The sequence below is a fragment of the Hypomesus nipponensis genome, chromosome 19 (assembly GCF_054491055.1).
Source record: "Hypomesus nipponensis isolate SF chromosome 19, ASM5449105v1, whole genome shotgun sequence".
NCBI classification, from domain to species: Eukaryota; Metazoa; Chordata; class Actinopteri; order Osmeriformes; family Osmeridae; genus Hypomesus; species Hypomesus nipponensis.
Genome location: NC_140379.1, coordinates 3,970,675 through 4,074,561, shown reverse-complemented (window position 1 = coordinate 4,074,561; position 103,887 = coordinate 3,970,675). Strand labels below are relative to the sequence as shown.

Below are 103,887 nucleotides of genomic sequence, written 5' to 3'. Positions count from 1 at the left end.
TGAACTGAGTTCCATCAAATGAAAAACACTTCCTGCTTTTGTCAGCCCAGAATGTTGACCTCCTGTCCTATCACGAGGTAAGATTCTCGCACACCTCCCAATGGGAATGCTTTGAAGTTGGAAAGTTTGAGGTCAATCCCTGGATTTAGTAAAGCTGGATTTGGTAAACCCAAATAAATATATGACACATACATCAGGCATTTCCACTGGAATATGTCAACAATACAGCATGATATCTTTCTGTCTTTGAGGGATAATTGTCACCTTTCCTCCTGTCTCCTCCGTTCCAGGGTGATAAGTCTTAATTAACACCTCCCTCTGTTCTTCTTGTCACCAAAACCAAGAACTGCCACAGCCCATCACCATCACAGAGACAGGGAAAGGAGGAGTGGAGGAGGAGAGGAGGGAGAGAGAGAGGAGGGTAGAGAGAGGAGGGAGAGAGAGAGAGTGAGAGGAGGGTAGAGAGAGGAGGGAGAGAGAGAGACAGAGGGACTACAAAGAGGAGCGAGAGAGAGGAGGGAGAGAGAGAGGAGGGTAGAGAGAGGAGGGAGAGAAACCAGAGAGAGGCGGGAGAGAGGAGGGAGCTAGAGAGAGGAGGTAGAGAGAGGAGGGAGAGAGAGAGAGAGACTAGAGATAGGAGGGAGAGAGACCAGAGAGAGGTGGGAGAGAGAGGAGGGAGCTAGGGAGAGGAGGGTAGAGAGAGGAGGGAGAGAGATAGACTAGAGATAGGAGGGAGAGAGAGGAGGGAGAGAGAGAGAGAGAGAGGGACTAGAGAGAGGAGGGAGAGAGAGAGAGGGAGAGAGAGGAGGGGGATTGTGATGAGGAAGAGTAGAGTGTGGAGGAGAGTGAGTGAAGAGTCAGAAAACTCTGATCAGCGAGAGGAGGTAAGAAAAGTGTAGTTTGAAATGATAAGATAGATGACAGGAGACATAATGACACAGTCTCGGTCTAGCTGATAGGCTAACATGCATAACACAAATGATTATAAGAGACCATCGGAAACTAAATGGACTGACGTCCTCTCTCCAACTCTGATGGGTCAAAGCATGCTGGTGTTTATGCTCTCATGAACTCTGCTGCCCTTCCTTTTACACAACACACACAAACAAACACACACAATATCGTACAACATTTACTGATACGCCAACAGCCAACAATAGCATATTGTGTGTGTGTTTGTGTGTGTGTATATCTGTGTGTGTACTCAGCTCATTGTTAAGGCTTTGCAGCTATGGAACAATCGAAGGTCATCAATAATAAAATCTGTTGTGATTTTATGGACCGGCCTAATGTCACGCATTCACATCGATGTTCTTTCCGGAAAAAAACATTTTCAACATGTTGAGTTGCTGTCATGTCGGTGACTAAGAACGGTTCAAACTTTCAGATCTAAATGTCTTGCTATTTCTTGAACATTGTAGCTCTTTCATTGGCCTGGTCCTGCCGGAGAGACCTAGGATTGGCCCACTGCCAGGAGAGACTCAGGATTGGCCCACTGCCAGGAAACAGACCAGATCAAAGGCAAACTTGCACTTTGTGGCCTTTTCATGTGGCCTGTTTGTCCTACTCAGCTCATTGATTTCCAGTTTATCATTACAGACGAGGAAGTAGAACTGAGCTGTCTGTCGGTCTGTTAGTCAGTCTGTCTGTCTGTCTGTCTGTCTGTCTGTCTGTCTGTCTGTCTGTCTGTCTGTCCATCCATCTACAAATGTAAGCTCTGTCATCTCTCTGAGATGTATAAACAAACTTTAGTACTGTTTAATCCTCCACAGTCATTATGCTTTATTAGGCTGTGGTTTGGCCTTGCTCTGCTGTCCCTGCTGACAGAGTCTTTGGCAGCACTTTCCCTCTGAGGCTGTGGGATGCTGGGTCTGGCTGTGACAGATCGACAGACAGGCCGACAGACAGACAGACAGACAGACAGGCCGACAGACAGACAGACAGACAGACAGGCCGACAGACAGACCGACAGACAGGCCGACAGACAGACAGACAGACAGACAGACAGGCAGACAGACAGGCAGACAGGCCGACAGACAGACAGGCAGACAGGCCGACAGACAGACAGGCAGACAGACCGACAGACAGCTCAGACAGGCGTATCCATGCCCACTGTACACATAACTGGCCCATTAATCTGGGCTCGTTAATAGTGACATCCTTGCAGTAATTATCTCTTTAATTTGATCCTCGGCTTGTCTGTGATTGAACTTGACAAACGACCTTAAGTAAGACTCAATTGAACAAATGACCTCAGAGCTCTCAGTCTTTTCATCATTGTGAAATGTCAAGTTTTGTTTCCGCCAGTGGGACTGTGACGTGATCAACAGTGATTGGAGACGAGTGTTTTGGAGACCAGCATGTTATTTGTGTACTGTATGATACAGAGACGCAGAGACGTCAGAGGTGCGTTGTAACAGACCATGACGAGAACAGACACCCTCTCCCTGGCATCTCAGAGGTGTGAACTAAACATCTATTGTTGGCAGCCCAGACTTGTAGTGAAGATTGCTGACACAATATAAGTCAAATATGGCTATTATTATGCTACACGCACCCACTCTGCATGACGTGTGGATGGTACTGCCCTGGGCGAGCAAGAAGGGGCCATCTGCTGCCCAATGATCCTGCTGAGCACCAGTCGGCTCAACACCTGCAAAATACTGCCATGGCAACTGTTGTATTGCACCTACCCACACTAATATGCAGGTTTTCTGTATATACTAGCTTGTGTGAGGAAGAGGTCGCTCCACCTGCCCCTAGAAGGACACATATAGATCTAGGAATGCACTTTGTGTAACCTTTGGAGAGCGAGGAAGTAGATAATAGTCTCCAAACTTAGTTATGACCGCATCACCTGTGTACAGTTTCCCTTGTGCATCATTCGTGTAATGTGTGCTGTTTAAGGGCATGTTTTGGTGGTTACTATATCTGTACTGTCCAGCTAATGTATATAATTGCCATCTGAGAGACATGTGCCTCACTCATGCTAGCCACTCTGTTGTGGACTGGTGGCATGATCCGACGTCGTTGCTAATAAATTAAGCCAACCCTTTTCTAATCGTTGTGCGTCAGTCCGGTCTACCTATTAAGAGATCTCATCCTTACACACACCCAATATCAACCACTGTGCTTTGTCAGTCGGTTAAACTGCTCCATTCTAGTTACGCCAGACTTGTTTCGATGTGTTGGTTGCACGGGGTTTCTGATGGGAAGCAGAAAAATGCTAAATATTTCAAAACAGAGCCATGAGTATCCAGGTCATGTGACCAGGCAGTTACGGTAATGCTGATAGGGGGACAGACAGGCAGCAAAAGAGGATGTACTGTCAATTTGACAGTCAGATATGCGGGCAGACAAACAAGTCAGACAGTCAGTTGTGTGGTGATGAGTCAGATAGACCAAATCTCTCCAGAGACAGGCTCTCTGTCAAACAACCAATAAGAGAAATTAGAGTTTTTTTCACTGGTGAGAGAGTTGAGCTTCTGTGGCTGGCTCAAAGCGGTCCCTTTCCTCTCTGAAACACAGGCTGACTGATTCAGACAGTCAGATAGGGACTGAAAGACAGCAAGAGAAAGAGAAAGAGAAAGACTGGCAGATAGAGAGTCAGAGCAAGAGAGAGAAAAAGAAAGAACCAGAAAGGGAGAGAGAATGAGAAAGTTTGTGTGAAACCGCGAGAAGGAAAGCAGAGAGAGAAAAGATAGATTGAGCGTGCAGAGGGAGCGCAACAGCACGGAGAGTAGAAGAGAGTGGGAGGGAACCAGAGGCTGCTGGAGGGGAGGAGGGAGGGACAGAGGGACTGAGGGAGAGAGGGAGGGACGGACTTCAAGTGAGAGAGGGAGGAATCTAAAAAGGGGGAAAGTGGTGGAAAGGAACAGGGAGACAGGAGAGTGGGCACAGGCACAGAGAGGGAGGGAGTCAGGGAAAGAAGAGAGCACGGGAAAGAGACCGAGAGGGCCAAAAAAAAAGGAGGAAAACGAGCTCAGCTCAGCAAATAGCAGGTAGGCTCTCAGTTGCCCAGTAGCATTCCTCCTTAAGTTTCAGTTCTTTCTGCCAGGAAAGAGAAAAGAAGAAAAGAGGTCTCCCCAGAAAAGAGTGTTCTCTGGTTACCTAGACCAGAAGCTTCTCTGGGAGAAGAGAAAGTCCAAAAAACGAAGAATTGCCACAGCCGGAGGAAGATGGATTCTGACTCGGGAGAGCAGAGCGAAGGAGACCTGTCTCCAGGTAAGACAGCTTTCCCTTGACGTGGAAGGTTTACCTTCCTCCATCACACGCTGGGCTGGATTATTTATCGTTCCTTCACAGGTTTTTGTGTGGGAGGCTAAACCAATCTGATCCTTAAATCTGCCTGGTCAAATGGCAGCACCTGATTAGCTATGTACTCTTATACATGTGCATAAACTGACCTCTGATGTCCACAAGCCAACTGGCTGCCTCCCACTGTGTCAGACTTTAAGCCGGCTCTCAGGATGACGGAACAGGCAAGCTCCAGCACGTGCTATGGGGCAAACTCATCAACACATCTAACTTGTACTGGGACGCTGGAGCCCCTGAAGCCCCCTCCAGACCCTCCAGTCTCTCCTTCCCTTGGCACATTGTCATGGGAACGATCGATGTTTAAAAATACACTGTTTACTAGATCTGAGGTTGTGTGTGGGGTTGTGTTTACTGGATATCTCGCCGTGTGTTTGTGTGTGTGTGTCTGTGTGTGTGTGTGTGTGTGTGTGTGTGGGAGGGGGGGGGTGTAAGGTGATTTTATGGTATTACAGCCTCGGATAAAGATTTACTTCATAAAGACATAACATTCCAAAGGTTTCTACATACACACACATACTCACACACAAACACACATCGTTGTGTCTGCAGAGTGTGAACAAAATGTCTTCCAGACTTTTCCAGTAACACTAAAACATATGGTAACATCTACTCATTACGTTAAATTGTCCCATGGTTTTGTTTTTGGATATCCTGCCTTCCTTTTGCTTGGTAGTATTCCTCCACAGTATGCTCACATGTAAAGCTACAGTATGAGATGTAGGCAACCCTGTAGATTCAAGTGCTTGTCATAAATGTTAGTTAATAGGTTAAAAGGCCTTAGTTAGTTGACAAGTGTTATTAACAAGAGTTAATGTTAATAAGAATCTTATAAGTGCATTATTACCTATTAACTAATGTATTCTCATCTTGCAATAACACTAACCCTAGCCATAACCCTAACCATTACTCATATTATTAGGCACCTAGACACTTATGTAGTCTTCTTAACACAAAAACACAATACAATACACATCTTATAAGGGCCTTATTACCTATTAACTGATGCTTATTAAAAGAACCTGGATCTAAAGCTTTACCTGAGGTGTATTACCCTGCTGGGTCTTTGTGATTCCTCCCATCTCAAGGAGGTATGGATGTATTATCACAATGCCTGCATGTGTTTCTGGCATTGCTTTTAACTAACTGACAGCTGTCTTGGGACTGAGATGTAATTGTTCTGGTCGAGGTAACATTATTCAGACACCAACGCAGTCAAGTGTCTCTCACTTGGACTCTACCTCTGTCCCTCAGTTTCTATGTCTGCCCGCCCATCTGTCTGTCCATCTGTCTCCACGAGTGACTGAAGGGGAGGGTTATTCTGATCCATTAGGACCAGACGGCAGAGCAGAGGCCGTCGGTAGTCGCTAAAGGATACATATTCATTGGAGGCTGTGTGTGTGGACACAATGAGATGGATCAAGGTCCTTATCCATCAAACAGCTTTACATGTCTCGCCCGCTCATCTGTGGTGTAAAAGCTTCGGTCTGCCCTCTCACTGTTTGGTGGAGGTGGTTGTTGTGTAAACGAATCCTGTTGTCGAACTGCCTCCCTCCTCCTGCACAGTTAGTTGGCGTGTGACAGTTTGGGCTTTATTATCTATAAGCTCTGTTTATACCCCCATGCTGTCGCTGGGAAGTTGCTTTGACTGGATTTGGCATTTAGACTACTACATCTACATGTCTACATATCTACATATCTACATCTACATCACTACATCTACATCCCGACATCTCTTTTAGCACGCGTTCCCTCTCCCTCTCCCTCTCCCTCTCCCTCTCCCTCTCCCTCTCCCTCTCCCTCTCCCTCTCCCTCTCCCTCTCCCTCTCCCTCTCCCTCTCCCTCTCCCTCTCCCTCTCTCTCTCCTCCCCATCTTCAATGTTTCTCAGTGGAGTTTTAATCCAGTCAAAGCTGGACTAGGAAGATCTCCCTGCTTAGTGTGATACTTTGTAGAGGAAGGGTCAGCCTTGGAAGTGTCAGGACTGAAGAAAAGAAAAACAGACAGTCCGTAGTGTGATACCGATACTTTCTCTTCACTACGAGTGAGGCAGAGATGGTAGGCAGAAAAGGAAAAAATGGTGGTTCTGTTTTTTTTTGCCTACCTCCATACACTCTGTGTGTGTGTGTGTGTACGTGTGTTTTTATCTCAGGATACTCCCACAGAAAGCCCCTCCCCCTCCACATACACAAGTATTATATACAGCGGCCTTCTCCATCATGTGAGAGACCCCCATGAAAGGGGTCACAGTTCATTTGGACAAGAAGAAAGTAGATCCCATTTCACACAGAGAAACTCCTCAAGCCAACAGCGGTGTCAGAGGCCTCTCGTTTTTCCAGCATGAGGAATAGAAAACATCGGTCGAAGCCCCAATCGCAACCATCGCAATTCTCCATATTCCTGTATTCATTTCCCATGTAAAGCATGCGGGCGTGTTGTTTAGCGTAGAAAAGAGGAAGAGGCTATAATGTTGTGGTTGTAACACATTGTCAGCAGTTACTGGGAAAAGTGTGAAGTTTGAAGGGCTTTGTTTTTGTAGTTTGCCAGTCAACAATCGGAAAGGCCCAATGTCGGAGAGGTAGGGATGAGCCAATGTCAGGATCTGGGAGAAGCAGCCAGGGACCTCATGCCATGGCAGGAAAAGTTATTATCTGGAGGGCTTGACCAGCACACCAGACACACTCCATCGACACTCCATCGACATGTGACATGTAAAAGTAAAAGGAAGTGAAAACGGCCCTGTCAGTAGAGAATGGCTATGGGGACATGACTAAAACACATGACTACATACATACACACACAGGCATGCATAGACCTTCATTGATCCTTTTCGTTTTCTCTCTGAACCATAGCTCCTTCCTCCCTCCCCCCCCCACCCCCACCCCCTTTCTCTCTATCTCTCTCTATCTCTCTCTATCTCTCTCTCTATATATCTCTTTCTCGCTCGCTCTAATCTGGCCTGCAGATGTAGACTCAGCTATCAGCATTCATCTTCACCACGTACTGTCTACACACCCACCCACACACAACACAACACACACCACACACACACACAACACAACACACACAACACACACACACTGCAGATGGAAAATCTGTGAGCTCAAGACAAGAAAAGGGGGGGGGGGCTCCTGACTGGAAAAGACGAATCAGGAGAAAGTTATTTTTTGTCCTGTGGCAGTAAAGACAAGTTTGGGTTGTAAATACCGGAGTGCCAGGGGTGTGAGGGTGTGTGTGTGTGTGTGTGTGTGTGTGTGTGTGTGTGTGTGTGTGTGTGTGTGTGCGTGTATGGAATACTGACTTAAAGGTCAGGCATTTAGTGGTGTTTGGAGAACAATTTGGGACTGAAAGTTACCCCACTTACAGTTTTAGACCCTGGTAGACCCTTTACTAAAACATGAAATTAGACCACCAGAACAGACTGGGCCTTACATGTGTCTGGTGGAGTCCAGGGTGTGAGAGCCACGTGTCGGCTAGGAAACGCGTCTGGACAGCACAACACAGCTGCAGCTTGAGTACACGTGTGCCCACATGTCTGTTGTCTGTATGAATGCAACAGTGCACTTCCACGCATGTCTGTTTGTGTACCTCTTTACTTCTATGTAAACAAACATCATCTTTCCAAATGGTAAAAAGTACCACATGTAACTTATCTCTTAATCCTAGTATAGAAATACTGCCTGAGTGAGTGCATATGTCCCAATGTCAGTAACACGGAGACCAGTGTGTTTGTAGATGTGTTTGTGCGTGTGTCTGTGTGTGTTCGCTGATATCACATTGTGTTGTTAACTTGCAGCTGCTCTAACCCTGCGGATAGAATGGCACTTGACTGTGACCTTGACCATGAACCATATCAAGGACATACACACACACACACAGTTTGTCACTATACTAAAACTACATTAGCGTAGACTGCAAATGCTTTTGATGCAGAGCCACAGAAACTGTGACTACTGAGTGGTGTGCTACTCTGTTTTAGATTCATTGAGCTTCCCTTTTACCTAAAAGGGAAGTAAACAAATGAAGAGGCCGAAGTTATGGGGAGAGCTGGCTAGGCAAGGCTGTGTGTATGTGTGTGTGTTTGTGTGTGTATGTGTGCGTGTGTGTTAGGCTTCCTAAGTGATGCCACAGCATGCTGAGTCTTGGCGGAGGCCTGTCCTTTCAGAGCGCTGAGGGAAAGACGGCTCGGACACCAGAAAATGGCTCTTTTCAACCACCCTCCACATTCCTCTCACAGGCAGAACTCGATGGGACGAGAAACGATTCGAGTGTACAACTCCAGTACACAGTCGGACAATGCTGACGGGATTGAGACTAACTGTGGACTGTGTGACTTCCCAATGTGTGAAAGGAGGAAGTTACCAAGTAAAAGGAGAAGAAGCAAGAATAATAAGCAGATCTCAAAACTATCTGCTCTCCTTCAATTCCTTCTTCTAGTCGTATCTTCCATACCATATGTTCCCTTCACCGCCTCACTGCTAGGCTAATTCAATTAGAAACAAGCAGCATTCAAACAGCTATATGTCTGTTTTCACATCTCGAGGAATACTTCCGATGAGCAAGCCAATAGCTTTCAATCTGTCCGTCAGTGAACTCAGCTCTATTCATTTCCATTCTATCGAACTTAATGGTCATTAACTGGCATGATATGAATAGCTAAAGTACTCTTTCCATGCCTCTTCTGTTTCCATCATCACTCTCTCTTTCTAGCTCTCTCTCCCTAACTCTCTCTCTCTAGCTCCTCTCTCTCTCTCTCTCTCTCTCTCTCTCTCTCTCTCTCTCTCTCCCTAACTCTCTCTCTAGCTCCTCTCTCTCTCTCTCTCTCTCTCTCTCTCTCTCTCTCCTAACTCTCTCTCTCTAGCTCCTTCTCTCTCTCTCTCTCTCTCTCTCTCTCTCCCTAACTCTCTCTCTCTAGCTCCTTCTCTCTCTCTCTTTCTCGCTTTGTGACTACAGTGTCTCTTTCCCGGGTTCTCTCTCTCTCTATCTCTTATTCTCTCTGGCTCTCTCTTCCTTCCTCCAGGGCTGTGGAGACATGGCATGAGAAATGAGACCTTAAATATGGAAAAAGGAGAGCTTGTTGTCTGGGTGCCAGGCCAAAGAGAGCAAAGGCTGGGCATTTCTTACTGCTCCGTTTTTTATTAGACTCCTTCACAAAGTCTGTCATTACAGTTTGCACACGTACACACTAACAGACACACACTATCGGACAGACACACAGTCTGTCATTGCAGTTTGCACACACAGACACACACAGACTAACAGACACACACAGTCTGTCATTATAGTTTACAGTTACAGGCAACGCAGTGAGATTATTACAGAAGCCCTGCATTATTAAAGCTGACTTACTGCCAGGGCAAACCCACCTTCACTGAGACATCCAGACAGCACAATTATATAAGCTCCCGATGGTCATATCAAAGCAGCAGGATACAAACCTCAACCATCCCCCACTGACTGATGGATGTTGAGTTTAAACTCGTGAAGTCTATGGAAGCAGTTTTTCAGATCAACTCCCAGATGAGAGGAAAGAGACATTGTACATGTTCTCATGTCCGTCCACCGTGACTTCCAGCCTTCGCTGGGCCAAAAGTGACACGTTATCGACCTTGTCACCTTTGTTGTTCTTTTTCCACCCCGAGCAAAGTCGAAGTTGCTGGACTATAACTTTTTTACATTTGTGGTTGTGTTGCGGCCTGAGGTGGAGAAGAAGCCAGGGAGTAAGCAGGTGTGAGACAGGCTGTCTGAATCTCACCCTGACAGGACATCAGGCTGCTGACACAGCAGTCAATCCCACGTCTGTCCCCCCTCCTCCTCCCCCTATCTCCCCCCTCCTCCTCCCCCTATCTCCCCCCTCCTCCTCCCCCTATCTCCCCCCTCCTCCTGCCCCTATCTCACCCCTCCTCCTGCCCCTATCTCCCCCCTCCTCCTGCCCCTATCTCCCCCCTCCTCCTGCCCCTATCTCCCCCCTCCTCCTGCCCCTATCTCCCCCCTCCTCCTCCCCCTATCTCACCCCTCCTCCTGCCCCTATCTCCCCCCTCCTCCTGCCCCTATCTCAGCTCCACAGGGACCTGACCTGTTATAAAATGGGCTCACCACACACACACACACATGCACACACAGCCATTTGAGCTTCAATCTCGGTCTGATTTCTGTCAGTCCCAGAGGGCTAGGTGGGTGAAAAGATGGGGCGATGTTGAGAAAGAGAGACAGAGACAGAAATAGAGGGAGGGCGGAAGAGAACGGAAGAGAAGGAGGAGAGACAGAGTAAAAGACAGGTACAGGGGCAGGCTGAGAGACAGTGAATGTCACGGACTTTAATCTGGCTTTTAGGCAAATGCTTTTTTCTCCCAGTGGAGAGTGAAAGAGTGGCTCCTAAGTGCATCACCACAGCTCTTAAGACTGCTCAACCCTTGCTCCTGTTAAGCCCCCCCCCCTCCCCAGCCCAGACTCAGCCTAGCTTCAACCCAGCCTTAGCCCAAACTCAGCCTAGCCTCAACCCAGCCTCAGCCCAGACTCAGCCCACCCCAGGGCACATATATTCAGAGACCATATCCCAGGTCAACACTGTATGGTTGAGTATCATGTTCTATTTTTCAAAGAAAATCTGGGAAATTGTTTCTGGGAAACAAAAGAAATGTGCAAATTTTTAACTTGAACTAATAAAAGGGTTAACTTAAGGGGACATAAAAGTAATAAAATAGGTTATATTTTAACTTCTTCAAAGGGCTAAATGTGTCTTCGATGAAAACAACTGGGTTACTGTAATGGATTCCTTCTAACCCAGGTGCATACTGGGAAATAGCAAAAGTAAATTAGGACGAATTGGGAAAGAGGAGAGAGAGAGAGAGAGAGAGAGAGAGAGAGAGAGAGAGAGAGAGAGAGAGAGAAAAAGAGAGAGAGAAAAACGAAAAAGAGAGAGAGAGAGAAAAGTCTGCTGAAAACTGACGTGGCGTGACAAAGTCTTCATTTATACCAGCAACTGGGCAATGTTACTGCAGCTGTGAAGTGTGTGTGTGTGCGCGCGAGTGTGAGCACGCGTGTGTGTGCCTATGTGTGCCTGAGTGTGGATGTATGAAAGTGATACTGCAAAAGTGAAGTAGACCTACTGAATGCAGGTCCAGTTGTGTGCAGTTCCAGAAGTACACAGCTTCTCTCTCTCTCTCTCTCTCTCTCTCTCTCTCTCTCTCTCTCTCTCTCTCTCTCTCTCTCTCTCTCTCTCTCTCTCTCTCTCTCTCTCTCTCTCTCTCTCTCTCTCTCTCTCTCTCTCTCTCTCTCTCTCTCTCTCTCTCTGTGTCTCTCTCTCTCTCTCATATATATATATTTATATATATATATGTCTCTCTCTCCTACCTACCTCCCTCCCTCTCCCTCCCTCACTGTTTCTCTCTCTCTCCCTACCTCCCTCCCTCCTTCTCCCTTCCTCACTGTCTCTCTCTCTCTCTTTCTCTCTCTCACTCTCTCTCTCTCTATCTCTCTCTCTCCAGACCTCCTTAGATGGATATCAGATCACACCAACAACCCACCACATCAGCTGTCCATTTGTAGAGCCCCACTGCCTCACAGGGATGATAAACACCTCATAAAACAAGACAAGGTGGAAACTTCTTTCCTGGCTCTGCATGACTGACACGTTGTTTTTCTTTTCACACAGTCAAGAGACTGTGAAATTACACTGCGGAACTTCAGAACAAGCTGACAGACCATCACTGGCCAAGAAATCACTACATCTATTCTTTTTTTTTGCAAAACCTTTTGGACATGACATTTTCAGAGATACAAATCTGTAAAAGGGCAATGTCGTGACTGGTGTGGGTGATTGATGAAACCACCCACATTGATAATTGGCTTGATAATGCCACCATGAACAACGCAAGGTTCACACAGAACTCTCCTGTAGAGTTTGGTGAAGAAAACCTTTCCGCACAGATCGCTGAACCCAACCCCATCAAACACCATTAGGAGGAATGGTATTACATCTGCAAGTCATGCCTAATCGTCTAACAACGGATAAGTGTTTCGCCTCAATAATGCTCTTGTGGCTGAATGGAAACAAACTCTGCGTCAACGTTCCAGCGTCTGTTGCAAAGCCTCCCCAGAGGAGTGGACGTAGTTCTAGAAGCAATGATGCACAGCAGCAACGAGGACCAACTCAATTCTACAGCAATCTACTGTTACCGTCATGCTCATGATCTGGGAGTTACGTGTGTGTCAACATCTCTTTTCTTTGTGTCCAGAGTGACTACCATTGCTGTTGTGTTGTTTACACTAATCATGTTCAGGTCACAAAGCCCTGACAGGTTGTACCCAGAGCGTAGCATGGTAAATAAAGGTCTTTAGCTAAAGCAGCCACACACACCGACACACAACACTACCCACACGGATACAAACACACACGTGCAAACAAACACACCCCACACATTCACCCAACCACTCAAAACTGACATGAGTTCTGTTGTGCACACTAAGATTCAGCTTCAGGCCTACGCTGATACACACACACACGCAAACACGCAAACACGCACACACTCACACAGTGATGAAGGTGAGGCAGGCTTAGAGCCATCAAACACATGTCACCACGGACACAAAGATGGGCCTTGTGACCTTCACACAGTCACGCCATCATGGCGCTCACACAACACCCTGTCTTTCACTGACGGTGCTCCTTCCACATTGTGTGTTTGTTTGTGTAGGTGTGTGTGTGTTTGCTCGTCTGTGTGTGTGTGTGTGTGTGTGTGCGTCTGTGCATGTGTTGATGGCAGTGTTTACCACGGGTGAGAAGTAGCTGGAATGCTGCACTCGTAAACATAGCAGTGTATTATTACTGGCAACTCAAAACAGGCAGCCATTGTTGTTAGCGTGTGTGTGAGATTAGGGGTGAGGGATACCTGATATGTCAGTTAGCCAGGCTGTGTGCACATAGGCAGGGCCTTGTCTGGATGTAAATGGCAGGGGGACAGTTGTCCAGAGGATGTGTGATGGAAGCCTTGGCTGAGGTACCAGGCAGTATTGTCAAAGCAGAGACGAGCTGATCCAGTCTCCAACAACACTGTCTGATTTGCATTCCACAGCTAGGATGAAACCTCTCTCTCTCACACACACACACACACACACACTGTACTGTATTACAGAGCCCAGTTGTTGAACATTTCTGAATTACGAACAGGATAACATACACATAGACACACGCACACAATACACACCCACACAAACATTGACTACGGTCTCCCTCAGACAGCCTGGACACTCAGGAAAAGCAGTCAGGAAAAGCAGTCAGGAAAAGCAGTCAGGAAAAGCGGCTGATCAGGCAGGTCTGCCGGTGCCTTGGGGGGGTTCAGCCCAGGAAAGGGCAATCCAGTTTGTGTTAGCTGCTGTTTCTGCTAATGGACAAATCCTCTGGTTACTTTGGACCCAGACCAAAACAAGCCTTCCATACCACGGCTGAGCCGCATCCCCGCACCCCCACCTCTGCATTCCGGCTCATGGCCAGCTTCCATGAGCTCCACCTACCCTGGATGTGTGTCCTGATGCAACACAGCCAAAACTGTTGACTCAGCTTTCTAAAAACATTCGGAATAAAGAGAGTCTGTCTAGTCACCAGCCAGTCGACAAACTGTGAGCCCCACTCTCATTTTCTGCTTTGAGTTGATGCTATCACCTTTATGGATTGATACATCGATTTGAGTCGGTTTCAAGCTTTTGGTGACAGTCTCTGACTCTCTAACTCAAGGTATGGCATACTTGAGTCAATTAGTTTGATTTGTGAAAGGTTGTTCTCATGTGCCAGATAATCAGTCATTTGTGTGAATGTGTGTGCGTGTGATAAGATTGTGAGAACACAGGTTGACAACTCGGTCTCCAATGACAGGTCAAATTTGTATCCATTAACTGACACAGTTCAGCCTTGTCAATCATTCCTAACAATAAATAAAGTGTGGGTGTGTGTGTGTGTGTGTGTGGGTGTTTGTGTGTGTGTGTGTGTGTGTTTGTGTTAGTACTTACTAAGGTATGGCTGCAGAGATTATGAAGCCCCAAGAGTATATCTATTTTTAGGAGTCTAAATAAACATAACGTAAACAGGATCTTCTCAGCAAATGTTTTTTCCCCAAAATTATACATTTTTGAATACTATAATTCCCCACAATCTACATGAATTGCTGTCCGGTTATCTTTATAATCATACGCATCACAATTTTAAATAGTTGAGATAAACCCAGGGACATATCTGCCGTCATTTAATCTGACCTTTGAAGCATGACTTGTCACATATGCATCATTGAAACCCAGGAACAGGTGACAGTTGGCCAGACACATGAGTTATTGGGTAGATGAACAAAGGTTATAAAATACAATTTAGCTTTCTGAAAGATTTCCTCTGCCATTCCCTCCTTCATCGCTCTGTCACACACTCTTTAAAGGTCTTCCTCTCTCTCCTTTCGGTTACTTTTATTTGTCCGGGGTGTGAAAATAGGGTTCAAACTGAGGGCAAGACCGGAGTCCCTCTAACTCATCCCACAACACTAAATGGCACTTTTATTTGTATTTGTATGGGCATGTGTGTGTCTAGCAGCTATCAAAAAACAAACATCAAACCCCAATCATGAGTCATGTTTAATACAGCTATCAGATTTAGATTCTACCCTGGTAACTACGATATCCAATGGCCCTCAGAGCATCACTGACCAGCTGGAACAATGAGTAGATTCAGAGAACACAGGAAATTAGAGTGGGCTGGAACAGCTGACAGATACAGCTTTATCAAATGAAGGGCACACAGCTAAATATCCTGGCCAGGCTAGTCAAATAGGAATGCAAATAAACACGAGATTTACATGATTCTATGTATGTTTACATATTTTGTCACCACTTGCAGCTTCCATTCAGTATCATTTCCGAATTTTATCTTGGAGACATATTTCTTTTTTCTATTTTAGTTTTACAGACTGATTCAGGCAAACAAGTTGGTTTTCCTTATTAGACTGGAAATGCCATGGTTTGTCACGAACACAAAATGTCATTGCAGAATTTCATGAATGTGAAATGCCATCGCTTCTCTTCACGCAAAATGAGTTCACATGAAATGACCCTATGAACGGGTATGAATGTGGGCCTGTTATCCTCACATGGACTTAATAAGGTCTTTCCCATGATTACAAGTTTAGGATCCTGTCTTTATTTTACAGAGGAAGTAGTATGGTGGTACAAAATAATTCCGATATGGACTCTGAGAGTGTGACTCTGGTAGTTTGTAGATTTCTGTAAGTTCCAGGGGTACCCTGGGTAAAAAGATGAAGAACAAGTACATACAGAGTCCAAGGAAAAGGACAGAAAAGAAGTGAGAGAGTTGGGGATGGAGGAGGAGGAGAGAGCTCTCTCCTCCTCCTCCATCCCCAACTCTCTCACTTCTTTTCTGTCCTTTTCCTTTTCACTCCATGGCATCCTGTCTCTCTCTCTCTCTGTATATATATATATATATATATATATATATATATATATATATATATATATATATATATATATATATATATATATATATAAATATAAATATATACGTGGGGCAGGCAAAGTTTATGTGGAAAAGATAAATAAGGATCCCCCCACCCCCTCAGCTTTGATCATAATAGAAGTTATCTGGTATGTAATCTGTAGCTGGGTGGCACCTAAATAAGAACCCCTGGGAGGCTTGGATCTTAGCTAGGCCACCAACTCCTCACATGGAAAGACTCACATGCCTTCTTGCTGCTGGCACTTCTCTGCAAGGTCACCCTCCACACTCCCACTGTCCCTCCCCAGCCTGCAACACCACACTCTGAGAAGTTTGTTTAAATATATGACCCAAATGTTTGGGAGAGGAGTAGAACCAGAAGGGTTCTTATCGCGGTGTAAAGACATGGAGACAGCTGTTTGAGGCTTGGTGAAGCTCTCCAGATGTTGCAGGACCACTGCAGAGACAGCCTCGCATGACCAGGGAAAACGGCCTCCACCCTCTCGTGTAGATTGATGGACCTGAGTCATCCTTCTCCTATCACAAGTCTAAACACAGACGGTTAGCTATGCGTGACCCTGTGACTGATTCTCTCTCTCTCTCTCTCTGTCTATCTCTCTCTCTCTCTCTGTCTATCTCTCTCTCTCTCTCTCTCTCCCAGGTCAGGAGAGTTTTAACTCCCGCTCGTTGGCCTTGCAGGCCCAGAAGAAGATCCTGAGCAAGATGGCAACTATGGCTGTGGCCAACATGCTAACGGACGACACCAGCAGTGAGATTCTAGACGAGCTGTACAAGGCGAGTCGGGAGTTCACCAAGAGCAAGAAGGAGGCCCACAAAATCATCAAGGACGTCATCAAGATAGCCCTCAAGATTGGCATCCTCTACCGCAATCATCAGTTCAGCCCGGACGACCTCGACACTGTGGAACGTTTCAAGAAAAAGATGAACCAGGCGGCGATGACCGCTGTCAGTTTCCACGAGGTCGAGTATACCTTCGACCGGAATATTCTCTCTGAGCTGCTTCTAGAGTGCAGGGACCTGCTGCACGCGCTGGTCGAGCAGCACCTGACGGCGCGGTCGCATGCACGCATCGACCACGTCTTTAACCATTTCGCAAACGGGCAGTTCCTGTCAGAGCTGTACGGGGACAGAGACGAGAGCAGACTCTACCTCAGGAAGATCTGCCATGGAATCAACAAACTGCTGGACGAAGGAACACTTTAACCTTCTAAGTTTCGCTTCATTTTCCCCCGTATGCCTCCTCAAATTTTTCTCTTTGTATGTGCCCTATACCCTTTCGAGATCGATGCACCCATTGCTTCTCATGTTTCCAATTTCGGTTAATCTCCCCCTCCTTTATTTCCTATTGCATTTTTTCCAGATACTTATTCTTCCCTGGCTTTTCTAACCAGCTTAATGGCTTTGATAAACACTTCTAAAGACAGACAGTGCCATGGCTCTGTGAGGAGTCTCGCCCAGACAGCTTGAAGTCTGTGTGGACCCAAGGGATGAGGAACTGTACCAATTTTCACACATGCTGTTTAGAGAGCTTCTGCTGCATCTGTCTAGCATGCGTAGAGACTCCACCATTCAAGCCCTGCATAGATGGTTCAGAGCAGAACGAAAGATCGATGGGTGTGATGTTTTACATCTGAGATCGATGTTTTAATGACCGTGCATTGAATTAAATCAAGAGTAGGAAAACCTTTTTTTTTTTTGCAACTTGCAGATCCAAAATTGTGATCTACACTATTGAAATGATGTCATTGATTTTAGCATGTAGTTTACTGGACATACTATGGGCCAAAAAGGAAGACAATGCTTTGTACATACACATAGTAGATATCTCTTTATCTCTATCCCTACCTTTTGTTTGTTGCCCTTTATGTGGGTGTGATGATGTTCTTCAAATGTGATACCCATCAGTATCAAACCCAGGCCCACGCGGTCACTTTCTTTTTGCCAAATATGTAAATGCACGACCTTTCAGCACTTGTCAAATGCCTTCATGTCAACTTTGTTCCCTTGGTGTTGTTGATTACACGCTACTTTTATACCACAGCTATTATAAAGCTGCCTTTCTCAACTCTACATAATCAGGACTTTCATTCAACCAATGTCTTGCAGAGCTATGTTTGGAAAGCCAATTAACTCGAATTTTACAGGATCTCCAAAAGCTCGTTGGAATCTGTCTTTCAATGATCATTTGAAACATCATACATTCTGTAATCTCTGGAGTTTGGTGTTGATAGACATTGTCATTGTGTACGTGTTTGTGTGTCAGTGTGCATGTGCATTTGTGTGTGTGTGTGTGTCTGTGTACAACACAAACTATGACATCTGTACATGTATGTATCCTCTTTACCGGTATTTTATTAAATTCTCTAAAAACCTGTCTAATCTTACTTGAAGTATGACAGAAATACATACTTTATTTTTGTGTTTTAACCACCTCAACTTCTCTGCTCACCCTGTATCTCCATATGCTGCAGATGTCCTAAATGTCACTAATAGCCTGCATGGGTTCCTGTAAAGAACCACAGTACACTAGGAGAGGTGGGGTTGGGCTTCTGCTACTGAGTGTAAATGGAGATTAAGACACAGGTTGAGAACAGAGACAGAGAAAAAGACAGAGAGAGATACAGAGAGAGAGAGAGATACAGAGAGAGATACAGAGAGAGATACAGAGAGAGATACAGAGAGAGAGAGAGATACAGAGAGAGAGAGATATATAGAGAGAGAAACTGAGAGAGAGAGGGGGGGAGAGAGAGAGAGAGAGAGTCTGAAAAGATGTTAACTGAAGACCTCTAGTGGCATATCTGCTGAATGTCTGAAGGTTTTTAGGTGTTGGTCCAAAACTAAGCACCCATGTCAAGTCGCCTAAATACAGTGCAGTAAACTGGAGCTGGTACTATAGAAATAGAATATGTTCTCTATTTCTGACTGCATTCCACAACACCCTGTGTTAATGGAGGATGACCTTCTTCAAGCGTGGTTCTCTTCCACAGGTTATGGATGAGGCTTTAACTGTGACAGAGGGTGCCAGACTCCTGTTCAAATGACAAGCACTTGCTCTCAATGTACACTGGGAGGCACTGTTGTCAAACGCAAACATGCAGCATTACTAGATTACTGTGGAGGTCAGGTTGGTTGGTCACAGAGATTTAGCCACAGATCTCTCACTGATTACGGTTGGCCACCAGGTGACAGTAGATACGCATTTTTCACATGGAACTGGTAAGTAGTGCTGAGGCAGACTGCAGCATTGGAGGAGAAATGATCAACTAACATGACCTCGCCACGAGTACAATAACGGTAATCATCAGTATCATCATTATACTAGCAATGAGGCTAATGTGCGTGTTTACCAGAGGTACGATGCTTTCAGTCAAAAAAAATTACTGTTTGCTATAAGAATGTTATGTACGCTAATTAATCAGTCGGAGTTGTTAAGCAACACACATAGCTCAGTGTCAATGGAACTTCAGTTAATCATTTTGAAGCGGCCTGCTGCTTATCGTTTTCCAGCAATCCTGCTCCAGCCAATCGCCTTTGGCGAGGCAGGTCTTCCTCCTTGGCTTGTTTTGTAAAACCACTGTGTGGAGGAAAGCACGTAAGTTCATAGGCTATTCCAAAAATACAATTGGGGCCTTTTTCCTAGTTTCCATACTGGCCCGGTCCGGAACTGATGTGGCGATGTTAGGTCTTGAGATAACTGACCCAGATTTGACCCATTGTACAAAGGCTGTGAAGCAGCAACTTGACCGGATGCCCTTTAAAAGAGAAGTCTTTCTGGCCCTCGTCCATGCAGCTGTCCTGGTTCAAGTATCGACAGTCATACTACGATCACTGTCTGATATCCTTAGCCAGAGTTTGGACAAAAGATACAAATTGGAAGTGAGGGAACAGCTCTTTGCTCATCCCGCTAAAAAAACTTTATTGAAGGCGGTTTGTGCCCGCTTGCAAGTGTCACAAAGAACCCAATAAAGACACTCTCGTTTATGAGCACTTAAAGATATTTCCGCAACATTCGGATGACAATTGGGGGCGCTGTTTCTCATGTTGTAATTTTTTTTAATTTTATGTTGCCTATTACAGCTTTAAGACTGCTGAGGCAGGCAGGAAGCAGGAACCACAGCTCTCCTGCAAAGGATGGCACACTTCCCAGCCTGCACTGCAACAAAAATCATCCACAGTCTGCCAAAATAATTTGTACTGTAGCCAGGATGATCAAAAAAGTAACAGAATTTGCAGCAGTCTTGTATGAAGAAACTGGCCCACATGCTAAACAGGTAGCTTTGTGCAAGCTGTCCCAACATATAGCTTTTTAATTAAACATTTGGTCTGTGGTGATTTACTCATGATGTGAACTGATAAAACAAAGGGGTTTGTTGTTGGTGTTTTTATCTTTGATCGAAGTGGAATTGAAGTGCCAACCACACCCTCCGTTAGAGCGTGGAATTATCACACATACAGTGTGTACTTAGGAGAGTATTCAGTGCCCTTATTTTTTTTTCCCATGAGTTTGTTTTAAATGTAATTAAAAATTGATTAAATCTTCTTATTTTTTACATTGATATACACACAATGACAAACTAAAAACTAAAATGTAATGTCTTCGTTCCCTTTGTTATTACTCAGCAACTGATAAATGTATTAAATGTAAATGTAACCCACTTATTTTTTCTCACAATGACAAGACAAAAGAAACAGCTTTAACCAATCACTGGTCGCCATTGTCATTTTACACACAAGACTAGGGATTAACTGGGCCTTCAAACCTAAAGATAGTACTCTGATTGAAATTTGAAAATGGCTGACCTGTTGTCTGAAGATGGGGCCAGAAGAAATGGGTTGCGCGCGCGCACGCACGCACGCACACAGGCAGCAAGTTGAGTGGTGTTTACAGTTGGCCATAAAGTGCATAATTAAATGAAAGTCTTCCCAAGAGCACAGCAGGTTTATTAAAACATAGGTTGTGCACTTGCGTTGCCATCAATAGGTAAACTAATTGGTGGGTCTATTCTGGACCTATATTAGTGGAACATGTAGAACAATAAGGTTTACCTATCCATAAAAAAGACTGAATGGGTTGCAAACCCATAAAACAGACTCATATATCCATCACTTGTTTAATATGGGTTGATGTGGTAGTCAGTCCCTTTGCCATCCGCTGAATTGAGGCTGTTGCTGTAGCGATCGAATATATTGTAGGCCTTCAACGATTCTGACGCAGATAGTGTGTCTGACGCACAACATATGGGCGGTTTTACGGTTCTTCCTCCTCCTCCATCGAAGATGGGTAAAAGAGGACACCTATTGTTGAGGGTACCACAGTCTGAAGACAGGTGAAGTTGCAACTCACACGAGGCTTAGGAAGTGCGAGCCGACAAGCTTATCTCCTTTTAATTACAGAGAACGACCTGGTTTCAGAACCACGGGTCGTTACCAGCTTCAGAACAGAGCGGGGATTTGTCCAGCCCCTTCCGCTGGTGCATCTGCCACGGCGGGTAGAAACTGCTCAACGTCGGTGTCAGTTTCAGCACCAGTCGGGAAGACCGGAGCTGTCCAAACATTCAGCAGTTAAATTTTTTTAAATCCCCGAGTACCGTCTAAACCAGCCGCCCAGAAATCCAAAAGCAAGAGATAGCCTCTTAGAAATTGCAAACCCATTCTGGGGGATATTTTTTATTTCAGGATGGCGTCTAAAGGCACGGGGTTTTTCCTCCTTTTCCAGGTTCTTGCTCTGACTGTTTCCCAGTGTTCTGCTTTTCCTACACCTGCCGCGAAGGATGGTGAGTGCTGAAGTGGCCTTCCACTTCTTTGTTTTATTTACTGATTCCTTTGCTGTTGTTTAATATATCTGATAGTGATTTAGATGTGAATATGGTCAATAAAAGCCTTGTGTTTCGTAGTATAATCTATTGTTAGTTAGAATAAAACAGAGACATGGCTGAAGAATGATAAACCAAAGGTTTGTTTTTACTGTAATTCGTTTGCTACGCTCGAAGGCCGATTGTGTTCTATTTTCGAGGCTATTTAATCTTTGTTTGCTAATCCGATAATGCCGCTGGCGTGTTGGGTCGTGAGTTTGGATTGAAACTTCTCATGAATAAACAAATTAAATCGAAGCCAATGACTCTGCAGCCTGAATTTGTTTACCTATTATTTTTTCAGATTCATAAAATGTGTCAATTATTTGGAGCTCCAGATTATCCTGATCCGTAGGCTAAGTAGGCCTGCTGTGTGATGCTAAATCGAAGTTGTTTTCTTTCTGTTGTAGATAAAGCAGTGTATAACCGTCAGTTGACGGAGGAGAGACCGCTCCAAGAGCAGGTGAACTAAAATCTAATATCCTGGCCACACATCTTAAAGAGGAATGAGTTTCTAACCCCATGCATACCGTTCAAAAACTTGCCCAACACATAACAAAAACCATTTAGAATAAATTAATAAATACGTTGTAACTGTATATTATGTATTTTCTTACACGTGTGTGAAACATTTGTACTTTTCCAGATTGCAGAGGCAGACAGCGTGAAGGCAGCTGTTCTGTCTGTTGGTAAGTGGGTGCTCAATGTCCATGTTCCGTTTGGCTGTTGAGAATGTTCAATCCAAAAATGTCTACCATAACTAACTTCAGGCCAACCCTTCAGTTTTCCATCATATCAGTCTTTATCACTCCACCTTTGAACAATACAAAAATGTAAGTTCATGTTGTTTGGCCTCTCAGATACTAACCCCCAAGCTGAAACTAAGGAGACCAAGGCAGAGCCGGAGAACGATGACTTCACCCTGCTCAAGTCCCTGGCTGAAGGTCAAAAGTCAAAGGAAACCAATGAGACGCCAGTCAGCGAGAGCCATGGGAAAGAGCAGCTCATCACAGACGAATTGGATTCCACTAAGAACCGTCGCCTGGCTGACGACTATGACTCAACAAAGGCAAGAATGGACTATGGTAAGTACCAAGATGGACAGACTAAATTGTATTCTAAATTGTTTGCATGGCTACCATGCACAAGGACCCAGTTACTCAGTGTGGTGGACCCTCTGATGAACTGTCTCCTGAATGAGCCTTTTGGGACTGTGTTTGACCTTTAATCGGCAGGGAGTTCAGCTGTCAAGCTCTGCTCTTGCCAGGTCAGCTGGCAGACATTTTGTATGAAGGACGAAAGAGAGAGATAGAGGAAGAGTGAGGGAGCTAGGGAGAGGATTATCTTCCCTCCTGCTGTCGACGAGACAGTGCAGAGGATACAGCTGTAAACAGCCTCTGCTCAAGCTATACATCAGCTTCCACCTCTCCTGGAAAATATAAAATGCAACTTCATCCCCTCTCATCCCAAGTTCCTGAATTTTGCGACTGTTTCTGTGCATCTCTTTATAGACTTTTGTGAGGTTATATTAGACCTGTGTGGGATCTGATTAGGACGGCCATGTTGTGCTGAGCTGACAGGGGGTGTGCAGTAGGGGTATCCTGTGTCATGAGCTTGGGGCTGAGATTTCTCTCTCTCTCTTCACTAGAGATACACCGCTAGAGGTTTTCAGTTTCCAACTTTGATATTCAGACTGTCTCTTCCTCCGTCTCTGTATCTCTCCCTTTCTCTTGGGCTGGGACTCAGACAGCATCCTGGTTTGTAGTGCAGCTCCTATGAGTAGAGATCACTGGTCAAACAGTCTAGCCTTTCTGTTATGATGCTAATGTAGATATTTGGCCCTGGCCGTCAGCACACTGCAGTGTTTCCCCCCTCTTGAGGACTAATCCAGGCTGTCCCTGCTGGTTGTTCACCTCTTTCATCCTAGTAGCTCCGACACTGAAAACACATCATCAGTTTATATACTCACAGTGAATTTTTATTTGATTTCGACTTCCATTTGAAGCCATATATTTTCATGCAACCTGGACCAAGTTTTGAATGGTATGTGGTGCATAATTGGAGCTTTTCCTTACTAATGCTGGGGACACACTACAGGATAAACGGGCCGATTTCGGCCCTTTCCGACAATCTTAGGTAACATATGTCCTGATTATCTTGATGGTTTCTCAGATTTTATCAGATGTTCCCTTGATTTGAAGTGTGTTAAGAGTGACCACACACTGTATGACCAAAACGGCTAAATCTAGGATTTTTGTCTTCATGTTTGTGGTCTCTCACAGTTTGATCTTATAAGATTTTAAAAATGGTATAGTGTGTCCCCAGCATAAGCTGTTGGAATCAGCGGTGATCTGTGTTGTTGATGCTGCAGATAATAGGTCGTTTGGTGCATTGAACATCCTGGTGATTTACCACACGGGCTAGGAGACAGCATTAGGCATGTTGTGTTAGGGTTATGCTGCTATCCAAAACACCGGATGTAGAGAACCCAAGCTGGTTACATGTCCATTAGAGACTAAAAGAGGGAGGAGAGGTGACTCATAAGGAATTACTATTGTGTGCTACACTCAGCGGGCGAAGACAGTTGGACAGCAAGAAACAACCCTATCCCTCTGGACGTCCAGTATGAAAGGACATTTAACCAAGAAGTGATCAAACAAACTAGCGGCAGTTGAGGGGCAGTTCTATGGGCGTATGTGAAGCCCTCTGTGGCATGCTTGTGTGTAAAAAGGGTTAAATTCTGATTTGATTTGAAAGAAAATGCTGACATAGAAGCAAAATATACATATTTTTGAGTTAGTTCAATGTTAATAGTGAAAGGCTAACACAGACCACCTCTACTTCTCAGACGACCCGGAGAGTTTCCGCCAGGTGGACGGCACTCCACTGACTGCTGAGGACATCGTCCAGAAGATCGCTAACAAGATCTACGAGGAGGATGACAGAGGAGTGTTTGACAGGATCGTCTCCAAGCTGTTGAAACTGGGACTGGTAGGTCCTGCTGTCTGCCTCCTCCATAGTAGCTGACACCTGTCCATGACTGGTCTTCACTGGCTTTCATCGATGGAATATATATTTTTCTCCCTCTGTTTTTCTCCCCCCCCCCCCCTCTCTCTCTCTCTCTCTCTCTCTCGCTCTCTCTCTCTCTCTCTCTCTCTCTTTCTCTCTCTTTATCTCGTAGATCACTGAGAGCCAGGCAGATACTCTGGAGTACGAAGTGGCTGAGGCCTTGCAGGAACTCATCACCAAGAATGCCAAGAACAATGAGATTGAAGATTCTGAAATGGACTATCCCAAAACCAGGGAAGACCTGGACGACCAGAGCCAAGACACAAACATGGTATGATCCAATCCATCTCACTTCTATCCCATCTCATTGAACCACATGTTGGATTCAAATCCGCATCAATGGAGAAATTGAGTTTTTTCTCTGAAAGTCTGACAATGAGGACTATGATGATGATGATGATGATGATGATCATGGTGATGATGATGATTCTTTCTCCTTTCTGTCCAGGACATGCCAGAGTCAAACAGCCCCCGGGATGGAAACAACGAGGAAGGTGATGTCGATGAAGAGCAGGATGCCATCGATGACGAGGTGGACCAAGATGCGGAGGGAGAGGGGGATGATGTGGTGGATGAGGGGTGGGACAAAGAAGCGGAGGAAGGGAACGAGAGAGAGAGGGAGGACAGAAACGAAGGCGAGGGGGAGGAGGGGAACGAGAGAGAGAGGGAGGACAGAAACGAAGGCGAGGGGGAGGAGGGGAACGAGCTAAACCCAGAGGACGGTCTCCAGGACCTGCAGTATTTCCCCAACTTCTACCGTTTGCTCAAGAGCCTCGACTCAGGTAACAAAACAAACACATGCACAGACACAAGATTTCACACAGCAATATAAATGATCGTACACCAAAGTACTTATCATGATAATTAGGAAATAGGACAGGCCATCACTGTATATTGACTTGTTGATTGAGTGTTCGGTGTTCCAGAACAAGATGCCCACGAGAGGAAGACTCTAATCACCATCATGAAGACTCTGATTGACTTTGTGAAAATGATGGTGAAATACGGCACAATCACACCTGAGGAGGGGGTCTCCTATCTGGGTAAGATTACAGTCCACGCATAGTGGTTTACATCCTGGATAACTAGATTACAGTGGGAGTCAGGTGGCTAGGAATCAGAAGGTTGCAGGTTCGATTCCCGTCCTTGTATCCTTGGGCAAGGCACTTCACCCTACTTGCCTCGGGGGGAATGTCCCTGTACTTACTGTAAGTCCCTCTGGATAAGAGCGTCTGCTAAATGACTAAATGTAAATGTTACACGCCTGAAGATTAGCAATGCAGTTACATCTGTAGAAGTGTTGTGTTGGAAAGCACCGACATTGTAATTCCGTCTAAAAGGTGAATGTGTGTCTGTGCTTGCACACTGGCGTGTGTTTGTGTGCGTTCCTTATCTACTGAAGCAGCGAAGTGTAAAGCCTCTTTCTATGTCGGTTAGCGTCATGGAAACGCTAGCCTCCCCATCTCAAACCCACTCAGCCTAAACGACTAGTACACCCATAGGCACACGCTGCACCCACCCACACACACACACAACCATCCTGGGAGAGGTCCCAGCAGAGGCATATGACTTCTATAGAGTGCGCCGAAATTGGACATAATCCATTGTGAATTTCAATAACTAAACAAACCTTTTTTTGGGATATATCAAAACTGTCATTCTGATGTTGATTTGGCCTTATAAAAGGTGTGTGTGCGTGTCATGAGATAGTGACAGAGACACACACGCTTGTCTATGTGGGTTTTAAACACAATCAAAACCCTTTGTAATGACTTCCTAACAGCTGTTCAGCATTTCTGGTTAGAAGAACCACCTGATTTATTTCCTCAGCTCACTGATCCAAAAAGGCATCGGCAGTCATAAAAGCAGAACAAAGATTGCACAACACGCAGATAATGGAAACATACCCTCTGTTACGCAGATGAGGGGTTTCCTTGGCAACCCTCCGACATCATGTTTAGGTCCTGTGGATGGAGTTACTCGTTGCGTAGCGACAGGTCATTGTCCCTTTGGCTGCTTGTGGTCCCAGATGAGTCATCTGCATCACACACCTGTCACTCACGTGTCATTCAGAGGCAGTACGCCTGGGGAAGATAAAGGCCTGGAGAGAGGGAGGTGTGGGTTGTGTGAAAGAGACATCATTGCGGGGTGGAATACGATTAAGAAGAATGACTGAGAAGTGGAGGATAAAGGGTAGAGTGGGGGAAAAAAGAAGGTAGAATTGTGTAGTCTACTGGGTCTAAAAAGAGAGAGGGAGGGACAACATAAGACAGTTCAGGAAAAGGTGAATCACTGAAGGAGAGAGAGGGAGAGGGATGCATCTTTTGAAACGTACGTGATTCACTCCCACTCGGAGAGGGGGATTCCACTTGTGCGCAACAACACTGGCCTTGGAAGTTCTCGTAGTCACAATCTCCTGTCGAAGATGAAACCCTCTCTAGAGTCTGTCTAAACGAGGCTGCCTGTCTCCCCCCCCCCCCCCCCGCCCTGTCTCCCCCCCCCCCCCCCCCTCCAGAGAACCTAGATGCCATGATTGCCCTGCAGACCAAGAACAAGCTGGGCAAGTCCCTGGGTACTCCAGACGTCAGTCCACCTGCAGGTAGGTGTCCTGGGCAGGAACTCACAGCCTAGTTTCCTGCTGAGAACGGCCGGAAAGAGCAGCGCCCAATCGTGAAAACGATGAGCTGCACTGTAACGCCAAAGTCCATGAGATTTTTTTCGTCATTAGATATTTGTTATTTGTTAGGTAGATGGTTAGTTGTTTTTAGAGCTCGGACTTGGCCTGGTGGTCTGAGACTGAGTCCGTGTTGCGTCTCTGTTCTCAGGGAAGACCCCAGACGATGACGACAACACCAAGGAGGCGGCCGCCAAGATGCAGAAAGAGTACGAGACCCTGAAGGACTCCACCAAGAAGGAGCAGCCCCCGACCGAAGCCCGTGAGTAACTGTTCATGAACGTTCTCATGCTCTCGCTCTTACCTACATAAAGAATCATCTAGAAGAAACATTAGGCTCATAGCTATATAACTAAGTGCCGAGAGTAGGCCGACTGCAGCACTCCTTTAGGATTTGAATGGTTGCAAAACTAGGATGGAGGATAGTATAAGAAATGTGATTGAATCAGAAATATTTGAAGAATATATTCTTATTTGATTGCTGGTGCCCCTTAAATCCAATAGCAGAGAAAATTCCCTTAAAAGATTTTTAACTTTTCCACACTTCCGACTAGCAACGGTGTGGGAACAACAGTTGGTTAACTCCACCCCCATCGGCGTTGCAACTTCGCTAGTGCTAGCTCTAGCTAGCTTACAATTAAAGAAGTGATGGGAAGTTCGGATCATTTTACTGACTCGGTTCTTTGAAAAAGGTAAAATAGTAGCCTACTACAAAAAAAATACGTGTCTCAGGGCAATTTGAAGATTGCCAACATGCGGACCGTTTTAACAGTAGGCCTATGTGTCACATTTGAATTTCCATTCAGGGATAAACAGTTATATCTTATAAAGACACATTCAAATTCAAGCATGTCAAACCATACATGCGCAGTGCGCACGTCATCCGTTGCCATCAGTGAGTTGCCATTGTTGAATGTAACCTATTTGCCTATAGCGATACCGATGTTCGGACGATATATCGTTGCATCCCTAGCAAATACAATAAACTATGAATCGGTCCCATCTGCTATTTTCCTTAGTCTACCGCTTGAATCATTTATGTAAACAAGACAATGGACCTTTGCATTAAAAGACAGAATGCCTATTTTTCCAAAAACATATTTTCTCTTTAAATAGAACAAAGCAAATGCTCTATTTTGGTCCAGCTTGTACCTGCAGGCATCAAAACAGGAAGACATTGTGGTCACAGAGGGAGAAAGTTCAACAGTAATAAAATCCACTCAGACTGATCAGCATGTATCCTCCTTCCCCTGTCTACCCCCTCTTCCCCTCCCTCACAACTGCTGTGATTCACAGATCACCCTGGCCAGTCTGAGACCTACTTGGAGGCTATCAGGAAGAACATTGAATGGCTGAAAAAACACAACAAAGATGAAGGCAAAAATGGTAAGAGTTTTTTAAATAAAGAAAGACAAGGAAAGAGAAAAAAGAACGACAGATACATAGACAAACTGTGAATGCAAGATAGAGAAAGTAAAGAGAATAAATAAGCTGTCATAAACTAAGCCTGTGTGGTGGTGGTTACAGAATCTGGCCCACAGTGGCTTAGATGGAGTAAACTAGGAGATTCCAAACACACTCGATTTTTTAAGCTAAAGGATGTTGTAAAACTTCACATATCTTTCCAAGATATGCGAAGCTAGCACATGGCTCATCAGCTGATCATTTTAGGGTTGTGGTGCTCTCACACACACACACACACACACACACACATTTTCACTTCCGTTTGCCTGTGCCTACTGTGGTCTGGTCACAGCTAAATCTGTCGTGACACGCTGTAGAATAGTTCAGCAAATCCAAACATTCAGGTCTCTTCTGAATGTTTGGATTTGCAATTAAAATAAATGAGAAGGAGAAGCTGTTGCTTACTCCCAGACTCCATAAATATGAACAATTTCGAATTACTCCGATACACCCTATTTGTTTTAGAAACCAAGGCAAATTCATTTATTTTCACCTGCAAATATGATAAGCCTTGTATCTGTACAGTAATGGTTGTTTTACTTCCTGTTGAAGGAAGTGAGTGTTAGTGATGTTCTTACTTACTGGCTGGCAGTGTTTATGAATGAGGAGTGATGTGTTAGCCCAGAAGCTCTTCTATCACAACTACAGAGAGGTGTCACAGATCAGTTTCATATTCCTTTGATGAAAGGGAAGTGCCTTTTTTTGTTCTCCAATTTTGCACTCAAAATTGGAGACGTATACATTTTTTTACGTCAGGCTTGATCAAGGTTTGTTTCAGCCCTAGCTCACTGCATCACCCCAGCTCACCATAGCAACAGTGTGGGCTCTGTTGTTTTCCAAATTGCTTTTACTACTGTGACTTGGAATCATGGACAGCTGGTGGATGAAAAAAGCATTTTAGACATTACTGTTGTGGCTGTCATGGGAACCAAGTGGACAACAGGTCATTATCAGTCTTTACTCTAGCAAGTTGTTTCCTCTGTCCCTTCATGTGTGGATGTCCATACGTGTATCCATGTGTGTGTGTGTGTGTGTGTGTGTGTGTGTGTGTGTTTGGATGATGACTCAACGAGTAAAGGGTTTGTTGCTGGACTCACCATGGTCAGTAACAGACGGTAATATCACTAGGCAGCACCCTTATGTTTGTGTTTCTAGGTGCGTGTGTGTGTGTGTGTGTGTGTGTGTGCGTGCATGCGTGTGTGCTCATCCATAGGCTGGCAGAAGGAACATATGGGGTTGCTTGCCTGTATTTGGCTCACTAGCAAAGCCAAGCACAGTGGCAATAATGATACCTATGACCAAATTCCACTTTGGTGTCAATAAACCTTCATCTCATTCGTGTTAAGTTTACAAGGAGACATTACATCCACAACATGAACACAGGGGTAGTCATAGCGCAGTGTGTGGAGCATTTTGCTGCAGATCAAGAGGTTACAGTTTCAAATCTCCCCTGTTCTATGCGTCACTTTGGATAACAGTGTCTCCTAATTGAATACATTACGTTATTATAAAATATGATGTGGTTCAAAACATCTACTAATGATGTTCCATTAAAATGCTGCTGCTGGCCACCACCTGTTTTGTCCTCCTCTCCCCCCGTCTCTTCCCCTCCTGTGGAGCGAAGGGCTCTAGAAAGGAATCTCTGGAGAGATAATTAGACTCATTTGTATTTGTAATAGATTATGGATCGTTCCAACGCTTACATAAGGCTATGCTAGCTTCCTGCTGCTGTCTTGCCAAATATGGGTCTCTACCAGCGGCCATTTTATAAAGCCAGCCTTAGTCAGAGCACTGGGGACAAACTAGTGAAAAGTGATGGAATAACTACAATACTGTAGCCTGACGTTGTCATACTCATAATTCTAGTCAGAATATGAGTCTGATAACTCTCCGTTGTGCTGTGACTATGGGGCGTGTTTCAACCAAACTCGTAAAACAAATGCCTCCCCGCTCAATTGGATAGACCTACAACCAATCAGAGCAACGTAATATGTTGTTTGTTGAAAACAAATTCAACCCAAGCGCTCTTTGGTGACGTGGTTGATTACGTTACTGTTGATCATCTGTCCATCATCTTATAAAGCCCGCCCTGACAATTTCATTGGTCCGAACAGCTCCTGTTCGGTTGTAGTTTTTCCGCAACCGAGCTACTCCAGACCCAACTTCCCGACCATTTTTTTGTGTGGGCGTGGCTAAATGGGGCTGGCAGCCAGGCTAACAATACTACACAACTACAATAAATGTTAGTCGGATCTGAGGATGTAGCTCAATTCTAAGAAATCTACCTGAGGCGTAAAGGTCACCTGATTTTCCGTAACAGGAAGGATTGGTAGTAAGACTCGCTATTTAGTCTGGGGGTGGTTGACTGGACGATGTGCCAAGGAGTCAAACACTCTAATTCCGACCCTAATCTCCCTGCTACTGCCATTCCAGATTATTCTGTGTACTCTAGTCAGTGTTGCGTGTGACGTGTGTGGTCCTATGACTATCCCAATCTCTCTATGATCACAATCACTGAATCCGACGACTCTGTACATTACTTGATAAAGAAATGATCCTAACACTGACCATCACCCTGTATTGTGAGAATACAAATTTCTCAATTCTTGTCAAATCCAATGTTGTGTTTGCCTTCCCAGATTATGACCTGTCTAAACTGAGAGACTTCATGGACCAGCAGGTGGACTCGTACATCGACAAGGGCATCATCGAGAAAGACGAAGGGGAGACCATCAAGAGGATCTACGGCAGCCTTTAAGCTGTCACGGACTGACAGCAAACCCTGACAACCTCCAACTGCGGCCACAATCTAAACTTGAGATCTGCATATAAGAAGCTGGTATTTTTATGCTCATCTCCTGTTGACTTCACTGCATGATTTACATGTGGACTGATCTCAAATTTAGATTTGACTCAATGAAGATAAACTGTATGCGCTGTATGTATTCAAAAGAAACTATTTAGGCAAAACTACTATATCTGAACTTTCCCCCCATATATGAAAAACTGGAATGTAATCATGTTTATTAATAATTGTACTTGAAATATTTGATTAAATGTCAAGTGTAAACATACAGCTAAACAATAAGCAATACATGGATTCCACCAGTGACTAGATGAAAATCTTGATGGTGGCAAGTGTAATTCAACAAATAATTTTTGTTACATTTTAGAAGGAAACAGAATTGACTCTTAAGAGTATATTAATCATACAGTTTTCCACAACTGCTATGTTTTTGCAAAAAAATATTTAAAAACGCATTTAAATGTATTCATTCTATTCATTCTATGTAATCTGTCCTAGTTATAAGTATGTTTTTTTTTCCCAGTGTATGTGTAAAATCAATTGTATTAAGGCTTTTGACTTTAAACCAAAAACACTTTAGTTCAGTTTCATGCCAGTGGCATACCTTGTATCCCCTCTTGTGTGTTGGTGCTCTGGAATCATTCATTTAGAAATCTCTAGCAACCGCACATCAATGTATTTTCCCTCTGCATGTGTCCGTATATTATAACATGTCCACTGTTCTAGAGACACAAAAATGAAGTATTTTTGAATGTAAATATGTGATTTTTTCCAAAATGTAAAAGCAAATAAAAAAGGCCTTTCTTTATGTGTGCAGCACATGTGGTTGAGGAGACATTGAAGCCATCAGCACCACCCACCTGAGTGGAGCCAACCACCGATCATAGAGAACACATGAAAACAAGACGTGTTTTAGCATCTATTTATTCTTCCTCAAAAATCAACAGAACAAAAGCACATTAAAAACAGCCTTGGTTTATAGTTTTCCACACACAAAAATAACATTACATTCACACTTCAAAAAGAGGCATCCCTTCTGCTCCCAGATAAAATCTGCTAAACTGTAAACAGAGTAACAGAATATATATATATATATATTGCAGAATAAAAAGGCTCAACTCCATCCACAGCTTGCCACCGGAAGTAAACACAAAAGGAGTAGTGGATATGTTTCTGATTCTATTCTAGGGAAGGATTTACATAATCGGAAAGGTAACAGCTAGTTTATCTTGCTAATCCTCCTTACATTGGTTGGTGCAGTGTGTGTCTGGTTAAACGCATTAATCACAGCAGAGGTGTTCTGTTCAGCCGCCTCAGAAGCATGTTACGGGTGAATGGGTACCTGTTGTCCAAACGACCCTCTTACTGTATGCTAGCAGTACAAAACCATAGTAACAATAGTCCATAACTATAACAGAAAAGGCAAAAGATGACCCACCATCAGTTGGATTGGTTTGGTAAAAGCAGTGTGTTTGTGTGTGTGTGTGTGTGTGTGTGTGTGTATGTCAGGACATTAGATAAACAGATAAGGACTTGTTCGTTTAGATCTCCTGGTATGCTGAGACCGGGGCTGTGTACTCTTCATCACTGTCCCTGGAAAAAAACAAAACACAACAGTTTACACATTCGAAATTCTAGACGGAAACATTGATTAAATCAGCATCCACACACCCCCATTCACACCCCTGCTGGTTAATTGAATATGGAATATGTGCCACCGTAGAGCCTAGATAGCCCCGTGTGAATAATGAATGAGACCCAGGCAGGTAACAGTAGTACACAGTGTTCCGGTCTCTTCTGGTCTCAGCTGACTGACTGATCTGTTCCTGAGACACATTTCAATAACCTGGCCCCCTCTCTTGTCGGTTCTCTCATGTCTCCCTCTTCAAGAAAAATTCTGCTAGCTTGAAATGCCACAGCCATGGAGAGAGGGAGCTGTTTGAGGAGCTGCACAGGTGAATGAGCTCAGCAGCATGATCCATCAACCCCCTAGCCTATTAATAGACCTGACAAAAAGGAAAAGAGAGAAAGAAGAAGGAGAGAGAGAACGGGAAGAAGGAAATGGAGGAAAGGAAGAACGAAGAGACAGATCCCGTCAATCAAAGCTTTGTTGTTGGGAGGGATGTCAGTGCGGGAGGAGGGGAGGGATGAGAAGCTGAGGATCAAGCCCTGTTCCCCTGCCTCAGTGTGCTGGCTGGGCTGCTCCACAGGACTGGAGCCCAGGAATCATCCCCAAAACCTCTCCATCTCAGGGGACACACATCCATCCCCTTTCAAACTTGTTTCATCTCTACCTTTTGAAAAGGCTACGTGTGCCGGCTGTTGATATTTCCACCTTATCTCCCTGAAGTCTATCTGGAGGCTGGAAAGAGAGTTTGTGTTTGTCCTGGCCTCTTACTGGAAACAATGGAGTGTGCCTCTGTTTGAGCAAACACACCTTATTTCAGTGTGGTTTGACTCTGAGCCATGGGTACACATGTATGGCTGTGGTGGAGATGTTTGGTAAACACAGAGGGCAGCTGCTGTCCTGTGATGCCATACCAATTAATCAAAAACGTATCAGGGGAAAAACAGAATGCTTGTCTTGGGGTGACAAGATCAGCTCTGAGGATGAGCACCACAATGTATTGACTATAATTCTGTGACATGGTGATTATGGAGACCATAGCCTTAGCGTGTAATATCAATTTATTTTTAATAAGATCTAATAGATTCTGTGCCTCAGAAGCGAAACAGGTCAACCTGACCCAATCTACATACTGAAGAAACAGTTGGAAATTCTAATCCAGGAAACTTCCACTCTCAAACCACACAGAAATGTCACCAGGCCTGTGGCAATTCAGCAGAGGGTCAGTGTGTCTTGGCTAAAACACACAGGCTGTGTCTTTAACCTCTACTCAGAGCGGGCCGCTGTGAGAACCTTCAGTGAGAACGTCTGAGGGAAGGGGAAAGACAGGGAGTCTGTCAGCGCTGTGACTCAGCACTGACTGACCAGCTTGCTACTGACTGGGCACTGGGAGCTTTTGAGTGTTGGATCAGGAAGTGGACTTCCTAGCATCTTAGACCTATACCTAGAATATTCCATGTTGGAATGTGCCCACTAGGCAGGGAGACGTGCTGAGGCATGGCTCTGATCACATTTGTTTTTGTGTACGCATACATTCATTGGTTTTGCACACAAATACACACACCCGCATTGCATGCAATTCACAACACTCAGAAATGTGGCTGCTAGACTGCATGACTCAGCATAATAGGGTTTTACCCACTTAGATAATGAGAGAGGAACATTGGCAAAAGAAATGTGCATCCTCTGCAACATGTCAAAGAGTGTATGGAAGGAATGATTCACTCTCTCACACACACACCAACGTTATGAACATGATTGGATTCAGTTTTTTTAATGAAAAAAGATTCAGACTTGTCTACCATCTTTTCCCCTCCTTGACTGAATGTGACTGGCTATCCTTGAGCTAAATCCATCCTTTAGCTAGTGTGATTGGCTAACATCAAAAAGATTCAGACTTGTCTACCATCTTTTCCCCTCCTTGACTGAGTGTGACTGGCTATCCTTGAGCTAAATCCATCCTTTAGCTAGTGTGATTGGCTAACATCAAGCTGAATCTCTCACCTCACTTCTTCCTCTTTGAGTCTCCGCGCTGCCTGCTTTGACTGTTTGATTTGCAAGTCCAGTCTGTGTAGGAAATCTTTGGCCGACAGTTCCTCGGGCTGAGACTGAGTTTTTTTTAGGGAGTTCTCTGGGGGTGGAGAGTTGGGTGGGGATGGAACCTCTATGTCTTGCATCATACTGGAGGGGTCGTGGTCCAAAGAGTTGGGCCCCCCTTCTCCGTCGGGGGACTCCAGAGACAGTCCGTTAAAAATGGAGGATTTCTCAGAGACAACTGGGATGTTGAGGCTGTTCCTCAGGAAGATGCAGTCGTTACTGAAGAGCTTGTTGGCCCTCTTGATCTGCTCCATCTGTTGGAGCGGCAGAAGGAAAACATGATACCAGAACCTTCAGTCGGCGACATTGTATTAAAATGACAATACATGTTATGACAGAGGCAGTTGTAGAAGGTAGTGGAGAGAGATGGACACAGCTGAAGCAGTTGTAGAAGGTAGTGGAGAGAGATGGACACAGCTGAAGCAGTTGTAGAAGGTAGTGGAGAGAGATGGACACAGCTGAAGCAGTTAAGGAGAGGGTTTTTTTATGAGCTGTGGTCAAAGCCAAGTACCCCACCCATGTCCTGTCATTATTACCAGAAAATGAGATGCCAACTGAATTAAGGCTTCTATGAAGCTGCATTCTACAGTGACCACAACATCAGTTGTAGTAAAAGTGTGGCTTATACAACGCTATAGTCTTTCAAAGCTATGTTTTAGTAAAGCATCAAAGCAACTGTAAACCACTTCCTGATTCCACATTGGCAGCTTTTATAGCACAAAATGTTTTTAAAATTGAAACTCCGGCCTACTGTAGAGTAGGCTTAAGTCTCAGTAGACGATAAACACTCACCACTTGCCCTGACAGCAGGTCAGACTGCATGAAATCGCAGATATGACAGCGTTGCAAATAGGTGATCCCTTATCTGATGTTATGACGCATGCTTTCATTGCTTAATAGGCCATGGATGGACAGTTATCAAAATGCAAGTATGTTTTTCCACGAACACCAGATTAAATATAGGTAACTTCATTTAGAAAATCTTACCGTTACACCGTATTTAAGGGCAATACCTTGCAAGGTATCACTGTCTGTAACCCGATGCTCTATGAATTTCTCCCCCAGAGAGGCCGTAACGCTGGCAGTGCTTCCATACGACCGGATCTTTGTCCGGGCGAGGCTCTGAGACAGCTCGCTCTCCGACTCGGAACCAGACCTGGACCGTGGGAATATAGGTTGGCCAAACCTTCCTCCTCCATCCCTCATCGGCAAAACAGGCGAGAACTCCGCCATCTTCTCTTCCAAATAGAGTCTGGCGCTCTGTTTAGATGCTCGACTGATCACTTTGATATCGTAATAACCACGCTATCACTCATGCTGCAGGGAGATTCCCATGTCTAATTTGATGATACATGTCAGTTCTAGATATATGTCGCATGTTTCAGCACACAACAAACCCTCAGTTCGCTATTTTGTCACAGACTGACTACCGCGGTTGGCCGACGCAGGAACGTAAAACGCAATGTAGCCTACGTATTTGGAGCAATGCAATTGGATACGCAGACCAGCGTGCTTCGTTGGCCCACCCAGGCTTGTTGTGACAGAAGCCCTGGGAGAAGAGCATGCACTATTATATTGAGTCAATATTAACAGTTGGCTAATACACACGCCTTGGGAACAACCGTAAGAGTACTATATATTAATAGCCATAATGATTAAAAAATAAATAATCAAGTATCTTGTAGCCTAGTAATTTAAGGTCGGCAAGCACGTGTCCATTAAGAACTTGCTTGTAAGAAGTAGTATGTTCCTTTTCATGTTCATTCCACTGTTGTGGTGTGTGTGTGTTTAAGGAATAGGCTGCCATCAGCCTACAGGGGACAGGGAGTATGGAGGGGGTGGAACTCATTCACATTGAGCCTAAACATTCTGCAGGCCACCGTGACTCCATTAGCCCCTGCGTTCTACTTCTGGACTGTTTTTGAAACGTTTAGCTGATTACACAGAAACCTTGATCATTAATATTACTATTATCATTATCACAGTAAACGGAAGTCAGTTTTAAAGAATGTAAGATCAACTGTATACAGGTATGAGTTGGAACATTCTGCGCCATGCTATGACTGTTCTCGTAGATGTGCCCAGCAACTTGAGCAATTCGGCTGCTGTTACATCCTCATGTGATAACATGAACCTAACCCATATAACATAGGCCAATGTCCATTAAGAGGGTCATTAACATATCTGCGGTGTATTTATTTATATCGGCCTAATCAGAGATGAGGATGAGTCTCAGTACATCAAGGAGGTGAACTGGGCTGTAGACTGGTGTAGGAAGAACAAGCTCCATCTTAACGCCTCAAATACTAAGGAAATAGTTTTGGACTTAAGAATGAGGCCTAACACTAAAGCCTTGGTAAATATATTTGACCAGCCCATAACCTTTACAGAGTCCTTTACATTTCTGGGCTCTTACATCAGCCAACAATTGAAATTGGATATCAACACCTCCCACCTTATTAAAAAAGCCCAACAAAGACTGTATTTCCTCAGACAACTGAAAAAGTTTAATGTCAACAAACACCTTTTGGTGCTCTTCTATAAAGCCATCATAGAAAGTGTCATCACGCACCAATATCTGTCTGGTATGGAAGTTCTGACAGTCGCACAAAGATGAAACTGGAGAGAGTGGTCACCAAAGCCTCCTACATTATTGGTTAGGACTTTCCATCAGTCCTCTACATTGTATGCTGAGCGTAGCTTACATGGTGCAAAAAACATAATCAGAGCTTCCTCCCATCCAAGCCATTACTTTTTTGAACTTCTGCCTTCTGGAAGACGCTACAGATCTATGCGAGTTGAAACGACCCACCTCAATAACAGCTTCTTCCCCTCTGCTATCAGACTCCTGAACTCCCAAAGCTGACATGAACATTTTCTATTTTAAATAGGGAAGGGGAGTCAAGATGGCTGAGCGGCTAGGGAATCGGATTAGTAATCTGAAGGTTGCCAGATCGATTCTTGGCCGTGCCAAATGACGATGTGTCCTTGGGCAAGGCAATTCACCCTACTTGCCTTGGGGGGGAATGTCCCTGTACTTACTGTAAGTCGCTCTGGATAAGAGCGTCTGCTACATGTTTTTTCTATCCCCATTCTCCCCCCTCCTTACTGGACTGAGTTACCTATGACAAAAGAATACCACCAACATTGTTGTGTGGCAATAAAGTATATCTATCTATTTGTGTATGGTGAACTGATAACAAAGGGAGTTATTGTTTAAAAGATGTCCTCTGTCCATCTCTAGAAGACAACACAGGGATGTCCTGATGATGAGTCCTGTAGGTTCTAGTTGCATCATCTATCTGGGGGAAGAAAGAAGACTGCAGATGACAAGTTCATCTGTTTGGTTTGAGACAGCTGGAGTGCTCACACAAGGTCAAGTGATGGGATTGGAATCATGTTCATGGAAGTGCAAGGCTGCTGTTTACATTTACATTTAGTAATTTGGCAGATACTCATATCCAGAGCGACTTACAGTAAGTACAGGGACATTCCCCCGAGGCAAGTAGGGTGAAGTGCCTTGCCCAAGGACACAACGTCATTTGGCACGGCCAGCAATCGATCCGGCAACCGTCTGATTACTAGCCCGATTCCCTAACCACTCAGCCACCTGCCTCCCTGCTGTTCATTTGATGGAGTTTAAAGGGTCAGATCTTGGAGCCTCATTAAACAGGATGAAAAAAAAGACCAACAGGTGCTGCTTACAAAGACATACACACACTACACACCGCGCGCACACACACACAAAACCTTTGAATGTATTCTCCATGGCCATGAGCAAATATTGAGTCCTGCAGAAAACAGGTTGTATGGTTGCATAGTTTCATGATGAATTTATGATTTATTAATTTAATTAGGGTACACTCGCTTTGGGTAATGCTGTCCACAAGAACATTTACATATGGGGGAAAAAAAAGATGTGGAGAGTGGAAGCGAAAGAGGGACAGAGAGGGAAAGATTGAGAGAGAAAGAGGGAGATTAGCTTTGGTCCATTAATTATGCATTGTGTAAGAATATGTTTATTATTATTTTATTATCAAGCAGACTGGCTCATGGTTTGCCTTCAGGACCATGTTTTAGTGTTTTGTTCAAATTATTTGTCTGTTGATTATAAGGCCTGAACCCAGCTGTTTACCTTGGTGCCATACTAGAAGGGAGAGAAAGAACATCAAGCCATAGGTGGAACGCTGGAAATGAAACGTGAGACAGACAGTAGACGTGAAAATCGTGTGACTGTAAGGTTGTGTGCGTGTGTGCATGTGTGCATGTGTGTGTGTGGCCATGTAAAAAGATAGGATAGTGGTAGGATTCCATGGATCACCCTGTTTTTCTGTATCCATCCACGGACTGCGGAGAATAAAAAAATACATTCCTAACCATATTACCACTGACCTCTTGTGGATGTTTATGAACATGTGCTTCTGGAATCACAGGAGGGTGCTATTGAGCCACGTTTGAGACAGGATTTTCTCCAGTCCCCCCCCCCCCCCCCCCCCCACACACACACACACACAGTTTTCTAACTTCACATTTGTAAAGATAACCCCTCGTTTAAGATTGTGATATATTTGTGTCAATTTATACTTTTAAAAAGTTGGATTATGCTTGAGGGCATGAGTTTTGCACTGAAAAACACATTCATTAGATCTACTTTTATGTTAAATTACAAGATTGCATAGTTTTATTGCTCCGCTTTGCCATCACACATCTCACAATGCATAACGTGCTCACTTTGTTTTGTTTCTTTAGTTCTGACACTATTCTATCCTATAGGCTCTGGCTAATACTCCGATTTAAACGCATACCTTAGTGACCTCTCGTTCAGCTAACTGTGTTTTGGTTCAAACATATAAACACAGTTATCCCAAAAGAAGTCATGTTCGTGCAGCCACATGTCTGGGTGATTACGTCATCCGTTGATATGGATTCAAGTTCACCTTGAAATGTTATCTGCTCCGGTGGTGCAATCAGTTCAGTAGAATATGTACGCGCAGTACATATTCAAAAACCTTGCCACGGAGTTACACTATAATAGGCTATTGTATTAAATCAAGTGTTGCACGTGAATCACTACAATTGTGAAAAAGCAGTAAGTATTGCCATTATGACAAATGTGTCTCACGTATATTGAAAACAATGATAGTGAACAGGTACTTAATCCATTATTATATTAACTAGGCCTGATCAAGTCTAGCCGTCTCAAATTATCAGATGTCAGTCATAATACATCTCCAAGCGTTTCGGCTGCATTCATTGCGTTTTTGTGTGAAATCTGGTTCAACGAGTAGGTAGACTTTCTAACTAATCTTAAATAATCTAAAATCAGATCGGAGATTGTCTCATTCCTACTGGCAGTCGACCCAACAATGTTAGAAGGTTAATCTAGTCCACAGGAAACCGTTCAACTAAATTATTCTACTCGAATAAAGGTCCCAGAACATGACGATAAAGCCACTGATGACATCGATGGTGCTGTATGAGCTGGTTACCCTCTCACTTCTCAGGGAGTGGCAACGCATGAGTCATTCAGTTCCCCTCTGGCCGCTGTGAAGCGCAGCTCAGAAGCCGTAGGCAGCATTTGTAACAGCAGCGCTCGCCCCTGCAGTTCTGGCACTGTAACAAGGAAGGAACATTACGTCATCTCCTAAACAGAAACTAGATATATTTGGTTAAATAAACACACAACACCTGCAGAATCATTCTAACCATAAGGCCTGGCCTTATCAGTGCCTTTTGTTTAGATACTTGATAACTGGCCAAGTGTGAACACACCCAGTTTTGCAGTAACAATAGACAACCTTGCAAGAGTAATGGTCAGTTGCCTATAGAATGTACAAAGTTGGAGCCTTGTTGACTTAAAAAAAATACAGAATAGCATATTGTATATACTATATATAGTATATATCTTCTTTCACTGGTTTTGTATTGTCAACAACACAACATGAAACCCAATGTGCATCCTCTTTATGTACATCTGTTTTTCAGGAAACTACAAGTATCAATCCAAGAACTACAAACATGGCCAGAATACAGTCCAGAGTAAAGAGGCAGGATCGAGTATGCAAAAACATTTATTATTCAAGGACGTCTTATATTTAACAGTGCCTTTAGCAAGTTTTGTGGTTTAATAACAGTACATCTTATTTCCTCTTCTTTAGTTCAGACCTGGAGCGGAATGGTACAAAAATTCTCAACACTGGCTAATATTTAGCGGTCTTTTTCCGTGTGTGAAACTCTGAGATGGCCCTCTATCATAGTTATAATATTAATACACATCAAAAGACCACAATACCAGAGCAGAGCAAAATTCTGGCGGTTTTACGCACCAGGAAAGCTTCATAACGGAATAACGACACATCACAAGAGGATTTAAGAGAAAAAGCATGATAATATACAGTTAGTCCCACAGCCTTGCTTAGCCAGACTATCGAGTTAGCTTTTATTTATTTTTTAAATCTAAACAGATCAAACAGAATGTAATGGCGTGTAATAATAACTTGACGTGATCTATATTACACCAAGTGTGCCGACATAGTTCTTATTACAGAGTGCTTATACACACAGTGTAACAGTCTTATTGGTCCAACTGTGCTTCTCTGCAGAAAACTAGTGTTCAAGAAAGTAAATCCAGTTGAGCACACTGTATGCCAATATTTTGGACCCTGCTTCAGAGCACTGAGTGTTTGTCTGTCTACATCAGACTAGTCTTTAACTTCTGAATTGGGAACAGATGTGGGTAACTCATTAAATTCATTTCTTGTGATTCATGAAGGGAGTTGTGGCATGTGTACACAAAAGTAAAATGTGCATACTGGTGCCTGCCTTTTCTTTTCCCCAACCATAAACAATTCATCTGAAAATCTTCCTAAACTGCCACACCGAAAGGAAAGACGTACTCGTCACGACACAGAGAGCGATGACACGGTGCACGTGAAATGTGCAAATAACCCATTGGTGTTCTCCTTTAAGTCTGTCAGCAAACGACTTTAATATGTAAAGGAACTGAACTTAAAATGTTCAGTATATATACTCAAATGCTGCATATGTTAGTCTTTGGCATGGTTCAGTACAAGAGAAGCCCAGTGGTTAAGCTGGTCAATACCTCCTCAACGTGAGAGCAGTCGAAGTACAAATCCACTCTCTCTCAACCCCCCCATTTTTTTTAAACGTTATCCCTTTTACCAATAACAAAGAAAATGAACCGTTGGAAAACCAAAGTCTGTCTGAACCAAATCATAACAGCTGCAGTTGACAGAAAAACAAGTATTAAGACTTTAAAATTGTGTGCATTTCTGCTAAGTGTGTCGTTCCTACATTGTGTTAATATCTATACCACAGAGCTAACAGACTGCCAGTGCTGCATCTTCCTTCATGCCACCGCAGTTTTAAAACCAGCACCTGATTTAGCATTGGACAAAGCTGCATGCCATCAAGAAGCTAACAGCCAGTTGGGCCAACTGTCATCTCTATGCCAACAGCTAGCCCTTAGAACTGGGTTGTCCACCTCCAACGATGTTGCTGCCTAGTCAGATTCCAGGCCAGTAGGCTGCATACTCAGAAATGACATACTCGACAGACGGCTCTACATTAGTGGACTACCTTACAGTCTCATAGTGCTCTCCAATGCTAAACAAGACTAGTTTGACCTCTAACCGCAACACTGCAAGTCATGCTAAAGACCAGTGGACAGACATGAGCAGCAGCTCCAATTTATCCAGCCCAGGAAGTTAAACAAAAGACTTGTTCGTTCTACGGAGTTCTATATTTAGCCATATATGAAGCATAAGGCCCTACAATCTTTAAAACATTTTTTTTTTACAGTAGATGTTATAGCAAAAACTACGTGTTTAGTTCACGGTTACATGTGTATCCTTCTGTGAATGGTTACTTGGTTCTGTACACATATGTTTGTCCTGTTCATCATGCTCAAAGTATAGTAAAAAAAAAAAAGATAAGATAAGGGGAAAAAAAAAAGGAAAGAATAGTTGTATAGAAGCTCAAAGAAAAAGAGCAGCTGGAATGAGCTGACAAAAAACAATAACAAAAAGGTTTACAGTTGTAATTGTAACATGACAATATCATAATAATAATAATAAGAATGTATGGGAGAGGGCATTTCCAGTTATTTCCCTTCTTCTCAAATGTTGGTTCTGGTTGAGGGCGCCTTGCTCCGTGGTTTGGCACAAGACAAAGGTTCCACACGTGAGATGAGACCAGGGGATTGGCTGAAAGTATTCCACATGGTGAGATGAGACGACAGGATTGGCTGAGAGAGGATCGGCTCCATCCTTACAAGTCCCCCTCTACTCGCCTCTTGCGCACTGCAGGAGAGAGTGCATGAGTGAGAAAAGGGGGGGAAAGGGAGACTCTAAATCCTTGACACACAAAACCATCTCAATCCTGTTAATCGTGTCCAAAACAGCAATGTGAACCTGCTTCACACCCTTCAGACCCATTCTAATGCAGTTAGTGCAAGTGCAGGAACACATCCAAACTGTTGGGAGTTAACACCACTCAAGTGCATCCAAGGAAACCTAGCACCAAACACACATCCGACCTGTGATACTACGTTCTGAGGAACCTCGGAGCTCAGAGAGAGACACAGAGAGAGACACAGAGAGAGAGACAGAGAGAGACACAGAGAGAGAGACACAGAGAGAGACACAGAGAGAGAGACACAGAGAGAGAGACACAGAGAGAGACACAGAGAGAGACACAGAGAGAGACACAGAGAGAGACACAGAGAGAGACACAGAGAGAGACACAGAGAGAGAGACACAGAGAGAGACATAGAATCTGAGGCCTTGGCTGGGTAGTCACATGGCCAGTGTGGAGAGCTAGCCCGGTTGAACACTCCACCAGCCGGTGTAACAGAAGAAGAAGGCCACAGCTTCAGAATGGAAGCAGACAGAGAGTGGGGTCAAGGGAAGAAAGGAATAGCCAGATATGTAATACAAAAAAAAAAAACACCCAAAGCTGAGTGGATTTGCCACAGAAACGACCTGTAGATTGGAGAACAGGATGAGCAAGGCTTTCATGGAGAGCGTGTCTCACCCAGATCGTTGTTCTTGGTGATGGCTCCAGCGGCCCTAGATCGTGGTCCTTGCTGGGTGAAATGGTAGCCAAACTTCACTATGCTATGGTTCTCCTCTAACATCTTAGCGATCTCCATCTCTACCGTTGTACCCAACTGCTGCCTCTGAGGGGGGGAAAAACGACACCGGTCAAGATCTGCCCAGAGGTCAGTCTGTGCATGGGTGTGTGCCTGCATGCTTGTGAATGTGTGTGAGGGTGTGTGTGTGTGTGTTACCTGGTTGTCTATCTTGATCTCTATGAGTGTGTCGTTATCTCTCAGGGCGTCCACCAAGGCCTGCACGCCGGCTCCAGTGATGAAGTTGGACTCGAGGTTCAGACACCGCAAGGTCTTGTTCCTCCTCAACATCTCACTGAAGGCCTGGAGGGGGAAGAGGTAGTCTGTTAGCTCTTGGTTGAGATAACCTTCCTTCAACACAAAGCATCTGTCTCTCCACGTTCCAGATAACCTCAACGGAACAGAGAACGGAACAGAGAGAACGGAACAGAGAGAACACACCACAGCGATGGGGTCGTTACTCCTGGTGGCCGCCAGACTAAACTTCTTGACGTGAGTGTTGTTTTCCATAGCCTTGGCAAAGTCCTTCAGTGTGGGAATGGGAATGTTCTGGAGAGAAAAACGAACAAACAAAAAAACAGGAAAGAGTCATATCACAGCTGTTGGACCCAAGAGTCACACGGTTCTGAAAAGGTGTGCGTTTGCGTACCTTGATGTTGTTGAGGTTAACATCCGTTAGAGAGCTGTCGTCGCTCTTTATCCTCTGCAGGGTGTCTTCAACGTTAGTGGGGTTGGGGGGCTCGTCGAACACCGGGTTCATCTTCTCTCCTTTGATCACATCTGGAAGGCGTTCAACCACAACCAGCAGTTACAACACTGGAGCTACCTCAGAGATGTTGCATCGAGCGACTCGAGTTGTGCACTCACTGTTGAATCCCTCTTTGCTGCTGGTCCCATCGTATGTCTGAGTGCTGGTCACCAGTGTGTGTACCCCAAGGATTGCTGTAACCAGAGCGCACACACACACAGAAGACGAGTCATGTGTTTGTTTGTGTGTGACATGGACGGATTAGGGATGCACATAAATCTCAACCAGACGCATCTCTCCACGAGTCATTCACTGCTGGGGAACAAAAGCGTCCTCGGGAGACAAAAGCAGGAGACAGGCTATCCTTCTGCAGAGTAAGCTCTCTCACGCTCCACACACACACACACACACACACCTCCAAAGCCATGGGAATGAAACACAGAGAGTGAGAAGAGCTAGTGTTCTCCTGCCCCCGGAGAGAGAGAGAGAGAGGACAGTTGGAGGAGACACACTCACAAAACACCCGGTGTGGGTGTCACTGTGGCTGCTTTAGAAACACAGACAATCTGTTTGAAGACGTAAACTGTTACCTTTCTCTCCATTTATGCCCCCTCCCCACACCCACATCCCTTTCCCGAGGCCCCCCCCCCCCTCACCTGCTAGGTCACACAGCTCAGTGTCTGTGGCGCTGGACAGGGCTTCCTCTAGTTCCGGGTCGAGGGTTGTGACTTCCTCTGAGCGCATCTCCGAGGTCTTCTGCTTGGGAACAAACGCTTTACCTGCAGAGAGAAAGACGTAGTAAGACAGCAGCAGCCGCAGGATGTGTGTTTATAAAGCGGTGCTTCTACTGACACATTGCACAGGTTAGCTAGAGTTAGCCAGCTTGGCTTGTTTTTTCTCAGTACCGTTTTGTCACAGTACAAACTATTTGCTAGTGATTCTTGGGAATAATTGACTGACATATGCTGCCTTGTTTGGACCTCTTTCCAGTCTTCCATCTGATTATTCTCTCCTCCTCTCTCTCTCTCTCTCTCTCTCTCCCTCTCTCTCTCCTCCCCCTCTCTCTCTCCCCCTCTCTCTCTCCCCCTCTCTCTCTCTCCCCCTCTCTCTCTCTCCCCCTCTCTCCCTCCTCCATCTGAGAATGTCACTTTGCCTTCCGATCCCCTGAAGTTTCAAAAGACAACAGCTCCTGATGTGTCCACATCTCTCTCTGTCCCTGTGTTTCAGTCTGACGGCCCCAGGGGGCATGGTTGTGGTAGCCCACACAGCGAGAGGTAAGACCGAAGGAAGTCGTGGAATAAAGAATAGAGTGGAAACCACACCAGCGCTGCTGGGCCGCAGACCAGCAACTTCCTTTACAGCACGCCTTCCTCTCTTCCCAGTCCACACATACCCTTGACCAATCTTAATGGCCCCCAACCCGACCCCCAGTTCAGACTGCATGTTCCCCACCCGCCTCACACAGAAAAAAAAAAAAACTGTTTTCATCAACTTCCGTCCCCTCAGTATGTCCCACTGCTCTCTCTTTTCTCTGTCTCCCTTCCTCTGCTCCTCTCTCTCCCTCGTCTCTCTCCATCACCCTCTTTCTCCCCCTCTGACCCTCTCTCTTCATCGCACTCTTTCTCCTCTGACCCTCTCCCCCCCCCCTTCCCCGTCAGCCAGAACACTCAAACAGTGCTCTTCTCTAAGAGCCTTGGCACTTCCGTAAAGCTTGTGAACAGTAAATACAGCCATTACCCTGCATCCTGTGGAAATCCCTCAAGACTAAACTGCCTAGGAATTACCCAGAATACACAGTCACATTTCATGTCAGGGGAATAAAGAAAGTTGCAAAATAAAGAATAAATAGTGTCAAATGTTTTTTTTTTTAGCTTGCCAGATCATGAGTGGTTCATATCATCCTTAAACAGCAGAAAGTGTAAATCCAAGCTGAGGACAAGCAGAGCACTCGAGGTAAAGGCTACATTTAGAAACTTAAGTGAAAAGAAGCATGACTGAGAAAGAGAGCCGGAGCGAGAGAGAGAAAAAACCCTGGGTTGAGCCATGACAACGCCCATGACAACAGAGGCTTTCAGCAACTCCTAACCCAATGAAAAGTTTCAAAAGGGCACTGTTTATCCAATCATATTTATGTCTCCTTTTTTTACAAGCAATGGTACAGAGGGCTTCACTTATGCCCACAAAACAACACCTAAAACCAAACTAAACTCTCAAAGTCAGGTCTGACAGAGTAGGCAACCAGCCAAGCTTCACCCATGGTATAAACAGCCGAGTAGACCTCAACTAACTTCACCCATTGAGTAACACCAGATGACAAAATAAAATATACACACTCATCTTTAACTGTACCGCAAATTTACCAGAGAATACCATGGGATCTACACTCATCTGACCTTGGTGTGAACTGAAAACGCCTATCTTAACTAAATTGACTTTCTATCACCGCAGAATTTACCATGCTGAAGAGGTTTACACAAGTCTAACCAAGGCTGGATTAGCAGTTGAGGAGTGTGGCTCAAACTATTTATCAGTAGTGGCCAGTAGTAATACAAATAAATAATCTTGTACATTCCACAAAACCACCACTGTGATTTGTGGTTCCCAAGTTCTAAAATATACAGACGCTACCAGATTCCTGCTGAAAAAAATGTGTAATGACCAGAGATCCTCTTCAATGTGTTTGTATCTCTCGGGACTAAGATGTCTTGAGTTCTATAACCGGGTCTCTGTTTCCACCCAGCTGTGTTTCAAAAAGAATCACAGCAGAAATTGTTTTTTAAACCACTTTTGACACGTCAGTGTTTCTCCCAGGATTTAGTCAGACTATGGGGAGGTGAACCTCTGACCTTCGAGGGTCCGGGGGCTTGCTCCCCCAGAAGAAGATTTGACAATTTTTTTGTTAAATGCATCAATCGGGTAAACTTTGAGAGAAAAATTGAGACGCAGGACAAATGACACTATGGCTGGCCGCCACCATTTAGGTAATTAAAGGGAAACACTGCTTCACGTCACAAAGGAAATGTCAACCGATTTATCAGGAGGCCGATTAATCGGGCCGATAAATGCTCTTTCAAAACCCTCGAATAACAGCTGGATGAATGTGAAGAGTCTCCAAATCATTTTCTTTATAACAGGGTCGGCCTGTGCTAGCGTTGTACACGCTGTGCTAGTGCTGTATGTTCTGTGCTAGTGCTGTATGTAATGTGTGTAACTGAGAGCCAAGCTGGATGAATAAGTGAACAACTTGACATCTGTAGCGTCCTCCCCCTCCCTCTATATCTCTCCCTCTCTCCCCCTTCCTTCTTTCAGTCTGAAATCCAATCCTCACCTAGAATACAACACACAACTGATACTTATCATCAATGATACCCAAACTGAGAGCACAAACAGCTACACCCTGTTCCCACCGTACTGCCCAACTGTCGGCTCCCTGGGTGAGCACACACCTACACACACACCTACACACACACACACACACCTTTTCTCTCGCCGGTGAAGGGGAGGATATCCTCTCGGTCCTTGTACTCCAGCGCCTCCTTCTCCAGGTAGTTGAGGAGGCGCTCTCTGTTGAACGTCCCGGTTGTTTGCTTGTTGGTCTGATCCTTCTGGCGCATACTGGCTGGCAGGAGGGCATTCTGGGATGGGAGACGCACCATTCATTACTTAGTACTGCTTCTCGTAAAAAAACAGACGTATGACTTTCACCCAAGCAATACAAATAGGAGGGAGACAGAAGGGGAAGCCTGGACAGGACAGGACTTCCATCTGTCTAAAACACTGCTCACGAATGAACACTTGGTCGTGTGAACGTTTAGCAGGAGAGGGTTGAGTTTGAGGTTGAATGCTGTGTCTTCATTCACTGGCATATGTCCAACTGTCTACCACCATCCCGCTCCTCCTCCCTCCTGCTCCTTCCCTCATCCTGCTAGACCTCCCTCTTTCTCCCCCCCCCATCCCTTCCCCTCCCCTTTCTCTCCTCCACATCCTGCTCCACCTCCTCCAACCCCCACCTCAGGATCCATCTCCTCTAGGGCCGTCTCCAGCTGTTTGAGTTCCTCCTCGGAGAGCTTGTTGAGGATCTCATCCTCGTCGATCTCCTTGTACTTGTCCAGGTCTTTCTTGAAGGACAGCGCCATGGTCCCGTCTGAAGACGCAGCTGCAGGGCTCAGTCTCTCAGGCTCAGGGTGCACGGACAGGGGGGGCCACCTGCCAACACACACACAGGACAGACAGAGACACAAGAGAGACAAGCACGTTACGTTTTGGTCCGTAACGTGATTGCTATGTCATGTATTTCCGACAAGACGATTTCCTTTTTACAGTCTGAGACATGGAGGCTTTAGGTCACAGCTATGGTTGTAAATAGGACAGTACACACACACACACACACACACACACAGTCATCCACAGCTGGGACAAGAGAGGGCCTTTCTCAGAGGTCAGAGCCTGTTTCGTGAGGTGGCAGACAGATTGAGTTTGACAAATATTTGCGCAATTCAATTGACAGCTCTAGACAGATGAATAGGATTACCAACAGGATCGAAGCAATGTTCTGTAAAGCGAGTCGTCAGACGCATGTGTGATTAAGTGTCACCTGTCAGAAGGCAGGACAAAAGGACCTAACCCGGTCCTGCACTGTAATTCAAACAAGCGCCCTCATAGACTCCAGATTCTCCAGCTGAGCACTACACATGATCTCCACTCTGTGGACACACAGACACAGTGTGCGTTTTTTCTTTTTATGTTGTATTCTGTGGCACTGTTTCTTCAAGCATTTTGCTGTAAAATGAGACTCCTTCAGCCGCAGAGAATATTTCCAATGTGAGTGAACTTCAAGTACAACCCCCCCCCCCCCCCAATGAACAAAGTTGATTGGTTGGTGGAGAGCATCATGCGATGGGAATGCTTTAGTACCGCAGGGCAGGACTGGTCTGGATTAAGGGAATGATGAACGGGGAACCAAAGAGAACCTGGGAGAAAAATTGCACGAGTGCACACGACCTCAGACAGGGCCAATGGTTCACCCTTCAGGAAGACAACAACTTTCAAGCACACAGCCAAGACCGAGGCAGGATCAAACCCCTCAGGATCTGGGTCTTTGTTCCACAGCCCGCCCTCTCCGGACTCTGATCCACTGGGTTGTTTCCTATCTGCTCGTCCTCCATTACACCCTCTAAGTCATAAACCCACAGTAATATGCTAACACACTAATCCAATGGTCATAACACAACCTTGATGGGGGGATGACATAAATAAGTATGTAAAGGTCAGTCTTGATGGTAGTAATATGATACTAATGGTGATTACAGACTCGTTATTGCAAACTAAATCAGAGCAGGGAATCTGTCCTGAGTAGTGGAGGCACATTCCGTCTAGACTGATGATACTATGGGGGAAAAACTCTCATAACATTCAAGCAGTAAATGTACAAGGATAATAATGGTGTTATTGAATGTTCCTCCGCTTTTAGACGTATTTAATTAATGACTGACAAATATAATCAGATAAATCCATAGTAATCAAGGTCAATACTTTCCAAATTCAAAGTTACATTTGCAAGTATGAATGTCGCAAGTTGCATCAAACTTCTGACGGTTGTGATTGGCCCGTCACTTTTCATGTCGGGGGGAAATCTGTTTGAATGAAAGGGTGGCCAGACAATTCACCAGAGCAAATAAACATGAGCTGCGATTCGTCTGGGTCCCAGGCTAGTACTGTAATGCGGTGGGGCTAACATCAGCCCCTAAACAAACGTGGAGAAAGGTTTGAATGCCACTGGATATCAGAACATTATTGCCAATCGGGGGCATGGTTTCATGGCAGTATTGCTGCATAATGCATTTGCTAATGGAGTTCTTCAGCAGAGTAATGCTCCATAACCTCAAGGCTAGAACAGTCCAGGGATGGTTCCACAAACATGACAGTGGATTCAGCTCACTGCAGTGGCCTTATCCAGTCACAAGGTCTCAATTGAATTTCTATTTGGAGTGTGGAAAACTTCCAGCACCTTGTCCAGGCCTTGACAAAATTTAAATCCACTGATTTTGGTAATGCTATTGCCTTGACAGGAGTAATAAGAGCATGCAAACACAGTAAGGATGGTGGGGGATGGAGGTTAAGACAAGAGTATCTTAATGTATGGCCGAGTCAATGCCTTTCTCCTTTTCCAAACCGCTAATCCTCCAACACAACAGATGGCCACGGGCCAGTAATAACAGCGGACTGATACTCTTATTCACTTTGTCTGCTATACTGGTCCAGACACACCCATAACAAACGCATACACTCGCTAATCAGCACACACCTTCAGAGGCTGAAGTCATATTAGCTGGCACCATAAAAGGCTTTTTTGCTAACAATAAGCAAAAACGAAGGCATTAAGTCTCAGGATAAAGTGAGGTGACGGTGTTGTGAGGACTCTTACACTTTGCAAAAGTAAGAAAGATTTCATTTGATTCTTCAAAAAAAGACTGCAACTCGTCTCGCACAACTACACGTCCTACGACAGGCACCGCCAGACTCCGTTTACACCATAACAAAATGACACGCTTCCATTTCAAGCATGCGTCCAAAGATGTTAGCTGGTAGGCGTTGGCCTAAATCTTCTCCAGTCCTGTCTGAACAATTGAAAGGGGGAGATATTGAGAATAGTCATTACTTTACTACACAACAGGACCCATGAGTGTAGGCTATACTTAGAATGTCCTAACTCTGCAATCCCACGAGACAGACGCCTACACCCCCCCCTTCTTCCGTCTTCTCTCCTATTCTTTTTCCTTCTATTATGTAATTATCTTCCTCTCTCTATGACATTTGTACATGTGATTCTCTTTCACTCCATCCCCCCTCCGTTTTGTCTCTCCTCTCCTGGCATGCGGGACTCCCAGTGTGGTTGGGGAAGGACAGAGAATGATGGAAAACAGATGGAGGTGGAGGGGGGGAATAAGAAAGAAAAACCTAATGTTGGTAACATACAATTCTTTACCCATACTTTTTAAAGGGATTGCTTAATAAGTTTGACTAAGGAGCGTTTGAGTGCACTGTTGCATAACACTTAAAACAATAAAATTAGTCTAGCTGTTGACAGGCTAGGCTACAACCGGGAGGCTGTCTCCCCCCCCCCCCCCCTCTATCCGACAGAGAGCCTATGTAATGAGGTTGGAATTTGAGGAGTGCCTCTTCCTTATTCTATTTCAACAAGGCTCACACCAGTAAACAACATAAGTGATCCTCACACGCACTCGAAAGGATGATGACATGTCATGTACCTTGCGGATTTCACAGTTCACTGAGGCCTGAGCAGTCTCTGTCCTGATAAAACAGTTAATTATCATAACGCACAGTGAGTTGATGCGACATACAACCGCACTGCCTGAAACGTAAAGTCAGCAAATGTTCACCATCACACAGTGATTAAGCACTCCAGTGGAGATGGACATAAGAGACGTTTGTTTAGCTAACAATAAGCTACCAACCTTTCAAGTCTGTCTTGAAATCTGACACAAAGTTCATATTGAGACATTTCCACTTCACGTCTGAAGGCTGGGCCACACCCTTCATTCAGAAGAACAGTAGAACATTACTTGAAATGCCCTCCTTCCTATAAACAAAAACCGCGGTGTATACCAGTGATATAAGCATTCTGAGACAGGAGTTGTTTAAGTCAATAATATGCAATGTATTTGCCAACAGAAACGATTTTAATCACTCACAAACTATCGATACTTCGTAAAAAAAGATGCCTGGTGCAAGCGTTTTCTAAATATAGCGAATTATATTATATATCATGTACTTAACCTAATTGTGATCATCTCCATCTTCATAGACTAACTGTAGTAGAATTTACTGAACCCGTTGGAACATGACAACCATTGATTCTCTAGTAGTATAAATGTAGCTTACAGTTAAATTTAACAGGTATTTGACTAATATGTCAAGTATAAAAGAAACATTCATTTGGTGTTAAAGTGACACAGCCGGGGTAAGGCCGCGAACAATATAAGAACAGTGATGATATGATATATAAATTAGAATGACTAAATCTAATCAGCCTGATTACATTGGAAACAACGTCAGCTAAGGAACTAGCTGCTAGCAAGCTAATTCTCCCTTCGTCGCTACCCAAACCGTATTAAAACAATTGTAACCAGATATGTAGAATAAAACCCAACAGTTGGCTTAATATGTTCTGATACTTATGTGGCTAGACAAGACAAGTAAGACTAGTCAGGCTATCTATTCGACCCAAAATGACAAAACGAGGGTGTGCTAATGTTGCTAGCTAGCTAACTGGTTGGATATATGGACGCGCTGTAACATCATCAACAGTAAGTGGGCAAAACACATTCCCTCAAACATATTTGGAGTCATCGTACCTGAAGCTATTGCGGCAAGGCAACTTCAACTCACACTATATTCCGGAAGGCGTTGTCAAATTACTCTGTATTCGAGAAAGGATACGATGGCTCTACGGCTGCTTACTTTCTCATCTGAAGGGCGGTACACGGGAAAAGTGGGGGCAAACCAGTGTACGCCCATCAGACAGTCCAGTTCCACAAATGAGAGAATGGCTTTTCCAAAGCAAACCAATGAGCCAACGTCATTACAATAAGTCCCACCTAACCAATGAAATAACCAACCAGAACAGTTACGATATGGGAGGCAATCAGGAGTTCATGGATGGAGGATGGCGGTTCATATTTGTTTTAGTTGGCACAATAGCCAGATGTATAATCTAGCCCTCTAAATATACGCTCATAACGTATCTGTGATAAGGCTAATGATAAAAGTGTTGGAAATGCATGACTGAACTTTCTTGATTTTACTATTCTAGTACAAGCAAACTATAAAGTCACAATCAAAGCTAGAGATGAAAGAGGATTAGAGGTTTCTGTTACATTAAAACATAGTTGCAGATATGAAAAAAGTTAACTACTTTTAATTAAGAAATTGTAGTGGACCACCAAGAGACATAAGTCCTTTTGGACCATGGTTTTAAAAAATGGATATCGAAAGGTGGAAGGGTCGGTGTCTAAGTGTAGTTTCTGCCAAACGATATATTTCAATAGCTTTTATCGTCCTCTAATGCCAACAATATGTAGTGTTTTTAATGAGTATACATATGCACCGAACAACACAATCACACGCAAATGACGCACTTGAGAGTTAATTCGAGAAATTAGAATATTAGTATGTTTATTTATTGCGTCACAATGTCATTGCCTGTTTTATAATAGCATTCCAAATACGTCTAGATAAATATTTGTTTCAATACCGTTTGAGGTTATTTGTTTGTGTTTAGTTGTAGGGGCGATGGGTATGTTTGGCAGTAAGCCTAAATTGATCCACACTCATCACAATTAGCATGAGAATGGGTGAATAAACATCTGTCCATTGATCTTGAATACATCGAGTTTGCATTTTGACCAAACATGGCATTTCAGAAAGTGTCGGTGTATTCATTCTTTTGTGTTTGATATCAAAATATTATCATAATGATAACAACAAAATGTGTTATCTGTGATCAGATGAGTGCTGTACTACAATATACTTATTCAAAGAAGTAATCCACCAAGTTTATGTATTTATTGATCACATTTCATGTTACGATGATTTTGTATTGATAAAAATATTAAAATAGCATATGAAAAAGAGATTCAGGTCAATGTGCAATCAATACATGTCTACGGGTATAATACGTACATCAACATAAACAGACCTCTTTGTAGATTAACATGGCGTAACCATACACCAATTTAACACATTGTCTGTAGACTTGGGCTTGTGAGTCTCTGCAGTTGAAAAATCTTCCTCTCTTTCTCACAAATAAACAACATTCTCTTCTGGCCCAAGCTCCTATCCCCAGTTGTAGAAATAGATCTTCTGCCAGACAGGAAGGTAATCCATTAAAGGGCCTGAGGAACCAGTTTGAGAAAATTAAAAGACAACAGGGACACAGACTGGCGTTCTTTTTCGATATCCCAGAGTTTAAGAATTTGGCAAAAATGAATTATTACTTTGTGTGAGATAACAAGGTGAGATGTGCACAGTCATTATATAATAAGCACTTACGTGCAATAAGTCCAACTCCAGGTACATATTCAGCCAGGAATCTAAGAAGGAAAATAATCTTTGTCCTGTGTGTGAAACAAGCAGGTTGGTTAAAGAAAGAATTCAGAAATGTTTCCACACTATAACTGATCTTTGTTAGAGAAAAATAAATAAATAAATGTCCACCAATACCAATTCTCAGTCCTCTTGTGGTCTGAGTGTTAACTTTACTACTGACACTGTACAAAGGACTGCTGTGGCATGACTTTGAATGTTTGATCAGGTGACAAAGTATCACACTGTTAACAACTGAATGGGGTTGGTTATCTAAAGCCTTTAGTAAAATATTTTTCTCAGTTATCTTTGTTTGAGAGCTAGAGAAAGAGATAAAGAGTAAAATATAAAATATTGCTTGTGAATCGAGGGGGCCACTGTATCAGTCTCGTTTTTCACATGGACGCGAAGTCCAATTTGGTAATCGGTAACGGTCCTGTACCTTTGTGTTTTGCAATATATTCTCATTCATATTACAAATGGACTGCTTTTGGCTAAGGATTCCGCCAATGTGAATTTGCTGCCGTTTGATCCAATTGGCCCTCATATAAATAAGGCCTGCCATATCTCCACAAGTGGCCCTCCTACGCTCGCAAGTTTTGGATCCGGATGGGAGAACAGGTGGTAGTCATGTTTTGCTGCCACCTGTGTCCATCGAGCAAGGGTACCGTGGAGTTGCCCGTGTCTGGTCTGGCATGTCGAACCTTGCCCCACTTTGGCATCGCTGACAAGCAGGAACCGTTTTAATTTTAGGAGCGATCAATTAATAAGTTGATCTACTCTCAAGAAGCATCTCACCCGCTGCCTAGACAGTCTCACTGACCCTAACCCTGCTGACACATCTATCACGCTTCCAGAAGTTGCTCGAGAAACAGGATTAGGACCTGGGGTTTGTCCATCTGGGTCAAGAGAATCCCCCCACCCTCCCTCACACACACACCTCCCCCACACAAAGAAAGCTGACATGTGTGTCCTTAGGGCTCATCTAACCTGCTGTTTTGAACCTTCACTGGGACGAGGGGTTGATTATGTTTGGATAGCAGCCAGGATGATAAAACTTACTCTGAGTATCTGTCGTAGAAAGGTGAACGCAGCAGGTAGTAGAGAAGTAGGATGGCTCTTCTTCTCAACTCTGCTCTTTCTGGTCGCGTCAGAGATTTTGTTTCATAAAGCAATGCCAAACTATGAAAAAGCAGACAAAAAGGCTATTTATTTTTGATTTTTTATGCATTCTTTTTCATTTTATTTCAAAGCTAGCTAGTGCTGGGTGTGAGACATACAATGTATTACTTTTACGAGTTACAATTAGTAATAGACCAAGTTATTTTGTTTAGACATCATATCACGTGGTAACTAATCCATACTCACCATAAATATATACCAACATTTTGACATAATTACAAGATAATTTGCTTGTGACCCAAAAAGTATTTTATCACTTATTCCAAAGAGTTTGAATACTCATGTAAATAAGATATGTTGTTTAATATAATAATAGTTAAAATAATATTTTTATTCAAAAGCAAGTATAAGAACATCTGCTAACTGACTAAATGCAAAAGTATGAAAACATTTATAAATACTTTTCGAAAGCACCTACCTGGTTATTTCAACGACTCCAGAGATAACCCATGGTTTCCAGGAGCGTTTTCCACATAATCCAAGTGAAAGCACTGCATTTTTGCATTACGGAACAAACACTTATAATAGTAGAAACAATATCAAACAACTATAACGTGACCCATCAGTTTCTCCTATCCTTAATCCATATCCAAGTATATAAGTATGAAAAATAACTATAATCATCAGCCGCCCACTTTCTTTGCTCCCTATTCATTTCAACAACAGTATTCATGGTTTTATCATCATTTTCATATAAAACCCCAGTTTTTTGAGGCACATCATCATAGACAAAGATAATAAAAATAAACTATAATCCGTTAAGATATAAAGTCATTCAATCCTCAATTTGTCTAATCCAACCAACTCTGCACAACAGACAAGTTTTTCAAATGGAACCAAACTGTGTTTCACAGTGTTTCCCTGATTGATGTTTTGTGACAGTGATTTTATTCATGAAAAGTTGGTCAGACTCGTTCTAGTCAAGCGCTCTGAGCGCCATCTAGTGGTTATCAGGTGTATCTGTATTCTTGACTTTCTCAGCCTGTTTAAGATCAAGTTCTCAATTAAAACATTGAGCTCACAAAGACAAGCTACCAATGCTTAAAACTTTCGATACAATGCATAGTCTACAATATACAGAATGGGTCTGTAAGAGAAACTATTTTGCGTTTCCAAGGCTTGAACCACGGATGCAGCTACAGACTACGTAGGAAGGATACAGTGCACGAGTGGGCGTCCAATAAAGAGAGACTCTGCCAAGGTCTCCTGGAAACCCAGCTGTGTGGGAGCAGAAGGAGGGTCTTCACAGTCCTGCCTCCTCTCTCTGCCAGGTGCCTCCCACAGCCTGGTGTGCAGAGGGGGCGCTGAGAGAGACGTGAAAACAATTTGTCACATTTTCCCATAAGGTGCTCGATGCAGGTTCTATATACTGTAGTCTGCAGAAGTGAGAAGTAAGTCTTAAATCCACATTGTTAATATTCAAGTGTACATCCCCCAAATCATCTAAATGTAGTAAATGACTGTTTTATGTTGTATTCTGTTTGATTACCACTTTTTGTTAAGTTTCCTTCTCAAGATTTTCAGGAGTCATCGACAAATGACCATTTTAAAAGGGCCCTTTTGTTCATCATTTCACCCCATCAAAGTAGTTGTACATTAAATGATAACAACAAAAACCTAAATATCAGCTGCCCTTTTAGTATGAGTGCTGCCTGTCTTACTGCTGCCAAGTGGCCTGATCACACGGCCTGATCGCTGCCCTACAAAGGATGGGTCTTCAGGGTGGTCATCATGTTCTGTGTCTGTAAAGGACACGCAGAAGGAAGTATTTTTAATATTTCTATTCATCCTCGTCTTTGAGTTTGACTCTTGGGTAACACTCTTTGAAAGGGTTATACATTTGGACAGACAAAGCATGTAAAAGAATATTCATAATATCTACTTTAATGTAGTTCCGATTCATTAATCACTGTACCATTTTTATTTATTACTGATTCCAATAAAGATTTCATTTTGGAATAGTATTTTAATTTGTGATACTGTTAGTAAAGAACTCTGACCTTGGTTTCTGAGACCTGCTTCTCTGTCCAGGGGTATTATAGGAGGTGAAGTCTGAATTCCTGATTTGTACCAAAAGAGCAGCTGGATGCGCAAGATTGCTCTGTAAAATAAGGAAGTGATGGTGTTGAAAGCTAATGTGAAAAATATAACAACTATGGATGACAAAAGTTATGGGAAATGTAAAAATAACATTAAAAAGTGTCAACATTTTTATAATTGATGGAATTACCTTTAACACGAAAACGGATGCACAATATATTTAACTAACCATTCTAAATCACTGCAGTTACTATCAGTATTATTCTAACAGAAGTCATACTTCAGGATGTGGATGATCCCAATGACCAGCCAGCGGCCACGTTCACCCCACAGCTTAGTGGCACCCATTTCCACAAATACCTCCACATACTCCAGTGCAGATAGCCACGTGAGGATCTTTTGCTGAAATAATTCATTAAAAAAAAAACATCCTGTTGTAAGTATATGGTGTGGTGTGGACTGTTAGGGGGAAAGGAGAAGGATTGAAGAGGGTAAGCACCCAGGACTAAAGTGAGGATGCACTCACCCTAGGTATCGTGCGACAAAGTGCTTTGCGCAGTATGCCATCATTCAGCAACACCAACAGATTGGAAGCCGTGTATACTAAAACAGACCCAAAATAATACCAATACTGTGAAAAGATACAAACATATTCCACCGTAACCCAGCTGTAACAGCTGCTGAATACTTTGTTGATAGCCTCGTAGACCTGTTCTCACTACATAACCTCTGAACTATTTTGTGTTGTATGTTAACTGTTATATTGACCGTCTGTTTCATGTCTGTTATCATATTTACAATCTGGTTTACTGGACTATGATATAAAATGACTGCTTTACTTTGTGGGATTGTAGTGTATAAGTGTAAACTGACAAGCTCACTTACCTAGTTCAGAGATTTCATGGCAGTCTGTAAACCTCCCTTAGAATGAGTCAAAAAAGCACATATCATTAGTTTAATTGTTGATATAACTTTATAACACTTTTACAGAGAAAGTCTGGCTATGTAGTTTATTTCAATGTAAAATCCAAAAATTCGAATTGAATTACCCTCTTTAAAATTATTAATTTGAAATATTAATTTATTTCAATTAAATATTAATTTATTTCAACGTACAAAAAAAAGAAATAAATCAGATCCCAAATTTCAAAGTTTTGAAATTCAGATTGCTGAAATCGAACAGTAAAATTCAGATCCCCAAAAGTTGAATACGTGCATACATGCAAATCAGTCGTGCATGCATACATACATGCAGATCAGTCATACAATCACAGCATGGATATTAATTTCACCATTCGAATTTGAGCATCCTGAATTTTGTTCTATTTGAATTTCTGAAGCTTGAATTATTATTTATTTTTGTGAACTGAATTTAAACGTTCGAATTTCAGCATCCTGAATTTCAAAACCTTGACATTTTTTATCTGATTTCTTTTCTGTACATTGAAATAAATTAATATTTAATTGAAAAAAATGTCATTGAAATTAATTAGTATTCAATCTTAAAGAGGTTAATTCAAAACCAACAAATTCGTTGGTGTTTAAATTTAAAGTATTCAATGCATTTTAAAATTCAAAACATTATGTCAATGATTTGCTTGCATGGTTAGCCCTCTGTACTGACTGACTACATTGAATGTTGCTACAATGACTCACATGTTGTTGATTAAGGAAGTCGTGTAGGAGCAATATTCACAGCTTTTACAAACGCATGATCACGTACATATATGTTAAGCAGTTAAACGATTAAAATGAAAAGAATGCAGAAGGCCGGGTAACTAAAACCGGTATGTTTGTCTAATTATTACTTCATAGATAAAGACACCATTTTAGTTGGGGCGAAAACTGACTATGACCGACTGACCGTTTTGAGTTACAAAGAGAACCTGGACATAACAGCATAGATACCACCTGTAGCTAGAAAACACACTGCCGCTATTGTCACAAGCTTTGCAATCGAACTAGCTCTAGCTAGCTACATAGACCAAGCTGAACGAAAAGAACGGCGTGATCATTCGAGTTATTTTACATGCCCTAATGCACTCTCATTATAACTTAAGTAGTTGGATCTATCTAGACAGCGGAACTCACCTGCAATCAGATAGGACAAGGTTCGGACCGCACTCTCCAACTGTGCAGTTGCTGCTGGATTTTTCGTGACATATTCCCGGTAGCGCTCGTAACATTGAGTCAGTTTTTCAGTGCATATTGTGAAAGGCATTTTCTCAAAGACATCCGTAAAATAATAAAAGACGCAAGCTGTTTGTTTTCTTTTTCTTCCGGCAGACTACACGCTAGGCTTCTTCCTTTTTTTTTCGTTTTAGGCAAACTAGACGCTGAACAGCGTTTGCTGCCCTCCGCAGGTAAGGTGGTCTCATACAAAATTTAACTCCATCAGACTTCACATGGAATATCCTATAAATCATAACCGAGGTCAAGTTGATTTCATAGTTACCGTTCGACATCAAATGTGACAATCTGTCCCGTTAGAGACCGAGGTTAAATCCAATACAATTTTATTCAAAATACAAAAAAAAAAGTATCTTCTTACAATGTTGATTCGAGTGTTTTTCCAAATGTTCCCCCAAAAATATATTCCCAATGAATAATTTTACAACTTTTTATATTTGGTCAGGCATCATGTTATGGTTGGGTCAGGGTTAGTAGGGTAGGGTTTTGTCATATTAAAAATAGAATAAGAATATAAATTGTTGTTTTATAATTTACAGTTAACTGAGATTATTTAAAATGACAAGATACTGTGAGATCATTTTTTAGATGCTGTGATGTCAGTGCATGATGTCATTGTGCCGAACAGATGGTTCTGACCTTCAAATACTACAGTATGATATCATAAAGACCACCTGGTGTCATCAAAGCGGAGACTCATACCAGCACATGCAACAAGATGGATGATGATGATGGGAGGTATGTTGAGTTTCCCTCGACTGAAGCAGCACATTGAATTGCCTTCAAAATGCTGACATCTTGTATTCCTCATTATTATTTTAGATTTTTTTGCCTGCACTTTCTGCTGGCAGTTTGAATATACATTTTATTTACACAATCATGATTCACTAAGTATTAAATAAAAACACACACAAAAAAACACAATGGAGAACCCTAGATAGTCCCTTTGTGATCACTAAAGGTGTCAGTGTTGACAGGTTGCAACGACACAGTTGTTTTAGCTGCATTCACACACTGAGAAGAAGCACATGGGTGATTTTATCTTTACAGCAGGTGCTCAGTTGGGTCAGAAAGTGTATTTTAACTTGAGAACTGCTCAGAGGTTGAATAGAAACAAACAGTGGGTGTGTAGCACAGATCTCTTTCCTCTTCTCTGACACGTGTTGGTCCTTAGCCAGTTTCTAATGCCTTCCTCAGCCGTGCTCACCTGCCGTGGCGGCCTGGTTTATGAGCTCCTCTCCTGGGCTTTGAGTTAATGGAGCCCCAGGCTTCTGTCGGGCCTTACTGAAACCAGGCACAGGGAAGATGTCTTGCCCCTTTTCTCCAGCTAAACCTCCTCTCATACTCTTTCAAAACCGTCTTGTGTCTTGATTGGCTCTGCAGTTTGGGCCAGAGCAGTCGTGATCTGGTGATGTGCATGGAGGAGGAAGGGGCCAGCTCTCTGTGGGGGGTGCCAGGGAGCAGGAAACCTGGAGTGTGTGGACTGATCAATTCAGGAAATTCCTGCTACATGAATGCTGTTCTACAGTGTCTCTGCTCCACTGTTCCCCTGGTGGAATACCTTCTCAGCCGCCACACACAAACCGAGCTGGCCAAGTAAGACGGATCCAAGTGTGTGGGTTTGTGTCGTGTCACTACCTTTCTGTGACATAGCAACCACAAAGTACCGTTTTATCACCCCTAACTGAAGAATATTAGCTAAAACACGGTGGTCTCTGCACCTCTCTCTCCTTCCTTTCATCCAGGCGCGAGAGCATGGTTGTGAGGGTATTTGTGACCCTGCTGGAGGAGGTGTGGCTGGGCCGAAGCCCCAGCTACGTCCCAGGGGATGTGAGGTCCATGGTGAGTTCTCTCCATCCTCAGTTCAACAATCACTCCCAGCAGGATGCTCAGGAGCTGCTGCTGTTCCTGCTAAACGCCCTCCACGACGACCTCAAAAAGGTAGACACTGCCTCACTTGGGCCGGCAGCGACTCATCACGTGTGTGGCGGTGTAAGTTTTTGTGTCTCTGTCCTGCAGAAGGGAGCGACACGCTTCTCCAGCCGTCGTGGCAGTAAGTCCCCTGGAGGGGAGTCCACCATCATCACACGTCTGTTTGAGGGACAGCTGAGTTATGTGACACTGTGCATGCGCTGTGACCAGCAGGGGCAGAGCAACCAAGTCTTCACCATACTGTCCCTGCCCATGCCTGCAGATGTGTACAAGTGCTCTCTTCAGGTGTGGGTTAAGCTGTCTTCAGATAAGAAATTTACTCTTTTTTCACTGTGTGAAATAGGGCGCAGAGCATAGTACTTGCATTTCAATTGTTCATAAACAGCTAGGCTAACTTTGTTGTCACATACAGCTGTAATCTCAATATTGGCTAACCCTAACCCGCCTCTGGCAGAGTGAAAGACAGTGATAATACCAGCTGCTCGTTTGACACAATTTAAACTATTTCTGACTATAATCTGGAATTGAAAATTGGAGTTTATCAGAGAAAGCAAATTATCATTTTGTAACCTTGACCCTGATCATTTTGTACTTCCCCTGACCAGAACTATCCTTTAATAACCCTGACTATGTTTACATAACCCTGCCCCTAACTCTCCTTGTGTCTTGTGTCCATTCTGCAGGACTGCTTGTCTCTGTTCTTCCAACAGAGCACTCTGACAGGTGGAGACCAGAAGCTGTGTACAGAGTGTGGGATCAAGAGAGATACAGCAGTACTCACCACTCTCTCCAAACCTCCAGAGATCCTCATGCTTCACCTCAAGCGGTGGGTGTATAGCTAAACAACAACATTCGCTAAACAAGTGTGATAAACAACAACGTTGTACCCGTACACAACAGCCACAGAATAGTCTAGTGTCTTAAACTCTTGGTTGCATTAAGTTCCCCTTTAATGTCTGTCTCTCATCATAACTTGTACTTACAGTTTTGGTTGCCATGGGACAGAAAAGAAAAAGTTAAGGACTAACGTCCTCTTCTCAATGGACAATCTGGACCTTTCTCCATTCTTGACTTCCCCATCAGCACTCTACACCAGCTATTCTCTGTATGCTGTGGTGGTGAGTGCTCACACACTAACAGTCACAGACAAGTTTACATTTTGGGTGAAGTGTGTCTGTTTTGTATATTTGCTCCTCAGAACCACACGGGGGATCTGGACATGGGTCACTACACAGCTCTGTGCCACAGCACCTTGTCCCATGCCTGGCACCGGTTTGATGACACAACTGTCACAGAGATCCAGGACTTCCTGGTCCAGTCCCCCAACGCCTACATCCTGCTGTACAGCCGCAGGCCCTTCATCAGGCCTGATGTCCCCGGACTGTAGCCTTACCCAAACATCAACATCTCTGGGCTCTGATTTACCTGCTGGGATCCAAACCAAAACAAACCAACAATCCCGATACCCTCTTAGTGGGGACGTCCCAGTGTCTGACAGCGAGACTAAACCATGGGCGCTTAGGGTTGTAGGTAGTATATTCATTTGTTACTGTCATACCTGGAGTTATGGTTATAGTTGAACCTTTGTAACCAATCTGATTAAACCCCTCAATCGAGTGTTAATTATCCATGGCACGGGCTCTGTGTCAAACTGTTCTGTCAGAGAACCATATGTGATGAATTAGTGTTCTGGTGGTTTTGTCATGTCAGAATAAATCTCAATGGAAAATATAACTACCCAAATATGTCATGGAATTTATATTGATACACTATTTGTATGGAAAGTATGACAACACTAGTATCATTTAGTTTTGAACCTTTTAATAAATGGTACATTATATTTATGTTTATGAGTTTGAGGTTAATACAAGTGCTATATATGAAAGAGAGCATTAAAATAAAAATTAAATCAACATAAAATAAACGCTGTATATACAGTATGCCAAAATGCCAATGCCATGCTAGACCAGGAAATATGATTCAGAGACATAAGAGGCTCATAGTGTCATGAGTATAACTTCTGCTTCCTCCGCTCAAGGAAGGTTAAACCATTTGGCTCATAAGGTCATACATGACAACGGCACACAATCATATTAATGAACAAGTTCACTGCCTTGTACCCCTAACAGATTCACTAGAATCCCCCCCCCCCCCTACAAAACCATATTTCCAGAGTATAAGACTCCCAGTAACCGAATTGCCAAAATTACCATTATCTTATGGTGTATACTGAAATACTGAAGTGCCGTGTACAAGTCATACATTAGTGAAGAAACCACTTTAAAATGTTGCATATCAAGGAAGCACATCAATTAGATTTCCAAAGAATGTTACGTTAGAACTATCTGACCAGCCCAATAAGGAGAGCCCATCTCTAAATCCAAATTACATAAACAGAATGCCTGTTTATGTAGTACCCTGTGCAAAACACTAGAGGTCAGTGTCTGTCTCTTATTTGATCAGATGACAGGAATCTTTTTCAATGGTTAGTCATGACTTGACCAAAAAATTAAAGGAAAAAACTTGGTCACTTTATAAATAAACAGGCATCCTCCCCAAATGCAGTTTGAACATGTTTAATGTGCAAGGTCAGCAGTCGCTATGTACATCTGACATCAATCTCTGCCAACGATTCAATATGGTCTATTCACAAGCAAGAGCAACGTCTGTTAAACAAGGATGCCGTCAAAATTGACGGAGTTTGAGACAGAACCGTGAGACCGTATTTAAACGTGGATTTCAGCTCTACGACAACTTTGATGGTGGTGAAGTTTGGGTTCTAGTCTTGGTATGCATCCTATTCTTTAGTATTAGTCTGGCAGCAGTGTGTATGTGTGTGTTAAAGGTACTTTTCTCTACTGTCAGTAATTTAAATAGACATGTTTTAACAGCTATGGAATCATCTAGTTTCAGACTGTGTCTACATCTCTGTCTCTCCCCAACTGTCTGTCAGTCCCTCTCTCCGTCTCCCTCTCCCTCTCTCTCTGTCTCTATCTCACTCTCTCTCTCAGAGGCATGCTGGAATACACACCCCAGCACATGTCTAACTCTCACACAGTCTTTTCACACGAGCTCACACCCCCACACTCTCTCTCACAAACACAACAACGCACACTCATTCTTGCGCACACACGCACACTTTCGTCCAGCTCTGCGAGTCTTTTCACCAGGTCCTATGTCAGAGCTATAAGCAGAAAGCAGCCTGTAGCTCAGAGCAGCGCTGGCTCAGTAAGTCGAGTCTTCTGGGGTCCCCAAGTCCCCTGGTGCTTCACAGAGTAGAGAAGAACAAGATGTAGGCAGCCGAGGACTTCACAGAAGAGGTGGAGATGTCAGACACCTCATGGTCATCAAACTTGTACCAGCGCTGTTTCTGGGCATTCTTACAGTAGGCGGTGTAGTGACCTCCGTCAAGACCCCCATAGTGGTTCTGTCAGCAAGAGAGGGGAAACAGCAGGTTAACTCTCTTAGCTAGGGTCACCCCTCCAGCACGTCCCAGGTTCAGCTGGACTCAATCAAGAGAAGAAGAAGGTTTAGTGGAACTCACAGACACTCCAAACAGGTTGTATCTCTTGAGGTTCTGCTTGGGTCCAATGACGTATTGGGCCAGGTCCAGACTCTCCTGAGGGAAGTCTACGCTGGTCTGCAGCTTCTGTTTCCACCGTCCCTCGTAGGAGAAGCTACCATACCACAACAGCTCAGGGTCAACATCAGTGACAAAACAGAAGGAGCCGACAAGCATTGAGGACCGTGTCATCCAATGTGTCGTGTTTCTAAGCGTCTTTCACTACCCTATTCAGCGGTGGATGTTTACCAAGATACCGGATGGTGAATGCACAGTTGTGCAAATCTCAGTACAATCTGGTAACGTATGAATCATATCTCAAAGATACTTTTAGTACTTCGGTATCAGTGTGATAACATTGAGTTCCCCCCCCCCCCCCCCGGGGTCTGGTCTGGTCTGGTGTGTTTACAAACCGTTTTAAGTGCACCAGCAGAATGGGAGGAACCTTCCAGATCTCCAGTTTCTTGGTAGAATCTCGGTGGGCTTTGCAATGTCTGCAGAACACCTTGTTGTTGTCGGTCAGCCTCTCCTCCTTGGAAAACAGCTTCAGGCAGTCCTGGGGTGCAACAAAAGGCTTACTCGCCCACTAAACAAACCGTTCCGTCTTCAAAACAACCATCAACAGTCATTACAAGGCAGTGCCTGTGTGACTGTGTGTTTACATGCCCTCTGACTCACCTGTAGGGAGCATTTGTTGGTGGAGGCAAGGGGCAGGGACAAGTACATGAAGGTCTCGAAGGTGCGTGACTTGCGATGGCAGGTGAGACACTGCACGGTGGACTTGAACTGTCCCTGGAACAACGCCACGATGATTGACTCGTTGAGCAGCTTGTGCTTGCTCCATGCCAGGTCTGCTGCGCGCTGGTCATCCAGGTGGTCGTTATCCTCCTCCTTGTACCGCTTCCGGTTGTCTGCCTGATGCGTGCAAGGAGAACAATTCAACGTTAGCTTAGCATGCTAACGTTAGCTTAGCATGCTAAGGTTGCTACAGTGGTTAAGTTAGAGCATTCAAGACTTGCTTCTCTTGAGTGCTTTCTTGATTCAGTTTGATGTTTTGACACATTTATGAGGAAGGTAATGGCCAAGAGTAACACAAAAGGCAGAGTTGGTCTTCCACAGCTGTAAGAAGGCACCATAAAACGCTGAGTGCTTCTACAGCTCTGTCGTGACACACCCCATGTATAGTATGGAATGTTTTCTTTAACTTTTACCGGGAGGGTAAATAAAGAACATGTTTACAGTGTAGGTAGAGTAGCGGCCTGTGTTTGGGGGTGGGGGTAGGGGTGGAGTCAGGTGATGTGTCAGCCCTTCACTAATTAATATCTCATTAATTAGTCTTGACCATGAGACAGGATTGACGAGGCAAGGCTGGATCAGGCACATCAGCCCACAGGTAATGTTATGAGATGGAAAGCACATGTGAAAAATGCACACAGACAAAGGTCCGCTTCTAACCCAGGTCCGCTTCTAACCCAAGTCCGCTTCTAACCCAGGTCCGCTTCTAACCCAAGTCCGCTTCTAACCCAGGTCTGCTTCTAACCCAGGTCCGCTTCTAACCCAAGTCCACTTCTAACCCAGGTCTGCTTCTAACCCAGGTCCGCTTCTAACCCAAGTCCACTTCTAACCCAGGTCTGCTTCTAACCCAGGTCCGCTTCTAACCCAAGTCCGCTTCTAACCCAGGTCCGCTTCTAACCCAGGTCCGCTTCTAACCCAAGTCCGCTTCTAACCCAGGTCCGCTTCTAACCCAAGTCCGCTTCTAACCCAGGTCCGCTTCTAACCCAGGTCCGCTTCTAACCCAAGTCCGCTTCTAACCCAAGTCCGCTTCGAACCCAGGTCCGCTTCTAACCCAAGTCCGCTTCTAACCCAGGTCCGCTTCTAACCCAGGTCCGCTTCTAACCCAAGTCCGCTTCTAACCCATGAGCCTCGTTCCTCATCTCTTCCATGTAATAGGTGACTAGTTGGGGAGGTGAGCTCCAGACTCTTCATATTGGTGCTCATGGAGGATAGAGAAGGGAGGCTGGACTGAGATGATACAGGGTAACTAACTCTAGTTTCATAATGATGTTCAAGTCCATCTCAGAAAAAAACTAAACTACATCTGAAATGATGTCTGTTTTCAGCCCGAAACTATCACATGAACCCATATGGAGCATGAGGGCGCTACAGGACGGATCAGTACAGGCGATGAGGTGTGTTCTGGGTCCACATGCAAAAGGGACCCGGCAGGAGAATCAAAGTGGACATGTGCATATACACCACACGCTCTCACAAGATCTCGATCACACATGGTGCTTCCGGAAGACAAGCACAAAGGTTTACTTACTCTCTAATTTTGCCATCAAAATGAAACCCAATAAAAAAAAGAAGAAATCAAAAATAAATTTTGTAAATTGAAGGCAGAATATGTACATCTTAGGGGTGCTTTTCCCAGACATAGATCAGTTCCAATTTAAGTCCATTTTGAAGATGAGTCAGTCTAGCTCCTATCTACAGCTCGGTCTGTCTGCCATCTTCAGCTCGGTTTGTCTGCCATCTACAGCTCGGTCTGTCTGCCATCTACTGCTCGGTCTGTCTGCCATCTACAGTAAGGTCTGTCTGCCATCTACAGCTCGGTCTGTCTGCCATCTACAGTAAGGTCTGTCTGCCATCTACAGTACAATCTGTCTTTCATTTACAGCTCGGTCTGTCTGTCATCTACAGCTCGGTCTGTCTGCCATCTACAGTACAATATGTCTGTCATCTACAGTAAGGTCTGCCTGCAATCTACAGTAGGGTCTGTTTGCCATCTTCAGTAGGGTCTATCTGCCATCTACAGTAGGGTCTGTCTGCCATCTATAGTAGGGTCTGGCTCCTCTACATCTGGGATGAGCAACCCACAAGGTTTTTTTTTATTCATGACTTCAGACTCTATTTTAGGCATGTCCTACAATAGCATCGTTTTCCTAAGTCTGTTGACAAATAAATGTATGTGCGACACAACCAAACAAGATATAAACATGTTACCAACCCCCCGGAGCGTCCGCGAGGCGTCCCTACCTTGTTGAGGTCCTCGTGCAGGCCGTCCATGAGAAACAGCAGCAGCTCCTGGGAGTCCTGCTGCTCGTAACCAGAGAACTGATCGTTGATCTTCCCAATGGTGATCTTAAAATCCCGTGGGCTGATGCACTTGTACTGGCCTGACCACAGGGCCTTCATGAGGACCCCAAACTCCTCCGCCACCTCCCCCTTATGGCCCAGAATGTTGGCCCTACACACACACACACACACACACACACACACACACACACACACACACACACACACAGGGGGGACTGGGTTAGACCACCACCACCACAGACATACCGACGCAATTTATCAGCGTAACTCCAGGAGTCTTGACCTGTTGATGTCCTGCTGGTAGTAGTTGTTGTTGAAGTACTCAGCCATGGCAGGGGTGTTGCACAGACACTGCAGGATGGAGTTCATGTAGCACGTGTTACCTAGGTTACGCAGGCCCGTCAGTAAGGCGCCCATGCCGCCGAACACAGGGTTCAAGTTGCGTATCTTGGCGGCCGACGGCCGGGCGATCTCCACCTTGGCGTAGACGTTAGCGGCAGGCCTGTGAAGGTCAGACGGAGGGCGTCACACGCAGCCGACAGCAGGTCTATGACGTCTACATCTACGCTGCGGTTTTAAAAGACGCGGGCATCGAGTCCGTCGCTACCACTTACTTGGTGTCTCTGTTGATGGCGGGTGTGGCTACAGTGGCGACGGTCTTCTTCTGGATATCCTCTCTCAGGTCCTGGCTGATGTCAGGCGAGGAGTAGGAGCGTTTCAGTTTGGACTGCTCGCGCTCACATTCCTGGCTGGGGTCCGGCTCGGTAGGGTGCGCCTGCTTCTGTTTGGCCATGGGCGGGGTGGAGGGCGGGGTCTGGGGGACACTCACCTCAGGGGGGTACAGGTGGACCCTGTTGGTGGGAGAGTGGTAGTACCGGTACGTACCGGTCACAATGTCCAGGAACTGGCGGAGAGGAGAGCAGGATTACGTGATGTGGAATTGGGAGCTTCAGAGAGCCGTGAGTCTTTACTGTGATTGTGAGGTGAAGCTAGGTGAGGTTGAATTACTTGCTCTTATGTTTTCTTCCCATTGACCCTTGGTTGCTTATCACAATGTATGCGGATGTTTTGGCTTCCCGCAATGTTTTTGGGGGCTATCTCGTTGTTTGTGATCATTGACCTGTGCACTTTTTGTAAAGCTCTTTCTTGAAAGTCGCTTTGGATAAAAGCATCTGCTAAATGAATAAATGTAATGTAAATGTAATGTAAATGTAATGTACATGTAATGTACATGTAATGTACATGTAATGTACATGTAATGTAAATGTAATGTACATGTAATGTACATGTAATGTAAATGTAATGTAAATGTAATGTACATGTAATGTAATGTAAGCTGCACCTTCATCCAGCCGTCAGGCAGGCCTGGGACACTCCTCCCCATCTCCTCACTTCTGGCTCTGGTCAGTGGTTCCCGCTGTGGGGCACACGCACAGTTTAGCACACGTCCCTCTATTCCACAACACACACACATTCTTCCGGAAACATCCTTCTCTTCCAACAGTACACACACACACACACACACTTCAGGGCACATCCTTCTCTTCAGCAATACACACGACTTCTAGACACTGCTCGTGGGCTGGGAGGGCAAACAATAACATTGCAATGCAGGCGTCTTCAGCTCCTTCACGAGATTTTGAGGGCGGAACTTGCGGAGTATGGATAAGCTCTATTGATGTCATCAGAGGGGAGGGAGACAAACATCCCAAGAGTCTATTGTGGGCCACATTTTTCAACATGCAATCTATGTGCCTTAGCTTAGATGGGAATTGTCAAATAGACTGAAGCACTTTTAAAAAACATGCCGTGATCAACACCATTGGTAGAGTGTTGATATACCTTGGGTTTGTCATAGTCATCAGCAGTTCTATCTTTAAAAATCCTTGATTTTTGGGTCCCGCTCTTTAGTTCACTACTAGGCTTCTGGGGACCCTGAGGTTGAGGACAGAAGAGAGCTGACATCATTTGGCTTTTAAGTGTTTGCTAATGGAGATCAAATGAATTGATGGACGGCATTAATAGATGGTCTGGATATGGGATGAGATTCTCAGCATTTTAGATGTTCAATTGAGGAGCTGGGATTAAGTACACTGCTATCCTCACAGGCCTCATCAACCATGTTGGCATGAACGGACCTGACCGTGTAGGGGTCATGTGACGACCTCCTCCAATCACAGGTAGATGTTAAGCTGTTGGGAGACACCTATTACTCTGTGTTTCAGTCACATGTGTAATAATGACAGGTACAATATGAGGAGAATCTGCATGGCTAAAACCAATCCCTCACCCCTTCTGAAAGTTTGAGCAGATGTCAATATATGTCGTTAACATTTCTATAAACTTCTACTAATCCTATCCAGTCCGTGTAGTTCCACCAGGAATAAACTAGTGTTTAGAACCAAGTACCAAGTATAGAGGTGTTGAATGGCTGGAAGCACAGACGCTGACCTTAATCTCAGTGATGATGCGGTTGGGAGCAGGAGAGTCCAGAGACGCACTCTTGGTGGGTGTGTCTGAGTTTGGCTCCTTCCCTCTCTTCTCTCCGCCCCTACCCTCCTTCGACTCCTCCTCCTCCTCCTCCTCTGCTTTCTGCCTCTCCAGTTTCTTCCTCTCCTGGTACTTTCTCTCCTCGTCTTCCTTCCTCTGTCTCTCGCCCTCGGCTCCCTCCTGCCTTTCTTTCTCCTCGCTCAGTTTCTCCTGGTAAACACCGTCCCTCCTCTCCTCCTTCGGACAGCGGTCCTGGTCGTCGGCCGGAGCGATACCGGAGTCGAAGTGCGGTTTGACCGAGCGGTCGGGGACTGAGGGGCCGTTTTGAGACGGCAGACCGTCCTGGCTGGGTTTGGAGCTGTCGGACACCCGCACTGAGGGCTTCTTGGTGCGATCGATCTGCGAACAAGGACACCAATGGGACATCAGTGGGGAAAAGCGACTGAAGGACTCTCAAGTGTGTTCCTAGTTCTAACCTCTCTCAGGATTTACTAGATCAGTTGATGTAAAATCCTGGTCCTGCACTGTCCTGTACGTTTTAGATGTTTCCCTGCTCCAACACACCTGATTCAAATTAATGGATCATAATCAAGCTCAGCAGAAGCCTGATAACAATCATTCATTTGAATCAGGTGTGCTGGATCAGGGAAACGTCTAAAACGTACAGGACAACGGCCCAAGACCAGGATTTGACACCCCTGAACTAGATGAACTGTGACAGCTGGATATACAGACAGCCAGGTGAACAGAGCGCCTTACCTGGGGAATGGGTTTGACAACAGCAGCAGGCAGGCCGGTGGTGCTGCCTGAGCCTCGGTTTGGGCCCTTCTTGGTGAGGTCTACCCCAGAGTGTGAGGACGCTGTGACAGGATAATCTGTGGCGTCCGGCAGGCTCTCTGTCCTCGTGGATGGGGGCTCAGGGTGGAACTGCTCTACAGAGGGGGCTCCATTTACCTGGAGGGGGACCTGGGGCTGGGGCTGGACCTGGGGCTCTGGCTCTGGCTCTGGGGGAGGGGGGGTCGGAGGCTTGGGCTCTTCCAGAGATGGATAGCTGAAGTTCACTGGTGTCAACACACACATAATACAACATGACATACAGTGCTGCTCAATTGTTTTGTAACACTTTAAATCCAGATGCTTCCAATTAGAATTAGTTAATGGATAAGGTAAAAGTTAGGAAGTCTTATTAACACAGTGTAAATACGCATCTTAGAAGGGCCTTATTAACCATGAACTAACGCTTATCTTACAATAACTCTGACCCTTACCAATATCGTTAACATTATTACCTATTAACTAACGCTCATTACTAGCACCTGCATCTTAAGTGACATCAATCGTTTCTCCTTTCCAAGAAAAGCAAGCAGTTTGGTTGTGATGGTGCTACTCACGTTGGGGGAGGTGGTTGACCGTGACTTGTCTGGGGGCTTTGACCTTGGAGTTGGTTGTGTACATAGGGTAGAAAAGCAGCCAGTTCTCATAGCCTCCCTCCAGAACCATGGGCTCACTACGCAGAATGGTGGTGCTGTCCCACTGTGGAGAACACACACACACACTGTACCTCAGAGATAACACAACACTCGGGGCAATCCCCTCTCCACAGTCTTTCTCACACACACACGTTACCTTGTAGAGGGCATCTTTGAGGCTTTGCAGTGTGGTGCCAAGCTTGAGATCGCTGACAGAGTTGAACCAGTCCAGCAGGACAATGTAGTCCACGAAGCCCCTGCGTCTCCACAGCTCTCTGGAAGCTTCTGGAAGCTTTGATTCAATCTGGTTCACAGTGATTCTGGGGCACAGACACAGAAGTTGATTTCCTACAACATGGCAGCACCCAGGCAGTCATCCATCCATGACGCTGTACCAAGAGTGGGACATCATCCCTGCTCATCCCTTCCTTCCTCCTACCCGGGGCAGATGGCTTCCTCCGGCACGTTGATACAAGTCTGGGTGGGGACCTGAATGCGAGACTCCTCAAAGTCCTTGCAGCTGCGGGCGTCCATGACAATAAGAGACATGGTCTGATCCTTCATCATGTGGAACAGCTTGTCAGGCGTGATCCCTCCTGCAGGCACGGCAGCTGCGTGAGAGGGAGATACACGGTCAAAAGGGTTCGCACGGGAGAGAAGATCTACTCCACTGGAACTAACAAGCATTTGATCGAAGTTTCAATCTTCTCCGTACCTTTTGATGGAACATTTTTCAACTTGTTCTGTTCTCCTTTCACCTAAGACACAACGTACACGAGACATCATTTTAACTAGACTTTGAGAACACTTCCAGGCCCGAAAGAATAAGTCAACCTATGTCTTAATAATTAACACGGTCCACAGGAGAAAAATGCTTCACCTGGTTTGTATTTTGAATTTACCTCATATCTACATCATACATAATTAACAATTGCAGCAACAACATTAATGGGGGAGTTTAATAGGAATGTTTGGTGCCTACCTTCTTGTAGTCCTTCTTCATGTCTGTCAGGCCTTTAGGAGAGGCCTGCCCTCCATCTTTCTTTGTCCTCTCCTCTCTCCTTTTCTTTTCTTCTTGCCTTTCATCCTCCTCCAGCTTTTTGCGAACCTCCACTTCCTCATACCTGTTCATAGGTACATGGATAAGAGACAGACCATAAACACTAATGGACTGTTAAGTCTCCACAGAGGATATGGGTTTGGATTTGAGCCACTCACCTGAGTTTAAGGCTTCCAGACAGCTTCTCAGCTTCTTCTATGGCTTTCTTAAAGCTGGTGGGCCCTAGCATAGACAGGAAAAACTCCTGTGGACATAATGAGGGGGGGAGGGGGGAGTCAAGGAATGATTGATGATGACAGATTATTTTTTACTTTAACACAAACCTCCACAACTACATTAATGTAATCACAATACTATGGCCTGAATTTCTATTCAAATTGTATTTAGTCTGGTTGAATAAACTGGATAATTTAATTTAGTTTGGTTTCTGAAGTTTACAGTACATCGTGTTCACCAACAGTATGAACAGTCTTACCTGATGTTGCTTGAAATCTGGTCTTTTCTTGATGATATCATGAACTGTCAGATACTTCATGTAAAGCACATATGCTTTCTCCTCATCTCCATCAAGGCGACACTCTTCTGCCGTCTGGTATATCTTGCCAGCGCTCTGGACATAGCTGCAGGACAGCAAACACACTACACATATCATTCTCATATCCACGACACTGTTTAAATTTCTGTCACTATTTCCATTCAAATAAAGACAGTATGTGTTAATCTGTTGTATGGGTCACTTTCAGCTATGACAAACAATTCTATGGCTTATAAGAAAAACAAACCTTCTGGTGCTGAATTTCTCGGGTTTGAGTTGAGCCTTCTTGTTGAGCTCTCCCAGAGATGTTGAGAGGTACAACTCCTTAACCCCCGTGGACACCGCAGGCATCTTGTCGGGTATTTAAATTAACGCTCACGGGTAGCACTACGTAATGTACTCATGCCCCGTGTGAGTATCTGGGAAAGCAGAAAGATCCATTAAAACGTTGCTAGTTACATTAGCTGGCAACTGTACAGCAACCCATTCGGCCTTTGAACAGCCTAAAAACAGTCCAATATATTTTTTGTTAACTCGCCAGAGATTATTATAGTTGCTATTTAAAACGTCATCATTTAACGATATCGATTGGCATACGATAAAGATAACCTAGCTGGCTAACAGCAGCACGTCCAAATAAGCAAACTGTAGCTAAACTAGTTATACAACCAGGATATATCAGCCACCAGAAGCGATTTAGTAAGTGTAGGACCGCAGCGTTGTTAACACAGTACAAGCTAGCTAGTTAACTTGGTGGCTACTAGTGTAGCGCAATTTAGCTTGCTAGCACAAGCACTGCTAGCTATGCTCACGCTTGCTAGCTAGCTAGGTACAGTAGTCTACCTACGTAACGTAAGCTAGCCGATCACAACTCCAGCACAACGGTCTGTTTGTCACCACCAACAATCATATACGAACTACTTAAGCTAGATTGCTATCTAAAAGTATAATAATTTGTGCTGAACTGTGAATCTACCAAAAACCGATGACAGTAGTGCTTGCTTTAATGTTAGAAATTAGACCTACCACGAACAAACCAGTTGTTTTGTTTTTTTGACAGCTGATTCTCGATTCCCGGAAGAAGTCCAGGAGGCGTATTCGTTCAGAGCTTTACAACGCAGACACAGTGTACGATGGATTTGTATCAAATGGTGCGCCGGGTCGGCGGGGATTCCTTTTTGAAATATTTCATTAAGTTTTGTCAAATAACGAAAATGTTTCCCCTTGATACCAGAGCAGGCTCTGGTCGGGACTATTTTTTTTAATCAAAAGTTTGTTGAACCAGAAAATCAAAGGCTTTATAATGATGGCCTATCTTAATGTGTTACACTATTTAGTTCACTACTTAACGTGATACGAAACCACCTCCATACTCAATCTATATTACCCAGTATGCTTAATAGCGTACAAAGTAGATGATTCTTTCACCCTCAATATGCTGTCACTGTGAGAGAGTCCGGAAAGTGTCAGCGTCATTGTAAACATTATCTAGACGGCTGTTTTACATTTTGTAAAAATGTGCTGTGGTTTTGATATTAACCAGGGGCCTCTTTAGGCTCCGTTACTCAGTGACGATGAGTTCAGCCAAATGTTCTGTCGTCATTTTGTTTAGGGTGTGATACCCAGGTCTCTACTGAAGTGGGGAGGAGGCTGGTCGCATGTTTGACCACCAGGACAATAATACAAAAAAAATGACCAACCCCCAAACATTTCGGGTGACCAAAACTTGAAGCATACATTGTGAAAAACTAAATAAGTCCCAAAGGGAAGAACCATAAGAGCTTGTAGTTAAACAAGATACAATTAAACAACATGAACCTTGAAAAATGCTAGGGTGTACCTGTGGAAAATTAGCAAGCAACAAAATCAGTCAGTACCAGGGTCTTGAATCTGATACGGGCTATGATGGGAAGCCAGTGGGGGGAGATGAGGAGCGGGGTAACATGGGAGCGTCTGGGTAGATTGAAGACCAGACAGGCCGCCGCATTCTGAATCCTCTGGAGAGGGCGGGTTGCGCATGCTGGGAGACCAGCGAGCAGCGAGTGCTTGGACTCGCTGCGGGGTGGAATGCTCAGACGGGTATCTCCTGATCTTCTGAATGTTGTAGAGGGTGAATCTACACGACCTGGAGACCGCAGCAATGTGGGCTGGGAGGGAGAGCTCGTCATCCATGGTCACCCCGAGGTTCCTGGCAGAGGATGAAGGGGTCACCGTCGCAGATCCCAGGGTGAGAGATTGTATGAGATGGAGGGTTTGGCCGGGATGATGAGGAGTTCTGTTTTGGCGAGGTTCAGCTGGAGGTGGTGCTCGGTCATCCAGGCAGAGATGTCTGTGAGGCAGGCCTCAATCCTAGCTTGTCAGTTAGTATGCTGAGGCATTTAAAGTGAGTATTCATGAATGGCGGCACTGGGAGCCAAAATGAATGACACCGACTTTGATGTTTTCGTCCCCCCCATCACTCTGCCCTCCATTAGTAATCAATCATTCCATCATTACTTCTCTCTGACGCTTCCTCCCCCAATCCTATCCACTAAGCCTGTGCTTCTGCTTTCATCATCCACACACTTCCTACGAGCACAATGGTCACATTGATATAGTGTAATCTACAACCCCCGTCATCAACCACAAGAACTACGCTATTCTGAAGTTGATTTTATTAAATAATATTTTCTACTTTCATACACGTTATATGTTGTATATTTTTACATTTACTTTCCCTCCTGGCACCAGCTTATCCTATTGTTTACATTAAGCATCCACAGGCTCTGTTGTGTTCTGTTGTTGGGGCATGAGGCAAATGTCAATGATAAGGACATGCTTATCAAAACTGCAGCTTACGTTTCCTACTGCAAGAGCACAATGGACATTGCCTTGGCTACAAGCAAGAGAGTGACAGCTCCTCCATTTGTTTACCCGCAGAACCAGATTAAGACCGACCTAGAGCACTGACAGTGACAATCCACTCGACTCCCAAACAAATCCAATCCCATCTGCTTCACCCTAGTTTATCAGTGGGGCTGGTGCTTAGTGGGCCTGTCACACAACACGCAGGTCATCGGTCAACACTACCAAGTGAACAGTAATGACGCAACTCAACTGCTGATGCTAATATTATCATCATGTACATATATGCTTCTTTTAAGTGCGATGGTACAATGTGGTTTCAGTTTGCTGAGGATCTTTGTGTCATAGGTTTCCACTTGTCATCGATGTATACCAGCAGCTAGACAGACGTGGGTCAGAGTGGGAAGCATGCAGGTGGCAGCCTTATATTACAGCTTCAAACGGCAGCCTGACTGGCTATCACTCGCCAACTCCACCCACACATACACTTTTGATGCTGTGTTTGGTCATCCTTTTGTAATGTATCGCCTCTCGATGTTGTTTGTATTATAACAATCATACAACTCAAACATCACAGGTCTGAGAGTCAACACTGTCACTGAGGCTGGAAGGTGATAGGACTGAGCGGTCAGCCACTTCTACATCACTGCTTTGTGCTTCTCTCTTATGAGAGAGCACATTGTTTATGTAAGAGGTAGTGATGACGCACACCACAGGCTGGGCTGGGACTATTAGGGATTTGTGGTGGAAATCTGAGAATCAACAAAACATAAAGTCTCTAAATGTCTTTGTATAAGTATTTATTGTATAAGTATTATTGAATTAATCTTTCTGCAAAAAGAGATTTAGAGGACACAGAGCACCTTACTAGTAGTCTGTGAAGCTCAGGATAAATAACTCACTCTAGGAAAGGCCTTTTATACTAAGATGGTGAGTTCTGCAACAACGGACACACAACAGGTGGTTGTTAATATTATCAGCACACAAAGTTACAGCATGACAAGTTACAGCCTTGTCAGCTGCTAACAAGACACTCATAGTACAAAAGGTTCCAGCCGTCTCAGAAAACTAACCGTAAGAATATAAATTGGTAGGATTAGTTTGATTAATATAACAATTTCCGTTAAGATTGCAGGAGGAAAATTCCTTGATTGCAGTTATTATTCTTGTGAAACACGATTCTTTTATGGTCCAGTCTGGCTGGAGGAGTAAATACAGTATATTCTGTATTGGTCAAATCAAAAGGGACTCACTGAACAGGCTCCAGATGAAAGCTGTAGTCTGCATCCACTCCCTGAAGGGCTTTCTGCATCATCAAAGCATGATGTCACTTACCGTATGCATCCATTCTTCAGGATGTTTAGGTTGGGTTTTCAAAGAACATTTCCATTATATGTAATTTTTCACATCTTGACCCAAAATAAAAATGTTACACTTTTTTATCTAGTGAAACTTCTGCTCACCCATGTGTCAGAATATTCCCCTGGATAATTTTAGTGTGATGTGAACGTTTCCCTCTATGTGTTGTCCAAACGGTGGTTCATTAGAGAGAAGGTGACTACAGGAGGTTTAAACCTGACAAATCCTTCCAGTCAGACTGGTATTTTTTCTTTTGATAATAGCCTGGCGTGTCTGTTATTTTAGTTACATACTTCTTTTTACAGTCATTGGTTACATATATCGTTGCATCAAACTATATTGAAGTACAAAACGTATCATATGAGTGGCTCCTCGTAATCAGAATAGATGACAACTGAGATACTCGTTAATCTTGCTTTTTATCCGCTTTCCTGCTTTATATCTGCTTTTTGGCGCTGTATCTAGTTTCCTGCACAATATCTGTATGTTTCCTTGCCATTTCTCTTTAGTATATTATAAGATTACCATCACTTGACCATCTGCACACTCTACTGCACAATATTGTACAGCTCTTCATAGTCACATTACAAAAAAGCCTACAAAAAAGTAGCTTTTAATTACTTATAATATCTAGATGGTATAAGTGGAAGTGAAATGTTTGCTACAGCAGAAGTCAACCCTTCCAAGCTGTTTTATGAAAGTTGATGTATAAGTTTAATTGCTGGCTTAATGAAACAGAAATGAAATAATCTTGGCTTTCACAAACATAAGGCTCGGCATTGCAAAAGACAGCTTAAAACTTCAAATCTTTTTACCAAAGCATTTGACTAATTTGATCTCAGATGGGTTTTATTACTTTTATTACATGTATTATTTTTTATCATGTTTTTGTCTGCACTATTCTCCATGCATTGCTCTTGCTTCTTGTTTTTATTGATTTTATGTAAAGCACCTTGAACTACAATTCTTGTATAAAATGTGCTGTATAAATAAATTCTTACTATTATTATTACTTCCGATCCCAGATGTGTGGACATTGCTACTGTGGTCTCCTTTTAAGACTTTGACAGTTCTCCTTTTTGAAACCTTGATCCTTTATTGTGTTTGTAATTTATTGTGTGTGCTGTTTTTGTCTGGACCCTTTTGTCTGGACCCTGTTTTTGTCTGGTCAGTAATAAACTATATTTAAATGAATTGAAGCTGGGTTTTTTCAGTACACATCTAAATGCTCGCTGTTGCAGTTTTGTGATTAATGTCAAAGTTAAAAATATTATTCATCACTTGGATACGGAACAGTGCTGTCATTGTCAGGTGTTCCATACAGGAAAGGTTTCATGTTTCATGTCACACAATATTTTAGTTGTATTAGTGCCACGATATATGGCTGTGTTGCTGTGATTATAACAACAGTACCCCTATGGCAGCTGCAAATATTCTCAGGGACGTACTTCCAGGGTTCAGCTTGAGATTATTTGCTTTGTATTGGATCAAATACATAGCTCTGTTCCATTGATAGAACGTCATTCACCATTAGGGCGGGATCTCCATCACTGCACTCTTAAAGCTCTGGGATCTTCTCAGAGACCACACAGCTGCCCAACAGTTACTCAGTACAAGGTCAGTGTACGTCAGAGCTCAGAACCTTCGAATTTTAAGGATGCAAGCTGAGGACTATAATCGGCGAGGTAATACGCGTCTGAGGTGAAGTTTCTTTTGATTTTCTCGTTGTTTCTTATACTGAAGGTTTGGCGTGTTTGTTTGTTCTGTTGGTCCACAGCTAAGGAGCTTGTAGACTACATCACAGAGTACCTAAGCTCCATCCGAGAGAGACGGGTGACTCCAGATGTCAGTCCTGGATACATGAGGGAGCTGATCCCAGAAAGCCTTCCCTCAGAGCCAGAAGACTGGGACAGCATCTTCCGCGACATAGAGAGAGTGATCATGCCTGGGGTGAGTGTCGCCTTCTTGATCAACCACAAACAGGAAAATTAGACACAGTGACAGTATTGCTGAGTATTTCACATAGTTACGTATTGCCTTGATGGTTGGCAGTATGTGCTAAGAGGATGATGGGTTGTTTTTACACCAGGTGGTTCACTGGCAGAGCCCTCACATGCATGCCTACTATCCCAGCCTGACATCCTGGCCGTCCATGCTGGGAGACATGCTGGCAGACGCCATCAACTGTATTGGATTCACCTGGGTAACGATCAGATTGTGACTCAAACTTTTATCGTTATCCTACTTAAACTCAAATACTAAAAGAAATCTGTCATTTTGCCGAGGGTTTCGTCGGAGGTAGTTGTAATGTATGTTTGGCTGACAGGCTTCCAGCCCAGCTTGCACGGAGCTGGAGATGCATGTGATGGACTGGTTGTGTAAAGGCCTGGGACTGCCTTCCTTCTTCCTGCACCACAGCCCTCAGAGCACTGGCGGAGGGATCCTGCAGGTACAGAAGGCTGTGTCACCTGGCAGGCTGCATACAAATGTAACGCTGTCAATATTTTTAGATGACAGGATTTAATCCCTCTCTCTGTCTCTAACACCCCCTCTCTGTCTCTCTCTCTCTCCTCCTCCTTTTCGCCAACTCTCTCTGTCTCTGTCTCTCTCTCTTTGTCTCTACCTCTCTCTCTGTCTCTCTTTGTCTCTCTCTCTGTCTCTCTTTGTCTCTCTCTCTGTCTGTCTTTGTCTCTCTCTCTGTCTCTTTCTCTGTCTCTACCTCTCTCGCTGTCTCTCTCTGTCTCTCTTTGTCTCTCTCTCTGTGTCTCTCTCTCTCTCTCTCTGTCTCTCTCTCTGTCTCTGTCTCTCTGTCTCTCTCAGAGCACAGTGAGTGAGAGCACCCTGGTGGCTCTACTGGCTGCCAGGAAGGACCGCATCCTTCAGCTGAAAAGTACAGCTGAGGGCAAGGAGCTGGATGACTCAGTGCTCAACTCCAGACTGGTTGCCTATGCATCAGACCAGGTTAGACACACACACACACACACACAGCAATTCAGAGGCATGGCTATTCCATCATATTATCTTCTTTGACTTGCCTGAACTTGCCTGAATTGGCGTACAATCAATTCCATATAGAATTGCAGTGCAATAAAAAAAAAAAGGGATGACGATTTTAATCACAGGTATCAAAAGAAAGCACCCACGTACACACACTATTAAATCTCCCCTCAGGCCCATTCTTCGGTAGAGAAGGCAGGACTGATCACGCTGGTAAAGATGCGGTTCCTGCCCACAGACGAACACTTCTCCCTGAGAGGAGCCACTCTTAGACAGGCCATCCAGGAGGACAGGGAGAGGGGACTGATCCCTGTTATGGTAGGTGGTCTGTGTACATTTACATTTAGTCATTTAGGAGACGCTCTTATCCAGAGCGACTAACAATAAGTACAGGGACATTCCCCCCGAGGCAAGTAGGGTGAAGTGCCTTGCCCAAGGACACAACGTAATTTGGCACGAACCAGCGACCTTCTGATTACTAGTCCGATTCCCTAACTGTTCAGCCACCTGACTCCCCTGTAACAGACTGAGTGTGCCAAATTTAGAGAGTCATGTCATGGTTCCTTTGTTTGATTCGTCTATTTCTTCTCACAGCTGTGTGCCACGTTGGGAACCACAGGGGTGTGTGCCTTTGACAACCTGTCAGAGCTAGGACCAGTGTGTAAGTCATCTCCCTGCATTGATCTACAATAATCCATCAACACTTTCTAGTCTGTAGCCGTAGGCTAGCTTCTGTTATGCTGTGTACTAGCTTCTGTGTGCCGTATACTAGGGTCTGTGTGCCGTATACTAGGGTCTGTGTGCCGTATACTAGGGTCTGTGTGCCGTATACTAGGGTCTGTGTGCCGTGTACTAGGGTCTGTGTGCCGTGTACTAGCTTCTGTGTGCCGTATACTAAGGTCTGTGTGCCGTATACTAGGGTCTGTGTGCCGTATACTAGGGTCTGTGTGCCGTGTACTAGCTTCTGTGTGCCGTATACTAAGGTCTGTGTGCCGTATACTAGGGTCTGTGTGCCGTATACTAAGGTCTGTGTGCCGTATACTGGGGTCTGTGTGCCGTATACTAAGGTCTGTGTGCCGTATGCTAGGGTCTGTGTGCCGTATACCAGCTCCTCTATGCTGTGTACTAGCTTCTGTGTGCTCTGTCCCTAGGTGCAGAGGAGGGGCTGTGGCTGCATGTAGATGCCGCGTACGCTGGCTCCGCCTACTTCTGTCCAGAGCTGCGCTGGTCTCTAGAAGGAATCGAGTACGCCCATTCCTTTGTCTTCAACCCCTCCAAATGGATGATGGTCCACTTTGACTGCACTGCCTTCTGGTGAGACCTGAACCTCTGGCAGTACCACATAGACTGACACTGGGTTGATATTGTGCTCTATCCATGACTGTGGTGTTTAGGTCCATTTATTATATAGTGGGAGCTACAATATGTCAATGTAATGCAATGTAATGCACATGTGCCACAGGGTGAAGGACAAATACAAGCTGCAGCAGACCTTCGCTGTTGACCCTGTCTACCTCAGACATGAGAACTCAAAGGATGCCACTGACTTTATGGTACATCCAGATGTCTTAAGATATCTATCCATACTTCCATACTTCTGTTTGTTCATTGTTCCACCCATACAATTCACTTATTTTGTGCTTTAGCACTGGCAGATTCCCTTAAGCAGACGCTTCCGTTCTCTCAAGCTGTGGTTTGTGATGCGCTCTTTTGGACTGAAAAACCTACAGGCTCACATCAGACACGTGAGAAACAGCCTCTTCTGTTTGTGACAGGTTAAAAGGTCATAACATGCTGTAGGATGCAACTCAGTATGTTCTTGTGACTTCAGGGGATCGAGATGGCAAAACTTCTTGAATCCTTGATGAGAAGTGACCCCAATTTTGAAGTTCCTGCTGAACGACACCTTGGCCTGGTGGTCTTCTGTCTGAAGGTTAGAAACATCTCTGCCATTCTGAGCACACATTAAAACAATGGTAAAACAGGAAGAAGTCAGATCCTTTACCTATTAAGTCGCTCTGGATAAGAGCGTCTGCTAAATGACTAAATGTTAACAGCTGTTTCTTCACATGAATGTATTGCACTAGTTACTAGTTACATGATATGGCAAAGTACTATAATTGGTCAATCATTTTCTAGTCAAGTCCTATGTTACTTCGCCACTGCGTTCAAAGGTGATTTTCTGAGACGTACGTTATCACACTATGACAAAGGACATCACACTAAAAAAGATCATTAGATAAAACGTCTAGCACTTTTTAACTCAGATTATCCCTCCCTCTCACTCTCCCTCATGCATTTCTTTATCTCACATCACACTAAGAGGGATCATGAGATAAAACGTCTCAAAAACCTAAAAATGTGATCTCTTTCTCTGTCTCTCTCCCTCTCTCTTCTCTCCCTCTCTCTCTCTCTCTCTCTCTCTCTCTCTCTCTCTCTCTCTCTCTCTGTCATGCATTTCTCTCCTCTCTTTTCCCTCTCTCCAGGGTGGAAACTCTGTGACCCAGGAGCTGCTCAGGAGCCTGATACGGTCTGGGACCATGTACCTCATTCCAGCAGACCTCCACACCAAACAAATCATCCGCTTCACTGTGACATCACAGCACACCACTAAAGAAGACATTCTCAGGGATTGGGGCATCATCTCCAAAATGGCTGCCGAGCTCCTGGCCGAAGAACAGCCTGTCAGGCTGAGTGAGGAGCTACCGACCAATCAGACAGAAGACCTACCGACTAGGGAGACAGAGAAGTCTTTGGACAGGGTGACAGGGGAGGAGTCAGAGAGACTCTGTGCCATCGATAATGGAGGAGCTGATCCTGGGCCAGAGCCAGGGGTTAGCCAGGGTCAGGTTGGCCCAGAGATAAGCCCTGGCGAGTCCAGGCCATCCGGGTCCAGGAACAGGAAGGTTCATGTGGAGCTGTGGATAGACAAAGACCAGGCCGTGACCGTGCCCAGAAGGACCGCTCGGTCCCTCAGCTGCAGCAGTGAGCCTCTGTCCTGCACCATCATCGGACCGCTCTCTGGATGCAACAGCACCAGGGAGCCAGCTTTCTTCTCTCTGAAAGAGCCCAAACCGAATCCCCAGTCTTCCAACCCAGTAGGGGGCCACCTGTATAAGATCCCGGAGAAACCCCCAAGCATGCTAAGTAAGCAAGCCCTACCGAAACTCACCAAGTTCTACAGCATTCCTAGTTTCTACCAGCTGTGGGTGCACTGTGGCAGGTACCAGCTGTGTTGCCCTCTGAAAGGTCCACAGACCGGGCTGGAGTGCTGGTCTTCTTCCTGCCAAGGCCTCAGCTGCTCAGCTGGCCTCTCCCCAGATCCTCTCTAGTCAGGGCTCCTCCTGCTCTCCCCAGATAATAATAATAATAATAATCATGACAAATTTTAGTTATATTGCACTCTATATGTTTTATTTTATTTGAAATATTAATATTTTATGCTACAAAGCATATAGTAATACAAATTTAAAAGAATCACCGTTTAATAATAAAATAAAAGATCAAGGTCAATAAATAATTAAAGCAAAACCTCTCTAGAAGATCCTCTAGTCAGGCTCCTCCCCCTCCTGCTCTCCCCAGATCCTCTCTAGTCAGGCTCCTCCTCCTCCTGCTCTCCCCAGATCCTCTCTAGTCAGGCTCCTCCTCCTCCTGCTTTCCCCAGATCCTCTCTAGTCAGGCTCCTCCCCCTCCTGCTCTCTCCAGATCCTCTCTAGTCAGGCTCCTCCTCCTCCTGCTCTCTCCAGATCCTCTCTAGTCAGGCTCCTCCCCCTCCTGCTCTCTCCAGATCCTCTCTAGTCAGGCTCCTCCTCCTCCTGCTCTCCCCAGATCCTCTCTAGTCAGGATACCCCCTCCTGGAAAGCCCCTAAAACCTATTCTGCTAAAACCTAATACCATGGAATTACCAGTCTTTCCTACAACATTGCTACCACAGATCCAAATCTATAACACATCATGATGAAATTGAGGTATAATTAACACATGCGTGAAGTAAAGTTTCAAAACAAATGTTTTTAATCAATGTTACAATATGTTAATTTTGAATTTACACAGAACAGTGCTCAGAAAGAGTACTTACATTGGCATTCATGAAAATATTAATAAAGAGATATTTGGTTAAATGTCAATTAAATCATCAATAAGATCACACAACATTCACAACCACACAGCACTGCTGATGCGCTTTGATCATTACATATCATCATAAAAATTTTCACATCAAAAGATTTCATGGTCAAACTCTTAAATTATCCTACAGGCGTGAGAATATGTTTTACAAGCGTATTTTTCCATCGGTGATGGACTTGTAGATGTCCATGGTCATGGGGACATATCCCTGGCTCTCCTCCAGGTAGAACAGACGGTCCTGGGTGGCGTCTGGGTTGAAGCCCTCCTCTGCTAACCTCACCTTCATCTGCTTGAATGTCCCGGTCACTTCCAAAGCGTTCTGGAGGTTTGAAAATATGCAAGGAAACCCTTTTTTACATTGAACACAGTAAATTGTCATTGTCTTTCAATGTTTAAATGTCAAAGACGTGCTACAGACAAGGGTGAACGGCACAACACAAATATTATTTAAACCTAAAATAGGGGGTTACCTGTAAACGAATAAAACGCGGCCTTGCATAACTAGGGAGGTAGGCTTTCACATGCTTGTACGTGGCTCCGCTGTCAAACTCCATGTCCTCTTTCAGTTTCAACGCTGCCATTCCAATCCTTCCCTCGTGTCCTGATGGTAGAGCGACCAGGGGAAGACATTCGCGTTCACGTCACACTCAGATCACGTGCATTTTCATGTAAATAAAGCTAAAATAAACCACAGTGTTTGTAGACATGTCTTTTATTAAAAAAATATATAAAAATGTTCTTATGTCTATTTGTATGTCTCTTGAATTATTATTTCAACAGTGAGTAAAGAAAGGGAGTGTGTATTTGGATCACCAAGGGTAGATAAGTACCTGGCACCTTGACACCATAGACGTTGGCCTCCTCAATACAGTCCACCATAAGTAGGTGATCAGCTACCTCAGTAGTGGCCACATTCTCTCCCTTCCACCTGAACACAAACAGTCACCAAATAACGGTAACATTTTTAGATCCAGATGCTGGTAATGAGCGTTAGGGTCATCGTAACACAAGAGAAGCATTTGTCAATAGGCAATAAGGCCTTTATATAAGCTTAGTAATGTTAATATGTGTTCACAACGATCACTAATTGATTGTTGTGAACACGTTACCTATAAGCTAACACTTATTACAAGCAGGTGGATCTAAAGTGTTACCGAGGTAACTTTTACAGAACTAGAAAATGACACAGGGAAATGCTTGCTCTTTCCAACGGCCCCACTGACCTGAATGTGTCTCCGATGCGGTCTTGGAAGAAGACAAAGCCCTCGTGGTCTATCTTCAGGAGGTCTCCACTGTTGAAGTACATGTCTCCTTTCACAAACACATCCTTTAGCTTCTTCTTCTCAGTCTGCTGGGTGTTCTTAGCATAGCCGTGAAATGGAGCGCGCTTTCCGATCTTTCCCAACAACAGACCCGTTTCTCCTGTGGATCCAGAACAACAAACAAATGTGCAGGACTAGTATAGGACTCGACTGTGTTAGTTTGAACAAGACTAGTATAGGACTCGACTGTGTTAGTTTGAACAGGACTAGGCTGTGTGTCAGGGCTGGACTGGGACAAAATGGCCCTGGCATTTTTGCTCTGACCGGCCCACCACAATCGGTCGGTCGGTCAGACACCTGCTCCTCTACCTGACAGGTGCCATGACCTCTCCTCCATGTTCACCTGTTTTTGCAAAATGGCAGGTACTGTAGGCTTGGAAACTGAAGCTACAGCACTAAATATGTTGGTTATTTTTGCAGGTTGAGGCATCAACCTCTAGACTTGTACTTTTTTGGCCCGCAACTTCTCTGCACCCCCCTTGCCCTAGCACTTTTGTTTCTCTATCCTAATCCACTGATTTTTGGCTCTGAGACACAAGAAACCAAAGGGGAGAGGTGGAGCCTGTTAAGAGATGTGATTGGGCCAGCACAGTGTCAGTATGGAAAATGAACCAATGGGCCACTGTCCCTGCTTTATGGGCCGGTCATTGGCCAATTTTAAGTTGATAAAAAAATAATTATAATAATTATATATATATATATATATATATATATATATAGATAAAATATCATATTATTACAAGTGTGTTGACTGGATTACCAGTCCAGGCCTGCTGTATGTGCTGGTCCAGACATGCTTTTCTGGTGTTGTTTGATCTAAGATTTACCTTTTGGGACTCTCACACAGAATCCGCTGGAATCTCTGACTGGCTCCTCTCTCTCTGTGTCGTACTTGATAAGAGCATATTTGCAGGCCGCCTGCAAAACAATTCAGAAGCAGAACACAAAATATTGATTAAACTGATTTGAGAGATGCCTAAACACGAACAATGTAATGACCTTTACGGCAAACCACATTTGTATACTGCACCGTGAAACCTTAACACATTCATCACACTCTTACTTTGTGAAGGAAATTCTCTTTGCCCAACGCGCCAACTTTCCCGATGTAGTTGATGAAGCCCACGTTCCCCTCCGTCGCCCCGTAGCACTCGATAACACGAACGTCTCCAAACCTTTGAAGAAAATCTGTCCAGGTGTCAGCTCGGATGCCGTTTCCTATCGCCAGCCTGACTTTGTGCTTCCTGTCGTCGTCTCTCTGGCGAGAGAGGAGATTGACAGGGACAGAGAGATGAGTAGAAGAAACAGAAAGTTTGAAACAGACAACGATAAGTATACAAGCATTTACAGTTGTGTTGTGTGGGTATACCTGTTGAGAAAAGCAGTGCAGTTCTTATATTGTTAATGTTTTAAGTCGGAGAACATTATGTGATTTGTGTAATGAATGTGATCTGGTTACCTTTGGTGTGTTGCACAGGTAGCGCATGATTTCACCAATGTACTGTATGACTGTCACATTGTACTTCCTACAGTCATCCCAGAACTGGGAAGCAGAGAATTTCCGCCTCAAAACAACTGTTATGCCTAGAAAACAAATGAACGTCCATTCAGTCTGTTTAGGTCCTACTTATGAGATACTCCAAATCAATGATTGACAGTTTGGAATCACAGGACTTTGATTTCAAACACAAACACAGGAAATTACATGTCAAACACTTGTTGCTCTTGTTGGTTTGTTGCAACCGTCTTAAAATGATTGTACTCGCCGTAAAATATATTATTGTTGCTTGCTTTTCCCACAGGTACTTTCTTGCACTTTTGAGGTTCTAGCTGTTTAATTGTAACTTTTCAAACTACATGCTTTTATTGTTCTTCCCTTTGGGACTTATTTGGTTTTCACAATGTATGCTTCATGTTTGGCTACCCGCAATGTTTGGGGCTATCTCGTTGTTGTGATCAGTGACCTATGCACTTTTGTAAAACTCTCTCTTCAAAGTCGCTTTGGATAAAAACATCTGCTAAATGCATAAATGTAGTGTAAATGTAAAATCAGAGCTGCTCAATCTAGCCTCCATCTCAATGACTGCAGTAGCCTACCTCTCTCTATGGCTGCAGTTAACCCCATGAGGAAGCCGGAGCTGTGATAGAGGGGCAGGTAGAGGTAAAGGACGTCATCAGAGCGCACGCCTGAGAGGTTCTGCATGAACGAGGCCATCCACACCCTCTCATGGTTTATCAAAGCAGCCTTGGGCAGACCTGCAGTGGGAAGGTCATCAATGAGAACTTGAAGAAACAGGCTCAGTAAAGGATGGGTCAGAGGTTGGCAGGGCCAGAGCCTTGTAGCAGAGCCTTGCAGCAGGCCAGAGCCTTGTAACAGGATAAGGGAGCAGTAACAGTAACAACCCAGCAGAGACAGGAATGTGTCTGACCTGTGGTTCCTGAGGTGTAGATGTACACTGCAGGGCTCTTGATGGTTATGTTTGCCCTCAACTGAGGTGACAGAGGCTGGTCTGAGGCCTCACGGATCCTGCCTAACAGACTCTCCATGCCCGGAGTGTCACAGGCCTCACTGAGGATAAACACACGCACACCCTGTTCCTGCAGGACAGGAAGAACTTCCTCCACAGCACCCTGCAACTCTGAGAGAGGGAGAGAGAGAGAAGGAGAGGGAGGGGACATTAAGGGAGATGTGCTCTATCAAGAGTTATAATTAAAGACGGGTATGGTTTGGTCAATCATTATTACTGTAAATCAAATTCAACTCACCCGATGCAACAATTAGCACTTTGGCGTCAGAGCAAGAGAAACAATGCAGCAAGGATTTCGACCTAATGTTGCAATTCAGAAGAGCAGCGGTACATCCAAGTTTAGTCAGGGCCAGCCAGATCCACACGTACATAGGCTCGTTCCCCAGAAATAGAGCGACACTGTCCCCTGCTTTTATGTCGGCATGTTGTGATAATGCCCTAGCAACTTTGTTGCTCTGTATGTCGGTATCCTTATACGTATACGAAGTATTTTCGAATACAAGGAATGGTTTGTCTGGATGTTTTTTCACTTTGTCCAGAAAATTGTCCACAATGCTGTACAGCGGTTTACTCTTCGAATATTTTCCAAATCGGATTCCGACCAGTAAACAAATGATTGAATAGCGTAAATCTTGCAGAAAGTAAGGATTGCTAATGTAAAGTAGAAATGGCACAACGGCCAGTCCTGCAAGTATAGAATACAGTATGTACATTTTGCTCTCGAACGCAAGTTGCCGTAAATTAAATGCTTCTATGTTGGCTTTTTTGTAAAGCAGAGGTTGGAGAGAGATTTCTACAAAAGACCTTTGTACGCAGTGGGTGTTGTCAATCCTACAGCCAATCTGTTGCCTTGGGAAACTTGGTTTTCCTTTTCACGAAAGGTCTATCTTCATGCTCACTCCTGTCCCATAAGACTTCAAAGTTCTCTGCTACGAACCAACCTTTATAGCGTATGCATTTTTTCAGGAAAATGACAAAATATGTAATTGCTTCCTAAACAACTTTATTGTGAAATTCTTTGAATGTAAACGTCAGTTTTATTTTATGGAAAAAGTGTTGCAGTATGAAGAAGCACTTCCGTTTAAGATGGGAGCCCCCATGACACCTTAAATCTATGATGACACCTAATCAAATTACGGTAAAACTAAACTTTTATACTCTTATGGGAGCATCAAGCTATTTTCACCTCTGAAAGAACAGTAGGGTACATTGACTTGTGTTACAACTTAACACTGCCAGATAGGATTGACTCATAGATGTCTTGTGTAAGAGGAATGTAAGTCTTCTGTCCCTCATCCAGAAAGAAGAGAGGTTCTTGGATTTTGGCAGGATCAAAACCCTCTTCTACTAACTTCGCTTTGATCTGCTTGAATGTCCCCGTTAGTTCAAGCGTTTTCTGGGAATGAAGAAACAAAAATGAAACATTTAAGAAACTCCCCTATGCAAAACAGAATCGCCAACGTGTATGTACTGCAACAAGTGACAACACGAAAGTGTGAGTGACCGTTTAGGAAATAATTCAGACTGCCCTTACACATTCACATATGAAACGTTCACACACATTCATACTGAAAACTAACACCCACATATGTGAAATGCTCGCATCGACACATATGAGACGCATTCACAATTTGCCATTGAAAAACACATTTTTCAAAATTACACTGCCCCTAGTGGCTGCTCCTCCATATTCAATTACTTAAAATAAAGCGTTTAAGCAAATGTTTTGGCTCATCAAGTACTCATCAATTCTACAAACTATATTATAAACTTTAAAATATGTATTCTTTCAACTTTTCAAAACTTTTTTTTCTGAACCTTTTTGAAAATATTTTTTCAACCTTTCAAAACTATTGTTTTAATCTCTGCTGTCCCCTCCCTTCCCAAGTATTTGGCGTCTAATAAAATAAAAAAGTGAAGTTTCTTGCTGTCGGCTTTTGTATGCTTCGCTAGTGTCGTTATGTTATGCAACTTAAGAGCACCGCCGTCGTCTTTACCTGAATCCTGATGAAGCGTGGCCGGGCATAGCTTGGCAGGTAGTTGGCAGTGTGGACAAACGCCTCAGTGCAGTCAAACTGTGCTCCATCTCGAAGCATCACAGCCGCCATCCCTATCCTCCCCTCGTGCCCTGGGACAGTTCACAAATCTACGTAAACACTGCCGTCTTATTTTGACTTGGTAATCACATGGTAATATCATAGTAAGTATTACTTGACATAATGTTATTTAAGACCGTGCCACAAGTTCATACCTGGCACTGTGACCCCATACACATTAGCATCCTGGATAGAGGCCATCATAGTGAGGATATCAGCCACTTCAGTGGTGGCCACATTCTCTCCCTTCCATCTACCAACAAAACACACAAGGGCTAGTTTATATGGAAGCAAATCAGTGAAATAATATTTTGAATTAAAAAAAGTCATTGAATACTTTATATTGAAATTCAAACACCACCAAATTTGTTGGTTTTGAATTCACCTCTTAAAAATTATTTTTTTATTTCAGTGTAAAAAAAAAATCTGATCTAAAAATTCAATGTTCAGAATTTCAGGTTGTTGAAATTAAAATTTGATCCCCAAAAATAAAATGGAATAAAATTTAGCTCCAGAAAGTCAAATAGAACAAAATTACGGTTGCTCAAATTCAAATGGTGAAATTCAGATGCAAAAAACATTTAAGAAAATATTTTCTCAATCTTTCGAAAACGGGTCCAACACAACATTTGTGGGGGATCTGAATTTCAACATTTGAATGTGAGCAGCCTGAATTTTCAAACCTTTTGAACCAAATACAAAAAAAAACACTACTACTATAACTGTCACTAATCACAGAGGAGACATACCTAAATGTGTCCCCTACTCGATCCTGGAAGTAGATGAACCCATCCATGTCTATCCGCAGCAAGTCTCCACTGTTGAAGTACACATCTCCCCTCTCAAACACATCCCGCAGTCTCTTCCTCTCTGTCTGTTCGGGGTTCCCAGAATACCCCGCGAAGGGAGCGATGTCTGTGATCTTCGACACCAACAGCCCGGTCTCACCTTCATAGGAATACAAACACTAATGAGGGAACATGGATGAGGTATCACAGTGATGAGGTAGTGATGAGGTATCACGGTGATGAGGCATCACAGTGATGAGATAGTGATGAGGTATCACTGTGATGAGGTAGTCATGAGGTATCACAGTGATGAGGTATCACAGTGATGACGTAGTGATGAGGTATCACAGTGATGAGGTATCACAGTGATGACGTAGTGATGAGGTATCACAGTGATGAGGTATCACAGTGGTGAGGTATCACAGTGATGAGGTATCACAGTGATGAGGTATCACAGTGGTGAGGTATCACAGTGGTGAGGTATCACAGTGATGAGGTATCACAGTGATGAGCTATCACAGTGGTGAGGTAGTGATGAGGTGTCACAGTGATGAGCTATCACAGTGGTGAGGTATCACAGTGGTGAGGTATCACAGTGGTGAGGTATCACAGTGATGAGGTATCACAGTGGTGAGGTAGTGATGAGGTATCACGGTGATAAGGTAGTGATGAGGTATCACTGTCACCTGACTATACTAGAGCAGGACAGCACTTGTGTTTACAACCCTACAATAGTGTCAGACCACACAGTGCGACAGTTGAGTCGACGTGATGTCACAATGACATTATTCTATGTAGCATGCTTCCACCAGTCCCAGTTGCGGCGTGACTAGTCAACTGTGACCTACTCTTAAACATGTCCACACAGAGCTAATCCAACTGCTTTGCAAAGACATACCCTTGGGAACTTCAAGGCAAAGACCATCGTAGGTTCTGACAGGCTCCTCTCTCTCCATGTCATACTTCAGCAGTGCATACGGAAAGGTCCTCTGGAAAACAAGATAGAGATTGAAGCGGGTCACATGGCTGAGCTGTTAGGGAGTCCTGTTATTAATCAGAAGGTTGTTGGTTCGATTCCCGACCGTGCAAAAATGACGTGTCCTTGGGCAAGGCACTTCACCCTACTTGCCTCGGGGAGAATGTCCCTGTACTTACTGTAAGTCGCTCTGGATAAGAGCGTCTGCTAATTGATTAAATGAATGTGGGGCTGCTGCTACATATGTGTTCAGTAACTAATGTATTGTACTCAGGACCGGCCCTCAGGTTTTGGGGGCCCTAACAAAAATAGTGTGTGTGTGTGTGTGTGTGTGGGGGGGGGGTGGACCAATCACGGGGCCTTAAACAAATGTTTAGTTTGTTTATTGGGTTGGGCCAGCCCCAGTTGTTTTACTGGAGGTATCTGCATGTTTTGCTCATTACCTTGTGGATGAAGTTCACTCGACCAACTGCTCCGACTTTTCCCACGTAGTTTATCAGACTGAAGTTGCCGTCGCTAGCGGCGTAGAATTCTTTAATGTTTACGTTCCCAAAGCGTTCGATGAACGTTGTCCACACATCTGCTCTGATGCCGTTCCCAATGGCTCGTCGGACCACATGGTGTTTGTCATCATCCCTCTGTTAAAAAACCAAGGAGCGACATTTTGAGGGGAAGTGGCTAGCAATGAATTGTGTCATTTCAAATTGAGGCTGGGTTAAAACTTTTTTAAATTATTTTTTTTACCTTTGGTGTGTTGCAGAGGTAGCGCATAGTTTCACCAATGTACTGTATGACTGTCACATTATACTTCCTACAGTCATCCCAGAACTTGGAAGCAGAGAATTTACGCCTCAATACGATTGTTATGCCTGATGGACAAATGGGATGTAATCAGTTATCAAAAATTAAACAAGGAGAATGTGTAATGAGTATCTGCTTGTTCTATTACCACACAACCTGTTGAACCTCAGTTATGTGTCAATTATTAGCCAACTATGAAGTGTGGTTTACCTTTGGCTGACAGGTAGACAATATTAACACCGACCTTCATTTTATCATTACATTTTAGAAGATACAAACAATGGTGGCTTATGGTATGGTGTACCATACTCCTCAAGAAGACCCACCCAATCAGATTCTGTCCGACTATGCATGGACATGGACTGGAAATGTAGGAATGCTCAATGAAGTATTTACAATTACATAGATAAATTAGTGCATGAATAGATACACCCACCCTACAAACCCTCAGTACAGTGTGCGCAGGTATCCGTGTACTGACCTCTCTCTATGGCACCTGTCAGTCCCACCTGAAACCCGGCAGAGTGGTAGAGAGGAAGTGGAATGTAAATGACATCCTGTGATGTCACTCCGGCGATTGACAGGAAGAGTGCTGGTCCCCAGGCCCTGTTTTGAGATGACACTGTTGCCTTCGGCAGACCTTGGAGAAACACACGCGGGACACACTGAAGAGGGTGCCACCCCAGGTGACACACAGACAGTCGTCCCATCTGCATTTCAGCTATTTAGAACGAACGATTTGCTCAGTTTGGGCATGTTTGATCAATCAGAGTCCTGCTGACTCTGGATTCTTTATTTGTGTACTTATTTTATTACTGCTCAATTTAATGTTAGGGAACCTGGTTGTTAGACTGATCTGTCTGTCTCTCTCTCTCTCTCCTTCTATGCGTGCAGAACCTTCGACCTCCTCGCAGACAGGGCCAGTGTACCTGTTGTACCAGAGGTGTAGAAATAGAACAGCGGGCTGTTGATGGTCACCTTGCTCCTCACCTGAGGTGACAGAGGCTGGTCTGAGGCCTCACGGATCCTGCCTAACAGACACTCCATGCCCGGAGTGTCACAGGCCTCACTGAGGATAAACACACGCACACCCTCTTCCTGCAAGACAGGAAGAACCTCCTCCACAGCACCCTGCAACTCTGATAGGGGGAGAGAGAGAGAAGGGAATAGTAAGGGAGAAATGGGGGCAGCAAAAGAGGAGGAATACCTGGAAGTTAGGCTGGGAGAAAAGTAAACAAAAAGTACTCTGCACTGTTTAGGGTGTATGTCAAACCTTAGTAGTTTTTTAATTAATCTTCTCAATGGAAACACATTTGACTTTGACCACGTTTTGTTGTTGTTTATTTACCTGCAGCTGCGATGAGGACTTTAGCCCCACTGCAGTTGAAGCAATGCAGCAAAGACCTGGACCGGAGGTGGATGTTAAGCATGGCAGCAGCACATCCCAGTTTGACCAGGCCGAGCCACAACCACACGAAACACGGCTCGTTCCCCAGGAAAAGAGCCACTGCATCCCCCTCCTCCAACCGGCCGCACTCCTTCAGGGCTCTGGCTACCTTGGTACTCTGCTTGTCCACATCCTGGTAAGTGTACACCTCATCCTCAAACAGGATGAAGGGTTTGCCAGGTTGGCTTTTCACCAGATCTAGGAAACGATCCAACAGAGTGTAGAAATGTTCTCTCTTCCTGTAGCCCATCCTCTGGGACTTGATGGCGAGCATTTTGTAAACGTACCGGAAATCATGCACAAAGTAAGGAACCTTTACGTAGAGGATGGCAATAAGTATGCCCATCCCTGCGAAGACAGTGAAGACGATTTGCATTACGGCCATCTTAAAACCTCTGCCACCAGCTTCTGGGTTCAGCTTTAATTACTGTGTCAAATCTTGTGTAACTGTATTTTATATGTGGTGGACAGACAGGCAGGCTGCTCTCTGCCCTTCCCCTCCGTCCAGCCAATGACACGTAAGATAGACAGACTGCCAGGCAACGATGCAATCATTGACTTCCTAAGGCCTCCAAGTCAGCCAGCCAGAGTCCTCAATAGTTCTTCTCACTAGTGTGAAGCACAGATATTTGTCACCACCTTGTGGCTTTGAACTAGAGGTTGCTACCTCTAATTCAATAGACTGCAGGACTGTAACACCCCCAACCTATATTTACTTGAGCAATGACACAAACAAGAACTTTTTTTTCATGTGAAACCTTTAATAAAGGATAATTCTATTCATTATTTATCCTCATCATCCATCATCCATCATACAGACATTTGAATCCCGATTCAACTGGTCCCTTTCTACTTTGTTCCTAGTCAATAATCTAAAATGTTCTCCAATTTAAATAACTTTTCTAATGTGTTGGACTATTTAAAAATAATTTATTAGCTATGCCTTTCCTGAAAATATTTGAGTACAGTTATACATGCATGCATTTAAATAAACGGGTTAGTCAAATAACATTTGAAGACAACCAAAATACCCCAAATATTCACTACAGTCAAGTCTACTGTAAGTAATAATGCTTTGTCCTTCCTCCCAATAATGCTGTCTTTCCTCCCATGACACTAGAATTACAAGAGGATGATAATAATCCTAACCTTACGTCTAAAGGTCTAATCCCTGAGCTGAATATAATCTATGTTACTTGCATAACAACATCAGATCTACATAAAGAAATGCAGTATATTTAACAGATTAATATACTGCAATTAAATTGGTCCTTTTGGCACCAGGTGTGTCAGTTTGACCAAACATCAACACATTTTATTGAATGTATAAAACGTTAACAACAGTCACCGTGGACTTTGTCTGATGGTTCTCTGTATCCGAACACAAACTGATACAGCACTGGTAACCAACGGCGCTAAATACAAACTGCCAGTAAACCAGCGATGCTACAGATGCACACTATAGCCTGTCACAATCCGTAACTTTGATCAGCCAATTGCCAAGAACCAAAGGGCCTTGTGGTTCCAGAGGAGTTTCATGGAACAGTGTCTCACAGCTTGAACTTGCCTGCCACTATGGAGTGGTAGACCTGGGCGGTCAGAGGACTGTAGCTGCTCTCTCTCTCCTCCAGGACAAACAGAGGGTCCTGCATGCACGCTGGGTCGAAGCCTTCCTTCACTAACCTCAACTTCATCTGTTTAAAGGTGCCTGTCACCTCCACTGCATTCTGGAGGACAGAAACAAACACACACACAGTTGCTCAATTCATGAAGCCAACTACAAGTTATATTTCATTTGAATTATTTTAAGATATGCATTACATTATACTGAGTCCGCCTAATCCCTCCTTTACCTGAATCCTGATGAATCGTGGGCGTGCATAAGATGGAAGGTAGCTTGAGACATGGTTAAACAATTTTCCGCCTTCAAACTGAGTGTTGTTTTTCACGGTGATGGCAGCCATTCCTACTCTCCCTTCATGGCCTTGAAAAACATTGAATGACATTTTCAGTCTAACAGACAGGCCAAGTCTCTGGGATTAGCATCTATGGAGACACAACCAGAAACCCCTTACCTGGAACTTCAATCCCATAGACATTGGCCTCTCCAACAAACTCAATCATGGTGAGAATGTCTGCTACTTCTGTCGTGGCCACATTCTCTCCTTTCCACCTGAGAACAAACGGAGCTCACATTAACATTCGCTCTTATCCAGAGTGATTTACAGTAAGTACAGGGACATCCACAGCCTGGAATCAAACCGGCAACCTTCTGATTAAAATTCCCAAATCACTCAGCCATCTGACCTAAACTCTCATGTAGCAAGAATACAATCCTGGAGACAATGAATACTGAATAAATTGAAAGACATGTAGGGCTGTATTGGCAAGGACATGAATATTCAAACCCCTTTGTCACTGGTCACCCAGACATTAGTCTAGGACAGCCATTCATTTGCACCAAAAGGACTGTTAAATGACAATCACTTCTGCCACACACCACCTGAGGAGTGGTCTCAACAGTTGAAGAGGAAGGTAAACCGAGGAAGACTCTGTAATTATCATTAAAAACAATACTTTGTTAACTATACAACCTTAATTAGCCGTGAATTGCCATCAAATCAAAGAGTCCTGGGGACAAACAAACTCAAGCATCTCTGGCCCTACAGAAAGTCACCTAAAGGTGTCCCCTACTCGGTCCTGGAAGTAGATAAAATTGTCCTTGTCGATCTTGAGCAAGTCCCCGCTGTTGAAATACAGATCTCCTTTCCTCAAAACATCCCTCAGTTTCTTCTTCTCAGTCTGCTGTTCGTTTTTAGCGTAGCCAACGAAGGGAGCGATGTCCGTGATCTTTGATACCAGCAGTCCGGTTTCTCCTGTGGGAGCGTTTATCAGATGCATGACATTCCACATCCTCTCACACAGCTAAAACGTAAAGAGCTCAGTTCAAGGGGATATTCTGGAGGCCCCGCTGCAGACCACACTTGAGTATCTGACCTTTGGGTGCTTCTATACACAGGCCTCGGGAGTCTCTGACTGGTTCGTCTTGCTCGGTGTCGTATTTTACCAGAGTGTACGGGAACAGCTTCTACATGATAATACAGGGAGAAAATCACTAAGACAATGGTCTCACAAAGAAGAATATAGTAACAACAACAAAAAACAGCCATTCGTTCTTACCCTGTGAATGAAGTTCACTCGTCCGACAGCCCCTATTTTTCCCACGTAGTTCACAAAGCCTACATTTCCTTCTGTGGAGGCGTAGAACTCTCGCACCTCAATGTTCCCGAATCGATCCAGAAACTCTCTCCATACGTCTGTCCTCACGCCATTACCGATGGCCAGTCGAACCTTGTGGTCTTTGTCATTGTCTCTCTGTAGGGGCACAGGCACAGAATGTCATCACAGTATGTCATCCAGTACAGTAGATAGTACATCTCATTGTTAATCAATGAAGTTTGAGTTTTATAGCAAAAGTATTTGATTTTGTGCTGTATTACCTGTATATTGTATACATTACATAGTAAGCAGTTTAAGACTAATTGTCAATTGTGAAATTTCAATTTCAACGTTCGAAAACATCACCATTTAAATTAAATCTAAGAAAAAGATACGGTTTCATAGCCTGTTCATATGGTATTTTTAAGCAAAGGCCACTGGCTATTCCTAGTGTCGTAGCAGACCTGGGCCAGATAAACCCGCTGAGAAGGAGCCAGTCACATGGTCGTCTGAGACCTGACCCCTGTGATGCAGATAGCATTTCAATGGCCATAGAAAGCATGTTTAGGTTACTCTAGATCACTCCCTGGGACATTCCAAAACACCCGGAGACCGTACCAATGAATATGATTAAAGATCCACCAGACCAACTTTTGCCACAAAATATCTCACTCATCCATACATACGATTACGAGTTATTAAGTACGAGTTTGAATGTCGATAAAGGTAACTTCATACAGCCGGTCTCGAAATGATCGTAACTATTTCAGAGTGCCAGCTGTGCCGTCCTGCTGAATGGACAGATATGGAAGTGCTTGGAGGTTGCTCCCTTAGAACAAGATGTTCACAGTGAGTGTTCTGCAGCTGTTCTGGGCAGGAAGAAACACTTGGGGACACTTGCCTGGTACACCCGACTCATGTGCCTATGCTAGTTGAAGCTGTGCTTAAGCTTGCATTTATTAAAAGGTGCCATAGGCTGGGCATGTCATCACCTGGGTTATTTCACCCTTAGCCCCTTTTCTGCCATGGCATACCCACTTTAACAGCCATGATGGAGACCTGAGACAATTCAATCAATTTTCAGAGAGTCCCTCACAATCCCCCCTCTGCAGACAGTCGTGACCTTGGTCATCTTCAACGACCTGTGTGTGTGTGTGTGTGTGTGCATTATGTGTTTAAACTCTGTCAGCGACTGGGCAGGCCTACGTGCGCGGTACAGAGGATGCTTACCTTAGGTGTGTTGCAGAGGTAACGCAACACTTCTCCTATGTACTGGACGACCGTTACGTTGTATTTCCTGCATTCCTCCCAAAACTGAGAGGCAGAGAACTTCCTCCGTAGTATGATAGTAGAGCCTGAAATTGACATAAAATGTGGTGGTGGTGGGGATATATGAAGTTTATACATGAAATGAAAAACCATTTTTTTAAAGGTTTGCAATAAGTTATTAAAATAACGGTCAACTATAACACAGAAACCTCTGGAGTATTTATCAAACCCATTGTCAGCAGGTAGTACACACACTGAATCTTACTCTGCGAAGGCTCACTACTCACATATGGCTCCTGTCCACTGAGTACAGTTAAATACCCCCCTCAAAAAAAACTTGTAACTGTGACAAGAGACCCAGTTACTCAGAGCAATGAGCCAAGCAGTTTGGTTTGTTTTTAATTTGGTTGGTTTTTATTGCTGTGTTTAATATCGCTGAGAGCAGAATGTCTTTTGTGAACTTTAACCCACTTGGAAAAAGTCCTCTCATGCACGCAGAGCTGTGAAGAACCTGTTCAGATTACTGGTTTACATTCAGATTACATTCACAACAAGCTCTTTCATTCATGTTCCCCACTAGGAGGGGGATGGGGTTATTTGTTAAGCAGATAATGCAGGAGTGGAAAGGAGGGTTGGTGGGGGGGAGATGCTGCCAGGCTGACTGCAAGGCTAGAGTTGGGGGGTAGAAGATACAACAAGGCTGGGCAGGCGGGATATTGCAAGACTGGGGGCAGCAGACACTGCAAGACTTGGGTTTGGGTGCAGCTATTGTGTTGTGTGACTAAGAAACCGGCTAAGCTCAGACAGCAGGCCTGCAGTAATACCACCTTGGATGGAGTTGGGTGCTTACGAACATAATCAGAATCTGAGGCTTTAGAGCCCCGGTGAAATTCAATGGACATTCAAAGTAAGGCCCAATCTCTCAAGAGAGGCAATGAGAGAGTGCAGCAACCTGGTGGAGGTAGCGGAGGTTCATGTCACGTGGGGGCACCTCACCTGCTGATCCCTCTCCTGTGCGTGGAGCAGAACTGCTCACCTGTCTCGATGGAGCCGATGAAGCCGATGACAAATCCGGCCGTGTGGTAGAGGGGCAGGTTGAGGTAGATGACATCACTTGAGGTTACGCCATTGGCTGCCAGGACAGCTAGAGCTGCCAAGAGGCGGGTCTGATTCACCACCGCAGCTTTAGGGAGACCTGCAACACCACAATGAGATAGAGAGACAGAGAGAGACAGGGAGAGAGAGAGGGGGGGGGAAAGACAGACAGAGGGAGACAGAGAAACAGAAACAGAGTGTGAGAGAGAGAGAGAGAGAGAGAGAGAGAGAGAGAGAGAGAGAGGGAGAGAGAGAGAGAGAGAAAAGACAGACAGAGGGAGACAGAGAAACAGAGTGAGTGAGAGGAAGGGGGTAAGAGTTAGTTTTAGTATGATTAAGACAAAGACAGCACAGCGTAGACCTCTTCCCTCACATACCTGTGGTCCCAGAAGTATAGATGTAGACCGCAGGGCTCTTGAAGGTGATGTCTGATCTGAGTGACTGAGGAAGGGCAGAATCTGAGGCCTTGTCCACCTTGTCAGACAAGCTCTGGACTCCAGCTAGGTCACACTCGTTTACCATAAGGTAAACGCTCACGGCCTGCTCTCTCAGGGAGGGAAGTATGTCTTGCACAGCCTCCTTCAGTTCTAACAGACAAGACACACAACATCTCATTAAAAGGACACGTGTGGGCATCGACATAGCCTACAAGGTTTAGGTTCAATATTTTAATTTGTGATGTAGCTGTTCGGACCAAGATCATAGCTATAGTCGTTTCCTCAAAGTTACGTTGAAAGTTACCATACAGAATTCTTTAAATCACACACACAGAAAATCGATTGTTCGTGCAAGTAGGCTAGCACATTTTTAAGCGACGCAGCATGTGAACTTAGCAGAAATCGAGCAAATAATCAAACGCGCTAAATCTTGCAATCAACAGTATGTGTTCTACATCCATAGAATCTGACAATCTGCATCGATACCCCCAAAGTAGTTGCATAATATTATTTTCTATTGCTCCATTTGAAAAGATGATCGTTCAAAGCACGTGTGCATACGTACCTGCGGCTGCAATCAACACCTTTGAACTGCAGCAGCTGAAACAGTGAAGCAGAGATCTAGAACGAATATTAGGATTTAGAAGTGCCACTGGACAAGCAAGCTTGGCTAGGGCGAGATAGGTAAATATGAACGCGGGTTCGTTCCCCATATACAGTGCAACTGCATCCCCCGGTTTAAGTTGGGAGTGAGCCTTCAACGCGTTAGCAACTTTGTTGCTCTTTTTGTCTGTGTCCCGGTACGAATATGTTTTATTTTCAAACACAATAAAAGGTCTGTCTGGATGTGAAGCTGTTTGTTCTAAAAAACGATCCAGAACCAAAAATAAAGGTTTTCTTCTGCGACGTGAAACAAACTTCACCAGTATCCGTAACAAATCTTTAACATAAAGGACGTCTTTCCAAAAATAAGGACATATTTTTGTAAGAACAAACGGTATGGCCAGACTAGCCAAAATCATTGATATCAAGTACATTTTAAATAAGCGTCGAATCCTTTCGATTGTGATAGGTCAATTTCACGGTCCTAAAGATAAGAATCTGTTTTGTGAATCGGCGCACTCTAGATGGGCCATTCTCCGGTCTGTGGAATGCTTAGAAATGACGAAACTGTTTGATGGATTGTTTTTGAGGGCGGGGCATTGAGCCTGTTGTTTATTGGGACAACCTGTGATTGTTTCCCTGAAAAGTAATTTGAGCAAATGTGTTATGCAAATGTACGAATACATTAAGATAAAATAGTTTGATGTGTAATTAGGCCTAATAATTAGGATATTTACATGCATATGTCATTTCTGGATTAACGCTTTAGATTGGAGCGTTTGCTAAAACAATTAATCTAAATGTATTTAGAATTGTGTCGCACATTTTAGAGGGTATCTTTAAATCCCATTAATTTCTTCTTGTAGACTACACCGAGGACGCATAATATTCCTTCCATCTCTTCAGAAGAGTAGCTATTCCATAACCAGTATGTATCAGAGCAGGAAGGTTGAAAACATATATGTCGAACCTGGAAGGAGTTTAAGGCCTAAAGGGTACAAATGGTCAC

General features: G+C 44.1%; 11 protein-coding genes and 1 long non-coding RNA gene across 18 annotated transcripts; 5 read left to right on the top strand and 7 right to left on the bottom strand.

Moving 5' to 3' along the window:
• Positions 1 to 3,903: 3,903 nt before the first annotated feature.
• Positions 3,904 to 18,189, top strand: tnfaip8l3 (tumor necrosis factor, alpha-induced protein 8-like 3). Its single transcript, XM_084681685.1, has 2 exons — positions 3,904 to 4,224; positions 16,462 to 18,189. Exons 1-2 carry the CDS (start codon positions 4,179 to 4,181, stop codon positions 17,022 to 17,024), a joined length of 609 nt encoding a protein of 202 aa, XP_084537811.1. The 5' UTR covers positions 3,904 to 4,178; the 3' UTR covers positions 17,025 to 18,189.
• A 2,450-nt stretch (positions 18,190 to 20,639) lies between these two features.
• Positions 20,640 to 32,494, top strand: scg3 (secretogranin III). Its single transcript, XM_084683077.1, has 12 exons — positions 20,640 to 21,595; positions 22,084 to 22,136; positions 22,320 to 22,362; positions 22,534 to 22,758; positions 24,522 to 24,664; positions 24,855 to 25,013; positions 25,191 to 25,524; positions 25,669 to 25,785; positions 27,258 to 27,341; positions 27,568 to 27,678; positions 28,713 to 28,802; positions 31,520 to 32,494. The coding sequence occupies exons 1-12, from the start codon at positions 21,499 to 21,501 to the stop codon at positions 31,636 to 31,638; spliced, it is 1,575 nt and encodes a 524-aa protein (XP_084539203.1). The 5' UTR covers positions 20,640 to 21,498; the 3' UTR covers positions 31,639 to 32,494.
• Positions 32,495 to 32,594: 100 nt separating this feature from the next.
• Positions 32,595 to 36,657, bottom strand: lysmd2 (LysM, putative peptidoglycan-binding, domain containing 2). Its single transcript, XM_084683109.1, has 3 exons — positions 36,398 to 36,657; positions 35,318 to 35,664; positions 32,595 to 33,279 (listed from the first exon to the last, which is right to left on the bottom strand). The coding sequence occupies exons 1-3, from the start codon at positions 36,641 to 36,643 to the stop codon at positions 33,228 to 33,230; spliced, it is 645 nt and encodes a 214-aa protein (XP_084539235.1). The 5' UTR covers positions 36,644 to 36,657; the 3' UTR covers positions 32,595 to 33,227.
• A 4,808-nt stretch (positions 36,658 to 41,465) lies between these two features.
• On the bottom strand, positions 41,466 to 53,866 carry tmod2 (tropomodulin 2). Of its 3 annotated transcripts, none has more exons than XM_084682209.1 (10): positions 53,719 to 53,866; positions 49,320 to 49,515; positions 48,788 to 48,944; positions 45,966 to 46,088; positions 45,429 to 45,503; positions 45,211 to 45,341; positions 45,003 to 45,110; positions 44,721 to 44,864; positions 44,465 to 44,609; positions 41,466 to 44,300 (listed from the first exon to the last, which is right to left on the bottom strand). In XM_084682209.1, the coding sequence occupies exons 2-10, from the start codon at positions 49,443 to 49,445 to the stop codon at positions 44,248 to 44,250; spliced, it is 1,062 nt and encodes a 353-aa protein (XP_084538335.1). In that variant the 5' UTR covers positions 49,446 to 49,515; positions 53,719 to 53,866; the 3' UTR covers positions 41,466 to 44,247. The 3 variants fall into 3 exon arrangements, with proteins under 3 accessions (XP_084538335.1, XP_084538334.1, XP_084538336.1); XM_084682208.1 differs by having other exon boundaries at positions 53,685 to 53,834; XM_084682210.1 differs by having other exon boundaries at positions 41,466 to 43,731; positions 53,685 to 53,834.
• Positions 44,246 to 47,154, top strand: LOC146246604 (uncharacterized). Its single transcript, XR_014732252.1, has 4 exons — positions 44,246 to 44,651; positions 44,766 to 44,832; positions 44,948 to 45,053; positions 46,537 to 47,154. It is a non-coding gene; the product is annotated as an uncharacterized LOC146246604 (long non-coding RNA).
• Positions 53,867 to 54,872: 1,006 nt separating the features above from the next.
• On the bottom strand, positions 54,873 to 60,963 carry pex16 (peroxisomal biogenesis factor 16). The gene is made up of 11 exons (XM_084682346.1): positions 60,727 to 60,963; positions 59,521 to 59,556; positions 59,162 to 59,238; positions 58,916 to 59,037; positions 58,596 to 58,696; positions 58,257 to 58,337; positions 57,756 to 57,899; positions 57,014 to 57,086; positions 56,476 to 56,595; positions 55,381 to 55,445; positions 54,873 to 55,223 (listed from the first exon to the last, which is right to left on the bottom strand). Exons 1-11 carry the CDS (start codon positions 60,854 to 60,856, stop codon positions 55,165 to 55,167), a joined length of 1,008 nt encoding a protein of 335 aa, XP_084538472.1. The 5' UTR covers positions 60,857 to 60,963; the 3' UTR covers positions 54,873 to 55,164.
• A 496-nt stretch (positions 60,964 to 61,459) lies between these two features.
• LOC146246601 (ubiquitin carboxyl-terminal hydrolase 50-like) lies at positions 61,460 to 64,389 on the top strand. Of its 2 annotated transcripts, XM_084682354.1 has the most exons (7): positions 61,460 to 61,563; positions 62,209 to 62,421; positions 62,571 to 62,766; positions 62,845 to 63,042; positions 63,441 to 63,583; positions 63,743 to 63,875; positions 63,956 to 64,389. In XM_084682354.1, the coding sequence occupies exons 1-7, from the start codon at positions 61,544 to 61,546 to the stop codon at positions 64,142 to 64,144; spliced, it is 1,092 nt and encodes a 363-aa protein (XP_084538480.1). In that variant the 5' UTR covers positions 61,460 to 61,543; the 3' UTR covers positions 64,145 to 64,389. The 2 variants fall into 2 exon arrangements, with proteins under 2 accessions (XP_084538480.1, XP_084538479.1); XM_084682353.1 differs by having other exon boundaries at positions 62,571 to 63,042.
• Positions 64,390 to 65,317: 928 nt separating this feature from the next.
• usp8 (ubiquitin specific peptidase 8) lies at positions 65,318 to 76,081 on the bottom strand. Of its 3 annotated transcripts, XM_084682351.1 has the most exons (20): positions 75,996 to 76,081; positions 75,217 to 75,388; positions 74,910 to 75,054; positions 74,593 to 74,678; positions 74,357 to 74,498; positions 74,090 to 74,132; positions 73,814 to 73,985; positions 73,532 to 73,694; positions 73,297 to 73,438; positions 72,665 to 72,966; positions 71,867 to 72,304; positions 71,258 to 71,350; positions 70,758 to 70,832; positions 70,030 to 70,319; positions 69,699 to 69,917; positions 69,356 to 69,566; positions 66,998 to 67,234; positions 66,733 to 66,875; positions 66,302 to 66,434; positions 65,318 to 66,184 (listed from the first exon to the last, which is right to left on the bottom strand). In XM_084682351.1, the coding sequence occupies exons 2-20, from the start codon at positions 75,318 to 75,320 to the stop codon at positions 66,026 to 66,028; spliced, it is 3,297 nt and encodes a 1,098-aa protein (XP_084538477.1). In that variant the 5' UTR covers positions 75,321 to 75,388; positions 75,996 to 76,081; the 3' UTR covers positions 65,318 to 66,025. The 3 variants fall into 3 exon arrangements, with proteins under 3 accessions (XP_084538477.1, XP_084538475.1, XP_084538476.1); XM_084682349.1 differs by lacking the exon at positions 71,258 to 71,350; XM_084682350.1 differs by lacking the exons at positions 71,258 to 71,350; positions 75,996 to 76,081 and adding an exon at positions 75,817 to 75,967.
• A 4,748-nt stretch (positions 76,082 to 80,829) lies between these two features.
• hdc (histidine decarboxylase) lies at positions 80,830 to 85,695 on the top strand. The gene is made up of 12 exons (XM_084683033.1): positions 80,830 to 80,857; positions 80,950 to 81,122; positions 81,262 to 81,375; positions 81,499 to 81,621; positions 81,993 to 82,133; positions 82,344 to 82,487; positions 82,764 to 82,830; positions 83,321 to 83,483; positions 83,632 to 83,722; positions 83,816 to 83,914; positions 84,001 to 84,102; positions 84,656 to 85,695. The coding sequence occupies exons 1-12, from the start codon at positions 80,830 to 80,832 to the stop codon at positions 85,499 to 85,501; spliced, it is 2,091 nt and encodes a 696-aa protein (XP_084539159.1). The 3' UTR covers positions 85,502 to 85,695.
• A 465-nt stretch (positions 85,696 to 86,160) lies between these two features.
• Positions 86,161 to 90,970, bottom strand: LOC146246598 (long-chain fatty acid transport protein 2-like). Its single transcript, XM_084683037.1, has 10 exons — positions 90,386 to 90,970; positions 90,049 to 90,258; positions 89,717 to 89,875; positions 89,079 to 89,203; positions 88,683 to 88,877; positions 88,447 to 88,537; positions 87,521 to 87,719; positions 87,128 to 87,225; positions 86,768 to 86,898; positions 86,161 to 86,616 (listed from the first exon to the last, which is right to left on the bottom strand). Exons 1-10 carry the CDS (start codon positions 90,858 to 90,860, stop codon positions 86,443 to 86,445), a joined length of 1,857 nt encoding a protein of 618 aa, XP_084539163.1. The 5' UTR covers positions 90,861 to 90,970; the 3' UTR covers positions 86,161 to 86,442.
• Positions 90,971 to 91,130: 160 nt separating this feature from the next.
• Positions 91,131 to 96,686, bottom strand: LOC146246597 (long-chain fatty acid transport protein 2-like). 2 transcript variants are annotated; one of them, XM_084683034.1, is made up of 10 exons: positions 96,157 to 96,679; positions 95,738 to 95,947; positions 95,290 to 95,448; positions 94,752 to 94,876; positions 94,451 to 94,645; positions 93,930 to 94,020; positions 92,993 to 93,191; positions 92,399 to 92,496; positions 92,145 to 92,275; positions 91,131 to 91,543 (listed from the first exon to the last, which is right to left on the bottom strand). In XM_084683034.1, the coding sequence occupies exons 1-10, from the start codon at positions 96,638 to 96,640 to the stop codon at positions 91,367 to 91,369; spliced, it is 1,869 nt and encodes a 622-aa protein (XP_084539160.1). In that variant the 5' UTR covers positions 96,641 to 96,679; the 3' UTR covers positions 91,131 to 91,366. The 2 variants fall into 2 exon arrangements, with proteins under 2 accessions (XP_084539160.1, XP_084539161.1); XM_084683035.1 differs by lacking the exon at positions 91,131 to 91,543 and having other exon boundaries at positions 92,204 to 92,293; positions 96,157 to 96,686.
• A 321-nt stretch (positions 96,687 to 97,007) lies between these two features.
• Positions 97,008 to 103,411, bottom strand: LOC146246596 (long-chain fatty acid transport protein 2). The gene is made up of 10 exons (XM_084683036.1): positions 102,841 to 103,411; positions 102,216 to 102,425; positions 101,780 to 101,938; positions 100,705 to 100,829; positions 99,436 to 99,630; positions 99,253 to 99,343; positions 98,933 to 99,131; positions 98,331 to 98,428; positions 98,109 to 98,239; positions 97,008 to 97,982 (listed from the first exon to the last, which is right to left on the bottom strand). The coding sequence occupies exons 1-10, from the start codon at positions 103,310 to 103,312 to the stop codon at positions 97,806 to 97,808; spliced, it is 1,857 nt and encodes a 618-aa protein (XP_084539162.1). The 5' UTR covers positions 103,313 to 103,411; the 3' UTR covers positions 97,008 to 97,805.
• Between the last annotated feature and the right edge of the window lie 476 nt (positions 103,412 to 103,887).

Coding starts and splice junctions, on each gene's coding strand:
- LOC146246598 (XM_084683037.1), bottom strand. CDS start 90,860: ATGTACATACTGTATTCTATACTTGCAGGACTGGCCGTTGTGCCATTT. Junction 90,259..90,385: donor AGTGCTAATTGTTGCATCGG/GTGAGTTGAATT, acceptor TCCCTCTCTCAG/AGTTGCAGGGTGCTGTGGAG. Junction 88,878..89,078: donor ACCTGTGCAACACACCAAAG/GTAACCAGATCA, acceptor CTCTCTCGCCAG/AGAGACGACGACAGGAAGCA.
- LOC146246597 (XM_084683034.1), bottom strand. CDS start 96,640: ATGGCCGTAATGCAAATCGTCTTCACTGTCTTCGCAGGGATGGGCATA. Junction 94,646..94,751: donor ACCTCTGCAACACACCAAAG/GTAAAAAAAATA, acceptor GTTTTTTAACAG/AGGGATGATGACAAACACCA. Junction 92,276..92,398: donor GTATGGGGTCACAGTGCCAG/GTATGAACTTGT, acceptor GAACTGTCCCAG/GGCACGAGGGGAGGATAGGG.
- hdc (XM_084683033.1), top strand. CDS start 80,830: ATGCAAGCTGAGGACTATAATCGGCGAG. Junction 81,123..81,261: donor AGAGAGTGATCATGCCTGGG/GTGAGTGTCGCC, acceptor TTTTTACACCAG/GTGGTTCACTGGCAGAGCCC. Junction 81,376..81,498: donor ACTGTATTGGATTCACCTGG/GTAACGATCAGA, acceptor TTTGGCTGACAG/GCTTCCAGCCCAGCTTGCAC.
- pex16 (XM_084682346.1), bottom strand. CDS start 60,856: ATGCCTTTCACAATATGCACTGAAAAACTGACTCAATGTTACGAGCGC. Junction 58,697..58,915: donor GGGATCATCCACATCCTGAA/GTATGACTTCTG, acceptor CTTATTTTACAG/AGCAATCTTGCGCATCCAGC. Junction 57,900..58,256: donor GATCAGGCCACTTGGCAGCA/GTAAGACAGGCA, acceptor CGTCTCTCTCAG/CGCCCCCTCTGCACACCAGG.
- usp8 (XM_084682351.1), bottom strand. CDS start 75,320: ATGCCTGCGGTGTCCACGGGGGTTAAGGAGTTGTACCTCTCAACATCT. Junction 72,305..72,664: donor TTGTCAAACCCATTCCCCAG/GTAAGGCGCTCT, acceptor CCTTGTTCGCAG/ATCGATCGCACCAAGAAGCC. Junction 70,320..70,757: donor TGCCTGACGGCTGGATGAAG/GTGCAGCTTACA, acceptor CCTCTCCGCCAG/TTCCTGGACATTGTGACCGG.
- LOC146246601 (XM_084682353.1), top strand. CDS start 61,544: ATGGATGATGATGATGGGAG. Junction 63,043..63,440: donor TGTACAAGTGCTCTCTTCAG/GTGTGGGTTAAG, acceptor TCCATTCTGCAG/GACTGCTTGTCTCTGTTCTT. Junction 63,584..63,742: donor CTCATGCTTCACCTCAAGCG/GTGGGTGTATAG, acceptor TTGTACTTACAG/TTTTGGTTGCCATGGGACAG.
- scg3 (XM_084683077.1), top strand. CDS start 21,499: ATGGCGTCTAAAGGCACGGGGTTTTTCCTCCTTTTCCAGGTTCTTGCT. Junction 22,759..24,521: donor AAAGGCAAGAATGGACTATG/GTAAGTACCAAG, acceptor TCTACTTCTCAG/ACGACCCGGAGAGTTTCCGC. Junction 25,525..25,668: donor GCTCAAGAGCCTCGACTCAG/GTAACAAAACAA, acceptor TCGGTGTTCCAG/AACAAGATGCCCACGAGAGG.
- LOC146246596 (XM_084683036.1), bottom strand. CDS start 103,312: ATGTACTTGATATCAATGATTTTGGCTAGTCTGGCCATACCGTTTGTT. Junction 98,240..98,330: donor CTATGGGATTGAAGTTCCAG/GTAAGGGGTTTC, acceptor ATGTTTTTCAAG/GCCATGAAGGGAGAGTAGGA. Junction 97,983..98,108: donor CACGATTCATCAGGATTCAG/GTAAAGGAGGGA, acceptor TCTGTCCTCCAG/AATGCAGTGGAGGTGACAGG.
- tmod2 (XM_084682209.1), bottom strand. CDS start 49,445: ATGGCGCTGTCCTTCAAGAAAGACCTGGACAAGTACAAGGAGATCGAC. Junction 45,111..45,210: donor TTAACCTCAACAACATCAAG/GTACGCAAACGC, acceptor TTTTCTCTCCAG/AACATTCCCATTCCCACACT. Junction 44,301..44,464: donor CACCAAGAACAACGATCTGG/GTGAGACACGCT, acceptor TCCATTCTGAAG/CTGTGGCCTTCTTCTTCTGT.
- tnfaip8l3 (XM_084681685.1), top strand. CDS start 4,179: ATGGATTCTGACTCGGGAGAGCAGAGCGAAGGAGACCTGTCTCCAG. Junction 4,225..16,461: donor CGAAGGAGACCTGTCTCCAG/GTAAGACAGCTT, acceptor TCTCTCTCCCAG/GTCAGGAGAGTTTTAACTCC.
- lysmd2 (XM_084683109.1), bottom strand. CDS start 36,643: ATGGCGGAGTTCTCGCCTGTTTTGCCGATGAGGGATGGAGGAGGAAGG. Junction 35,665..36,397: donor CCCTTAAATACGGTGTAACG/GTAAGATTTTCT, acceptor CCGCTCCAACAG/ATGGAGCAGATCAAGAGGGC. Junction 33,280..35,317: donor CTCAAAGAGGAAGAAGTGAG/GTGAGAGATTCA, acceptor GTTTTTTTCCAG/GGACAGTGATGAAGAGTACA.